This window comes from Lynx rufus, unplaced genomic scaffold (genome assembly GCF_022079265.1).
Source record: "Lynx rufus isolate CCGP_SWC_20201006 ecotype Redwood Valley unplaced genomic scaffold, mLynRuf1.p SCAF_3, whole genome shotgun sequence".
NCBI classification, from domain to species: Eukaryota; Metazoa; Chordata; class Mammalia; order Carnivora; family Felidae; genus Lynx; species Lynx rufus.
In genome coordinates this window covers 75,475,910-75,620,088 of record NW_025814845.1, presented here as the reverse complement: position 1 = coordinate 75,620,088, position 144,179 = coordinate 75,475,910, and the positions used below count along the sequence as shown (strand labels likewise).

The 144,179-nt window shown below is 36.6% G+C and overlaps 2 protein-coding genes and 1 non-coding gene across 7 annotated transcripts; 2 read left to right on the top strand and 1 right to left on the bottom strand.

Annotated features, from left to right (window-relative positions):
* Positions 1-11,195: 11,195 nt before the first annotated feature.
* Positions 11,196-11,303, top strand: LOC124521375 (U6 spliceosomal RNA). The gene has a single exon (XR_006964474.1). It is a non-coding gene; the product is annotated as a U6 spliceosomal RNA (small nuclear RNA).
* An 18,302-nt stretch (positions 11,304-29,605) lies between these two features.
* HPGDS (hematopoietic prostaglandin D synthase) lies at positions 29,606-49,228 on the top strand. Its single transcript, XM_047091560.1, has 5 exons — positions 29,606-29,738; positions 38,338-38,430; positions 39,012-39,121; positions 44,612-44,710; positions 49,064-49,228. The coding sequence occupies exons 1-5, from the start codon at positions 29,606-29,608 to the stop codon at positions 49,226-49,228; spliced, it is 600 nt and encodes a 199-aa protein (XP_046947516.1).
* Positions 49,229-53,356: 4,128 nt separating this feature from the next.
* On the bottom strand, positions 53,357-132,173 carry SMARCAD1 (SWI/SNF-related, matrix-associated actin-dependent regulator of chromatin, subfamily a, containing DEAD/H box 1). 5 transcript variants are annotated; one of them, XM_047091328.1, is made up of 24 exons: positions 132,087-132,173; positions 131,229-131,470; positions 114,610-114,787; positions 108,077-108,248; positions 105,194-105,260; positions 99,824-99,927; positions 91,991-92,092; positions 90,391-90,472; positions 88,585-88,976; positions 79,315-79,514; positions 73,577-73,667; positions 71,060-71,159; positions 70,291-70,350; positions 70,114-70,189; positions 68,024-68,159; positions 67,376-67,513; positions 65,840-65,935; positions 65,624-65,741; positions 65,184-65,305; positions 61,998-62,186; positions 61,253-61,371; positions 60,160-60,342; positions 59,108-59,217; positions 53,357-54,707 (listed from the first exon to the last, which is right to left on the bottom strand). In XM_047091328.1, exons 2-24 carry the CDS (start codon positions 131,416-131,418, stop codon positions 54,646-54,648), a joined length of 3,087 nt encoding a protein of 1,028 aa, XP_046947284.1. In that variant the 5' UTR covers positions 131,419-131,470; positions 132,087-132,173; the 3' UTR covers positions 53,357-54,645. The 5 variants fall into 5 exon arrangements, with proteins under 5 accessions (XP_046947284.1, XP_046947286.1, XP_046947287.1 ...); XM_047091330.1 differs by having other exon boundaries at positions 99,824-99,924; XM_047091331.1 differs by having other exon boundaries at positions 131,229-131,440; positions 132,087-132,149.
* Between the last annotated feature and the right edge of the window lie 12,006 nt (positions 132,174-144,179).

The following is a 144,179-nucleotide window of genomic DNA, read 5'->3' as shown; positions in this document are numbered from 1 at the left end:
AAAAATAAATAACCCAGATAAGAAATGCACAGAAGACACGAACAGCCATTTCTCCAAAGACACACAAATGGCTAACAGGCACATTAAAAAATGTTCATATCACTCATCATCAGGAAAATACAAATCAAAACCACAATGAGATACCACCTCACACCTGACAAAATGGCTAAAATTAACAACTCAGGAAACAACAGATGATGGAGAGGATGCAGAGAAAGGAGGACCCTTTTATACTGTTGGTGGGAATGCAAACTGGAACAGCCATTCTGGAGAACAGTATGGAAGTTCTTTAAACAGTTAAAAATAGAACTATCCTACAATGCGGCAACTTCACTACTAGGTATTTATCCAAAGGATACAAAAATACAGATTCAAAGGAGCACATGCATTATCAACAATAGCCAAATGTTTATAGGAGTATTATCAACAATAGCCAAATTATGGAAATAGCCCAAATGTCCCAATGACTGATGAATGGATAAAGAAGAAGTGGTATATATATACAATGGAATATTACTCAGTGATCAAAAAGAATGAAATCTTGCCATTTGCAATGGCATGGGTGGAGCTAGAGTGCATTATGCTAAGTGAAATAGGTCAGAGAAAGAGAAATGCCATATGATTTCACTCATCTGTGGAATTTAAGAAACAAAAAAGATGAAAATAGGGGAAGGGGAGGAAAAATAAAATAAGATAAAAACAGAGAGGAAGGCAAACCATAAGAGACTCTTAACTATAGAGAATAAACTGAGGGTTGCTGGAGGGTAGGTGGGCTGGGGATGAGCTAAATGGGTGATGGGTATTAAGGAAGCACTTGTGATGAGCATTGGGTGTTGTATGTAAGTGATGAATCACTAAATTCTACTCCTGAAACTAATAAAAATAAAATAATATTTTATTGAGGTAAAATATATGTAATTAAAAATGCTCCATTTTAGCCATTTTAAAGTATACATTTCAGTGGTATAAGTACATTCACCTTGTGCAGCCATCATTACTATTTCCAGAACTTTCTCATATCAACAGATGAGTAGTTTTATACAAGTTTTATCCAATATGTTATTTGCATACATACAGGTTTGGCTTTTTAAAACATCGGTTCCCTAAAAATGTTTTTTAAAGAAACTTTTGGTTACTTCACAGTTCCTTAAAAGAATGTGTATTTGAGTTTATCCAGTGAGTTCAATTTATTAAAATGCATGCTTTGCTATTTCCGTTTTTTAATTCTCTGCTTGGGAGCACTAGAAAATAACCCTACTGGGCAAAAAATTACCTTGGATTATATTTCCATCCCAGGTAAAGTAGTGTGAAAATTCAATAATAGTGATGGCATTTACACACATGAATGATCAGTATTCCACTTAGGAAATAATTTTTGGATCTACTATCATGGTAGTTCTAATTTTTTAAGGTACATCTAGGTAATTGAATAAAAGAAAACACCAATAGCTCGATGCCAAGATTTCAGTCTCCATCTCTCTAACCAACCTGGAAAACTGTACTTTTCATTTCAAGATGACAGCTGGCCTCCAAATATTATGTATATAATAGAATAAATAGAGCTAATAATTTATGATTTCTTGTGTTTAGAGGAATGCTTTGTGCTTTGAGTTTAGTTGGAAACAGGTATTGTAATCTCACTGCTTAGGCCGTAGAGTTGATTCTGAATTGAATTAGGGGCTGGTTAGCAAAGATTGAGAATCTTTGGATGACATGAATTATAACATCTATGGGGCTCAAGAACATTGAAAAAATGACATTCCAGGTCATTACTACTTCCCAGGGACTCAGCTGTGTAACCCTTGAGGGAAAGGATCTTTGTTAATCATGTTCACCCTTATACCACTGATTTCTGGAATAGTGCCTGGCATAGAGAAGGCACTCAAAAAATATTTTTAGAATGAAAGTATAACCCCTATCCTTCTACACACACACACACACACACACACACACACACATTCTTGTTTCTACCAGTAACAAGGTACAAATAAGATCATGTTAACATCAATTACTCAAATTTAACAGGCTCTAGGCCTATCTGCCTGACTGATGGTTATTAGACTTCCTTTCTCCAAATCTTCTACAGTGTTTTGTAGATACCCTCCAAATGTGTCTCAGTTGTGTGAAAGAACAAGTCTGCTCCTATTCTGCTGACCTAGCTTTCTTGTGCTGCTGCCTCTGGCCCAAACCAACTTGAGGGAGCATCTCCTCATTCTCATTGCTGTGGCTAAAGCAGTGGAAGAACGTGAGCATGATGCTACCCTGGACAAGAGTGCCTGTCCTGATGGTCCTATGATTGAAAAATCTTGGGTCTAGCACATTGCATAGTGTATATTTCAGTTTTCTGGGCACTGGAGCCATGTTGCATCCCACAAAGAAATAGGGAGAATCCTTCCTTCATCCCAATTCAGTATTATACTTTGACACTAGGAATCCAGACAGGAATCCAGAGTGCAATCACAAGGCTGTTTATGAAAATAGTCCTGTTCGCTGCTTCCCACAGTCCCATAGATCTGGATCTGGGCAAAGCAAGAAGAATAAAGAACCAGGTTGTATTCTCCATCTTCCCAGGTGTCTACTGTCATTCACTGATAGATTGATACAAAAACATTCTCCTCCCAAGCTTCTGAAATCATTGAGATCAGTATCTCAGATGACGACCAGGCTCAATGACCCAACAGCCTACAGTCAGACTCTGAATCCTAGCTTGGGTTCAGCTAAGATGTCCCAGCACAGTTGTAGAGCCACTTATTTTCATTAAATGAATTAGAATAATCATTTATAGAAAAGCTAACAATTCAGATTGACTTCACACAATTCATATATCTGCCTCTGTGTTGGGGAAGGTGGGGCAATGGGGTGGGAACCCAACCAAAAATTCATGGAATGAAGGGCACTTGGGTGGCTCAGTCAGTTAAGCATCTGACTCCTGGTTTCAGCTCAGGTCATGATCTCATGCTTCATGAGTTCGAGCCCTGTATTGGGCTCTGCACTAGAAGCATGAATCCTGCTTGGACTTCTCTTTCTATATATCTCTCTGCCTCTCTGTCTGTCTCTCAAAATAAATAAGTAAAAAAAAAAGAAGTCCATGGAATGGGAAAAGGGAGTACTGGATAGATGAGAAATAGCAAAGCCCATTACCTTCTTCAATTAAAATTATTTTTATGATAAACTAAAAAAGCATTGCTTTCACATCTAACAGGCCTGATATCAGATAATCACTGAAACTATGCTTGGGAAATTTCTTTTCTCAAAGATCTGACACTAAAAATTTGGAATTGCTAAGAGAACAATAAAATACAGCACCGTGCATAATGGGAAGTATCTCAGACGTTGTCTGGAGCTTTCAGAGGCAGCAGGAAAGAATGATCCAAATCCTTGTGTCATCAGAAAGTAAAATTCATTACCCAGCTATGTTGGGCATCTGTTATTTGCTACCCAGCATCATCTTCTCCTTTCTGGGAATGGCCTGAAACTGTATGTACCCAAGCATGGTTTTCCAGCCAAGCGGTTGGAGAAGGATTGATCCATAGCAGTCAAGTGAGCCTTTATTGATTTTCCCCTGATCATCATATCCCGCCATTCTAGCCTCAGTGATTGGTTCAGAGATGAGCACATAACCCAGTCAGCCTTTACTGCATTATGATTTTTGTGGACTCTTTCTTCTATAAAAAAAAATTAACAACTATATTTAATTCTTGCACTGGTATAAAGATGAATATATTAAGATAATCTATCAAACATTTTCTTTGAACCAGAAGTTTATTTCTATCTGATTCTAAAGGATATTAAACATTTTCATGGGGGCAGGAAAGTGCTGTGGGCTCTAGGCACTGGCCCTTGCTGCCCCTAATGGAAGAGTTGGTCCTGCAGTCATCCAGCAAGTTCTAGAAAGTGTTTGCTAGGCTTCTGGGAAACAAAAGCCTCAATTCTGCTGAATTTGGTGGCAAAAGACCTTTTGGCTTATACCTGCCCAGATATTTTCACCCAGAAGGGGAATCTGGGAACAGCTGGGAGCCTAAGAATGGAGCTCACTTAGAGGAAGCAGAGCTGGGGATAGATTTGATATCACTCAGCACTGGGTCAAGTAGCCTCTGAAGCAGAACTACTGGCGGACCCATATAATTCTTTTTCTCCCATAAGCCTGTGTAATTTGAGGTTTCTATATAAATGATACTCCCTGAAGCCAAACTGCCTAATCAACACCTTAAAAGCCAAGTGAACAAATACTTCACTTATGCTGTTACCATAGGCCCCGGTAGATTCATATAGAGACGTGGTGTTATGGAAAAGACTCCATAATGCTGTTCAGCCTTTACAATTTCACTGGTTTTTCCTCCACCTAGTTCTCTTATTTCTCCAATCCATACTGGCCAGAGTGATTTTTCACACACACAAAAATGTACTCCTGTCAGCTCCTTACTCAGAATCCTTCAGAGATTCCTCCTGCCGTGGGGAATAAACTCCCTAGCATTTCTGTCAGGTGGGTTAGGCCCTCTCAGACAGGTGTCTCTCCACCACCATCCCTCCTCTCCACCCTGCCAGCCTCCTATGTTTTGCATATTAAAGTCTTCACTCAAACCTTCCCTTTTGCCTGGAATACTTTTCTTTTTCCCCTTACCTTCTCATCTTGAACTTTGGCTAGTTGTGTTCAGTAAAGGGTTATCAACTTGGATTATGTCTAAATTCTTAAAGACAGAATCTAAAGGGATCTCTTAGTTGCTCTTGAAGACCACTGATGGGTATGTGCTTGTCCTTAAATATACCACCAACGCTTAATTCTATGTATAGTTCTATGTACATACATAAGAAACATTGGCAGAGCATGATACTAGCACCTGGGAGAGTTTTCAAGGAAAAAGGGATACTTGCAGTCTTTACAGGCATCTTTATTTTCTTTCCATCAAGCCATGTGAGACCTTTTGTGGTTTGGCCTCTGTCCTACTTCAAGCTCATGTACTGATGATCATCTCTAGGACTCTAGCTCTGATAGAGATTAACTTAATACAAAAGTGTTTTTCTTAGGAAAGTCTTCCTTCTGTCCCTAGCAGCCCATCACCTTTCTCTCTGTTGTCCTTTATCTTTTAACTGCTACTACAATAGTAGACAAGATTAGAAAAATAACTAGCATATTTGAGGCTGGGGCAGGTTATATGATTCTCAAATCCAAAAAATAATTCAAAGACTCTAATACAAATCTAATCCAAATGTGTCCTACTTGTACAAGAAGTTCTCAATTACTGCTATTCTTTTTCTTTGCCACTGCACACATAAGTATTTTTCTTAAGTTTATTCATTTATTTGAAGACAGAGAAAGCGTGAGTGGGGGAGGAGCAGAAAGAGAGAGAGAATCTCAAGCAGGCTCTGCACTATCAGCACGGAGCCTGATGTGCGGCTCCAATTCATGACCTGAGCCAAAGTCAGATGCTTAACTGACTGAGCCACCCAGGTGTCCCCATGCACACATGAGTATTGTATTTGAGCAAGACCTGTTTCCCTCCTGCTGTTTTGTTTAGATTCTTTTCCTCTTTATATTCATTTTCCCCCATCTTAATATTCCCAAAGAGAGTTTTCACTAGCAATCTGTGATTTAAATATTAATAGTTTTTTTCTTTTTCTTTCTCCCTGCCTTTCTTTCTTCTTTCTTTTTCTTTCTTTCTTTCTTTCTTTCTTGTTTTTAGATACAAAATATAAATTGATTTCTTTCCATTTCCTAGTGTTGTCTTATGCATACCCCCAGTATACATACTCCACTTTCGAGATCATGGCTCTCAAGGACTACTCTGTGCATGTTATTAAGCTAATGTCTCCCAGCTACAACCCTCCCTCATGGACTGAGCTGGAACTGGGCTGGGATTCTGCGAAACACCTTTTCCCTTGGCCAGCTAGCCGCCTATCTAGGCTCTGCAGAGAGAGGGCGCTAGAGAGAGACCTCACGTGGGAGGAGCCAAGAGGAGCTTACACTTTGCTGCTATTTCTGTTTGCTTGCTGTATTTCTGCGCGTCACCTAGCAACACTTCATCCTGGAGGTGGCAGTTCCTCCCAGTATAGCCCTGGATTCTAGTTCTCGGTTTTTCCAACACTCAGAGGATCAGGCTCACTTGTCCTCGCAGGTACACTAACACCAGCTGACTAGTGTCCCTCTGTAGAGGTCTGCATTTTAGTGGACTCGGGGGTCTGAGTTTCAGCAGTATGGGCATTTGCTTCAAGCTTGTAAGTTTAAATAACTTCAACCCCTTTCCCTTTGTTCTTCCAGGCCAGAGATGGTAACTGCTTCTTGCTATGCTAAATCCATGGCATCTTAAGGTAATTTTGTTTGCCCTTTCAGTACTTCAAAACCTAGTTAGTATTTTTTTCAATTTTTTTAAGTTTATTTATTTAGTTTGAGAGAGCGCGTGAGCAGTGGAGGGGCAGAGAAAGAGAGAGAGAGAATCCCAAGTAGAGAATGATTGTGCAGAGCCCCACGTGGGGCTCCAACTCACAAGCCACGAGATCATGACCTGAGCCAAAATCAAGAGTTGGATGCTTAACTGACTGAGCCACTCTGGTGCCCCAGTATTTCTTTTTCTTAAGTTCTCTTTGTTAAAATAACTTGTGTGTGTGGTCTGATTGGACTCAGGCTGACCCAGTCTCCCTCATGTCCATGATTTCAATGCCCTTATATCATGCTTGTCTTGCTATAGACCCTGGTTACCCTGGATTCATGTTGACCTTAAAATACCATGTTTGGCCTTACAGTCAATATTAATCTGAAAATGATTGTGATGGTTAATTTTGTGTGTCACCTTGACTGGGCCATGGGGTGCCTAGATATCTGGTCAAACATTATTCTGGGTATTTCTGCAATTAACATGTAAACCCATGGACTTTGAGTAGAGTGAATTGCCCTAATGACCACATTAGTGGCTGTGTTCATCCAATCAGTTGAAGGTCTGACCAAAAAAACCAGCTTCCTTGAGCAAGAGAGAATTCTCCAGAAGATGGCCTTTGGGTTTCATCTGCAGCATTGGTTTTTTCTGGTTCTACAGCAGATGGCCTTTGAACTGTAAGTGTAACACCTATTCTCTTGACTCTCTAGCCTGCCAGACCACCCTGAAGACTCTGTACTTTGCACTCTCCATAACTGCATGAGCCAATTCCTTCTAATAAATTTCGATATGTATGTCTTATTAGTTCTGTTTCTCTGGAGAACCCTAACCAATGCAATACCTCCTACATATTTCTTGAAAAAATATTGATCTGACTTCGCCTCTTATATACTCTGCTACATTGGCTGGTTTGCTGGAAGCTGTCACTTCTCTGGCCAACCTTGACAACTATTTTTGGGCAAGGTATTCCTAGGATACCTATTTTGTTGAAAAAAAGCAGTACATTTTCTATGTGTGATTTTATTTTTTACTTCAAGATTTCTTTACTTTTTATCATTTTTTGACAGGATCACCCTGGCATTTAGAGAAGGACCTCACAGCACTATATTAGTCAGGTAGTGCTGCCAAAATGCTACATATCAAATTCTTAGTGGCTTACAACAAACGTGTTAGACATTCAGAGGTCTACAGCGTAGCTGGGGTAGTTATGTTTCAGGCTTCCTGTGTTTTCATTCTGGGACCAGTGGCTACCCAGGGTGCGTTGTTTTCTGGGGCAGAGCACAGGAATACAAAAGGGAAATCCAAATGTGCGAGCGTATTTAAAGCTTCTGGTTGTATCCCATCTGCTCTTATTATATTGGACACAGGATATCACATGGCCAAGCCGTAAGTCAAATGGTAGAAAAGAGCACGCTGTCTGCTGTGAACCCACAACAAAGATGGGAAAGAGTAATTCTACAGTGTATCTATAACACATATAAAGGGAGTCTTGAAAATCAATAAGAAGAAAAGACAAAAACCCCCATAGAAAAAAAATGCAGGGAATTTACAAAAGAATAAATAAAAACAGTGAAAAAAATAGGATGCTCACCTATGTTCAACCTTATCTGTGACCAAAGACATGCAAATTTAAAACACTGTGATGGGGGTGCCTGGGTGGGTCAGTCGGTTGAGCGTTTGCCTGACTCTTGATTTTGGCTCAGGTCATGATCCCAGAGTCGTGGGACTGAGCCCTGAATAGGACTCTGTACTAGCGTGGAGCCTGCTTAAGATTTTCTCTGCAGCTCGTGTGTGCGTGTTCTCTCTCTCCCTCTCTCTCTCTCAAAACAAAACAAACAAAGAAACAAACAAACAAAAGCACTGTGAAATATTTTGTATCCATGAGATAGGAAAAGAATAAAATAATAGCATTAGTTCAAATTAGCCACAGAATAAATTTGTGAAAACTTTCTGTATGTCAGTCTGGCAATGGGTATTATTTAAAATTTACATAACCAATTACTCAGGAATTCTTTTTCAGGAATTTATACCCCACAAAAAAATAAAGGTTGTGCCAAGATCTACGTACAAAATATTTACTGTGGGTAAAAAAGAAAAATGACAGATGAATCGAAGAAAGCTGTTCTCTCGTTTTGCCTGAATATTTATTGCATACGTAACAGAGCTAAATTAATCACTTCATCTGTGGCATGTAATCACAAATTTTTCACAGTGACATTGTAGATTAAGTATTTTGCTGATAAAGTAACAAATTTACCACCACCAGCATAATGAATTTCTTTTTCGCACTAAAAAAAATGTACTTTTACTGTGAAACGTTAAAAAATATCTCTACAGGAAGGAGAAAATGAGATAGAAAAAGAAAGATAGCGCAGAAAAAATTTGAAAAGAATGGTTATCACGCAATGCATTGTAACATGCTTTCTGGGTTTCACTGTTGGTCTTTTAAAAGGTTGAATTTTACAGCATCTTACATACAGACTGTGTACCTTAACACCTAACACACTTTGTCAGGAATCTGTTGAGCGGATACTATGAAGCTGGAAAGGAAGGAAAAGATGTGCATCATAATTGACGTAGAGTATTTTTTTTTTAATTTTTTTTTCAACGTTTTTTTTTATTTATTTTTGGGACAGAGAGAGACAGAGCATGAACGGGGGAGGGGCAGAGAGAGAGGGAGACACAGAATCGGAAACAGGCTCCAGGCTCTGAGCCATCAGCCCAGAACCTGACGCGGGGCTCGAACTCACGGACCGCGAGATCGTGACCTGGCTGAAGTCGGACGCTTTGACCGACTGCGCCACCCAGGCGCCCGACGTAGAGTATTTTTAAGCAGTTTCTAGTAAAGAGTGGCCTGGGGTGGTCAGCCCAGGCTGATAATTTTGAGGGTCTTCCCAATTGGGAAAGCACATGGTGACATGGTGAAGGAACAGCTTCTCAGTTGCTGCTAATAGGCTGTAAGACTAGAATACATTCAGGGACTTCACCTCCCTCCTTAACATCACCGGGTGACACTGCCCCTCCTCCGTTTGCATGTTATCTTCACAAAGCATTTTGTTATGAAGATTTTTCCCCCTCTTTACTAGTATGCTTGCTATACTTTTCATTTTATTTAACCAGCTAAAACCTGCTGGGTGTGGGAGGTGGACAAAAGCAAAATGTAAGATCTTTCCCTTCTAGATCTTTCCACAAATCCATCCATGTTCTCACCTTTCTTACCCAATTCTCTACCCCTCACCTCAGCTCAACTCTCCCGAGGGATGGCTCTGCCCAACCGTTCATATAGAGAAAACAGGAACCTCTCAAATCAATAGGTGAACATACAAATTGCTATTTGGACTACCTGACGAAGAATAATAAAAGTTGGTAAAAGATTTTTAAAATATCTTAAGATAATATGTAAATGGGTAGACATCACATTAAATACTTTGGTCCCAACTATTAGCCAGAGCACAACTTTGATCAGGGGACAATAAGTCCAGAACACTTTAGGCACAGAGACAAATAGTCTCAGAGGAAATGACAGAAAAAAGAAGCACTTGATAAGATTGACTCACATAGTTCAGTTTGATTTGTATTTCTAAATTTAATTTCGTGTATTTTCAGCTTTAGGAAAAACTAATATTTGAAAGTATTTATACTAAACCTTTAGATTTCAAGTTGATTCTTGAGGTGCCTTGGGGTGCCTGGGTGGCTTGATTTTGGCTCAGGTCATGATCTCACAGTTTGTGAGATTGAGCCCCGTGTCAGGCCTCAGAGCCTGCTTGGGATTCTCTCTTTCCTTCTCTCTCTGCCCCTCCCCCACCTCAGGCATGTATGTTCACTCTCTCTCCTCTCTCTCTCTCGCTCTTTCAAAATAAATAAACATTCAAGTTGATTAACTTAGTTAAATAATGAAGTAATGGGAAGTTCTAAGCTTGTAGGGAATGTTCCACAGCACTTTTTTCCTTATCCTGAAGAATCTTCTCTCTGTGGTTATAAACCAAAACTCTGTGAAGCATTTTGGTGGCATTGTAAAAGTATAGGCTTTTAATCAACAGAGCTGAGTTTGAGTGCTAGCTACGTCCTAATAGCTGTATGACCTTGGGCAAACTTACACTACAAGCCATAATTTTCTCATTTGTACAATGGGTCTAAATTATATCTGCATTACAAATTTGCCATGTGCATTAAACAGCTCCACAACTATCATTATTATGAAATAAGCACACTAAATATTTGAACTGACTACAATTTTCTCACTTTATTTAAATTTTAATGAAAATTGTTTTCCAAAACTACATATCTGTAAGAAAATTATTCAGTGAACAGAATACTCAATTTCATATCCCATATCCTACATGATCTCTGTTTTCCCAAGATTCTCCCCACTCCTTTTCTTTTTAAGACTGAGGGGTGGTAGGTAGGCAGCAGTCTGGGGGTTGAGAAGGGTAGGGCCACCAGGTCTCTACTGACTTTTAACCAATCCCCTTGTTTTCAGTCCTGAATCACAAGTCCACTTCTCTGGGTCTTGGAGTCCTGGTGTCTCCTGGGTTCCTCACAGTTACTGAGATGGCGTCTCCTTAGTATACGCCCTCCTCCTCACTTTTAGGGAACCTTGGGTCATAACTGATTCCATGGGTTTGATGAGGTGTCACTCCTCCATTTGCTCACTGTCTGCCAAAACGTTTTTTGAAATGTTTCCTAGACTCTGCTTCTCCCCTTTCTCTTTGTCCTTGCTGACTATACCTTTTACATACTTCTACTGTCCCTTCAGTGGGGCTTGGGCTACTAACATGTGCTGTGAATATGTCATGCTTATCCAGCTCTTTGGAAAGAACAAGTTGGGTGCTCCCTTCGGCAGCACATATAGTAAAATTGGAACGATACAGAGAAGATTAGCATGGCCCCTGTGCAAGGATGACACTCAAGTGGAAAGAACAAGTTGGGAAATGTTAACTATAGGATTTAAACTAGATATGAATAATAAACAAACAGAAAGCAATTTTTAGAACTTGAAGTAAAGGACATATAAGAATTGTAATTTTTCTGGAGAAAGAGCCACATGTTTAACTTGAGCATTTTCATCATATAACTCCTAAGAGAAGACAGGAAGGAGCTTGAACATGTATTTTTTAAAGCACATTTTTCAGGAATTTTGCTATCCTTACTCTTGGAATTTGTAAACAGGGCTTAATAAACAGAATCCAGAGAATAAGAACTAAAAACTAAACACTGGCTTCAAGTTCAAACTTCACTTTTTTGAATTCAAAGGCTGTTAGAAGAGGTGTTTGACTTTGATAAAAGATGCCTTTGATTTTCCGAAAAGAATGTAATGCTTTGCATTTGCTAAAACGGAAAAAATGGACCACGAACAGTGACTTCATCTGGGCGGTTGACATGTGTCAGAAGACTGCTTGACTCAAGCTGTGTAACTGAAGAGGCTTTGCTGAAGCCCAGAGTGTGTTTCTCTCTCATCAGCTGTTTTCAAACAGGAAAAAAGTAGAGATTCGAAATTGTTGTAGGACTACCACCACATCCAAAGAAACAGAATGAAAAACAAAGATTTGATTTGGAACATTTACAAAAACATAGTAACATTTTAACATGAAGTTTAAGTCAATATAACATAAGGTTTCATATGCATTTCTATTTATTTGCAGAAAAGAAAGCCTGTCTTTCCAAATTAGATCTTACAAAATGTCTGCAATGAGTAAGCAAGCCTCCATGAAGCTAAGATCTGCTCCTCAGTCCGGTTTATTTCAGAAATTTAATTAGGTCGCTCAATATTTCATGAATCACTAAAACCCCCAAAATATAAATTCATTAGAATATACATTTTGCGAAACAAGAAATACAAGAATACATCTGCCAAACATTAGTGAATCTGCTTTCAAGTGTTGCATCAAATTTAGAGAACATTTTAACAAAAAAACCTAATAAATAAAGGGATAGATCTGCATAGAAAAGGGAATACTTGCATCTGCCTATCAAAGAATCTTTTAACTTAGATAGTGATGGAAACCTGAAAATTGTCTCATTTGGTTTTTTTCTTTGCAAGTATTCTTACTAGATACCAAAAAGCACAGATCATAAGAACAAACCTTCATAGGAGACATCTTACAGTGCTGGTGACCAGTGTGCATTACATGTTGGTTGCATGAATCTTAATTGAGTGCTATTCTCATGGTAATTACTCATTTATGTGTATATTTTTAATTTCTTAATTTAAAAAAAAATTTTTTTTTCAACGTTTATTTATTTTTGGGACAGAGAGAGACAGAGCATGAACGGGGGAGGGACAGAGAGAGAGGGAGACACAGAATCGGAAACAGGCTCCAGGCTCTGAGCCATCAGCCCAGAGCCTGACGCGGGGCTCGAACTCCCGGACCGCGAGATCGTGACCTGGCTGAAGTCGGACGCTTAACCGACTGCGCCACCCAGGCGCCCCTTTAATTTCTTAATTTAATTGAAGTATTTAATTGTGGCAGTTTTCTCCCTTTGAAAGAACAAAGCACTTTGAGAGGAAACCAAATGGATTTTGAGGAAGAAAAGGAATAGCCAAATGGGCAACATGCCTAGCAAGCAATTGTACAAAGATCCTGTGATCACAGCACTGTTGTGTCTAATATTTGTTACATAAGCCACAGGGACTGTGTTAATATTTAGAAAGCAATTCTTTGCAGAATTACATTTACACATCTTCTTTCAGTTCGTGCCCATAGACGACAAGTTAACCATTTCTATAAATGGCTCCAAAACCCAGACTGATGCTGATAATTCTGGACCTTTTCCCCAGACTATGGTGGTTCATCCTAATTGAGGCCCATAGCTTCCCATGAGCTATTAAAACTGCTATATCAAAAAATGTACATACTAAAAACAAAGGTATGTACTAGAAAACATACCATTTCCATCCTTCATGGATTAGGTCCCAGCATTTTGGAAACAACTGATCTTTTCTCTCCATATGGCTAAGGCTCATGAAGAACCAAAGTACTTATATAGCAAAACTGCATATTGGAGGCCAAAAAAGTTTTTTCTAGCATCACTTTGCTTATTGTTTTCTGGACCTTCTTGTTACTTTGCAATAGATGAAAATGGCTTTTCCTTTGCTTAAAAAAACTTTAAAAAATATTCTTGTATAAGAGTGTGCTTTAAGATTTGAAGCTTCATCTAATTTCTGTGGTCATCACATAGAATTTTTCTTCCATTAGAGCACTTTTTCCCTTATAGACACAAGGCAGCAGATGTTAGTGGTATCAGCAGAACCAAGATTTCCTGATTTCCTTTCTTCTAAGCAATTTCCTCTCTGCATTACAGCCTAGTCTGAAAGAATTCTGCCAGAAATCTTCAATGTTTTATATAAAGGCATGCAAAATCAACTTTTAGAATGAAATGATGAAAAAACCTGCTTGGGAGAAAGAATTTAGATCAAAAATTTACTTGATGTGTATAGTCAGGCTAAAGGAAGTTGAAGAATCCTAAGAAATGGTGTCAACAAAGGGTAGAAGCCTGATAGACTGAGAAACATAGGTATGTAAATATGTATCACTTTAGTGATATATTTATGAGACAATTGAATGTAGTGATTAATAGCAAAAACTCTGAAGGTACACAGGCTGACTCAAATACTGGATTTCTGTTTGTTGACCTCAAGACCTTGGCAAATTAAAACACTGAGTACCAGGTACATGGTAGGCATAGGTATCAGTGTTTGCTATTATTAGTCCTTTGTATAGTCTGGGAAGTTTTCTGACACATTCTTATTCTCCAAAATCTCCTTTTACTAGGAGTGCACTTGTGATGAACATTGGGTGTTGTATGGAAGTGTTGAATCGTTATATTACACCTGATTCTAATATTCTACTATTCTAATATGTATACCTGAAACTAATATTACACTATATGTTGAAAACTATAGAAAGCTTATGAAAGAAATTGAAGAAGACACAAAAAAATGGAAAAATATTCCATGCTTCTGGATCAGAAGAACAAATATTGTTAAAATGTCAATATTATCCAAAGCAATCTACATATTCAATGCAATCCCTATCAAAATAACACCAACATTCTTCACTAGAACAAACAATCCTAAAATTTGTATGGAACCAGAAAAGATCCCAAATAGCCAAAGCAATCTTGAAAAAGAAAACCGAAGTGGGAGACATCACAATCCCAGACTTCAAGACATATTACAAAGCCATAATCATCAAGACAGTATGGTACTGGCACAAGAACAGACACTCAGATATGGAACAGAATAGAGAACCCACAAATGGACCCACAAACACATGGTCAACTAATCTTTGACAATGCAGGAAAGAATATCCAGTGTAATAAAGACAGTCTCTTCAGCAAATGGTGTGGGGAAAACTGGACAGTGACATGCAGAAGAATGAACCTGGACCACTTTCTTACCCCAACACAAAAATAAATTCAAAATGGATGAAAGACCTAAATGTAAGACAGGAAGCCATCAAAATCCTCAAGGAGAAAGCAGGCAAAAACCTCTTTGATCTTGGCCGAAGCAACTTCTTACTCAACACGTTTCCAGAGGCAAGGGAAACAAAAGCAAAAATGAACTACTGGGACCTCATCAAAATAAAAACTTCTGCACAGCGAAGGAAACAATCAGCAAAACTAAAAGGCAACCGACGGAATGAGAGAAGATATTTGCAAATGACATATCAGACAAAGGGTTAGTATCCAAAATCTATAAAGAACTTATCAAACTCAACATCCAAAAAACAAATAACCCAGTGAAAAAATGGGCAAAAGACATGAATAGACACTTCTCCAAGGAAGATATCCAGATGGCCAACAGACACATGAAAAAATGCTCAACATTGCTCATCATCAGGGAAATACAAATCAAAACCACAATGAGATACCACCTCATAGCTATCAGAATGGCTCACATTAACAACTCAGGCAACAACAGATGTTGGCGAGGATGCAGAGAGAGAGGATCTCTTTTGCATTGCCTGTGGGAATGCAAACTGGTGGAGCCACTCTGGAAAACAGTATCAAGGTTCCTCAAAAAATTAAAAATAGAACTACCCTATGACCCAGCAATTGCACTACTAGGTATTTATCCAAGGGATACAGGTATACTGTTTCAAAGGAGCACATGCACCCCAATGTTTATAGCAACACTATCAACAATAGCCAAAGTATGGAAAGAGCCCAAATGTCTATTGATGGGTGGATGGATAAAGAAGATGTGGTATATATATAAAATGGAGTATTACTCGGTGCTCAAACAGAATGAAATCTTGCCATTTGCAACTACGTGGATGGAATTAGAGAGTGTTATGTTAAGCAAAATTAGTCAGAGAAAGAAAAATATCATATAACTTCACTCATATGAGGACTTTAAAATTTTTTTTTTTTTCAACGTTTATTTATTTTTGGGACAGAGAGAGACAGAGCATGAACGGGGGAGGGGCAGAGAGAGAGGGAGACACAGAACCGGAAACAGGCTCCAGGCTCCGAGCCATCAGCCCAGAGCCCGACGCGGGGCTCGAACTCACGGACCGCGAGATCGTGACCTGGCTGAAGTCGGACGCTCAACCGACTGCGCCACCCAGGCGCCCCATATGAGGACTTTAAAACACAGAACAGACGAACACAAGGTAAGGGAAGCAAAAATAATATAAAAACAGGGAGGGGGACAAAACATAAGAGACTCTTAAATATGGAGAACAAACAGAGGGTTACTGGAGGCGTTGTAGGAGGAGGGATAGGCTAAATGGATAAGGGGCATTAAGGAATCTACCCCTGAAATCATTGTTGCACTATATAGTAACTAAATTGGGTATAAATTTTAAAAAAATCAAATTTAATTTAAAAAATTACACTGTATGTTAACTGGAATTTAAATTGAAACTTAAAAAAAAAACTGCAATCTCCTTTTTCTAGATTTCATGAGGAAAACACACCTCTCTAGATTAATATATTTTTCAAAATATGTAAAAAATCCAAATATACAAATTATTCTAATAAATACATTTTGCTTGCCTGCTTCTTGATAAATTCTAGGAAAGTGTTTTAATCTTACCAAGAAATTCTCTCTAAATTACTCTCTGCATTACTTTAGAGCCTGTAAATAGTAAATCCATCCTGTGACCTGGGATTATCAGAGAAGGTGACCTTATTCTGACCTTAGTACCTTTTTTGTTGCTAATTTTGGGAACAAAGATGGTTTGTGCCCCTGTAACTTTCAGTCCATGAACTCTGTGCCCCTTTGGACTTAGGTTTCATGTAAGAAAAAAAAAAGTGTTTAGGAGGTAAATTATGTTATTGAATAATAGAGCAGAAATGATTTCAGAAGTCACCAGACCAATTCTTTTTTTTTCTTTTTTTAAAAATTTATTTATTTATTCTGAGAAAGAGAGAGACAGAGAAAGAGAGAGAGAGAGAGAGAGAGAGAGAATCACAAGCAGGCTCCGTACTGTCATTGCAGAGCCCGACACAAGTCTTGATTTTGTGAATCATGAGATCACGACCTGAGCCCAAACTGAGTCGGACACTAAACCAGCTGAGCCACCCAGGCGCCCCTAATTCTTTTATCTTCTGAGAACAGGAATTCTAAGACGAGACAAGATGCTTTTGGGGAACAGGACAAGGTTAAGGCAGAGGTGGATTTAATGAATGCCTTTCCCTTACAGAGTATGTTGTAATGATACATAGAGACAGTAATTCATTCTGGAAAAATCTTAAAAAGGAAGGTAGCTTCCTCTATTGTAATGCTTATTTTCCCCATTCGTGGCAGAAGACTAAACATGAAAACTCAAGAATAAGATTAAAATATTTGAGGAATTTTATATCTAGAAATGCTTTCATGACATGCCCCAAGCAGTTATAACCATACTCAAGGATAAGCATGACATTTGTGATGTTATTTTAGGGGCATTAAATGACGTAATACATGTTAAAGCACTTTGTTCAAAGTCTTGCTCACAGGAAGGAATTAACAAATATTAGCTATTGTATGACTATTATTTGCTTACCTCTGGGAATCCTCTTTCAGCCAAAAGGCTGGGCAGAAAAATATTTACTCACCATCTTGGAGATAATTATTGTATTATTCTTCACAGTATCTGAAAAGTCAGGCAAGAAGCATAGTGTTATCCCTGTTGAATTCTGGGAAAACATAGACACTAAAGATTTACAAGCACATTTCAATTACCCAAAAGGTTAGAAGCAGAAAGAGAAACACATTCTTCATTTCCCTATTTCTCCATCCCAAGTTTAAATGCTTTAGTTTCTGATGTTTTTAGTTACTTAAATAACTAACTGTGAAGAGGAAATCTGGAAGCTGGGTAAAGGAAGCTCTGTGGGCTTCTCCTAGAGACTTCCTTCTTTCTCCATCAACAGAGCAGCTGGAAAAGTAGAAATGGGTTTGTTTGAACACTTCCCCTTTACCGAAATAAAAAATAAATAAATGAAGAGGAACTAATATGTGGGCTACTTTTATGTTATATGTCATATTTTTTATATTTATTTTTCCATTATTTTACCATTTTACAGATGAGGAAACTGATGCCAATGGAGGGTAGAGTTCTGCCTGAATTTCCAGAGCTCAAAGTGGTAGGGTTGAGGTTCCAATTTTAGGTAAGCAGTCAGGACTCCAGGCTGGAAGTCTTCATCAGCACCTTGTATGATCGCATTACTACATAGGTTGGAAAATAAGAAAAACAATAACAAATTTGGACTCTGAGTCAATAGCAGTTAGGAACTTGCTAAGAAGTAAGCGTGCTCCGATTCTGGAACTGCCAGAGAAAATGAAAGTATATTCAATTAAGTTATAATAGTCCTTCAAATGCTTATGGAGACACTATCATACAGATGGTCACATTTATTCATACTTATTTCTCACTTGGTCCAATCCGATGCACAGGGTGTTCATGAGGGGCATGGAGCATGTAGAAAATGGCACTAGCTAAGAGAGAATTGAGGTAATCTATGAAGGGTATTCACCCTGCATTTCCTCCTTTACCTTCCCCACACTCAAGCAGATAGCTGACTCTGAGTTCATCTCCTCAAGAGAGGATGAAGCAGGGTAAAAAATAAAAGTTGGCAACTGCTCCTCTTTCTGGCTTTTCACTCCAAGGTCTAACTACAAAGAGGGCAAGGATGTTTCAGCATGGACTGGTGAAGGGACACGATGGATGGATCCCCTTTGGATGGATTGCTGACTGCATTAACCATCACTAATACTCATCGACCTCCATGCATTCACTGGATGCACTCATTGAATGCTCTCAGAGCCTTATAAGGTTGTTGTTACTAATATTGTTAAGAATGCTCCATGAGGGCAAGGATTTTTCTCTGTTTTTATTTACTGTTTAACCTCTACTATCCAGAATAGTACCTGGCAAAGATTAGGTACTCACTAATATTTATTGTAGAATAAATGCCCATCTAAAGATGGAGGAACTGAAGCACAGAGAGGTTAATAACCTGGGCAAAATCCCAAGGCTGGTCGTGGATGAGAAGAGTTAAAGCATACCCACCTGGGCCAGGGATGGGAGAAGCAAAAGGAGGGGAAATGTGTAGTTCTAGACAGCAGAGGGGCCCCGGGGCCATATTGTGCTGCCAGGGAGGTGGCAAGACCACTTTGAAGAAATGGCTGTGTTGGAGGGTGTAGAGTTGGAACTTGAGAAAGCATTCGAAGTGGCTAGGCTGCCACATTTGGGCAAGAGAGTGGCAGAATGAGGACACTGCAGAAGCAGCAGAGAGCTGCTGGTGGGAAGGCCATGCACACATGAATGGCGGCAGCCTCCAGGACAGCTGCTGTAGATGGATGACCAAGAATTGAATGGCATTCCTCCCCTGAGAGATGATTGGTTGCTTTGTTTTCCTACAACCAAGAAAAATGGGCTGTAAAGCAGACTATTATTATAGAAAATGAGGCAGTGCTATATCTTGTATATTTGATTTTTTTAAACCCAAGCATAACGTAGGAGGCGAATATTAAATGCGTCATCAGAAGGTGTAAGCTTTGATCTTAGCTTGTCCCACCCGAAATTCCTAGGCAATTTACCTAATTTCCCTATGTCTGTTTCATCATCTATAAAGTGGGAATTAGAAGTGATTGAGGTGAGGACAAAAAGGTTTTTTTGAATGCAAGTTAAAACTCAGTGAAAGATAAAAAATACAATATGCTAATTTTGTATAGCTCCTATTTCCTTTGCACTTGATTTTGATTTACATAGATCTCTTTGGTGAATAAGGGGCTGGATTTATATCTTAAGCTTCCTGCAGACTTAATATTTATATTTTTCTTCATTTCTAATGTATACAATAAATGGGTGTAAACATATTATTCAACGTTTAAAGTGCTAATAAATAGGAAATATTTGACAGGTTGCTATTGCTGCCTATAAGTGTTATTTTCTAGAAGTTGCAAGCCAACCTGTCATTAATATGTTTCATGGACAATCTGCAGGCCCTATAATGCACAGGCAGGTATTTCACTGGATCCTTTCACTGAGCTGTCCTAATATTATACCTGTAATGAATTGGAGTGGAAAAAAATAAATTTCTAGAACATTTAGGCATTTGTTACTCATCTGTATAAGGATTATCAACAAGGTGTGTTAGAATCTTCCGCTCCAGCTTTATGGCTCTTCTGAGAAAAGGAATGTAAATGAAATATCCTCGCAGTAATGAGAACTGTAAAGAGTCCTTGTAAAAAATGTGAATGGTTGGGAAATATAAATTGGGATCATTCACTCATCAAAGATATATTAGTACCTATGATGTGCCTGGCATTTCTTTCCACAATGAGGGCATAACAGTAAACTGAATAACAAGGCACCTGCTCTTATGGAGCTTACCTTCTGCTGGAGGGGGGTGAAAACAAACCAAGAAAATACACTCTATTGTCAGACATGGTAATGAAGAAACACACAGCAGGTAAACGACAAGACTGTTGGAGGAGGGTTCTGGTGAGGATGTGGTCGGCCAAGGGCTCCCCAAGGAGACCAAATGAATTGAGGAAGCAAGCCACTTGTGTATCTGAAAAGAAGGCTTGCCTGTATTCCAGTTGTCTCATTCTCCAGGAGCCTGCGGTGTAAAACTTTAAACATAAATGAGCATGTAGCAATAGACACATGTCAGCACCTGTAACTTTGGTTCTATCTATCGAATGCAAATACATTAGATTATTTACACACAGAGAGCCTATCAAATGCCAAGAATAACCAGAAGTCTTTGCAGGCGGGACTGTTTGGTGAGCATATTTCATCTGAGAAATGAAGGAAGATACTTGGGTGGAAGTAAGTCATCTTGACTCTCATTGGCTTGTGACTGTGACTTACTCATCATATAAACCCAAGATGCAGTCACTTATGAGGCATAGAAGATATTGGAGACTCCACGGAAACATAGCAGAAGTAAGTGGTAAGATTGAACTCTATAAAGATATGAAATGAGAGTGTTCTCTCTTCATCTTAGTGCTTATTTTTATTACTGTCATATTCTGTGTGTGACTGAGCAACTTTCTGATGACCTCTTTTCACTGTGCCACTCCCTCTGATCTGGTCTCATTCAGATCCTCCCTATGTTAGTGGCCAAATAGAAATCAAACAGTAATTTCTAAGAGAAATATAGGTACTGGAGATTTTTAAAGATTTTTAAAGATTTTAAAAGATTTTAAAATATCCTTTAAGTAGACTTTAACATACAAAATACAGTCAGTACAAGTGATGTTTTTTAATGTATGAAGTGGAAGTTCTTTCTTTCTTTCTCCCTTTCTCTCTTTCTTTTCTCTCTTTCTTTCTTCCTTTCTTCTCCCTTTCTCTCTCTTTCTCCCTTTTTCTTCCTTCCTTCCTTCCTTCCTTCCTTCCTTCCTCTCTTTCTTTCTTTCTTTCTCTCTTTTCTCTTTCTTCTTTCTTTCTTTCTTCTTTCTTTCTCTTGGATTTTCTTTGTAATATTTTCTGTCACTTTAAGGCTCATTTTGTTGAAATGTCTTCATGTTTTGCCAAGAATTACATTCTATCATCATTTGGTTTCAAAGATAATTTAAGGCATTTACTCCAGGCTAAGAATTTGGGCTCACAGCTCCCAAAGGATATTTCAATTATTCCTCTTGCCTTGGCTTTAATGTGAGGCAGCCATTTAAAATGATATTTCATTGGTCTTTGATGGGAAAATAGAAATCCTGGCCTGCCAATGTGAAATTAAACATTCAGGGTTTGACTGAAATCAATATTATACTCAGTTAACAAAAATGCTGATATTTCTCTGTAGTCGTACAATTTAACTCCAACCTGGCAACTTTTCCAGAACTGAACTAGAAATGCTCAGGGACTCTGTGAGTGAAGGAAATCAACATTCTCTACCACCAACTGTTAGTAGGTAATGCAGTACTGTTATTTAAGGTCATAATGTGCAAGAAGTTCTTATGTAGACAATAGCATCTCATGTGATTGCTCTCTGAATCCAATTTTCGCATTTCAAAACACTGCAGTCTATATAATGGGAGTACAATTGTTACTCTATGTACTCTATGCCAGAACATTTTGTACAGGTTAAACATTGGTCAAGTTGAGATACAGCAAAGAACTGTTGGCAAATTCACAAATAATTTGTGTTTTTATACTTCAAATGTGTAGGTTATTGCATTATTCTCAAGAATGCTTGACTTTCCTTTTATTTAAGAGTAAGAGCTCATGTAGACCAACACTTTTATGAGTGAAATAAAAATAAATAGTGTTTAGGTTTTGAATTAATTTGAAAATGGCTAATACTTAATTCCCTATTTGTTTTTCTATCCATCGAAATTATTTCAAAAATTCAATTCCTTTTTTTCAACTATCTGCTGAAATCTTTTAAGTGCATAACATAGTAATTGAATATTAGCCTTTTTTGCCAGAGTTGAGTTTGGATTGTTATCTCCTTTCTGGTGCAGACATTAGCATTTTTGATACTGTTTTACTGGGCTCTTATAGCGATGTACAGAATAGGATATCAGCTTAGTTAAAATGAAATGGTTTTTTACAGTTTGTATTTTATCAATGACTGCATTAAAATTGCCTCTGGGACTGAATGCGCCTGTGTTTTGTGGTTATTAATCAGCTGAAATGTATCAGTGTTACATAAAGTAAAAAGAGCTGCAGGGGCACCTGCGTGGCTCAGTCAGTTAAGTGTCTTGCACGTCATTTTGGTTCAGGTCATGATCTCACGGTTTGTGAGATTGAGTTCAGTGTCGGGCTCTGTGCTAACATTGCGGAGCCTGCTTGGGATTCTCTCTCTCTCCCTCTCTCTCTGCCTCTCTCTCTCTCTCTCAAAATAAATCAGTAAACATTAAAAAAAAAGAAAGAAAAAAAGGAAAAAGAGCTATAAACCAGGAGGAAGAAAGAAAGTACACAAGACAGAACTTTTCAAAAACACTATTATTGTCATATCAAAGGTGTACTTTCTAAATAAGTTTAGCATATATTAAAAGGTAAATCTTCTTTTGAATTTAATGGCTACATCTGTGTGAGTTCATATGTGAAAATTTCTATCCAGGGTATGTATTAGTCATCATTTATATGTTCTTTAAGAAACTGTATATCTTATTTTTCTTTTTTTTTAATTTATTTTTATTTTTTAATTTTTTTCCAATATATGAAATTTATTGTCAAATTGATTTCCATGCAACACTCAGTGCTCATCCCAAAAGGTGCCCTCCTCAATACCCATCACCCACCCTCCCCTCCCTCCCACCCCCCATCAACCCTCAGTTTGTTCTCAGTTTTTAAGAGTCTCTTATGCTTTGGCTCTCTCCCACTCTAACCTCTTTTTTTTTTTTTCCCTTCCCCTCCCCCATGGGTTCCTGTTAAGTTTCTCAGGATCCACATAAGAGTGAAACCATATGGTATTTGTCTTTCTCCGTATGGCTTATTTCACTTAGCATCACACTCTCCAGTTCCATCCACGTTGCTGCAAAAGGCCATATTTCATTTTTTCTCATTGCCACGTAGTATTCCATTGTGTATATAAACCACAATTTCTTTTTTTTTTAATTTTTTTTAACGTTTTATTTATTTTTGAGACAGGGAGAGACAGAGCATGAACAGGGGAGGGTCAGAGAGAGGGAGTCACAGAGTCTGAAACAGGCTCCAGGCTCTGAGCTGTCAGCACAGAGCCTGACGCGGGGCTGGAACTCACGGAGTGTGAGATCATGACTTGAGCCGAAGTCGGCCGCTTAACCGACTGAGCCACCCAGGTGCCCCTAAACCACAATTTCTTTATCCATTCATTAGTTGATGGACATTTAGGCTCTTTCCATAATTTGGCTATTGTTGAGAGTGCTGCTAAAAACATTGGGGTACAAGTGCCCCTATGCATCAGTACTCCTGTATCCCTTGGATAAATTCCTAGCAGTGCTATTGCTGGGTCATAGGGTAGGTCTATTTTTAATTTTTTGAGGAACCTCCATACTGTTTTCCAGAGTGGCTGCACCAATTTGCATTCCCACCAACAGTGCAAGAGGGTTCCCGTTTCTCCACATCCTCTCCAGCATCTATAGTCTCCTGATTTGTTCATTTTGGCCACTCTGACTGGCGTGAGGTGATATCTCAGTGTGGTTTTGATTTGTATTTCCCTGATGAGGAGTGACGTTGAGCATATCTTGTTTTTCAAACACAACTCTAAGTGGTTTTTTTATTTTTTTGATAATCAGTAACTTTAAATAACTCTCTTCAGAATGGAAGGAAGCCAGTGGCTAGCTTCAGTTATAAAGGAAAGCTTTAAGCATGATCAGCTTATCTTTTTCCTTCTTGTTTCTGTATCATTTCAGGAAATAGATACAGCTTTCCTTACATACGATTCTTTTTTTTTTTAATTTTTTAACATTTATTCACTTTTTTGAGAGACAGAGAGAGACAGTACGAGTGGGGAAAGGACAGAGAGAGAGAGAGACACAGAGTCCAAAGCAGGTTCCAGGCTCTGAGCTGTCAGCACAGAGCCCAATGTGGAGCTTGAACCCACGAACAGTGAGATCATGACCAGAGCGGAAGTCAGATGCTCAACTGACTGAGCCACCCAGGCGCCCCTTCCTACATGGGATTCTTAACATGTAGTGATAGTGGAAAGGCTCAGAAATGAAACTGACAGGGAACAGCATGACACTGGAATTTGCTTAGGCCAGTCCAATCATACTTAGGGGTATAATCCATCCGGTGTTCTTTCTATGTATTGTGTGAAATTGGGATCTAATTCTGTATATTTTCTTCTTTTGTCTCAGAACCATTTCAGTCTAGCCCCATTATGTTCTCACTGTCATGTCATCTTGGTCATATATCTGAGATTCTGTTAAAGGCTCTACGCACCTCTGTGTGTCTGGTCCTGAACAAAGATCACATTACCCTAATTGCAAGTTTTTTTTTTGTTTTTGTTTTTTTGTTTTTTTATGTAAGTCTTGCAGTCTGGTAGGTCAAGTCCTCTCCCTCTGCTCTTTTCATTTGTCTTGGCTATTTTGGTCCTTAGCATTTCTGTTTGAAATTCAGGCTCAGGTTTATCCAGAGAGTCTCTTGAATTTTAAATACAAACAATAACTTTGATTGCAAATAAGGACAGTTTTGTCTCTGCCTTTCCATTCCTTACATATGTTGTTTGTTGTTGTCTTATCTTACTGAGTAGCTAGGCATCTGGGACTATGTTGAACAGTAAGAGTAGTAGTGAGACTCTCAATATTCCTGACATTAAAGAAAATGCTTCTATTGGCTTCCCATTATGTATGTTTGCTCTAAGTTTTGTTTTTTGTTTTTTGTTTTTTTGTTTTTGTTTTTTTTTTGTAAAAAGAGACTCTAATAGGTTAAAGAAGTTTTTTTCTGGGTCTGGTGTCTTTCATGAATGTAACTAATTCCATTCATTACATAATGGATAATTACCAATGGGTAATTACCAAGCAATTTCTTCACTGGTTAGTGTTAAATGCAGGCTTTCAGTTTTTTTATTTGCTTGTGTTAGTTTACATATTTCTCAAAATCTTTCCATTTAAGTGTTCAGTTATTTGTCGTGTTACATGTCATGTTATGATTTTTTTACTGTTTTTTTTTTAATTTTTTTTTTTTAATTTTTGAGAGAGAGACAGAGCTCAAGCCAGGGGTGGGGAGACAGAGAGAGAGGGAGACACAGAATCTGAAGCAGGCTCCAGCACAGAGCCTGACAGGGCTCAAACCCACGAACTGTAAGATGATGACCTGAGCTGAAGTCGGTCACTTAACCGACTCAGCCACTCAGGTGTCCCATTAGCTTATGATTTTTAATGATCTATTTCATCTGCTATTATGACCCTTTTTGCTTATAATATTAATTTTTTGTGACTTTTCACATATTTTCCTTGTTTTCACTTTTACTAGAGGTTTACAATTTGACCTTTTAGAGATTGTATGTAAGAGCCTGCCAGGCCCTAGTTTCAAGCAGTGCTTCCCTACAGTCTCTCATTTGTGTGGGGGATTTTATTCTCTTTTTTTCCAAAGGAGCTACCTTCCTCAATGGTCACTGCCTCTCTCAGAATTCAGGGTCCTGCTTACTGTATTTGGTGTCTGTTTGCTTTGATCCAGGCAAAGTTTGTCTTGGCTTTTAATCCTGACACTATATTTTTCTTTTTATCCTTAACTTACTTTTATTTTTATGTGCTTTGAGGATCAGAGTCCAATCAAATTACACACAGCTGGGCTTGAACCTCAACTAGGGTGGGAACTGTCCTTCCCTGTCTTCCTCTCTCCCGCCCTCCCTTTTCATCCTTCATGCTTTGCTTTCTGAATGTACACCGTGTGCCAAGCATTGTATTGGTACTTTCTACACAATATTTTCATTACCACTTGGCAGGTGAGGAAAGTAAAACTAGGAACAGGTAACTCGCCCAAGGCCATTTAGATACTAAGTAGCACTGTGCCTGCAAACCACACTGACCTACTCAACCCTTAAGCGCATTCCTCACTCATTGTGGGAGCTAGAGGTATCTTACCTTCATCCTTTTAGCCTATCATCCTTATGAAATAATGGCTTTAACAAAGTGAGGTTATTGTAACAGAAATAGACTGCTGAGTGCAGTACGAGGAACAAAACTCTTCCAGACACTATGCTCTATAGTTCTCATTAGCTTCTATTGTAAATTTCCTTGTCTATTTTCACCATACAAACATTTACTTGGAATTTCTTCGGTTAGTTTTTATGCAAAAACTTTATGAAATATAGAAAGGACCTTTAAACTTCGTAGATGTTTGCAATTGCATTTACATTTACTTATTTTTCATGTTATAAAATGTGCACATATGTCCTGAAAAACAAAAGTCTTCAAGTTTGGAATTTTGTAGCTGTAAGAATCAAGAAAACTAGACTTTCACTCAATAGAAAATATAATTATGCAACTAACTACAGGAATGTGTTGTGTAAGTACAGCTTCATCAATGAGTTACAACTGTTGAAAGGATGTTCTATCTTGAAAGATAAGCATTTGTCAGTTGTTCATGGACCTGTGCCCAATCTTAGATTTAAAGACATATTTGCAGAGAACTGTAGATAGCTGCCAACTTATACTAAGGACTTTTTTAAATGTTTTCTTTACTTGAGTGAAATACAATATAAGATGGCACATTTTTGCAAATGAACAATAACAAGTGCCTTTGTTTTCAAGCAGAATTAGGAGGTGGACACTGATATTTATGTAGCATTTGACCAAATGAGAAAAAGTCATGTTTATTTTTTTTAACATTGATCATAATGGATGTATATGAATCTACATATTCATATAATGCTCATAAGGAAAATACACATAATTTCTTTGTTGCTGAGGAAACATTGACCCACGACAGCAAAAATCAATAACAAAAAGTAGTATACAATGTTCTTCAAATAAAAACTGTGACCAAGAATGACATTTTTTCCACTCTGAATACTCATTTTGTTCTTTTGAGATTTAGAACTGTTAGATCAAGGAGTTGTAACAATTATGCTTTTTATTTCCTAGATAAGAATGTTTCCTTGGGGCGCCTGGGTGGGTCTGTCAGTTGAGTGACCGACTCTTGACTTAGGTTCAGGTATTGATCCCCAGGTCATGAGATCAAGCCCCACATTGAGCTCCGTGCTGACGGCACGAAACCTGCTTGGGATTCTGTGTCACCCTCTCTCTGTGCCCCTCCCCCACTGTCTCTCTCTCTCTGAAAATAAACAAATAAACTTAAAAGAAAAAGAGTTTTCCCTTTATTGTGATTACATAAACTATTCCTTTTTTTTTTTTCAGAAGGAAGCTTATTACTTTACCTTTTTTACTATTTTTATACTCTCATGTTTTTCCCACTATTTATTTGTAAGCTCAACATTAAGTTTAACTTAGTTCCCCAAATTTGAACTCCTTGTCTGCATATTTCTCCCCCAAAGAACTGGGGGCTCTGTACCTTGGAATTTTCATTAGTTCACTCCAGTGAATTTTTAACTCACATACCTGATATGCGAGGCATGTGCCACATTTCACTTGGACACGGACTGGACTGGCCAACAGGAGTAGGCTGGCGTGTGGAATGTTCAGGGTGACTGTGTTTCTAGCAAGGAGCATCACCTCCACCCACAATACCTGGACGGGGAAAACCCAGGCCCAGAGAAATGGATTCACCAGAAATTACCGTCACCATAGTTTCCTGGGTCTTGAGGGGGTCTCAATAGGCAACCAGACAGCTGTTTGTGGTCATCTGCACCACAGGGGGATACTGGGAGTGCATAAACTTGGCAATCTAGATTTTTGTGGTTTGTGTTTGACCGTTTATGTGGTGTGATTTCAGATAGAATTTTGTTTTGAGACTTCAGCCTAACTTTTCTTTTTATTTACTATTCCGTTAACATCCTTGAAAGACTTCCCTAGCAGAAAATAAACTACTTAAACTTACCACTTAAAATAAATAATTGTTGGGGCACCTAGGTGACTCAGTTGGTTGAGTGTGTGACTTTGGCTCAGATCACGATCTGACGGTTCGTGAGTTCAGGCTCCACATGGGGCTCGCTGCTGTCAGCACAGAGACCACTTTGGATCTTTTGTCCTCCTCTGTCTCTGCCCCTCCCCCACTCATGCTCTCTCTTTCAAAAATAAAAAGTTAAAAAATAATTATTCTTTATGACTTCTATTCATGTAATTACTATGAACATTATTTGTTTTTAGTGTACTGTATTCACAGTGGTTATTTTTGACTATAGAATTAACTGAGAGTTATTATCGTCAATAGCTAATAATTATTAAGCGTCTGGCATTGTGTGAAACGCTTTACCTGTACTACCCCAGTACATCTCCAAGTCCATATTAGTATCTCTACTTCCAAAAAATGGACTTTGAAATTCAGAGAGATTTTGTTGACTAGTCCAAAGATACACAGCAACTTAGTGCAAGAGCTGAATTTCAAATGAAAATGTTTCTTTCTAGGTTACCTGATCGTTAAAAAATTACAAGACATTCTACCATTAGTGCTTGAAATCATTAATCGTTTATACACAATGGAAATGAGATGATACAAATCACAGAAAACTCATGAAATTATAACGACCTACATCTAACCAATGTAGCCAGTATTAGCAAACTTTATGAAATGTAAGAGAGTTGCTTTCTTTCTCCCTTGCTCCTCTACAGGAGGTACAGAGAAATATGCCTCCCGTTGCCCCCTCCCAACAAAGGTCACCAAGGTGGGTTCTGTTTGCGGGGTGCTAGCATCCCAATAAAACCCAGCAGCATGCGTGCAGTAAAAGAGAAAAGAGAGCAGTGTTTCCCTAAGCCTTTGATTCCTAGAGGGAAATGCCATGGGCGAGAGAAGGGAGGCGATGGCCAGCTCAGGTTGGCAAGGCTGGCTCACATTCCCCTTGCACGTACCCTGTTCGTGAAATCCTTATCCTGCTGTCTACAAGTGAGTAAAGGCAGGAAAAAAACAGCTTAAAATGGAAAAAATGGGAAGTTTCAGACTCTGTCCTCTGAAGGTTGGTGTATAGATACCCTCTCACACTGAATTTTTTTTGTAAGTAAAATTTGAGTTTGATTATTTCACTGGAATGTTCCAGCTAATTCTTAAAGAGGTAGTCATGATCTTCTAACAAGTCTTTCCCATATGTTATTAGGATAGTGATTTATAATTCAGGTTTTGAAATATTCTCTAATATCTACAACTATTTCAAAAGATGCCATAAAGTTTTGAAAAAATCCCCAAGGAAAAAATATCAAAACATCCCTAGAGGGCTGCTAAAATAATCTTCAAATTTTCTTTTTCCAGAATCCCACCATGCCAAACTACAAACTCACTTATTTTAATATGAGGGGGAGAGCGGAAATTATTCGATATATATTTGCATATTTGGGCATAAAGTATGAAGACCACAGAATAGAACAAGCTGATTGGCCTGAAGTCAAATCAAGTAAGTGGCACAAATAGTTCATGAAAATGTAGGGAAAATATATTTCCAGAACTTTCTGTGTTTCCTCAGGGAAATGAAAAAAAAGAAAGGTTTTAATTTTTTTATTTATTGATTAAAAAAATTTTTAATGCTTATTTATTTTTGAGAGAGAGACAGAGCACAAGTGGGGTAGAGGCAGAGAGAGAGGGAGACACAGAATCCGAAGCAGGCTCCAGGCTCAGAGCTGCCAGCACAGAACCTGATGCAGGGCTTGAACTCATGAACCACGAGATCATGACCTGAGCTGAAGCCGGACACTTGACTGAGCCACCCAGGTGTCCCATTTATTATTATTTTTTTAAATAGAGGTTTTTAAATCTGATTTAGCTTTACATTGAGAAGCTAGGTGGCCCCCAAAATTTTCTATTCAAGGTGAAAACACAAACCTCATAGAAAGAATATATAAACAATACAAAGCTGTGTCAGGAGAGCTGAAATGGGGAATACCAAAGTCATTATTCTTGACAATTGGAATTGGATGGGCTCACGGCAGATACCTATAATGTTTTGACAAGGGATCAGATATGCTGCTCTAACAGAAAACCGACCTCAAAATCGCTTAGATGACAAGGAAATTAGTTGTCTCAGATAACCAAAAATCAGAAATAGGACAGGTTTCAAGAGATGACTTTCTTCTGTGTGTTTGTGGCATCATGGAACAAGTAACAATAAGGTTACTGCGGTTCCAGCCCCACAGCCTTGAACAGGAATGTCGAGAGATATGTGAGAGAGAGAAAGAGCACTCCTTCCATAAATGTTGAGTGAAGAAAATCTTTCCCAGAAGACGTTGGCAAACTTGTCATGTCTCACTGGCTCAAATTGGGTTATGTGTCTGCGTGTGAACCGACAAAGCAGATAAGAAGTACCTTGAACCACCTAGTCTACCTCTGAAGTTGGGGGTGGAATCTATTTTCATGCAGCATGTGACTATTCAAAAGAAGGATGGATATGTGAGCAAAACTAGGATGTTTGAAGAAAGAGCAAATTGACGAATTGGGCAGGTAACCAAATGAAAACATGCTACTTAGCACTCAGGACAAAGGGGAAGAATTAGAAATATTATTACATTAAAAAGTGTGTGGCTCCCAGTAAATTGTGAGTCATCCCCTAGGTGCTTTTTTTTTTTTCTGAATGAAGAAAAAAATAGATGAGCTAATTCTTTTGTTCATGAAATCCACCTAGAAATACTAACTAAATATTAGTTGTATGGAGGCGCCTGGGTGGCGCACTCGGTTGAGCGTCCGACTTCAGCCAGGTCACGATCTCGCGGTCCGTGAGTTCGAGCCCCGCGTCGGGCTCTGGGCTGATGGCTCGGAGCCTGGAGCCTGCTTCCGATTCTGTGTCTCCCTCTCTCTCTGCCCCTCCCCCGTTCATGCTCTGTCTCTCTCTGTCCCAAAAATAAAATAAAACGTTGAAAAAAAAATTAAAAAAAAAATATTAGTTGTATGGTTAAAATTCACATTTTTGTGATGAAGTTATTACAAATTTGCATAAAGATGAAGTTGAAGAAAACAACTACTGGGTATTGGAAGACTATCGGGCACCTGGAAGGTACTCCCCAGACTCATTTCATTTAATTTCTCCAGCCTGCCTTCATGGGATGTATTATTGTTTCTATTTTATAGCTGGGATAGCTATAGCACACAGAATTTATGTAATCTACATTCACAGTCCTAGCAGGGTAGAATTGTTTTTCAAACACAGGTCAATTTCATACAGTGGCCCAAGTTATTTGCACTAGATGCCAATAACTGCAGCCACTCTGGAAAACAATGTGGAGGTTCCTCAAAAAATTAAAAGTAGAACTACGCTACGACCCAGCAATAGCACTACTAGGAATTTATCCAAAGGATATAGGATGTTGATTCATAGGGGCACAAGTACCCCAATGTTTATTGCAGCATTATCGACAATAGCCAAAGTATGGAAAGAGCCCAAATGTCAGTCAACTGATGAATGGATAAAGAAGATGTGGTTTATGTATACAATGGGATACTAGTCAGCAATGAAAAAGAATGAAATCTTGCCATTTGCAACAACGTGGATGGAACAGGAGGGTATTATGCTAAGTGAAATAAATCAGTCAGAGAAAGACAGATATCATATGATTTCACTCATGTGTGGAATTTGAGAAACTTAACAGAAGACCATGGGGGAAGGGAAGGAAAAAAAGTAGTTACAGAGAGGAAGGCAAACCATGAGAGACTCTTTTTTTTTTAAATTTTTTTTAACGTTTATTTATTTTTGAGAGAGGGAGACAGAGCATGAACAGGGGAGGGGCAGAAAGAGAGGGAGACACAGAATCTGAAACGGAGTCCAGGCTCTGAGCTGTCAGCACAGAGCCTGACGCGGGGCTCAAACTCACAGACCGCAAGATCATGACCTGGGCCGAAGTCGGACGTTTAACCGACCAAGCCACCCAGGTGCCCGAGAGACTCTTAAATACAGAGAACAAACTGAGGGTTGATGGGGGTGGGGGAGAAAGGAAAATGGGTGATGGGCACTGAGGAGGGCACTTGTTGGGATGAGCACTGGGTGTTGTATGTAAGTGATGAATCATGGGAATCTACCTCAGAAACCAAGGACACACTGTATGCTCTGTATGCTAGCTAACTTGACAATAAATTATATTAAAATAAATATGTAAATAAATAAAACCACCAACACCAGGATAACTGGCATATTAACAATACATATCACCACATGCCTTTTAAAAACATGAGTTCTTTAACACTCATTGCCCCTGTAATCACTCTTTTTCTTATCAGAGAACTCTTCCTTGGAGGGCTTGAATATTTCATTTCCTTTTATCATGAAACTTTCTCATAGATATCCAAACTCTCCCCCTGCCATCAGAATTTGTACATGGGATTTTTAACTCTGTGGACATGAAATAGGTGAAATTAAATTTTATTCATTAATGAAGTCAAGATGGATAGCAAGTTGCACAGACATTACATATAACAAATGCTGCCTTTTAGTTTTTAGATATAAGTTCTGTGAGTGCCTCATACCCTCTTCTACCTTGACTTTCCATTATGTTATTAAAAATGGAATTGCTACATTTTCTTAATATTTTCACAGATTCTTAGAGTTGAAAGGAATTTTAAAGTTCATGGTGGTTAGGATACATATATATATATATATTCATAGTTTCAGATGCTTTAACAGACACCCAACACAAAAATGGCCTCAAGAGAATAGAAATTCATTTCTTTTGCATAAAAGCCCAAGCTGGTATAGTGGTGCTGCTCCATGAACTTGTCACAGATTAGGCTCCTTATTTTCTGTTGATCTGCCACCCCTTGTTGATTGTTTAATTTATATAGTTAAGATAGCTCCCCCTCCTTCCACATTTCAGCTCACAGGAAGTGTAAGAGGGAAAGGGGCACATCTCTTTCTTTCAACAGCATGACCAGAAAGTTTTACATTTCACTTCTGCTTGTAGCCCCTTGGTAAGAACTTATTCATGTGGTCATACATTACTACAGGGGAAGCTGGGAAATGCTGACGTTATTGTGGATAATCACTTGCTCAGCTAAAAATCCAGGATTTTATAGCTTTGAGAAAAAAGGCAAGAGCAGATTTGAAAAGCAGTTTATTACATATTTTAGCTAGCCTCATCTCCCATCTGACTTAGGAATGCTCGCTGGTGTTTGAAATCTTCTATGACCTGCCCTCTGTGATAACCTAGAATATCATTGGGTATTTCCATTAAGAAGTTCTCCCAAGTCAAACCTGGTAAACTGCGCACAGGTGTTGACATTTTTTTTCTCTTTAAATAACATTGAGGTACTTCTTAAAAAAATAAAAAGTCAAAGCCCTACAAGGACAAAGAAATCAAGCTTGAATATAATAGCACAAAATTCTCAAAGCTGGAAAACAGGTCCAAGAATGGTAAGATGATGGGGCATCTAGGTGGCTCGGTCAGTTAAGTGACCAACTCTTGATCTCAGCTCATGTCATGATCTCACGGTTTGTGAGTTCACCCCCGTGTCAGGCTCTGCACTGACGGCTTGGAGGCTGCTTGGGATTCTCTCTCTCTCTCTCTCTCTCTCTGCCCCTCCCCTGCTTGTTCTCTCTCTCCCTCTCTCTCTTTCTCTCTCTCTCTCTCTGTCTCAAAATCAATAAATAAACATTAACAAAAACAGAATGGTAAGGTGACTTAGTAGGCTACTGATGCTCAAATATAAGCCTAGAGGAGGAGGAGGCAAGCTGAATCACTCCAGGGATCCCCCCAAATTCTCAGGAATTGGAAGCAACCGAGAACTCTAAAAACCGAACTGACAGAGGATTGACTGGAAGAATGTGAGGCAGCAGCATGACCACAAGATCTTTTTCCCACCCTGGAAGAAGGATGGAGATTACTCTCAATCAAGGACGACCCAGAGGATTCTAGGACACCAGTCATGTCTGAGGACAAAATACTATAGGTAGGATTCAACGGAAATCTAGAAACTAAATAGTGAGACCCAAAGCCCTTATCCCCTGCTCTACAGTCGGAATGCTGCAACCAAATGAGTATCCCTCGGGCAGGAAATGTGAAGTGTTGTCTCCAGGGAAGCTGGTCAGCCCAAGAGAAATGTCTAGCAGACACTGAACGGGTGGGCATCTCAGTGACACGGCCCAGCCCAGTCTGTTTGTAAGCCCTCCCCATGTCCACTGAGGTTCCAATGAGCTTTTATTCCTTTCACTTATTTAAAACAGGAATGGCAAACCAAAATTTAATAGATATTTGTTAGAAGGCCTCTAATATGAAACAGACCTACACAAAGAAGTAGTGGGGGAAAAATCAACTGAGGGCATCAGGATGATATAGCAAGAAAAAAAATTCAAAAATAGAAAATCCTCAAAGAGAACAGATATTCTATACATTGTGAACAAATATGCTATAAAAAGGAATGTTCAGAGACAAAAAAGATGTTGAAACTAAAAATTTGATATAGACAAAACAAGTCAAATTGATAAAATGATAAAAAAAAGTAAGAACTCCTCCAGAAGGCACAGGAGGAAAAAGAAATAAAAAATGGAGAAAAAAGATTAGAAAAATTGAGACTCAAGTTGAAGATGTCTAATGTCTCAGTGAAATTCTGGGAAGAGAACAAAAAACAGAAAAGGAGGAAAACCTTTTTAATTTTTTTTAATGTTTATTTATTTTTGTTCTTTTTTAAAAAAATTTTAATGTTTATTTTTGAAGGAGGAAAACTTTTAAAAGCCTCTTCTTTACGCAAAATTAGATCTATCTCCTCATGGTTTTCATACATTGGCCTTGGACTTATCATTTTAATCTGTGGAGAATAGATTATTCCTTCTATCACATCCAATTATTTGAGGAAATTTAGTATCTTTAAGATCATAGAGAAAAAAAGACATTGCTGGGTAGTCAGTTCAATGATAATACTCTGAGTGCAGATAAAGCTCACTGGCTGAGTTCAGAACTGAGTCCCAGCTAACTCATACATCTGTTCCTCTAGATATCAACTTTTAGAACTTCCTTGCTTGTTTCTCTGATCATCATTGTGAATTTCAGTCCAAACTTTCTAGCCCTGACTCTACTTCTTGATTTATATGCTGCTTCCCATGGGTTATATGAGGTGGGGGTCCAAGGGACAACTCTCTTCTCTTCCTGGAGGGTTCCATTTATGTCCCCTAGTTTGGATTTCCTCACTACTGAAGAAGGACAAGCTACTGTTAGATTATGTCCACCATTTAATGCATGGTGCCTGTGGGGAAACACAATGTTCCAGGCATTAGAAGAGCACAGAGCACAATGGGACCACCACTCTTAGCATAAGTCCGAGATACTCTCCAAGGACATTTTACCAAGATCACAGTGCTTACTTTGGCAGCCATATCACACAGCCTTATACTCAGCATCACTAAATTCCTTAAAGCTTTTTGACAGATGCTCCTGATTAGTTACATCTCCAACAACCCCAAAGTTATTTTTTTTCTGGAACCAAATGAAGGCCTTGGCACTTCTTAAATTTCTTTATTCCCACTGTTGGCAATTATCACGAGCTTGGCTCAAATGCTGCCAGTAGCTGAAAGCCTACCATCTCGCAGGAAAACACATTCCATCATCAATAGTTCCAATGCTAAAAAATTATGCTTCATTTTGAGTTAATATCTGCCCTTTTTAAATTACTTTTTAGTTCCAGTTCTGCGTTTTAGAGATAGTCAGGATAAGTACAATTTTTCATCCTTTTGATTGCTGTGCCATATATGAAGGTGGCCATTAGGTTACACTTCGTTTGTTTTGTTCTCCCCAGTGAAGAGTGCCAAGTTTTTCAGCCAATCCTTATAAAAAGTGGTTTTCAGACCCTTCTCTAACTTGGCTACTGTCCTCTGGGTTTGCTCTGATTTTTAATGTATTTCACAAAATATAGCTCTTAGAACTAGCAAAACAGCTGAGCAAAGTTTCCAACTGAACTCAGTTTGAGCCTCTACCAAGTAGGTGAGCTGGACTCTTGACACAACCTCTCTTCACCTCATCTCCTCATTTATAAAATGAGATAATACCTACTTCACAAGATTGTTGTAAGTACCAGAGGACCTAATGGGTACATGAAATATTTAGCACACTGCCTAGCATAAAGGGGGCAGCCCTCTAAATGTTAAGCATGTTAATTTCTAATCACATACTTTGCTCCGAATAAGGCATCGCGATTTGTGTCAGCTTTATTTGGGACTTTGTTTAGCTCACTGCAGTATCTCAGGCACCTAGAATTGTACTTAGCACACTCCTTAGGTAAGTACTCAAGGATGTTTTTATTCCTGATGTGAACTGTAATCCATCTTGTACTTATTTAATGTGCATATGGAAGACACTTGAAGGCTGATTCTAGGTTGATTCTAGTTGCATTAGGGTCATGGGATTATGAGTGGCACTTTATTCTTTCCTCCCTTTCCAAAATAATGATATTTCCCAAACTAAGGCACTGGTTGGGAATATTGTGATCAATACATGTGACAAAATATAATGCAGCCATTAAAAAGGGATGTTTCAGGGCGCCTGGGTGGCACTGTGCTCTCTCTATCAAAAATAACCATTAAAAACAATTTTTTTTAATTTTTTTTAACGTTTATTTATTTTTGAGACAGACAGAGAGAGAGACAGAGCATGAACGGGGGAGGAGCAGAGAGAGAGGGAGACACAGAATCGGAAGCAGGCTCCAGGCTCTGAGCCATCAGCCCAGAGCCCGACGCGGGGCTCGAACTCACGGACCGCGAGATCGCGAGATCATGACCTGAGCTGAAGTCGGACGCTTAACCGACTGAGCCACCCAGGTGCCCCAAAAACAATTTTTTTAAAAAAGCTGATGTGTCATTGATTTGGAAAGATTTCAAAAAGAGGTTATCAAATAAAAAAAGTGGTTTATAAATACATTATGATGTTGTTTTTAAATACATATGAGTAAGCAATTAAAATACTCAAATAGCTGTAATTATATGGTAGTTATTATTTATCTACAACTTAGAATTTTTGTATAAAAACATATTTCTTTCTGACAAAACATAATAGATTGAGATAAAACAAAGTAGGATCTACAGATAAAATAACACATCTGCTAGGAGTCTGCCCTAATATTTGTACAAATTGCTTACTTACTACCTTACTATATACTTCACATAGTCTCTCATCAAAATTGGCTAAATTTCTTACCATAACTCGATAGGTAAATCAAACTCTCCATTTCCTTAGATTATGGTTTTATTTTTTTTTCAACGTTTATTTATTTTTGCGACAGAGAGAGACAGAGCATGAACGGGGGAGGGGCAGAGAGAGAGGGAGACACAGAATCGGAAACAGGCTCCAGGCTCTGAGCCATCAGCCCAGAGCCTGACGCGGGGCTCGAACTCCCGGACCGCGAGATCGTGACCTGGCTGAAGTCGGACGCTTAACCGACTGCGCCACCCAGGCGCCCCATAGATTATGGTTTTAAAGAATAACTCACGTTATTGCTCACGGAAGCCACAAAAATTAATGAAGCTTTAAAAGAAAGGTTTTTGAAAAGATAAGTAATGTTATGTAATATATGAGGTAATACACAGGTTAATATGTAGTGTCACTGTAAACCTGGGTTTTCGACCTGCTGCGGCCACTAACTCTGTAGTAGGTCTTCTGACAACTTAAAAAAAAAAAAAATCTTATCAAGGGGCGCCTGGGTGGTTCGGTCAGTTGAGCTTCCAACTTCAGCTCAGGTCATGATCTCACGGTTTGTGGGTTCGAGCCCTGCGTGGGGCTCTGTGCCAACAGCTCAGAGTCTGGAGCCTGCTTCTGATTCTGTGTCTCCCTCTCTCGTTGCCCCTCCCCCATTGATGCTCGGTCTCTGTCTCTCTCTCCTTCAAAAGTAAACATTAAGAATTTTTTTTAAATAAAAATATAAAACTTATGAAGATTCTGGTGATTACTGTCCCTTTTAGAATAAATATTCAAACATTTTATAACTTTCAAATCATGATTTATTTCTGTAATTATCAGTAAAAATGGAAGAATTATTACTGATTTTGGTACGGAAGTTGATTTTTTTTTTACTGTTGCTTCTTTTATTTTAAGCTCTTCCATTCGGTAAAATACCCATTTTGGAAGTCGATGGACTTAACCTTCACCAGAGCCTAGCAATAGCAAGATACCTGACCAAAAACACAGGTAATATGTTTATTGTGTTGAAGAGTTTTGATAACCGAAAAAAAAAAATACAGGACATATATTTGCTACTCATTAAACAATTTTATTATTGAACATTATAGTGTAAAGAAGAATGAAACTAAATGCCAGAGAAGTATCAATGATAAAGCAGGTTATTTATTGTACGAGTTATTTATTGTAATATTAGTAAAAGACATGAAAGAAACAAACCTAATCAGCAGAGGCTAGACAGTGGTGCTTCTATGTAGCTGAAAAAGGAGCAAAGATGCCCTTAACAAACTTGTGAGGAAAGATCTGTAGGATATATGGGGGATGCTTATATTGAGTGGGATATATAGATTTATTTTCATAAAGAAATAATAGAAGAATACCAACCCCCGCCCCCCCTTCCGAACGGAATGGTAGGTAAGGGAGCACAATGAGAGGATGGGAGTGGGGGTGGAAGTTAGTCTTCATTGGATACAGTTTTATATTTTGAATTTTTGAACTATAAGAATATATTGCCTATTAAAAAATTAACATTTTAATATAGTCAATCAAATCCAGTGTATTTCTGGGCTTAAAATGGTCTTATTTTATAGATCTGGCTGGAAAAACAGAACTGGAACAATGTCAAGCTGATGCGATTGTGGACACATTGGATGATTTCATGTCACGTTTTCCTTGGGCAGAGAAAAAACAAGATATAAAAGTAATGTGATCAGTTCGTTGTTACTATTAATCATATCCACTTGCCAGGCATTAGGTGGCTTGCTTTAAAATCGCCTTTCTATCAAAGTAAGACATACCTATAGTTTTAAAATATCAAGTTACATTAACAAATTTAAAACAAAGTACAGCGATTTCCTGCTTTACCTCTTCACATTAACCCCTCCTCAGACATAACCCTCGTTTAGCTAGTTCTTTAAGACAAGTACATATGGCTTTCTTTGATTCACTAATTTTAGATCATTTCTCTGGACTTATTACTATGGTAATAAGAATTTATCTCTTATGTAATCATCACCTCTGCTTCCCTTCTTCCCAGTTTTAATGATATTAAAATGTTTTGTTCAAATTGATATTTGGTTGTTACGTTAGTATTCCTAGGCAAATATTATACAGAACTGTGAATTGTACTATATTTTATTTCCTTTCTCACTTTACCTCCTCGAAGTTACTAATTGCCTTTCCTTCATTTGCCTAATTGCTTTTACACTTACTACTAAACCTTCCCACACCATCCAGTAGCCTGCCAATACGATTTTCCACAAGGTCAATGATACCAGATAATCTATTATGTCCCCTATTTTCTTGGAGATACCTGGCCGAGATCCTCTCTCTTTTGCTGAACTGTCTAGGTTTCTGCACATCTGTCTTCACCAGACTTCCCTTCACTGTCATCCCAGGGATGTCTTTCTCCTGAGTGGAGTCCTATTGTTTCCTGAATGCCATCTCTGTCTTTTACTTACTTCTTTATTTGGGGTGCATCCTCCAGGATTCCAAAAGTTAAAATGAAGGCTTGATGACAAGAGGTGTGATGATGACAGACAGCATGGATATGTCTGTCTTGTGTGCCACACTGCTTCAGTCTGGTTTGGTCACCCTAAACACCTGGTGCACAGTTGTCATCCTGAAATCTTTATTACTCTAATTTTCCTCTTTTTTTGGTCTCTGTCTTTCCCCACAAGCCAGACCACCCTTTATAATCCATGATAAAGAATAGGAATATTAAAAAGTTTACCCAAAGCCCTCGGCATGTGGACAGGGTTCGTTGATTTTGAGCATCACCAGGCCATTTGCAGAGTATTTCCCCATAGCACTATCTTTAGGGACTAGAAAGAGTCCCAAGAGAGGACTTCCAGTCTTTTGCCTGGAAATAAAGTTGTGGCTGCCAGTGTTCTGGGAAACAATCAGCAAAGAGAGGGCTAAGAATCTCAGAACTTAGAGTTCAGTGTGCATATATTCATTTAATCTCCTATTTTGAATACATTATGAATGACAACTCCCAACCCACAAACCATCTATTTCACCCTCTCGAGCCTTCTGCTAACGATGGGGCAGAGGCACGTGTCAAGTGTAAAATGAAGGAGGAAATCTCATGCTAAAATGACATCTTCCACAGCTTTCCACCAGTCCTCACATTATCCTCTCTCTTACCCCCTTACCCCCAATTCTCGATATATCTTGCCTCTTCCTGAACCATTTGAGGGTGTTATGAGATAGATATTAAAGTTTTCAGCTTTACCTTTGCAGATACCATTCAACCATTTTCTTTACGGCTTCAAATTTTGTTTTGTCTTGTCTCCTGTTTTCCACCTCTTTGTGGGCTCTGTCTTTTCAAAAATACGTATTTACTGTGGTTTTGGATGAAAAATATGTATGTGTGTCACATCCATCATCTTTATCCAGAATTCTAAATAGACCTTGCTGGTTATTCTCCATTACAGCCCCCTAGTGGTGTCCTGTAGGGCCTCATTACAATCGTATTTTAAAATATATTTACTTGTTTGTCTCCTCCAGTAGAGCACCCATGAGGGTAGTAATTATGTCCGTGCTACTCACTCATGTCCCCACACCTAGCACTGCACCTCTCACTTAGCAGGCACTACATATGTGATGCGTGAGAGACAGCAAGAGCTGAACTTCTCAAACACCACGTGCGGGTGTGGCTCCAGCCCCTTCACACACGTGGTCTCAGCCAGTCCCCCCAATCCACCCGTGAGATAAGTGCTTTCTATCACCATGCTCACTCTGCACATGAAGACACTAAGAGATAGAGTGGTTATGGAGTTGCCTCATCACCTGTGCATTCTTTCTTTTAAATTAGTGACTAACACCCAGGTCCTCCCTTAGGGAGAAACTATGATGTTCATTTTTCCAGATGGAGAAACTGAGGTTCATGTAGCATAAGTAACTTGTATATGGTTATTTAGCTAGTAAGTAGTACACAAGGAATTCAAATCCCAGCCACTCAGACTCAGACTCCATGTTCTCAACCACTGGTTTTAATGCCAGCAGCTGGTCACTATGTATGTCTTATCGCTTATGGTCTGTATCCAAAAGTTACAGCATGAAATGACAGTCTTATCAATTTGCTTAAACATATTTATGCTAAATACAACTTACTTAACTAGGAACTTTTGATTTCAATAGAGATATTTGGAACATCAAAGTATTCACATTTCCTGATTCCTTGACTTGAATGTAATGGCTGCCTAACCAGCACAAAGTTTAAAATAAAAGCTCAGCTTTGATTCATAGCAATTACCTTCAGGCTCTGGAATCACACTGCCAGGCTTGAATTCTGATTCCCTTCTTAACTAGTTGTCACATAACTGCCTATCAATAGTTCAAATTCTTTGTCTGTAAAGTAGGGATACCACAGAATCTACTTTGAAGTGTGTTGGCAGGATTAATGAAAAGTTAGCATGAGTACCTATGACAAGGTAGCAATGTTTTGAGAAATATTAGATACTATAATTATTCTATGATATATAATTAATAGTGCTTATATAGTTCATTGCTCATTGTTTTTCCTTTTGTCAGACATGGCCATCTATATTTAACACATCCTTATAAGTGCAGAGACAAAGTAGATACATAATATCCAATTTAGAGAAATGTATCTAAAACTTTTCCTTCGATGTGCTAAAGACCCCACTGATTGGCAATCTATCAATCAATGGGCTTGTTCTTCTCTATTTCTCTATTTTGTACTTTTCTGTGGCCGAGGCTCCATAATAGAAGCTAACTCCCAGAGGAAAATATTCTTTGGATGTTTATGATTAGAGTAACCTACCTTTGTATTAGAATAACCATGCTCTTACATACCTTCTAGCTAAAAAAAAAAAACAAAATTCACAGGACATAATCCAAGTTTATAAATAAATCATATGAAAGGAGGACATGTTACAGAAATATTGCAATTGGCTACATACCATCTGATTAATAAGCAGGATCTGGCTAGTATATAATGAACAGGCAAAAGTGGCAGTATATTCCATTGCCTAGTCTCCCGGCAGTAGGTTGCACTGCTGCCACCTTGTGGTCAGGTACCATTTTCAAGAGCAGAATATTGATACAGTGAAGATGGACGGACAGTGAAAATAGCCCTCTTACTGTATGAGCCCTAAAGATCTATCAAACACACATAATTATAAATGTTACAGTATTGGTTGCTAAAAAATTCCACTTCCAACTTTTAAAAAATTAACTTTATAAGGCAAAATATGTTTCTGGACATTAGTCACCCTGAGAATCCTCGAATTTACCACTTGTGTTTCCCTGGTTATTCAACATATCTGTTTCAGTTTCCCCCTAAAGAATGGGAACGGGAAGATGAAAGATGAGCAGGGTTGAAGGAATGCCAGTGGCCCATTTCCAATACTAAATGATTGAGGAAGTGTGGATTTAAAGATAAATGCTTTGGAGAAATAGAATTCCTCTAAAAGTCATCTGATAGAATACTATAGCAATCAGTTCTCAGGTTCAAAAACCTCCTGACTTACAATGCTCTGGAGGAAGAAGGAAATTTCTGAGTCTACCGAGTGGCTATCTAGGGTTTATCAGGAAATACATTTTTAAAAGTACACATCTGGAAAAAAGGATGTGTAATGAAATTTCATCTTCTTTGTGTTATTTTAGCGAGTATTCTTCAAAATGATTCTTAAATACTAATAATTATGCTGGTTATAATTTACATGTCATTCGAGGAGATGAATCACTGAGATGATTCACCAAACATATAAAGAGAACCTGCAATAAAAGGTTCTTTTAGTGCAGAGAAAAGATTTTTATTTGGCATTGCATATGCACAAGCATCAGTGTACCTGACCTTAAGTTGTGGCAAATGCACATTAGAAGAAGGAACAAAATTATGTAGATGAGAATACAAAAGTTTTGGAAACCTGTCCAGCAGCTACCTCCTGTTCCATTTGACTCCTTCCCATTTCTAGCTATTCTAGGAGAGTCAAGTTGGCCATTATTCCTTTCCAACTGATGCTGAGCTGGGCTGGGCTCTGGGAAGTGCCACATAGATCTGGGTCCATTACTTCTCAGCTTGCACATGATGTGTAAGAGGCAGAACTCACACTGTTTTATTGTAAACTATGAACATATTAACCATAGAGAGAGAAACTTATGAATGAAGGTAGCATAGAACAGTGGAAAAAATAAAAAGGCAAAATAATGACAAACTTCCCATGTTTCATTTATAAAATCTGGCCAATGTATGTAAATATGTAATGATGCTTTTGCAAACTGTGCTCTACAAACCTAAGGCATTATGTTACAGTAATCTCTATTACCTAGCAGTTATAATAATAACAAAGGAATCGGCAAGTTGGTGAGGGAGTTAATCCACTACCTGACCTGTCTTAATAAAGGCTGGATTTTATTATACATCATTTATCATTATTAGCAAATAACACATGTACACACATATTTTATAATATTTTTGAGATTGGCTTACATTTCATATCCAAGATACACACCAGACAGAATTTTCATATATAAACAAACACTTCTTACCAAGAAAGAGGCCATGGTCTCTTCTAAGAACATTTGGTTTGTAATGTTAGCTTACATAATATATCAAAAGAGTGCACCTAGATGATGGTTTTGTAGATGATATTCAAGGCAGACAAGGCTCATACTAAGGCACCATGTCAAGCCAACAAGAAAAAACGCATAAAAGCGTTTACTTCTGTTAAGTGCAATGGGGAAATAAAAGACTGCCAAACAAAAGGAACCTAGCCTTACAAACTAAAATTCATTTCTTTAGCCTCAGTTATGTCATTTCACTTCAAAAAGAGTGAGCCTAAGAAAAAAGATTAATTTTAAAAATGTAAAAACATAATGGAATCGTTTTTTCTCAGTAAAAATTAAGATAAAAATCATGAAAAGTTTTTGTGGGTGAAATATTTAGTCATCATATACAAAGAAGCTGTAAGAACTGGTGACAGTTATTTTTTAATCCATGAGTAACAAAGGGATGACTAAGTATAAAGAATCAGACCCCAATCTCCGTGTCACACATTTGAAAACAGCAACCACCCCCACCAACAACACATAAGCTACTTCTCTTCCTTTCTCAACTCATACAGGAGGATAAATATGGAAAAATCTACTTCCTCTCCCAATCATATTATTTATTTTTCTTCCTATTATCCTTAAAGTGAGCTTTTTCTCTCTCTCCTAGGATCAGATGTTTAATGAGCTTCTTACATATGATGGACCTCATCTTCTGCAAGATTTGGACACATACTTAGGGGAAAAAGAGTGGCTCATTGGTAACTCTGTGAGTACCTTTTACATCATAAAAAAACGCAAGCACACTCACACCCAACCAAAAACTTACAAAGAGTCATTGAGAAAAAAAAAAGTTACCCATCGGGAGAGAGTAGGTTAGAGCGCAGGGATAAAAGCTAAACTTCTCTGAATGAATTTTTTTAGTGGACTTAACTTTGAAAGCATCAACTAAAATATTTTATATAATTATATAAAAACAACAAAAATATTTTAAAAAGCTAACACTGCAAAGTAAAAGCAAAGTGAAACAAATAAACCTGTGTCAAATTGATGCATGAAGTGTGTAAAGTACCTAAGTACTTTATTAGTGAGGTAGAACTGTTTTAAGAAATATCACAGTAAAACACAGTAATTTGACTATACATCTTATTATAAATATTCTCTCAGGACAAAAAATAGAAATTGTACACCGTTGTTAGTAGGGGCATACCTCGGAGATATTGTGGGATCGGTTCCGGACCACTGCAACAATGCGAATATCACAGCAAATGAATTTTTGGTTTCCCAGTATACAGTTATGTTTACACTGTACTGTAATCTGGTAAGCATGCAATGGTATTGTCTAAAACAAAACAAAACAATATACATATCTTAATTAAAAAATACTTTGTTGCGGGGCGCCTGGGTGGCTCAGTCCGTTAAACACCGGACTTCAGCTCAGGTCATGATCACATAGTTCGTGGGTTCGAGCTCTGTGTCGGGCTGTGTGCTGACAGCTCAGAGCCTGGAGCCTGCTTCAGATTCTGTCTCCGTCTCTCTCTGGCCCTCCCCCACTCACACTCTGTCTCTCTCAAAAATGAATAAACATTAAAAAATTTAAAAAAATACTTTGTTGCTAAAAAAACGTTAACCATCATCTGAGCTTTCAGCACATTGCAATCACTGATCACAGACACCATAATAATGAAAAAGCTTGCAATGTTGCAGGAGTTACCAAAATGTGACACAGACACACAAAGTGAGCAAATGCTCTTGGAAAAATAGTACAAAACATTTCCTCAACACAGGTTTGCCACAAACCTTTGTAAAAAACACAGTTTATGTGGGGCTCCTAGGTCTCAGTCGGTTAAGCGTCCAACTCTTGATTTTGGCTCAGGTCATGATCTCACAGTTCATGAATTCGAGCCCCATGCTGGGCTCTGCACTGACAGTGTGGAGCCTGCTTGGGATTCTCTCTCTGCCCCTCCCCCACTCACACAAATACACACACACACACACCCCTCTCTCTGTCTCTTAAATAATAAAAAAAACCCCTCAGTATCTGCAACATGCAATAAAGCAAAGTACAGTAAAGTGAGTGTTCTTGTAATTATATTGTTGGTGGTACTGGGTATAGTCATATTATTTTCTTCTAATATTAGTATATCATATTTTGGGGTTAAGCAATACAAAAATATGTAGATGTCACTGAGAACCAGGACCTTCAGTGTGGGAGAAAGAAGATAGAGATGTCAGATCCGTGAAGCTAAGTAAACATCCTATTCCTGAAAGTGAACTATATCTGAAGTCATGATGAACTTTATCTCAGGGTAAAGAAAAAAGCATGTTGTATCCCTTTTTCTGGACACAGTGACCAATCCAATTGTCCTGGGCACCTGCAGGACCCAGATTTTGGGTCTAAGTATTAAAGGATTTAATATTAAATATTAAAAGGAATGAGGGGTTCTTGGAGAAATAGCTCATTCTCAATTCGGGCAGGGAAACGTAAGAGACGAGCTGGGAATACCACATCACACCGGAAGCAAATGAATTATCAAAGACAACTGGGGTTGTGTCACAAGGACTCAAAAGTTAACTTGAAGAGGCTTCCAGTGGCCAAAGATGGGACAATTCAAGCTTCACTGAGAATATTACTGGCAGTGGATTGAAACAAATCAAAATGAAGACATGATGGCAACTACCACCACAACCAAACACAAACATGTACACGTAAACCCCCAAACCAAATAGAGCTTCATTGGTTACTTTTAGATGATGCGGAGTCAAATTATTGTTCTGAAAACGGTCTTTAAAAGGTTGGGGGGTTTGAATAAAGAATTTACCTTGCCTTTCCTATGCCAATTGCACCTCAAGATAACAAAAATCGATGGGCCAAGTTTGTTTTCACCAAAGTATTCCAGTTAGTAAGTAAAAAGGGGGATTAAAACAAACTGTTACCGTTTTCCAACCCCTGATGATTGGAATGGACCTAGGCATTGACTAATAATAATTGTTAATGTCACAAAAAGTGAGACAACGAGATATTACAGCCCCACTACTGACAGAGGAGCGCAGTGGCACCTATAAAGTACTATGGACAAAAACTCAGATCTAAATACGATTCAGGTACTGGGGTACGTTGGGGTCCTTCAAGGAGACTACATTCTAGGAGACAAGACACAGATTGCTTTTCGCAGCACTCTGGTGACTTAGTCTGGTCACAGTGTGTTGAATCCTTCTGGGTGACACAGAAGCAAGCTTGTCGCATCTTTATTCTCAACTTGCAACTCACCACATGCCTCTTCATTTCCTCCCATGGACTCCCCAGTAGACTTTCCTATAATGTTCCTCTCCCTGCCCTATTGAATGAACACTTTCTAAAGACTTAAAATGTGCTCCCCTTGTTTTCTCTTAAAGCTCTTCGGTAAACTACCTCCTGACCCCATCTCTTAGCACTCTCTCCCTTCCTCACAGTGTTCCACACACACTCGTGTTTTGTTTGTTCCTCAGACACAAATCTCACTTCCACCTAAGAGCCTTTACGCTTGCTGGCCCCTCAGCTTAGAATGCTTCATTTCCGGCATGTTTCCTGTCTGGATCCTATCATCATGTAAGCCTGGCTTAAATGTCACCTGCCAAAGGTCTTCCCTCCATGACCACCTGAAAGTCCTTCACTTTTTCTTCACTGTCCCTATCAGTTACCTGTTTGTCTTCCTGCTTCTTACATAAAAGCTGCATCCAGGAAAGGGCTTGCAGCACATTTTGCTTTCCAGCCCATCACAGCACCTAAACCTGCGCATCACACACAATAGGTACTCCATAAATATTTGTTGCCTGAACTCTGAATCCTCTAACCCATAAAACTCTCCTGGCTGACAGGGTTTTAGTATCCATGTTCGTAAAACACTAGAATTAGCATTATTAAATTCCATACAAAAAGAAAACTAAGGATAGTCCACATTTAAACTTCACCTTTTGACATTCATCTGGAGCGAAAGTAATGTCAGCCGGATTAATTTCTAGTCACAAAGGGGCAGGGCGGGGGAAGTGTACAAAGAAAAAGTGTACAAGGGTAGGACCAGGCTGCCATCACTCTAAGGGTTCCACTAATGCTCAGGTACCCATTATGTCTTTTGATGTGATGCAATATAATGTGTTAGTGAAAAATATTTGACTTGCAACTATGAACTCTCTAGGGATAACGTGCACTCTATCCCTTCTTACTCTGCAGAATAAAGGAACAAGGTCAACAACAGGACAAAATAATCACACAAATCCTGAAGATAGGACATTATTCAGGACTAGTGTGAACTCTTCAGTAAAAGGGAGTTAAGTGGCATAACCAGATGAAACGCATGTCCTGAAATGGGTCTGCTGTGTCCTGTAAGGGACGTTTTTGAAAGAGATGAAAAGTATTGATTGGGTATAAGATAAAGATGTATTGTCACAGAGAGGTGGAGAGTGAATCAAATTACAAGAATATGTACTGTAAAATCTCCTTTTGTGTTTTTCAGAAAGTTTTTATTTCTTTTGAGAGAGAAAGAGAGCGTGAACAGGGAGGGGCAGAGAGAGGGAGAGAGAACCATAGCAGGCTCTGCACTGTCAGCCCAGAGCCTGACAAGGAGCTAGAACTCAACAACCGTGAGATCATGGCCTGAGCTGAAACCAAGAATCGGACTCTTAACCCCACAGAGCCATGTAGGTGCCCCTGTAAGATCTCATTTTGGAAGGGGCACGCACACACAAATATCTTATACCCAGAGGTGTTAATATTAGCAACCTCTAGGTATTGGGAGTATAGTGTTATCTGTTATTTTCTATCATATACTCATTCCACTTTCATAGTAAAAGAGAACTTTAAATTAAAAAGAAACTTTTTGTTGTTGTTTATTTTTGATAGAGAAAGAGCAGAGAAGCAGGGTAAGGGCAGAGAGAGAGAGCGAGACAGAGAATCCGAAGTGGGCTCTGTGCTGACAGCAGAGAGCCTGATGCGGGACTCAAACTCATGAACCATGAGATCATGACCTGAGTTGAAGTCAGACACTTTAATTGACTGAGCCACCCAGGTGCCCCCAAAAGAAACTATTTTTGATTTAAGAAGTCATGCCTTTTATGTTCAAATGGCAATTTTTGTTTCAACTAGGTAACTTGGGCAGATTTCTACTGGGAAATTTGCAGCACCACACTTTTGGTCTTTAAACCTGACTTGCTGGATAACCATCCTAGATTGGTAACATTAAGGAAGAAAGTTCAAGCCATTCCTGCCATCGCTGACTGGATACAACGAAGGCCCCAAACCAAACTCTAGGTGACATGTGCTACCTCCAAGCTTTACTGTTCTTCACAGCATCGCTTCCATCAGATAAGCTACAGCAGCCATGTAACCCACACACTCCCTTCCCCAGCTCCATCAAGACTTTCACTCTTTCCATATTCTGCTTAAGCAAACAAACAAGGAAAAAAGAGCAGCGGGGGTGGGGGTGGGTGGAGAGCATTTAGTTTCCAGTATCCATTTTTTTTTTTTCTTTTCCCCAGAATAACTTCACATCATTTACAACTGAGAAAGAAGAGTTTACAATCCAGGCAGGGCTCACTTTGCATCAGTTTCAACAAGCATTGGATTTCAGTCACAATGGTTAAGTAACACATTTCCCAAACAAATGGGTTGGACTTCTGCTGTAATTGCATAAGGTATTAAGTTTGCTGCTAACTCTTCAGTCCACAAATCACTATGTAGGTAACAGATACGTCTCATGATTAACCACCTATCATATCACTGCTCTCAAAGTCTGTTAGTGACTGGTCACTGCACATCTGTTATTCATGTACAGACAGCAAAGGGTGTAGTTGCATTGCCTGCTTGGTTCTCAGTGATAAATTCACTCAAAGTTTTTAAAAAGTGGATAATTTATAAAGGGAGCTCAGCAACAAAGATGAAGTACAGTAAAGAAAGGAAGAGTGACAATGCTGGAGCCAAATTCAAATTGCACATAAATGGAAAGAGCGGTTACAAAACGGACAATAGAACTGAATGGGCGCCTCTTGGGTGACATATACATGGTAAATAAGTATATGAAAAGATGCTCAACATCATGTCACCAGGGAAAAGCAAATGAAAACAAGGAGATATCACTACCTACCTGTTAGAATGGCAAAAATTCAAAACACTGACAACACCAAACGCTGGCGAGGATGTAAAGCAAAATGAACTTTTATTCACTGACAGGAAGGCGAGATGGTAAAGACAACTTAGAATTTGAGTTTCTTACAAAACTAAACTTATTCTTACCATATGATACAGCCATTACACTTTTTGGTACTTTCCCAAAGGCGTTGAGAACATAGGTGCATGCAAAAACTTACTCATGGATGTTTGTGGCAGCTTTATTGGTAACTACCAAAACTTGGACGCAACCAAAATGCCCTTTGATAGTGAGTTGGATACATGAACCATGGCACAACCAAACAAGGGATTATTCAGCACTAAAAAGAAGTGAGCTATCAAGCCATGAAAAGACACGAAGAAAATCTAAGTAAAGTGCAGATTACTAAGTGAAAGAAGCCAATGTGAAAAGGCTACTGTATGATTCCAGCTATAGGACATTCTGATTCCAACTACAGGCAAAACTGTGGAGCCTGTGATGGTGCGGGGCTAAGGAGGAGGGAAGGTCGAAAAGATGGAATATAATTTTTAGACAGTAAAACTATTCTGTATACTATAATGAATTTGTTAAACTCACAGGATATATAAAACGGAGGGCAATCCCTGATGCAATAGACTTTGGGTGATTATCTTGTGTCAATGTAGGTTCACTGATTGTAACAAACGTACCACTCTGGAATGGGGGCATTGATGAAAGTGGGGGGGGGAGGGAAGGAGGAGGGATATATGGGAAATCTCTACTTACTGTTCAATTTTGCTGTGAACCTAAAGCTCACCTAGAAAATAAAGCCTATTAAAAAAGAAAAAAACAGCAGGCATAGTTTTCAGGACACTGAAAACGCAATAAAATTTTGGAAGGTGATACAAATTCAGAATTATAATTTGCCAAGGTATAAAAAGAATGCTCTCTTGTAATCATACAAGAAAGTATTATTACTATTCTTGATAACGTTTTTTACAAAAGTAACTTTATCAATGTTTCTTTTACTACTAAAATTAATTTTATTTTTTTCATTTACCTACACATTTATAACCAACGTTTTTAATGTGCTGAGAAAAAAGTTTTAAAGTCATAGAACAACGGTCTTCTCCAATGACTAAGATTATTTTGTACAATCTCAACTTGGCAGTCATTTTTATGGCCCCATGCTACCATGGAAAGCAAGAACCACCCATATAAACAAGTGATTTCTAAACAAGTTTTAGAAATCTTGCAAGGAAATATGGATTATCCCTCAGCCAATTTTAAACCATAACTATAGCACTGGAATATCATATTTCAGTTCAATTTACATGTTAATATTATTAATATTGGCTTGTCTAATCTTAGCATTATCATGTTATATATAGAAACAGACCAATGAAATAGATGGCCTTATACTTGAAATGCAGGACAGGGGAAGGAGAACATGGTTGAAAAGCCAGAAATGGGGAGAGACTGTAAGGGAATAAAAAGAAAAGGAATGTTCGGCCAAGTATGATCTTGTTTTAAGGTGCTTCTTTCATCACAACAATGTTCTATGAAATAGGAGAAAAGATGTTAAATGCTTTATACATATTAAGAATTATACATAAAAACAAAGTGCATTTCCCAAATAACTTGCTTCTTTGAATCACTTTTTTTTTTTAAAGCGTTATTTCTTTTGAGAGAGAGCACCCATGGGAGGGGCAGAGAGAGAGGAAGAGAGGGAGAATCCTAAGCAGGCTCTGCATGGTCAGTGTGGAGCCTGACGCAGGGCTTGAACCCACAAACCATGAGATCATCCGAAATCAAGACTCAAGACACTCAACTGGCTGAGCCACCCAGGTACCCTGGGTCACATTTTCTTATCACTAGTGGCTGTTAATAAATAATAACATGTTGGTTTTAAGTGAATCTCATTGCAAAGTACTCTATCCTCTTATCAAGGCAATCTAAAGAAAAAAATGATCTTTTGCAAAAGAATTTAAATTGATACTCTAGATAATGAAGGTAGTAACTTTTCTTCCCTTCCCTCTTATGCATGTTCGTTTTCTGCCATAAAATTACATTCTGACAAGCCTTAATTAAAATAGAATTTAGGAAAAAGTGAGAAAAGTGAGAAATACAATGCTTACCTAAAATTATAATAATTCAAAATAAGATAATCAATTTGTTTACACAAATCATAATTCAACTATAAAATGCAACCACAGCAGGTTTCATAAGTAAATATTTCAATCATAGCATCATCATTAACCTTTAGGTCACCATTTTTCACTGAAGGACATTCCATTATCCCATCCTGTCCCCAAGTTAAATGGCTCCTAGGTGAGTAAGTATGAGAGAATATGAATGAATCAAAGTTGCATACTATAATCAGACAAAAACACATTTTGGGAAGAAAAGAATCGTAAGAATCATTTCCTTAATTATGGACATTTAAGTGTCTGGCTCAGGGTCAAGTAAATGAAAACCAAATCTCCTGATACTCCAATCTAACCACTATACAGTAATACCAACAATCAGAAACAATAGTAATGTTGTGACAAAAATATCTCCTGGTATAAAGTTACATGTCTCTGGGTCAGGAATACAGTTATGAACACACATAAGGCATATGTTTCCTACCTCTTTGTAAGTTGCATTAAAAAAATAAAAGTTGCTTTGGTTGGTCAAGCTAATATTCCAATAACTATGGCTTCACATGCCCTTTACTGATAATGGATTATGATGTTCACTGACATCAGTCCAATGAACACACTGATGGGAATACATCCTAAGTAATAAATTTCAGTTTATTGAGAAACAGACAATATTAAGCACATATGATCTCATTTGTGCTCCATATTATATTTTTAAGGGTAAAGGGAGAGTTAGAAACTATTAAAAAGGGTGTGAAAATACAACTTATGTTCATGAATGCTTTTATTAAAGATATTATGGATTTAACAGCAAATGAAACAGCCGATCACTGAAGACATTAACACAGAAAACTTATGAGAAATCTATTTTGAGAGATTTTTAAAAGGTAGTATTTCCAACAATCTAAGTGATTTGGGTCCTGCGATGTAGGAGGTAGTAATAATATTTGCAGATTCCTTCTAGCCCCATTATACTAAAATATACTGAATATATTCATTGTACCTTCAAGATTGGGTAAACCTACTCAATCGTGAGTTTCAGAGTCTATAATATCTGAAGACTGCTTTGAGAGCTTCAATACTCTTCTAACTCCAAAGGACTATATTACCTTAGCATCTTAGCAAGTGAGGATGCCTCGAAAGTATAATCTCCAATAATTACCAAGTCTGTGATTTATAAATAAGTTTATTTATAATGATATTTACATAATAAAAACAAAACACATGAAACCCACAAGTTATACAAAGAAACTGATGTATAATAAAAACAGCAAGATAGACTGACAGGCAAAATTTTAAAGAAAGATTTAATAAAGAGTTAAATATCAAATAGACAACTTTACTTCTTCTAAATTTCACTTTGTCACCCACACTGAATTGGAATTGAACAATGGCTCTCTCTTCAGGAGGTCCTGTACTGGAAATTCTGGAAACTGATAAGTTATATTTTGAGAAGTGTTTAACGTTAATGACCTATTTCCATGCAGTACCTATCGCTGCCTTAATATGAAGTCACGTTCAGTCTGCTTTGAAGTGAAATAGCCTGCTAATCTGTTCTGCCAGGCTAGACAAATGTTACCCACATTTTGCTGATACGTGGAGACGTGGCAGGAATAAACTACTATTTAGAGAGTAAAGAGAACTGGAGCAGAAGTGACTGGGCAACAGTTTCAAGAGAAGCAAAAGCCAGGAGAGGGAAATCAATGAAAACATGCACAAGAATAGGCAGAGTAATAAGCACAATTAGTGCAGTTGGGAAATGAACAGAAGGAATTAATCCAAGGAGCAAGATAAGGGCTTCTTCAGTTACTATTCACTGGAAAACAACTTAGTGCCTAGCCAAACAAATTTGTTTTAACAGAAGTACTTGGAAGGACCTGGGGGTGTTAGTATATGGAATGCCACCTTTAAATTCAGGTTGAGTTCTTGTTGACAGTGGTGAACATCTGCTTCAAATAGCAATAAAATGAAAGCTATATAATCTATACAGCTGCATCCTTTAAACTAACAAAAAAAGAACTTCAAAGGAGACAAGAAAAACAAGACATAAGCATTGTCAAATAAGGCACATGTAAAAATCTACACACATTATCCAGTGAAAGACAATATATATATATTTGGAGGTAGAAATAATTACAAAAATACTGACATTTCTAAAGCATTAGCATATTTGTTACAAACAATCACCAACTAATCCCCATTCAGAAAACTGTTTTGTAAAATGATTATTCAACATCTTCAGGACTACATTATTTGTGGCTTTTTGTTTGAAATTTCACATGTGAGCATCTGGAGAATTCAGTTAGTGGCAAAAAAGTTGTCCATACTATGAGAAATGTAATATGGAAATTATAAAAAGTTATAAATGTTCATAAACCCCATGGTCATCATAATGTAAATGTCCTTGAGTGCACCAAGTTGATATTTCCTCATCAATTAGGAATTCACAATTCTTAACTTCACAGGCCCATTGACGTTTTTAGTAATGTGGCTATATCTGCTGGCATACTCCCTTCATCACCTGCAGGTCAGAAAGCAGCATTAAAAGTTTCATAAAAATATTTTATGAAATATATTTTCTCTGATTCTAACTTTGGTGAATGCCTAATTGTTTCTCAAGGCCCCGTTTGTCTCAGTGTCACTCCTTGTTTAAAAACCTTCGCAAAGCCCTATGTGTATCTAAGGCTACTTCCTCTGTGCTAACGTTCATGCCAGCACAGCCATCTATAGGCTAGGCTCTGATTTCACATAAGTAGTATCTAAAGATACACAGGTATTGATCTGGATGACATTCTATTCATACAGTACACAGTATTTTCTCCTCAGGTTATTTGGTGAAAACCTTCATGTAACAAACTGAAGAGTGGAAACAAAGACAACCAAACAGAATCATCCATCAACACCCTCATTTTCAGTACAAAGATACAATCACTGGCTTAGACTTAAAACTGGCACATCTAAACAAAATAGTGAATATGGCATACCAGCTGAAGAGTAAAGTGCCCATAACTATAAATAACCCTTTCCCAATGTTTTCCCCATATTAAATGAGACTCCAGTATCTAGACACTTACCCAGTTAGTATTCAGGATTTTCTACAGTGGGAAAACATCTTGTGTCAAGGTGGTGTAGAATCTAGTTATCCTTGATTAATTCAATGAGTCACTCAGACTGTTTTTAGATGAACTGATTTATTAGTTTATAGGGACAATGGTATAGCTGTTTTTAGATGAACTGATTAAAGTGACAATGGTATACAACTATTTGTAGATTTTTAGCAATGGATAATTTTAGAAATCAGATATGGCTAAAATGCAGCAAAACTAATCACTTTTCTCTGTCACACATACACACTCTAGTTATAATCTAAAATTACGAGAGCACTTTTACCTACTCTTCTCCTTTTAGTAAAAAACATGTGCACAGAAAAACTATTCCGTAAACTATCAGGGAGCTCACTGACACCCTTGCTTTGAAACGCATCCACAGACTTAACAATAGCCCATGAAATCTAAATTGAAACTGGTCCCAAATTAAGTGAGCCAAGTAAATAATCAGATCCAGAAGACAGTAAGACAACAAAGTTATAAACATGTAAGACAACAAGACTGTAGAAAATTCAGTATTCTAGGAATTCAGGAAGAGGTAGAAAAAAGCAAAGGGTGAGGAAACTCTTCTAAATTTGAAGATACTAATGATACAATGCAATAAAATACAATGTACGAACTTTGGATCCTTTTTTTTTTTTTTTTTAAAGCCTGTAAGAGACTTTAAGGGGATAATTGGGAAAAATCCAGATATGGGCAATATATGATAATATTTGGAAATTACTGTTAATTTTTTTGGATGTATAATGGTACTGTGGCAACTGAGAGGAAATGCTGAAATATTCAGAATGAAGTGTCAAGTCTACAACTGACTGTAATGGTTCATGAGTAAAAGAAGCTAGATGAAGCAAAATGTTTACAACTGTTAAACTCACTTATACTATGCTTTCAACATTTTTGCATGAAAATTTCCATAATAAAAGAAGATTTTAAAAGGTAGAAAATTTATTAATATAATCACATTAAGAGGTTAAAGAAAAATCACACACACCCCAAAACCATAATTCTTATTCTAAAGCAGGGGTTCTCTGACTTTGGTTTGGATCAGAAACTCCAACCAGATTATTGAGTTCCAGTCCCAATTTCTGACTGAGTAGGGCTGGAGTTAGGCTTAGGAATTTGCGTTTCAAACTGGCAATTTTGCAGGTGATGCTGCTGTGGGCCCAGGGGCACTGCACTCTGAGAATCACTAAGGCAAGCTCTAGAAATACAAAAATCTGACAAGCATTTCTGAGAGGAATCATGGTACTTAATCTTTCAGTTTCATGGGAAGAGGGGCATACAGACTGTTAACATAAAGCATAGACACAATTATAAATATACTTTTTGTTTACAGTGGAAAATAACCTTACTGTGAGAGATGAAAAGAAGGGTACATGTACTCTCATTAGGTCAGTGTCAAATTATTTAAATGAAATCAGAAGCAAAATCATAGTTTAGAGAGTAAAGACATTATTGTATCTTTAGCCTACTAAATAAAACACATACTGGGAAAAATGGATACACAAATAGCTAAAGCTCTTTCTTGTTAAAACAAGACAAAGGAAAATTTCCTACAGAAACGAAGAGTGATAATGGGGGAATGATTCTTTAATTCTGAACATCTTAAAGCTAACAGCCTAAAAGCATAGCTGAAATAAGTTGCTATTTTAACAAATACTTGATGTGAAAACACAGGTACAATTTTAGACTAAACAAATTTATGTAAATATAAACAATTTACATGAATTATGACTAGACATGACTGAACACACACTGGTCTCACCTGAAATACAATTAAAATGCTATAAAAAAAAAAAAAAAAGAAAGTCCAGGGTACCATACAAAAGAGAACGAACAGAAGAAAAAGACAACAGTGGAGAGAAAGCTGTCAAATTTTGGAAGATAGAGAGAAAATGGAAGAATGGAAGCGGACTTTAGCAAAACAGACAAAGCAAAAACTTAAGTGTGTGCAGGTGGGAAATGCAGGAAGGTTACTTCACATTCACAATCCTTTCCTTGCCTCTCAAAGCTCAAGAACATGGAGGTACTACATGGCTTCTAAAAGATGGGGAATATACAGAGCTAAAACAGGTTGCAGAATAGGACACCTAAAGCCTGTGCAACAGAGCCAGCCATATACAAATGAAGGTTTATTCTTTGGAAAGTTTGAATCTGAAGAATGCTGGATGTGGGGATAGTAGAAGACTGGAACAGCTTCTCCTTTGCTGTAAGAATGCAGTCAGTAGGCTTACCGCATCTGCCACCATCCTCATTTCATAAAAGATTGGAAAGTATGTTTCTGGGGAAATGAACTAGCTCATGAGAAGCAACCTGTATACTGAAAGATAGTTGGGAGTCCAACAATCAAACTGCTGAAACCTCAATTAACTAACTATGATGGTTCTACTTAAAGACTTCTCGTTAGAATAAAATCTACATATCTGGGTATGTGCTAACATTACTAAATGAGAATATTTAATTGTTTTCCTAAATTTGAAAAGATGCCCTAAGAAAACAATCAGGAAAAAATGCTGCCCTGCGGAAACTGTCTTATGCATTCACTCTATTGCTTTTGCTACATAATCTGAAATCAGCAAGTTGCCACCTCCACTCAAAGCCCAGTGATTAACTGTTTAGGTTATAATCGTCACGGTTACTTCTTACTCAAACTTGCTCTAATGCGTGCCCCCCCCCCCAACCTGAAGCACCCGGAAATAAATACTACACAGGAAGGAGACATAGTAATTCATCATATGGCTTTCTCGCTCTTAAAACAGATTAAAATATACTGAACTCTTATAATACAGAGTGCCCAGCAAAATACTGGGACATAGTAAATATTCAATGGAAGTTTGCTGAACTGAAATAAACTGTGATCAATATTAGTAATATCCTTATTAGAATGATAAAATAGCTTACATCCAATTAAATTTAGGTAAGATGTAAATGCATGCTAACTTGTGTTAAAGAAAGAATACACAGACTTATTTACTTCTATCTACCTAAAAAAAGTGGTCACATGCTTTTTAAAAAGGACAATATGTCACTTTTATGGGGAAACTGGATGACACAGTGGGAAGGAGTCTTGTTTGCCATTTTGTATCTTTTGAATCTTGAATTATGTGAATGTATTATCTTTTCAAAACTTTAAAATTATTCTTTTCAAAAAGGTCAAGTGACGCGTCAGGCTCTGGGCTGATGGCTCAGAGCCTGGAGCCTGTTTCCGATTCTGTGTCTCCCTCTCTCTCTGCCCCTCCCCCGTTCATGCTCTGTCTCTCTCTGTCCCAAAAATAAATAAACGTTGAAAAAAAAAAATCAAAAAGGTCAAGTGAAGAGGGCTCTCTTAGAGGGTTCTTTGTAGTACCCAACAAACTTCAGTCTGAAATTACTAAATTTTGGGGGCTGTGGGGGAAGAAGCATCTTATTGCACTATAGTGCAGTAAGTAATTACCAGTCAAAATGAAATGTAAATGTTACAGTTCTTAATAAATATTATGTCAGGCATTTTAAATCTTTGGGTTCATATATATTACTTATATAGTAAGTATATCATAAAACTGTGGATAAAATTACAGATCTAATTTTATTTGGGGGATATCTTGGTGTCAAGAGATAAGGGATGGAAGAGACAGAATTTCCCCAAATCAAACATTTATATCAGTTCTGGTGAAATAATCTTAGTTATTGTAGTACTTCTGAAATGAGTATGCTTATCTTCTACCATGCCATCCCTATACTGTATGCCAGGTAAGGATTCAGGCCATTTTTGCTAATTCCTTGCTACTGCTATTTTTCATACAAATACCGAAGTTTCTGCTTACAAACAACTTACCTTCATCTACTGTGGTCATATCTTGTTCTAGTTTCAATTTCTGTTGGTTAATTTTTAGCATGGATTCTTCAATTGTCCCTTGGCTTATTAATTTTATAACTAGTACTTCTCTAAAGAAAATAGAAAATATGTCCATTGGTTACTTAATATAAAATTTGAATATATATAAACTATATAAAACATCTTAGAGGTAAGAATAATGTGAAGATTGCATAATAAATAGATCCCTAACTTTAAATTTCCTTTTATTCATATTACGTGGGATTAACATTTTCTTAGCATGTAACTTCTAAACATCCTTTCTTACTGATCCAAGAAGACAGAAAGATATCTGTACTCCAAAAATTACTAGTAAAACTTATTTCAACAAACAGTCTGGGTTCAGAGAGATATTCCATTTTAAAAAGGAACATGCTTTGCTCATCAGGTTCCAATAAATAATTCAGTACAAAAAGTAAGGAAGTATAGAAAAGTAAAAAGATTACACAGGAAGTTTTAGTCCCATAATAGGCACTGATAAATATTTGGTTCATAAATGATTTTATCAATGTCTTTTGGAAACATATACTCCACAGAGAAAATAATGATTACTGGCTACTCACATCTGACAGCAGAGTTGAATTACAGGTATTTTCACCTCCAATGTCAAAATGATCCTTCACCTAAAGTATCTACAACTCAGATAATGTGCTTCCTAAAGGATAATAGAGTATCAACAGTATATACATTATTACGTCTATCTGGCTCTTAAATGGTCCAACAATAAAAGCCTTTTCAGTTACTAATATTTTTCAAATGAGCTGAACCATTGATAGTATTTTGTTTTCATCAAAATTGGGGTGGGGTGCGAGGTTATTTTAACTACTAGAAAGTGAATACATGACATAGTGAGATATGTCATATTCAGCGTTGCTGGTATGAAAGATAGCAGCAGCCAGGCTTTGCCGAAAATAAAAAAAACTGAAGCAGAATACTGACAGACTATATTCTACTCTTCTATACAAATTAAACAGGCATTTGGTTAAAACTAAATTTCAATTCAAAACACTTACTTAGTCTGGCCTACTCTATGGCATCTATCTTCTGCTTGCTTGTCATTGTAAGGGTTACAGTCAATATCATGAAGTATAACAACATTTGCTGAAGTCAGATTTATTCCTAGGCCACCAGCTTTTGTTGACAGCAGAAACACGAAGATATCCATATCGGTATTAAACTCGTCAATTAGATGAATCCTGTCAAATAAATATATTAGGCTAAATTTCACTAAAATGTACACAATTAAAATTGAAAACAATCACACTACATGGAAAAAAACCTTGAAGATGTAAATACATGCTCCTGGCACTAAAGCACTTTTCCTGCAGTTATTTTACTGAAAGACCTTCTCGATTCACTAACTTCTTTTCCATACCATGTATCTTCCTACTAACTCTCACTTTAATTCAACTATTCAGGTTTGAGTAATCCTAATGGATTATTTTCTCCTTTGTTTAATGACTTCTATCTAAATTTTGTGTATGGCTTTTCAATCTCTGGCCTTCGTCAGCTTTAGTCTTCTCAGAAGTCTGTCAGCAGCTGCTCTTGATACCTTTGAACCAAGGATCTCAAGATCAAACTAGCAGGTGTTTGTTCTCTTTTAGGATGACTTCTATCTTTAACGCAGGGAAAAAAAAAAAAAACCTGGCTGATAAAAAGCAAACCAAAAGAAATAATGAAGTGCAAACATACTATTAAAAACATTCTTTTTTTGTTTTGAAGACAATCTTTCTAATCTCTGGGTATTAAAAAAATAAACAACCAAACTTACTCAATTACTGTTAAAATACAAAAAGCCCACGGTTTTAAAACAATCTTGGCTTAATGTAAGGTGCTTCAAGGCTTTGAATGAGTTTTAAAGGGGAAAAAACATTTTAAGGTACACAATTCCAATTAGATACAGAAATATATTTCTATGCAATTCAGATCAAAAACTTAAAAAAGGAAAATTTCCTTATCTTAACACAATGATTTCAAATAACCACATGAAAGACTCAAAGTAAGACAATTCAAATGCTCTATACACATTTAAAATTCTAGCATTTACTCTTATTTGAAGGTGAAGTGGACAGAGATTTTTCTGAAACTAAAGTGAAGTATACGAACCTTTCAGAAATCTGAGTCTTTCCATCTAATCTGAGGTACCTATGCTGATGATGTTTTAAGAGAACCTCTAAAATATCCAGCATCATGGTAAATTGGCTAAATAATACAACTCTATCACCCTGTGAAAATACATATATGGATTAGATACATGGAAAAATAAAATGATATAAGCATATAATGATCAACTGCTTCTTTAATAAAAATCAAGTAGTCACAGCTAAGGTAAATTTCTTATTATAGATATAACAAGTTTATATATAAATAAATTATCTTAACTTCTGAACTTCAGACTTAAAACATAATTCTTAGTTTTGGTTTTTAAGGACAGTTAATGAAAACAACTACAAAAGTACTATTTGGATTATGATCTTAAAAATGCACACTATTTCACATAGAAACTAGAGTGGTAGTTAACTTCAAAATATCTTCAAAATAATTTAGAGGCAATCATACAAATAACCAATTATGTCATTATGTCATTATGAAATGACAAGATTACTTTTTAAAAGCAACTCTACTAGCTTCTTCTTCTTTTTTTTTTTTTTTTCTGAGACTCAACAGAGGAAAAGTAATCAGGAAAAAATATCCCCAAATATATCCCCTAAATGGTCAAAGCATTGGTTTCTAGAAAAATGTAGAACAGACACAGGCTACAACTTCAAGAAAGTCAAATCATGTCAGAATTATTTTTAAAAAGTTTACGTAATTGTAAAAATGTAAGAGGAATAGCATTCTTCTTTATTACCTTCTGTTTCAATTCAGACAAGATGCATCCTAAAACTCGGAATTTTCCAGAATCTAAAATCAAGTCCATGTCTAACTGGAAGCTATTAATATGTCGATACTGTTTACAAAGTACATGTAATTCAAAGTCTGTCATAACTTCCATATCTTCAAAGATCAAATCAGGGTTAGCCTCACAATGTGTAGGTTCCTCAAAACAAAACAGAATACACACTTAAAAATGAAGCTAATTTATAATATGATCAGAACACTTGAATAAAATTGTTCACATCTGGTAAAATAGCTAAATATCACATGTCACTGCAACCAATTTAGCAAAGGAAAATAATACTCATTTTCTAGGTACAATAAAGAAGGGAAAGCCCTTATTGCTTTAGAGATAACATACTGAAATATTCAGAAATGAAATAAGGTCTACAATTTGGTTCAATATAATCCTAAGGAGGGGTCTAGATGAAATGAGAGCAGTGTCATTCCACATAATAACTGTGTAAGAAAATGGGTGAAGGTTATATGGGTAGAGGATTTAATTATACAATTCTCTCTACTCTTACATGTTTAAAATTTTCTATAATAGATTTAAAATAATATAAACACATTTAAAACAGCAAATAATGACTTTTAACACCAAGATCTATAAAGAAGAACTATGGGTGGGTGCTAAGGGAGAATGAGGCAAAAACAAAGATTAATTAAAACTGTAAACAAGGGGCACCTGGGTGGCTCAGTTGGTTAAGCAACCGACTCTTGATTCTGGCCCAGGTCATGATATCAGGGGTTCATGGGATCAAGCCCCACATTGGGCTCTGTGCTGACAGTCTGGAGCTACTTGGGATTCTCTCCTGCCCTCTCTCTCTGTCCCTACCCACCCACCCCCCACCCCATGCATTCTCTCTCTCTAAGTAAATATACAGTAAAAAAAAAAAAAATAACCTACAGACAAAATATAATAAAGAAAAAAATGAAGAAAACAAATGAAGAAAACCAATGCACTATCTAGGACATAAAATCTGAGGGATCTTTTTGGTAAAAAAATAATAAAGAAGTGCATTATGGAAGTCTCAATTAGGAGCTGGCAGATTTTCTAAAAAGGGCCAGACAGTAAATATCTTAGGTAGGCTCTGTAGGCAAAATGATTTGTTTTGCAACTACTCAACTTTGCACTTGTACAGGCATAATGTTGCTTCACTTTATGTGTTTCATAGATAATGTATTTTTTAACAAACTGAAGGTTTGTGGCAACCCTGTGTTGACCAAGTCTATTGATACCATTTTTCTAAGAATATTTGCTCACTTTGTCTCTCTTGTAAGTCTTCAGATATTTCAAATTTTTTCATTACTGTTATATTTGTTATGATGATCAGTGATTACGACTTGCTGAAAGCTCAGATGACAATAGCATTCTTTTAGCAATAAAATATTTTTTTTTTTTAAATTTTTTTTTTTTTTCAACGTTTATTTATTTTTGGGACAGAGAGAGACAGAGCATGAACGGGGGAGGCGCAGAGAGAGAGGGAGACACAGAATCGGAAGCAGGCTCCAGGCTCTGAGCCATCAGCCCAGAGCCCGACGCGGGGCTCGAACTCACGGACCGCGAGATCGTGACCTGGCTGAAGTCGGACGCTTAACCGACTGCGCCACCCAGGCGCCCCAATAAAATATTTTTTAATTAAGGTATGCACACTTTTTTAGACATTATGCTGTAGCACATTTAGTTGACAACAGTACAGTGTAAATGTAACTTTTATTTTGTTAATTTTTACAAAATTGGTTTTTAACATTTTTATTTATTTTTGAGAGACATTGAGAGACAGAACATGAGTAGGGGAGGGGCGAATAGAGAGGGAGACAGAGAATCTAAAGCAGGCTGTAGGTTCTGTGCTGTCAGCACAGAGCCCATTGTGGGGCTCGAACTCACAGACCGCGAGATCATGACCTGAGCCGAAGTCGGTCGCTTAACCGACTGAGCCACCCAGCCATCCCTAGACATAACTTTTATATTCATGGGGAAACAAAAAAATTCATCTGCCTTGCTTTATTGTGGTGGTCTGGAATCAAGCCTGCAATATCTCCAAGGTATTGAGGAAGTAGTCACAGACAAAAAAACAGAAACTAAAAGACTTGGTTAAACTTTATTTATAAAAATGGCCCTACGGCCACAGTTTGCTGACTTCTGATACACACTGTCAGTCCTCTTGGGTATTATAGAAGTTCTCCACACTGTCTTTTTAAAAATTATTTTAATGTTTATTTATTTTTGAGAGAGAGAGAGACAGAGTGTGAGCGAGGGAAGGGCAGAGAGAGAGAGAGACACACACACAGAATCCCAAGCAGGCTTCAGGCTCTGAGTTGTCAGTACAGAGCCCAATGCGGGGCTTGAACTCATGAACTGTGAGAGCATGACCTGAGCCAAAGTTGGATGCCTAACCAACTGAGACACCCAGATGCCCCATCTTGACCTTTGTCTTAAAAATAAAAATGCAGGGGCGCCTGGGTGGCTCAGTTGGTTGGGCGGCCGACTTCGGCTCAGGTCATGATCTCACGGCTTGTGAGTTCGAGCCCCGCGTCGGGCTCTGTGCTGACAGCTCGGAGCCTGGAGCCTGCTTCCGATTCTGTGTCTCCCTCTCTCTCTGCCCCTTCCCTGCTTGCTCTCTGTCTCTCTCTCTCAAAAATAATAAACAATATAAAAAAAAAAATGCAGGATGCCTGGGTGGCTCAGCTGGTTAAGCATCCAACTTCGGCTCAGGTCATGATCTCATGGTTTTTGAGTTCAAGCCCTGCATTGGGCTCTCTGCTGTCAGTGCAGAACCTGCTTCGGATCCTCTGTCTCTCCCTCTCTCTGCCCCTTCCCTGTTCATGCTCCCTCTCTAAAATAAACATTAAAAAAAATTTAGGGCACCTGGGTGGCTCAGTTGTTAAGCATCTGACTTCAGCTCAGGTCATGATCTCATGGTTTTTGAGCTCATGCCCTGAATCGGGCAAGCCCCGCTTCTCTCTCTCTCCCTCAGTGTGCCTCATGTGATTCTCTCTCTCTGCCACTTGCTCACTTGCACTCTCTCTCTCAATAAATAAATAAAATACATAAAAATAAACATGCTTTTCTTAAGTATGGGGTCAATATGCTCGTTAGGTTTAATTTAACCTTATGTTGCTAAAGCTTAGTGCTAACATAATGTGAAATCCTTACCTTTAGCATAAGCTGAGACATTTCCTTGAGCTTTTCAGCTGTGTAATATTGGCGATGTAATAAAGGATGATTGGCCATTTTTCTCAACTGCATCATTACATTGCACATCTCTGTATTTTTTTCTGTGATCCAAAGAACATGCATTAAACAAAACCCCAAAACCAGGAAACCCACTTTAGATCCTGTTTCTCCCCTCTCTGCCCCTCCCTTACATATGCATGCTCTCATTCTGTTTCTCAAAAATAAACATTAAAAACAAAACACCCACAAAACCCAAGCTGATGTTTGCTGAAATATACCTCAATGCAAACAAAAAGTTTATTTCTTCAAATTCTAACTATTTTTTTAAAAATGAGCAAATCCCACGATAACATGACTAAACAAAATGTAGCCCCAGTACAGATTATTTTTCACATGAAATTGTGAAAGTCAGATGATACCCATATTATTGATAGATTTTTTTAATCTGTTGAAAAGACCCAAATAGAGTTGCTCCTGTTTTTCTGACATTGCACACAATTCAATTCGATCTTTCTTGGGAGGTAGCTGCTTGAGAACCTGAGAAAGGAAAACAGTTTAAGCAGATCATTCAAATAAAGAAGAAAACAGATTTTTAAAAAGCAATCATAATAAAAAAATATGCAAATAAGAATTACCTCTTCTTTTACTCTTCTGAGAATAAATGGTTTTATAATTTGTTTTGCATGTGCTATTCTCTCTTTTTCATATATACTTTGCTCATCTGCTGATTTCTAAGTAAAAAAAGAACATATCCTTTTAGAAATTACTTATTTAAATGATCACAGTAACAACATTACATAACATGAAAATCATCCTCACTATCATCAGGAGTTATTTTCCACAGAAATGCACTTCATTCTAGATGGAATATCACATGTCAACTCTGGGCTATAATCTACCTCTTCAAGCTCCATATGTATTTTGAGGTTTCATGTATTCTGCTAAGCTAACGAAACTGAACTGTTCTAGGATGGTGTTCAGAATCATTAAGTCATAACTAATGAGTCGTAACAAATTATACCAGGTCTCATGAAAAAGTGTGTGTGTGTGTGTGTGTATGTGTTTAACAGGTTGGGAAAAAGAAGAGAAGGGGAAGAGAAAGAGAGAGAGGTAGGAAACTTATGTTCTAGGTAGAAAGCTAGTGCCGGGGATGTAAACCATGTGGTCTAAAAGACAGGGATGGTTCCTAATCAAAATCTATTAATTTTGGAGAATTAAAGAAGTGGAATTTTGTTCTAAGAAGTGACAAAGTCCTTCATATTCTATAATCTGCTTGGCCATCAAGTGGGAGTGAATCCATTAGTGAAAGTTTAAAAGGCCATTAATTTGCAGTGGAAGACCACCATAGGAAATTCTTGGAAAATATGTGAGACTTGGGAGACAGTCAAAAATGTGTATAAACATTGCTGTACTAGAAAATTTAGGAGTCTCTGAAGATTATACTGTACTTTTAAGTTTGTTTATTTATTTATTTTGAGAGAGAGAGAGAGAGAGCGAGTGAGCACAAGTGAGCAGGGGAGGGGCAGAGAGAGTGTATCCCAAGAAGGCTCCATACTGTCAGCACAGAGCCTGATGTGGGGCTTGAACCCACAAACCACAAGATCAAGACCTGAGCTGAAACGAAGAGTCAGATGCCCAACTGAGCCACCCAGGCAAATCCTGTACTTTTTCTAAGCAACAGGGAGAAAATTAACCAGACTTTCTTTTAGATAGAATTTAAGTGTAACTTTTAGAAATTGTTACTTTTGAATTTTATTTCAAAATATATTTTCCAGTATAGGAATTTTCTGGACATTCTACCTTTGTCCAGTTCTACAGTTTACCTATAAAGAAATGCTCCTAATTTACCTAATTTTAGTAAGGTAAATGCAATCACCAAATTTTCCACACAAATTATATATCTGAGTTCTCCACTAAACTAAACCTGTCATTTCAGAAAATCAGGATATTAAAACCAAAACTCTTAGACATTAATTACAAAAGTTACCAACTTATTTCCCATTGTATTCTGGCTAACTTCCCAATTCACCCAAGTATAGGGATATCAACTACTTAAACTTAGTTGATAGCACAAATACACTATGAAAACAAGAAAAAAGACAAAATAGAAAAACAGCCCCCATAAAACACAAAGTGACATACTTGGGAGAAAATAATGAATTTATGCTTACTGTCTTAGAGGAAAACATTCTTCGTATTTCACTGGTGCTACTACTAAACATGTGTGGCATAACGAAATTCAATAGTGACATGAGTTCTAACAGATTATTCTGTACGGGTGTGCCCGTGAGCAGCAAACGGTTATTTGCCTGTGAATGAATGAAAGTAAAATTTAGGTTTGTTTTTTTTTTTTTTAAAGCCAAATCCTTGTCTGCATTTCTCAGTGGGGGAGGAAAAAAATGTTAAGACCATTATTAATAATGTAACATTCTCTGATGAAAGACTAGTAACTGAGAAAAATTATCATCTATTGTGTTTTAAGGTAGAATGTGTAAAAATAATGGTTTCATTTGTAAGTAGGTAACTTATGTCCTCATATCAATCACTTTTACAAGACAATGAAAGTAGATTATATTTGATATTCATAAAGTTTATCACATAGAACAGGGGTTTGCAAATTGAGGCTCATGAGCCAATAAATATGATTTTTATATTTTTAAAGGGTAGTTAAAAAGCAAAGAAGTGGCAGAAGCTTAATGGCCCACAAGGCATGAAATATTTATTATCTGGACCTTTACAAAACAAGTTTGTTGACCCCTGATATCAAATACTAAATACATTAAATTATAATTGGAATAATTCACAAAATCCTCTCTTACATTAATTGTCATAAGGTGCTGGTAGCGGATAGAGCCCATATTCTTCAGCATATGGCCCTCATCAAAAATAGCATAATTAAGTTTCAGCCTTCGAAACAGACTACGATCATCAGAACTGCTGATTGCGCAATTATACCTGTCACCAAAAAAAAAAAAAAAAAAAAAAAGTCTAAGGTTATACCTTTATTATTTTTTTTTATTTTTTTTTTTTCAACGTTTATTTATTTTTGGGACAGAGAGAGACAGAGCATGAACGGGGGAGGGGCAGAGAGAGAGGGAGACACAGAATTGGAAACAGGCTCCAGGCTCTGAGCCATCAGCCCAGAGCCTGACACGGGGCTCGAACTCACAGACTGTGAGATCGTGACCTGAGCTGAAGTCGGACACTTAACCGACTGCACCACCCAGGCGCCCCTAAGGTTATACCTTTAAAAGCCTGGACCACAGTGAGATTTAGTGTTTTATAAAATTTTTATTCATGCAATTTTAATAACCAGTAGTTAAAAGATACCACTAGACATAGTTGCTATTCAAATAAATACTGATGCGCTTGTATCCAATAATTACTTATATGTAACCAAACTATAGAAGCTGCCATATGTAGGTAAAGGAAAATTTAAATGTTACAATTAGACAACATCTACACACCTAGGAAGAAGCCAATTTGGGTATAATTTATATGTAATCTGCAATTTTTATACACTTTTTCTCATGAACTGTTATACATTCAGAACAAACAGGAAAAAAAAAAGGACATGAAATTAAAACATTTGTTAAGTACATAATACTATTGTATTAAAGTAGTAGAGTACATCCAAGAAAAAAGTTAATAGCAGCTACCAGTACTAGACTATATATGAAAATAGACTATATAGACTATATATGAAGTCCATGTTATTTAGAAAAGATGAATTCCAGGGGCGCCTGGGTGGCGTAGTCGGTTAAGCGTCCGACTTCAGCCAGGTCACGATCTCGCGGTTCGTGGGTTCGAGCCCCGCATCAGGCTCTGAGCTGATGGCTCAGAGCCTGGAGCCTGTTTCCAATTCTGTGTCTCCCTCTCTCTCTGCCCCTCCCCCGTTCATGCTCTGTCTCTCTCTGTCCCAAAAATAAATAAAAAAAAAAAAAAAAAAAAAAGAAAAGATGAATTCTGGATGAATTCTTTTAATCATGGCCTCCTACAGAAGTCAGTAGAGAAAATAGTAACTACTGAGAGTTAACATGAAGATTGAAATAACCTATATTTAAAAATGCAATATAAGAGCAGTAACTTCTCTGCTAAATAATTTTTCCATGTTTATTTTTGAGAGAGAGACAGAGCATGAGGGAGGGAGGGGCAGAGAGACAGAGACACAGAATCCAAAGCAGGCTCCAGGCTCTGAGCTGTCAGCACAGAGCCGGATGTGGGGCTCAAGCCCACGTGCTGTGAGATAATGACCTGAGCAGAAGTCGGACGCTTAACTGACAGCCACCCAGGCACCCCTCTGCTAAATATTTACGCTAAAACAGCCAGTACACTAAGTCATGATTAACTTGGTAGAAACTTATATTTTCCACCCGTACTTCTATAAATCAATTTTTTTCATTTAGAGAGTGAGATTTCACTGTATTTATTAACACAAAATTATTAATTTTTGGAGAACAAGAAGCTGGAGGCACCGTGAGAATGTCCTGAAGGAAAGGAATGGAACTGATTTCAGTTCCTTGCTGCTCCGTGCTTTTCCTTCAGGACATTCTCACGGTACTTCCGGCTTCTTGTTCTCCAACAATCAATGATTAATAATTGACATAAGTTAGAAATATTACAAATCATTTGGTGGGAAATCTTAAATTTTACTTTAAGTTTAACAGAAAGTCTTATAAAACTACACTTTCAATCAAGTGGACAAAGCCTTTTTATAACCATTAACCATCATCTGTTATACTATTAAAAAACTGAAAAATGCCCGAATTCTCAACATAAATCATTCCATTACTTTTGTTGCATAGTTCTTAGCATAAATTTTCCTTCATATTACTACTAAGATATTTTTAAAAATTTGAGGATTACACAAAATCTTTCCTGCTCAAATATACTTTGTCTCCATACTTACGTGGTCACAATTACATTATATTCTTCGTATTTACTATGGATGTTATATCTAATCTGTTTACGTTCTTCTTGAGAGCCTACAATTTAAAAACACCACACACATATTGGTTACATTTACTGTACTTTACTGTATGTAAGGATTTTAAAGTTTCTAATTAAAGCAAAATGACATTCTTACCATAGTAACAGAGCACCTTTAAAGTGGGGCACCATAAATTAACTTCTCTCAACCAGTTATCTATAAAGCAAAAGAGATATTATTTGTATCTGCTACAACAGGTTATGTGCTACAACAGGTTATATGTAGTGAAATGAATTCTATCCAGAAATTCTTTTGCAAAATAATGATTAAAAAAAAAAAAAAAAAAAAAAAAACAAAGACCTTTCAGAATTTTACTCCTGATGATTAAAATAATTTTGAAGAGGCATAAAATGAAAGGCAGATGGCCAACCATTATATTTATAGATCATTAATTTCCATTTTAAAGACTTTTTTTGGATTATGTTCATACGTATATTCTCTTACTCTAGTCAACATCCAATCAATTAAGAAAGAGTAACTCCAATGGGGATGAATTGTATACTTTCTGATTCTATAAATGTTTAATTATAAATTTAAAAGCACTTATTTCTCTTAAATTACTCATCAAAACAATTTATTCATTAAAACAATTTTCTAGAAGTATTACAATATTCAATGATCTTGTTGATGGTCCCTGATCCATAATAATTCCATAATAATTCAAAAGGTGAATAACTGACTTGTATTGCAGTTATTTTAAAAGATGTCCAGTATAATCAAACACGCATACTCACACATATACAAAGGGAGAAAAAAATATAAGGTGACCACATAATATTCACCTCTATAAACTAAGAAATCAGATTTTCTTCTCCCTATACACAACCCTATACAGTCAAGTGTAGTTGTCCACAATATTACAAACCTATAGTTGATGCTGGAACAACGATCAAATGAGGACCTTTATTACCCTCCTGATAGAGGTATGCCAGGAATGCAATGGCTTGAATAGTTTTTCCTAGGCCCTAAAATTAAATGTTTAAAAGACAATATATGAAATTTAAAAACAAAAAATACTGGAAAACACAAAAGGAAAAATAATATTTCTGGTTTTATTTATTTTTGATTCCCCATAATGCAACCGTATGAGAGTTCTATATTCTTAGTTCTCAATGACTGATAAAACAGACCATAATGTCCAAATTACACTAAAGCTCAGTTTAATGAGCAGGATGTATCCTGCTAGTTAAAATATGACACACATTAATATGGAAGAGCTTTGCAATGCATATAAAGGATATCATTTTGATAATTATTTATATAAAACAAGTATTTAATACATACTAGATAAAGAACAATGTTCCAATGACTAATCAGATCATATGCCTATCCTATCACCCACCAATTTCACTTCTAAGAGTATATTCAAGAAATATGAGGACATATATCCACAAAGACCTTGGGTAAGAATGTTGACAGTAGCCAAACACAGGAAATGACCTAAATGACCTTCAACAGGAAAATGGATACACAAGTTGCAACATATTTATACTATGGACTATCACATACCAATCAAAAACCAAACTACTGATACATATAAGAACACGGATGAATCTCTGTAACTTTATCATGCACCAAATGAACCAGAAATAAACAATATATACTGAATGGCGCTATTATATAGAGTTTAAAATTTAATTTAAAAAATAACCTATTTTAAATTTAAAATTAAAAAAAATAACCTATGTTTATAGACATCAGAATAGTGGTGGTAATAACTAAAAAGAAGCATGAGGGCATGTTCCTGGGACAATGGAAATGTTGATTTGGGAAGTGGTCACATGGGTGCACACATATGTAAAAAGTCACTAAGTTGAACATTTGTGTATTTTACTGCAAGTAAATTCTATATAAGCGAAGTGGGGTTTATTTTTAGGCTACTGAGCAAGTTTAGCTAAACACTGCCAGCTGTGATAAACTGAACTGCCCTCATTCCTGTGTTGAAGCCCTAATGCCCAATATGACTATATTTGGAAATAGGGTCTTTAAGGAGGTAATTAAGGTTAAGTGAGATCACAGGGATGGGGGCCCAATCCCCATTGTCAGAGAAAAAGACACCAGGGATGTGTGAGCAGAGAAAAAGACATGTGAGGACACATCAAGAAGGTGGCCATCTGCAAACAAAGGCTAGAGGCCTTAGGAGAAACCAAAACTGCCAACACCTTGATCTTAGACTTCTAGTCTCCACAGATGTGAGAAATAAATTTCTCTTTTTTAAGCCACCCACTCTTTGGTCTTTTATTATGGGAGCTCTAGCAAACCAGGAAAGACACTAATTTATAGATATTGTGTTTTACAGGTTACAAAAACAGTTTCATATATTATACCTCATTTGATGCCAAATATAATCTTAAGATACAGAAATTACTCATGTTTCATTAATATTGGCTGAGATTAGGCCATTCAGTAAGGATTAGCCCATGAAAAGCAAAGGTTTGGGTTCCAAACCCAGATTTGATTCTCAAGTCCAGCTCTCCACAACTGTAATGTTCTATATTCTATATCTAATTCTATAACTATTTGAAATCCTGCATATATATTGTTTTCTATCAGATAAAGAGCATCTTTGTTATAATAATATAATGTATGTGTGGGAATAGTCTTAAAGTACAAAAGATTACTAGAAGCTAACTACAGAATAAGGATCACTGTTAATTTTTATTTTGAAAATGTAATATACACTGTAATACATATGTATTTAATAAGCATTTTCTCCACTGAACAGGACTAATTTTTAATAAACTTTTTAACAGAAGAAGGACATTAAGGTTAAAGGTCAAGTTTCTATGTGACAATACCTGAACTACTGGGTGTAATGAACTTCCTAAGCTCAGCTTCAAGCAAATGTGATGGGGGGGGGCGGTGCACAGAAACTCAGAGACAGCTAACAAAAAATGGCTGAAATGATGTTGCTGATAAATGTGTGGATTTATTTATGTCTCTATAAATTTTCAAAGTAGCTATAGAAAAGCACATAAAACAAAATCTTAGTATTATACATATGCATATTGTGTATGTACATACAAACACACACCTGCAGAAGAAAATAATCTCAAAAGATATACACCAAAATAGTACTTATTTCAAGGCAGCAGGAGTATGAGGGATCTTGATTATTTTTGGAATTTTTACGTAACGTCTAATTTTTAAAACATATATATTAATTTGATAATCAGAAAGAAAGTAAAAGCCCATTTTCATTTTGAGGGGCAATGAGGAGGCCAGAGCTAAGAGAAGTGCTAGAAAATTAGAAGGGGTGACTGGAGTAATAAAATACTGACGTGAGAACAGTTAACTACAGGGGTCAAGGGAAAATTTTACTTTTTAAATGATATCAAGAAGGCCTTTTAATGATGAATCCTAGAAATAGAGTACTACTTACCATTTCATCTGCCAAAATGCCATTAAGTCCATGTTTATGTACCAATGCCAGCCAATTCAAACCAACCTTCTGATAGGGCTTGAGTGACAAACTGGTAAAGAGAGTTACAAAATATTACAGATTTATACTTCTATACTTTTATACTCTACTAGTTTTATGACATGAGGTTTAAGTTTACAATGCACACAAAAACTGAAATACCTATGTCTAATCTTACCTTTTAACTTACAAGCTATTTACACTTAGTTAAGAAAAAAGAGCCCCAAACACAATGCATTTTCTTCTGTTTTCTCAACTTTTATTTTGTATTGACTTACTTTTTCTGGCTTTAAGAATTACAAAAAAATATTTCCATGTTCAGTCATAATGTAATGCCACCAAGTTAATTCCATAAATGATCACAATATTAACCATGATAACATATTACTAACCTAATGTATACTAGAAAATGGTATTGTATGGATTTGAATTATACCACATTAGGGAACTTCAAGTATTAGGACAACACAAGCTTAATTTGCCTCTTTGCCAGGTTGACTGAATAAACACTTTCTGAATGAGTGTCAGTCACTTCTAATGTCAGTGGTATGTATATCTGGAAGGCATATATATGTATTTGTTTTTGAACTGTATATGAATATAAATTTGAGAGACATCAATGAGCATCAAAAAGTAGAAAGTAGCAGGCAAGGGTCAAAAATCTCATTTAATTTGGAAACACATAATTTGGAAATAACTTGTTTGGAAGGTAATATTGGAAGGCTATTAGCAATAAAAACACTATTTTTTTTTCTAAAAGTTCAAGTAGTTAAAAACCAATAGCAATTATTACTAAATACCTATTACATACAGATACACAAATAGCATTTTCAAGCACCACCTCATTTAATCTTTTAACATCCATTAAGACTGCCTTTTATCATTATTTGAAACTGATGAAAAACCTGATGCTAAGTAATCTGCCTGAGGCTGCATAGCTACAAAGTGTTATGGATGGCTAAGATTTTAACTAAGGAAGTCCATCTCACTCAAAAGTTTATTCTTATACTCCCTAGGTCAGCACACAATACATATTAACATGAAAAGCTAGGATAAAGACATACCTCTCATTCTCCAGCTTTTATCCTCTCCCCTTAATTACCTATTACACACATCCTATCTGCACATAGGTAAGGAGTCTGAACACAGCTATGGTATAATAAAATGGTTAAAGGGCCAAATTCTAAAATCAATAGACTTTAATTAGAATGGGGTAAAAGAGGTGGGGTAGAAAGATATACATCTTAAATTAGAAATATGTTTCGGGACACCTGGGTGGCTCAGTCGGTTAAGCGTCCAACTTCGGCTCAGGTCATGATCTCACAGTTCATGAGTTTGAGCCCCATGTCGGGCTCTGTGCTGAAAGCTCTGAAGCTGACAGCTTCGGATTCTGTGTCTCTTTCTCTCTCTGCCCCTCCCCTCTCCCACTGGTTTCTCTCTCAAAAATAAACATTAAAAAAAATTAAAAATAAATCTATGTTTCAACTGTGGGGATGCAATCTATAAAACATTTCTCATTAAAAAAAATAAAAGCATTGGTGGGGAAAAATTCAGCAATATTGCTGAAATCTTTACAGTTCATTTAAAAAAAAAAGTCTTTGTTTTCCTGGACATGTAATTTCAACTGCCACTACAAAAGTAATAATAAATAAAACATATTACCATAGATATTTTAATTTCCAGATCCAAATGAATCTTCTACAATGGTGAAAGTAAATGCTCATACTGGAATATTTACTCTATTCCAGACACAATGCTATGGGCATGACATGCATGGTTACTTCATATAATCTAATGATAAAGCAGTAATATTTTTATCCCCATTTTAGAGATGAGCTGATCTCTGGGACTCGGAGAAGAGAAGTAACTTGCCCAAGGTCATACAGCTATCCAAATGCACTGTACTGCAGTGGCAGAGACGGTATCCAATCTAGGTCGGATCCAGAGCTCAGCCCTTCAACAGCAGAACATGAAAAAGTTCTTTCCTCCTGACCCACCCGCTCTATGGTCAAAACTGAGTTCTTTATTATTTTTGAGCCGCTCTTGATGCCTTAGTCATCCCACACATGTAAGGTTCATACTTTATGAAAATGATGAAACTTCATAAGGTGGGCAAAGTACATCATTTATAAATGCATCAAAGCGCCAAGCATGCTATCCCAACATCGATCTATCACAAGTAGCCAAGAAATATTGAGAAACTAGTGTAGCTGTTAAAATACTCTTCACTATACATAAAACTTTAAAAAGTGATGAAGGAGTTTTGAGAAGCATCTACTATACAGAGATTTTCAATCAAATAAAAATGGCTTCATCCATATCACAAAACAGCTCTGCTGGCTGTTTCTTATCAAGATACTAAATAGCTTTGTTATACTGAAATATTTGTTTTAAAAATACAATGTGTGTGCTTGTGTATGTGTACACACAAAGATGTATTTTTGTGTATACGCTCCTCTACTGGATTTATCTAAGCTTCCAATAACTTTTTATTGCTTAGTATCCCAACAGTGCTGCCCATCAACAGATCCTTTCTTCAGAAGGCAAAAAGATCAATGAAAATGCAATTTTGACAAAGATGCTTTAAACCCAATTAGTTATGACCAATTTTTAAAATAGGGCAGCTATATTCTTTCTCTAGCAGGATCTAATATTTAGATGCTGTACAATCACACCTTCTATTTATTTTGACATTCTATCGTTTTCTAAGAATTTTCATGACTGCATATAACCACCCCCCCACCAGTTTATAGATAAAAATGTAATCTGCCCACGCCTTCTGAATTAGTTTAAGTGCTCTCTTCTCATCAGCAGACCATAAATATCTTTTGGTACCTCTCACTAAAGAAAAAAAAATTATTTTAAGATTTTCTGAGACCATGAAAGAAAATGAGGCAGCATGTTATTTTGAAGTTACTTGTTTTGTTAGGAGGAAAAAAAAAAATCCTTCCAGAGTCAGGATTTATTTTCAGAGTGAAAATTTAATTGGGTTTAAATCTCCTGTTGGGAGAAACTGGTATCAAAGTTTTGAAAGGTGAGATAAGCTTGAAATGGAAATAATATGCTAAATGTGAGTTCAAAATGCAGAAATAGTCTAGAGAGACTTGTTGCAAGCAGTTGATATGAAATAAGATTAGGGATACTAGCTGACCAAAAGCTTTATATTCCGTAAGTGTGACACAGCTGATGACAATACCACAATATTAGTTTGCACTAACGGTAGTATCCAAACGGCTAAAATATTTACATCACAGCACTTGGAGTTACTCAAGTCACATCTGCATCCACATCACTGTCAAATGGCTTCACAGCAACTGTTTAGAACATGATAGGAAACCATCCTATCAAATTGAGGACAAACAAAATCAGAGTAACCTGGTAGAGTTAGCCCAGAAAAGACAGGACACATATAATTAAATACATTTTATATTGAACATCTGAGAAATCTTTTCAGATAAAACAATTTAAAGCTAATATATTTTAGATCAACTGCTAAAGTTTGAGAGATGGCTACATTAACAGTAGGAATAAAAAGGGAAAAATACTGAGGTTTTTTTTCTCTTTTCCCTCACTGTATTATATTTTAACTTTCGGTATCTTTACTTTTGACATTTTAAAATAAAAATTATGAACGTAATAGTTTTGAGCTTTGAGATACACGCAAGAAATTTTATTTCCCTCTGCAAAGACTTTATTTTTAATAAGGATTTTGGTATGTCTATATGTCCTTTTTTCTGTTACAATTAATATAAATTTGTAATAATAAATGGTTAACATAATTTTGCTTCAACGTAAACTTTGCTACAAAGAATTGGTTCTGTTAAGAAAAGCAGGGTAGCTTAGTCATCAGGATGGTTTGACATTTTCCTCCAATGCTAATAACTCCTTTCCCAAGGCAAGAAAACTACTTTAATTGTCTCTGTGCTCAGCAGCAATGATGCCTGGCCAGTATACCAAGTAATAAAACTGCTTGTGCAACTCTTACCTTGGCTAAAAATAAAAACCAAGACAACAAATTTCACCCCCTAAAAGTGCATTTACATGAACTCTCAAGAAACTATCTACACAGGTATTAGAAGTTCTATTTCGGGCTAGAGCCAATGAGCAATTTTTAAAAAGAGCGATTTTTCTCATCTATTAAATATTTCATCAGAAAATTCCTCAGCATAAAGGAAGGACAGTGTATTACCTGATCATACTATTTACAAGTAACAGGACTTTGTGGATGTGGGTTTAAGAGAGAAATTTTTCAAGTGATGCAATAAAGCACTTGATTTTTTAAAATCCAAATTATGATAAAGTAGACTCAACTGGGTAAGTCTTGTAGAGTGAAGAACTCCCCATATCCAATGCTGTAGAACAAGAAGGAGCAGCTCCAACTACACTTTTAGGAGATGAATTTGCTGACATGGCCATAGTTCTTTCTATGCAACAGAGAAAAGAGCTTCTTTGTGGGAAGTGCATCACGTTTCCCTACACCATCCCATAGCACCCTAGAAGGGCACAGAAAAGATTGTAGCTTACTATTAAAGGCCAGTAACCATATCTTGACTTTTAATTAACCAATGATCAGCAAATATGCTTTGATCATTGACTAGAAAAAGACTAGAAGTAAATAAAATCACCAAGGTAATTAATTTTAGTACCTAGTGCTAATCTTATTAAATACCTATCAGAAATATTCTGAACAAATGTAACTCATTTTTAATGTTACATATTACTGAATACTATGGATATACCATAATCCACTCTAACTATTCATACCATAATTCATTCTATTCTCTGATTTTAGGAACTTGGATTGTTTCCATGTTTTTGCCACTATAAATATTATCACAGTAAACAATTTTATACATTTCTTTAAAAGGAAGTATCCTGAATAGTTCTGAGTCCCCAAACCACTTAAAAATAAACTTTTAAAGGAAGTTCAAAATAATCTTTCCATCCCAACATCCCAACACCATGCAAACTGGGGGCATCACAATTATAAAATGCCATTTTAATATGTACTGGTTGTTGTACAATTTTTTTACTGAAAATAATTTAGTATCTGCTTTTTTGTAAGAATTATGAAAAGGCATTTTACTGACACTAGCAGTTTTGGGAAATATAGTTTTTATAATCTTTCCTTATATAATCTATTTAATAAGTGTCCTTTTCATTATTGGTATGTTTCTACTCCAGAAAGAGATTTAAAACTCTGGGCTTTTGAAAGCATTTAAAATATTAAATCAGATACAGTATATGTTAATAATTTCATTTTATTTATGATTAAAAAGAAACTGAGCTAAGACAAATTTTATCATTGATACAATTAAGCAGCTGACTTTCTGAAGCACCAAACTGTGTAAAGGGGTAGTAGCTAAAACCACCTTTCCAGTTTTTGTGATTATATATGAAATCATCTGTCATCAGACAAGGAAAACATAGGTTATATAAGACCATAACAATTCCTCCCTCTAATCTGTAAAGATATAATGGAGTAAAATACCCTTGGCAGGGTCGGGGGAAAGGGGTATCAATAAAAAATAATTCTTGCATCACTTATGTGTCATTAAAGGAAACTCTGGGCTTCCCTTCTAACATTAGTTTTCATAAAACTTCCACATGTAAGTTCCCTAGGCACAATACAGAAATAAGTTCTGAATTTTCATACAGCTGAGATAAAATAAGAAATAGGTATGTATAACAAATATTACCTCTGGTTTAGAATGGAGGGTTGTTCTATGTTCCATCCACCTCCATTTCCAGTGAGCATGGTAACTTGTTTTGTCAACTTATTTGAAATGTCTTCACATTTGTTCATAAGCCTTATAACTACATCCCTTTCTTGGATCAGTGTTTTACAATGCCATATCAAATCTTCTGATAAGCCATTAGTTTTGGACATCTTTGTGAACTATGGCATAAAAAGAAAAATAATTTAACAGTTCAGATCTAGTAAATAAAAATCCAGTATCAATTTCTTTCTTTATGAGGAAAAGACAATTTGTTCATTGAATATTTTACTAATGACCTTAATCAAGTGCTAAAAGAAGCTGTTTCTTTCTTCATGTCTATATTTGAATTTCCATGTTTCTCTTTGATAAATCCTACTGTCACCTCCATCTCACCATGCTGAAATAAAACATATCTTTCTCCCCCAAAATGCACAATCTCAAGCTAGTTATTACTTTGAACCTAGTGGCTGTTCTCTTATAGGAGAAACTCTAAAGTGATGGTTAACATCTCCTATCAAATTTTGTTTTCAAAATCTCAGATTCGCCTTCATTACCAAAAGTAATAGTATTGTATAATTGCATACCTGATATCTTGCCCCATTTTCATCACTTTCCCTGCCTATGACATATTACTACATGATTAATCTTCCTAAAATATATTTTTCCCTATTTATCATCAAAGTACCACCCCTCGAGCTTTCAAAACTCCAACTATTATTTGTCACTTAAATTTTGTTCCTAAACTGAGACTATTGCTTGGAAAAATATCGCATGAATCAAAAGTTAACCATGACCAATCAGTAATTTGGTAAAACTTTTTTAAAAAGTCAATTTCAATACATATATGCTTGTATAAATGGCTTTCTGTGAAAGCTCAAAGAATTTCTTTCAAAAATGTATTTGCATTTTTTTCTAAGAAGACACTGAATACTTCATCATGTAAAAGCTGTAAAAGAATTAGAATTTTTCTATATAGATAGTTGAAAAGAATATCCTGAAGACCGTTATAAAAAAATATTTTTAGTGAAGAATAACAGAAAGCCCACAGCTGTCTACAAAGCTAACAACCTGGCTGGACAAAAAGAAATGTCCCACAATCCAGAAATGAATAAAGGAAACTAGAGTAAAACTACGTTTTAAAACTACACATGATTTTGATTCATGTCATCTTATTTACTCAGCATATTCCTATTTACAATAAGAATCACATGAACAACTCTAAATAATCCCTGTGATCACAGTATATTTAAGTTCACAGAAAAGCTAAAATAATAGAAATACAAGATATACTATGATAATTTAACTAAAATGTGTTTATAATATGCACTTTTCACATCTAACATAGAAAAAGTTGGAAAGAAAATTTCCAATCTATTCTAAAGCCATGTTATTATTGTACTGCAGGATTAAAAAACACAACTTAGCACTTCACAAAATGGCACTGTGAAATACAAAGTTATTTGCATACTACTTTACATTTTCACATGGACAACATTAATAATCACAATATGATCTCCCATTTTGTGCTTTCCAAGGAAAGGATTTACACATAAACAGCAGGGTATATTAGAATAAGTGCCATGAAGATTTTAAGGAGGTTCTATTAGAATTTCTAATTAAGGGGCACCTGGGTGGCTCAGTGGGTTAAGCATCTAATTTTGGCTCAGGTCATGATCTTACGGTTGGGTGCGTTCGGTGAGTTCGGGACCCACGTCCAGCTCTGTGCTGACAGCCTGGAGCCTGCTTTGGATTCTGTGTCTCTCTCTCTCTCTCTCTGCCCCTCCCCCACTCACACTGTCTCTCTCAAAAATAAATAAAACATTAAACAATTAAAAAAAAAAAGAACTTTTAATTAAAATATATTTTATTGGGGCACCAGGGTGGTTCAGTAGGTTGAGCCATGGACTCTTGGTTTAGCTCAGGTCATGCTCTCACGTTGGTGGGATGGAGCCCCAGCATTGAGCCTGCTGAGATTCTCACTCTGCCCCTCCCCACTGCTTGTGCGAGTATATGTACTCTCAAAAAAAACAAAACAACAACAAAAAAGGAATATATTTTTATTTTTTAAAGTTTATTTATTTGGAGAGAGAGAGAAAGCATGTGCACACCAAGAGGAAGGGGGCAGAGAAAGAGGGAGAGGGAGAATCCCAAAGCAGGCTCTAAGCTCAGCGTGGAGCCTGATGCAGGCCGATCCCGCCACTGTCAGATCATGATCTTAGCCAAATCAAGTGTCTGTCACTCACCTGATTGAGCCACCCAGGTGCCCCAATTAAATATATCTTTAAAGGAACCCCAAAACTATAGGCCTAAAACCAATCTCATGTCTTTTGTGGGTATGTGTGAGTGTATATGTTTATGATGTGTATGTCTGTGAGAGAACAAGAATAACCAGGAAATAAAGAACATATATTGTGTGCCTTGTATGGTCTAGAAACTACTAGATGTCTTTTATTCACTAACTCATTAAATCTTCACAATAACTCCAGATCAATCCACCAATTCTGGATGAATAAACCAAGGTACAATTTCCAAGGTCACACAGTACGATAAGATTCCAAAGTCCATACTGTTTTCTTTTCACTACAGTTAGTACCTCCCAAATTAAAAAAAAAAAAAAAAAAAAAAAAAAAAGACCTTTTAAAAGTTTAAAAAACAAAACATTTTTTTTTTTTTTGTAAACAACTACCATTTACTGCTCTCTAATTTTTTGGCAAATATTAGCTTAGCTGGTGAAGGTACCTGGCATGTAGACACAGTCCCTATCTTCATGTGGTTTATAGTCATTGGGAAAGATATGCAACCAATAATTTTAAGTGTAATAACTGGTATTATGAGGGAAAGTACAAAACTCCATTGGCACTTTTCTCATAGAGACTAATATAATCTAGGACCTAGAAAATTCTTCCAGAGTAATAAGGCCAGAAATAAGAAAGAACTACATTGGCCCAAAGAAGATCAATTCAATTATGTCAGAATCTAGAGAAGAAATAAACTAACATTACAAAAAAGAAACAGCCAGATATACACTGTATCTGGTTAAACTATACCAGGGAAGCAGAAGGAGAAAAATCCAGACTGGGAAACTGTAGAAAAAATGATCCAGTTCCTTCACCAAAGATATTATAGGAAAAGAAAGAAAGATAGATGGGTGGGGGACCTACAGATTAAAAGAGAATTAAAAGACTGATATCAATGGGGTCCTGAGTGGCTCAGTCAGTCAGCACAGAGCCCACTTTGGACCCTTGGTCCCCTTCTCTCTGCTTGTGCTTTCCCAAAAATAAATATTAAAAAAAAAAAAAAAAAAGACTGGTATCAAACAATCTCAGCAGGTAGACCTTATTTAATGGATTCTAATTCAAAATTACTTAACAAAAAAACTTACACCATTTATGAGAAACAAAATTTGAACACTGAATGCAGACATTTTCTTTTTGGATATTTCCTAACATTAAGGAATTATTGATGATTTTTATTAGATGTGACAATGTAGTTAGTTTTGTTTAGGGAAAATATCTTTTTTGAGATATATATTTAGATTTTTATGGATAAAATGAATTCTGAGATTTGCTTCAAAATAATATGAGATGGAAGAAAGTGGATGAGGATATAGATGAAACAAGATCAGATGTCAGCCAGGAACTGAAGCTGCTGCTGAGGACATGGGGCTTTGCTACCTTATTCTAATTTTTTATGTTTGAAATTCTTGTAGAGGAAATCGAGGAGAGTGCAAAAGGTAACTCTTACTTCAAGCTGCATCAGTTTGATTGGTTACTGAGATTTTTAAATGAGCTTGACATTTTGGTTATTTCTGAAGTCAAAATTTCAAAATTTACCTCCCTTGGGACTTCCTACTGTCCCTCCCTCTCCTCCCATTTAAGCCAACCAACATCGGAGATGGTCCAAATTATTGTTGCCAGTTTAGAATTTAAATCTATCCAGTAATGTACGTTGTCCATGAATGTAAAACATCAGATTTTCAAGGAAAAGGTTTCACTGAAAGATGAAATTGTCAGGATTTGGTTCAGTTATGAGTAACAGTAAATCCAAAACACTAAGCGTTTAAATATAACAAGTTTATTTCTCTCTCATGTAAACGAAGACCTGTGGAAACACTTCAGATCCGATATGATGGTTCCCAAATCAAGGATTTTTCTACTTTGTTGCTTCATATCCTCAATACGTGGGGTTCCTACTATCATACTGACATCTCAGTCAACAGGAAGAAGGGATCCTATAAGGGCACTTTCCAAAAGTCATAATATACTTCTGCTTACATCCCATTGGACAGACCTTTGTCAAATTACCACAAAGGGAGGCTGAAAAAAATGTCATCTTAATATATTGTGGATACTGTAACCAGCCATAAATCTGTTTAAAAGCCTTGAGGCAGCTTAAAGTACAGAAAGAAAAACTGCTCTTGATCCAAAAACGTTGCATTTGATATGGCTATAACTGATATGGAGGATAAACAGAAAACAACAGTTTCTTAGCATTTCACTAGAAATATATACAACACTTCCAGAGCAAAATATTGTGGATCTCTACAGCTAACATTTTCTAAGAACCAGAATTCGGTTGAATGGGCATTTATTTAACCCTTAGACTTCCCAAAGGTCAGTACCATAATTACACCCAACTTACAAATGAAGAAATGTAGAATAAGCACTTGCTATAGGTCAGATAAATATTAGAAATGTCACAACTGGGACTCAAAATCAGGCGATCTAGCACCACTATATTATTCCCCCACCTGTTACCTCCTAGTATGTACTCACAAAACCAAGAGAATAAAGAGGCACTCATGAAATTCAGGAAGAAGAGATCCAACACACAAGAGACAACAAGGATTCCTCTGGATGTCAGGGAAATAACATACCAAGGTCACAGCTGAAGAGTGGGCCTATAATCCAACCAGTCTAAACCAGAGCAGGTCTTAAGATTCCAGATGAGACTTTTTTTATAGGAAGATGAAATACAAATGGAATACCTGAAGTGTCTAAAACTGAGGGGAAATTTAGACAGCTGGGAAAGTTTGAAATAATAAATATAGAGAAAACTGGACAAAGTAAAACCAAGACCACTATTACCTAGAGAAAACAAAATGCTAAGCAAGGAAAAAAAAGTAATCATGTAACATACTACATGGCTAAGAAAGGCATTTACAAAGTCATAATGTAGATACTAAAAAATGATCTTCAAAATTATATTAACTTAAATAAATCTCAATACGTAATTCCATAATATCTTTATTAATGGTGTGTGTGTGTGTGTGTGTGTGTGTGTGAGTGAGACAGAGAGAGAGACAGAGAGACAGAGAGAGAGATGGAGAGATGAAGAGAAAGACAGATGGAGAGATGAAGAGAAAGAGAGAGAGAGATGAGCTGGCACTTAGGGAAATGTATAAGAACACTCTACTGTTAAATTACTGTTTCCTGAAGACAAAAGGCATGTTAATAATCCTATAAAATACTTCACCAAAATACCTCACCACAAAAGGCTTTAAGAAATGCAGAGACTCTGTAAATGCAGGATCTACTAGTAAATCTACAGTTATTGATGAGCATAGAAAATATGGTCCTATTTACATAATATGAAATATACAAATGGGTGCACAAATAAGATGCTCAACAAAGCCTTAAGTGGTGGGCATCTTTGGTAGAATTTTGGCTAACCTGACCTTCTTTGTTCTTGCAGGTATTGTTTTAGACAAAGAAAAATTATTCCTCCAAAAAATATGATAAAGCTATTTTTTTCAGGTGGAAGAAAGGGGGGAAAAAGCAATTCCTACTTGCTGGATAATTATGTGGAAAAAAAAAAAAAAAGAACATCAATATGGCCCTGGTTACCATCTCTTTGATTAAAAGACTCAAGTATCACTTCGGGGACTTTTTTCTTTTAAAAAGCCACATACTGAAGTACCTCTCTCCTGCCACAGTGTGTCACTCTTACAATACAAGTATCTTTTAATTTCTACAGGAAGGGAGGGATTGTTTAAGGCCAGATTTAACTCCCTACCTAAGAAGTAACATTTTTGAGGACAGAGTCCTAATCTTATTCACTGCTATACATACCTGGCAGCAGCTGATAAAATACTCAAAATGCATTTATAATACATTTTATAAATGTTTGTCAAACTTATGCAAATAAAAATAAAGCCGGAATACAGTCATCCTAAACATAATTTATTGAAAATGACCCTATAAGGAAGGAAGGAACAGGCATTATTACCATGCTTTAAAGTGACAAACTTAAGCAGACATTTTACAATAACCACTGGGAAAACAAAGCAGAAAAGAAAACCTGTGGTCCAAGTTACCAGCAGTTGAGAACAGTACAATGAGCATGAAGTGTTTTGGCATGAACTAAAACCTGGGTTGCATGGTTAGCGATCAAGGAAAACTGCATCTACACTGACCTAAATGTTAAGGAAGAACAGATGCATATATGAAGTTTTAAGGTGAGTTATTCATGAATGAGTTACTCAGGTATCTTCCTTTGGTCAGCACACATTACTATTCAGATTAAGGTATAAAAGATGCAGCATAATAAGATTATCACAGACAACAGTCCCCACCATACTCCGCACAAGGCTAGACACAAACTCAGTAAGTGGTTGGTGAACTGATGCCATCAAATGTGTGAAATATGGCAATTAAAATACCAATTTTACCACATTAACAGCATGTTTTAAACGGACATTGGCTTGCTGTATTTCCAAAGTCTATTCTTACAATAAACACATCCTTTACTAAAGCAGAAAAACACAGAAAAATTATGAAGAAATCTGGCAAACAATAAATTCTGGTTCAAAGAAAACAGGCATAAAGCTGCAAACATAAACACCCTTGTAAACAATGCACTTATTTTGTTAAACAAATTCTCATGTAAAAATAAGGGTGACTAGAATATCTTACATTTAATGTTTAAAAAGTGTAATTCTGACAAGAAAGTCATAATGATGTACTTCCCACATTTTGTTTTAAAAGGCACTGCTAACCTAATTTTCACAAATTGTTTTTCTAATAAGGCAATGAAACAGTAATGATTATATTTAATCTACCAATGTTGTAGACTTGTTTTAGCAAAAATGATAATTAAAACATATGTGTACTTGATTTGTTGGCTCAGTTTGCCTTTTTAAATGAAATACTAATGACTCAAAGTTCTCACAAATTCCCCAATCCTTAAGACTAAATAGCTTCAACAATAATGTTAAGAGTTCACATGCTATAAAGTAGTAAATCATATATATAACTTTTTAGTACCGTGTATGTAATATTAACTTTATCTTTGATGATTTTAAGATACAAAATTGCTCCCTAAATCAGTCACATTCAAAATTCTAAAATGACTGAAAGTAGAAGCTTAAAAGTTCCACGCAAATTAAAATTCAAAGCTCATATACATGGATGTGCCAATGTTAACTGTTCATTTCCAAAAACTCTTTATTTACCTACGTTTTTCAGGACAGCAAAGTCCTGTTTTTGCTGAAATAGCAGGTTTACTTTGTAACTGTTACATAAAATAACCAACATTTAGCTAAATGGCTAGCAAATAAATACTGTCTTTGCATTCAATTTCTAGAGAGGAGGCAAGATGCAACAGGGGGTTTAAAAAGGTAATGCATAATCTACAAAAAATTCATGTTGAGACTAATTTAAACTATGCCGATTAATTAGTGGGGGAAATATGCTTTCTACATGTTAACTTGAATATTTTTGAAAGCATCTGGCACATATAAGTCCGGTATAATTTACTTTAACTGTAAGATATTTGGGCAAGTAGTTACAGTTACTAAATACACTGGTTGCAGATAATTGCATTCCTTATGAAATAAATTAGAATCCCAACAAGCCCAAGCAGCTGACTCTGCAATAACACAGGAGACCATTAAAGATTAAAAGAAAGAAGAAAAGGAAGAAAAGAAGAACAAGAAAGCCCTTCAGCAAATACTTCAACAAATAATCACTCAGGCAAAGCCGAACAAGTTTTGAAAGGGCCTGCTTTGACAGATGTTCTCTGGAAAAGCAAAGGCTGCAGGCAAAACGAGTGGCTTTATTTATTTTATTTTTTTAAGCTACGAAATACTAGCAATATTGTTTCTTTATTTTTCAAATATCTTAACTTTTTAAAAAATGCTTTCTAGAACCACTGTTCAGGGACCCTCCCACACTGCCACTTTTAAAGACACTAAGGGAACTTAGCTCTTACAGATTTGTCACAAGTATAAAATTAATCACAAAAGCAACTTTCCTCCCAAAGATAGAGCACGAAACTTCCTTAAAACTTATAAAGCTTCAAGAGGCAGCTGATCTTCTAAAGCTGTAAAAAACCATCCACAGTGTTTTCACAGCAGGGCCTATATATACAATTCATGATATAAAAGCCCCCATTCTCACAAAAGTCAAGGCAAAATTTAAAAGACAGAGTTCTTCTATTCCTCTGTATGAGTAAGATTTGCTGACTGCTGACACTTACAAAACTCAAAATACAGGTATTCTGGATAACATTTGTTTATAGATCAAATTCCATAAAATGATCATGCAAAGTGTACTTACCAGTTGCTTATGCCTTCCCTTCACCTAACGCCTGAATTCTAGGCTTCACACACTATCTTTCCAATAAAAAAACGCTTGCAGCCTGCTACACTCCATAAAATGGCCGTGTTGTTTAACCAAGAAAAACATGTTAGAGATTGAGCTGTCACTTTTAAAAGAAAAAGAAAATAAACAATTGCTTCTTTTGAGGTGAAGCATAAAACACTGAGGCTGGTATTTGAATCATGGAGCTCCCCTGGACGTTGCTATTGCTCTTCAAGTAGCTGTAGTAAAATTTCTGCCACATTCTTGCTTTCTGCATGGAGTCTCAGCAGTAACAGATCAGAACAGGCTAGCAAACGACTCCTTCCTAAATGTAAGCTCTAATTTCTTCTTCTGCAGTGAAATGAACCAAGTTTCTATGCAAAAGAATGAGTGACAGTATGCCCAGCCAATCAGCTTGGGTTTTTTCAGGAAAATCACCCCTTAATTCATTCAAAATTAGGTCATATGACACTATTTGAAATACTATTGGCTTACAACGAAAGTAATGTTTGACTCTACACAGGATGAGGCGACCCATCTATGCTTCCCTGGGCTGAAGACACCTTGACTATAAACGGTACTGTGAATTAAACACACACACACACATGTATATATACACACACACACATACACACAGACAGGGGGAAAAAAAGTAATGTAGCCTTACCAGAGCTTCCCAACTATTAAAGGGCCGGAGTTCAGTTATCTTCTGAGCCTTTTTCTGAGAACACTGAGGAATCAAAGTTAGTTCACCAATTGAAGCATCTTGAAGAAAGTGAAGAATTTTACCCTTATAGCCATCCTCCATCACTTCTTCACCACTACTGTAGTCCTCATCTAGTGAGCTGCCGACATCAGAACCCGAATCATATTCAGAGTCTTCAATAACTCTCTTAGGATTAAATACATTTTTTTTACGTTTCTTATTAAAACCATTTTGTGGTTTCATGGAACATTTCTGTTTCAGTTTTGTTTTAGCTGAATTTTTAGGATAATTCTGACTTCTTGAAGAAGCTTCTTTTCCATTTGGAAATTCACTTTGTGAAGCATACTGCATATCTATATAGGTAGACAAAAATAATTAAATTAGAAAGATATAAATACAAGCCTTCAAGTAAGATAAAAAAATATCTAAACATGATATTGTCATTTTGAATACAGAATTCAACTATAATTTATTAAATCTTGATATACTTTAAAGAGAAATACTGAAGTAGAATCTGAAGTCGTACAATGAGCTGAAATGATTAGTTTAAAAAATAGGTGGTAAGTTTTAAAAAACCGAATATAAACCCCCATTTCCTAACAAAGGTCCTGAGAATATAAATGGCAGCTGCATATTCACAAGATATCCCCAATGTCACTTAGCAGCCCCATCTCTATGCCAACACTGATGGGTATAGCAAAAACAATGTTCACCCTAAATTAAAACCATTCCTATTATATTAATTTTCCATTGCCATCTCCACCTATTTAAATATATCATTACTGAAAGGCACTGCTAGCTACTTTTTTGCTGGTTTATCCATCGTATTCCATAGATTTCTAAGATGTCTGTGATTGAAGAGGTTCTGTTAGCTCTTACCAGTTAGCTTATAACACGTTAGTTTACTGTTTAGGATGTTTGTTCTACTGACTCAAAGAACTTTCAGACTTACACATTATTATACATTCATTCTGGTGCATATGTCAAAAAAAGGAAAATAAATTGGATAAAGTATTCCTTAAATTCTACACATTCACAATCTATCTCTTTTGAATCATTCTTCAGACTCAGAACTGGTGATTTGGTGGCTTCCTTCTTTCCACAGACTATCAATTCTCTGTGCCATCAAGAGCACCCATACTAGGGTATTTCTTAGAAGACTTCATTAAAAAATGAAAACAAAAAACCCCAATGCCACTGTACTGGCCTTTTTAAACTGGCTTTGAAATTACAAAGAGCTGATCTAACTGATTATTGCTTAAGGATGTGAATAAACATTCAACTCTTGTCCACCACTTCTCTACTGTTTGGTTCTGAAAGTTAAAAGTGCTCCAATACTGGTTTAGGGACTTTCTTCCATGCCAGTGATATTCGTCTTTTAGGTTTCTGATAGTGGTGCACTTTTGATATTCATGTAAGGGCAGGCTAGGACACCTATATTTCAGTGATTATAAAACAGGATCCATCCTGAGAGATGTTAAAATATTAAAAAGATGTTTCTTTTATGCTCAAAAATACATGGCAATTTAAAAGTAGCCCTATTAAAAAAAAAAGTTAGCTAAACAGAAAAAAATATTTTCTATTTCATTTTATAGTGCCATTAACATATGGAAACTACTCATTTAAAAACTTTTTACATCATTATTTCCAGTATCTTTTGCAATCCCATTCACTGCTTATTAGCTCATAGGTTTACCATTTTCTTATATACCAAAATACAGAATACAATGGGAAGCATGTGCTTTCTATGACAAAGGAGCTAGTTACCTTGGTCTTCTGCAAACACTTTTAAAGATTCTAAAGCTTCTGTGTACATCCATTCATGTTCCTTGAGTACTTCCCTTAGTTCCTAGAAATAAGTCATTGATCTTTTTGTTAAAAATCTAAAATTAGCAACTTGTAGAACTTGTATACTCTTCTAAAAATAAGTCAATCACTTAAAAATTCATATCTGATTATTTCACACCTGTTTTCATGCTGCTTTACAGATACTTTCTGTGAATATGTACTTGGGTGAATACGTAAGTCTTCAAAGGAAAAGCAGTTTGACTTTTTCTGCATTTCTCCTCTCCCTATGAAGTGCTCTGAAAACTTGAGGATCAAAAATATCTGCTCAAACTTTAACATGCAGTTAGGCTTTTACAAACTGCCAACTTCAAAACATATAGTTTCATCACATGTAAAGAACAAACAGAACAAGATTTTGCATTTAGCTCATCAAAATACTACCTGTGCATATACCTGAATAAAATAATGCAAGTGTAAATGTATTCTAAATGTTAAACAAATAATGTGCTTCCACATACATTTATGTGATTAAACAGAGGCACTTTTACCAGTGGCATGCTTGGCTCTGAAATTCTTCTTACTATTTAACAAGTAAAACAAAGCTTATGGAATATTAAAGTACCAAGATGTAATATTACACTTTAAAATTCTTTTCTGGGGGTGGGGTGCCTCAGTAGTTTAGTCAGTTGAGCTGAGCAACTGACTCTTGATTGTGGCTCAGGTCACGATCCCAGGATGGTGGGATACAGCCCTGCATTGGGCTCTGTAACGAGTGTGGAGCATGCCTAAGATTCTCTCTTTCCTTCCCGCTGCCCCTCTCCCTGGCTCACCACTCACACATGTGTGCTCTCTCTTTCTCTAAAAAAAATAGAAATTAAAACAAAATAAGTAAATTTTTTTTTTTAAGTTTATTTATTTTTTTAGTAATCTCTACACCAAGAGTGAGGCTCAAATCTACGACCCTGAGATCAGGAGTCGGACCTACTTCTGACTGAGCCAGCCAGATGCCCCGACACTTTAAAATTCTTTTTTTTTTTTTTAAGTTTATTTGTTTATTTTTTGAGAGAGAGAGAGAGAGAGAGAGAGAGTGAGCAAGCGAGCAGGGATGGGCAGAGAGAGAGGGAGGGAGACACTCTCAAGCAGGCTCCACACTGTCAGTGCAGAGCCTGACATGGGCCTCAAACTCACCAAACTGTGAGACCATGACCTGAGCAGAGATCAAGAGTCACATGCTTACCCGACTGAGACACTCAGCCACCCCTTTAAAATTCTTAATGAGAAATTTAAAGGACAAGAATATGAAAAAAGCGAACAGCTAACTTGGTTTTCTAAATATTCACATTTTATACAGGAGTTACAACTGTTACGGTTATGTTTGTTATTATGGCTGTTATGCTGATACAGTTAACAATGTGAGGAATTAACAAGTAGTATAAAAGTATTTTATAATACTGATAAAAAAGAGTATTTAATTAGAAAAATGTAAAATGCATCTTGAGATTTTACACAGCTGATCGCAAACACTATTTTGTTTCAAACATTTAATACACACTGATTAAATCTTTTCATGATTACCCACCTGTTTATCAAAATTGGGAAATTCCTTTTGCAATTTCAATACAATACTTTCTTGTTTTTCCCAATTACTGCTAGATTCTGCAGACTCATTTGATTCTTCTCCCTAATGGGGGAGAAAAAAACAATTAAGGAGATCACCTATAACGTTAAGTCTTAAGACAATTACATTTATATTTTGACTTGATTTGGAACTTACCACATTCAGTTAAGAATCCAAAAATGTTTCTTTCTGTTCTTGTGAAAACTGACAAATTTATATCTTTAAGGGTAAAGAATATTGCTGCTTTAAGATCACAAAATGCAAGACCCTGACTGCATATCCAGTAACTCATACTTCATACAGTACTCGAAATAAATCTGCTAAAAGACTAGAATGTTCCTCAAATTACTCTAAATAATTCAGGTATACTGAAGTCTCTCCAACCTAATGGCAAGTAAAAGAAAATGACTCAAATATCTCAGCTATGCTCACAATTTTGTACCTCCCTACAAATTTCAAATACTGAGAAAAAAAGTTACTTTTACTTCAGTGTTGATTTATAGAATGGCTCAAATATTAATTGTTCAGCCACAATATAAAAGTAACACAATGATAGAAACTTATGTGAAACCAAAACATTAATCTGGGAATAATTAGTGTTACTCATATAATCACTTTCTTCTTTTGTCACTTAACTTCACTTAAAAAAAATGGTTAAAATTCCACATTTAAGCAAAAAAAAAGATTCTTGGGGTCATGCGTAGGAAAAGTCTTATATTTTAGTCAATCAAAAATCATTTACCTAACTCTGCTTACAACTGTACCACATGCTACACAAACAAGATCTAGAAAAACACAGTCTCATGCTTTCTTTTACCTCCTTCCTTATCCAACAATTGTTAGGGTTTTTTTTCACTACCCAAAGTACAAATACTAAAAATTGTGAGTGATACCTCTCTTGCACACAGAAATGTGACAAAGTTCCACACGGCAGGGACATATACCTATGTAGTCCAGTGGTTACACCAGTGACACAAAGAGTTTGGGCCTAAATCTGTCTCAGTGGGCTGTAGGGTTATGAGTTAATCCTGTGGTTATTTTTCCTGTTCCAGAATGGAGAGTTGGAACAGGCATATTTAGGACTGGCAGTAATCTCATGTTAGCTCCTTGGCCCAGAGAGTAAGGGCCATTCTCGCAGGAAAGAGACAAATTCAAGTCCCTAAAACTGAGGAGGGGTAAATGGAAGAAGAAGAAAGAGGAAGAAGAGAAGTACAAGTAGAATCAGCCACAACAGCAATACCATGTGACTGAAGGAACTCCAGAAACTGGTATCACCATCCCATCCCAATGTACTGTGGCTCCTTGGCCTATACAAAAGCTGGGTGATGGGTTTTGGAGAATTATTTTAGTTATCATAAACATAGAGGTGATAACCCCAATTGTAGCTAGCAGTTACTATACCAGATATGGTATTTTTAATGGAGCAAATCAGTATAACCATGCAGTTAAAATCTATCATGCTTCTTCACCCACTGCCCCATCCCAATTAGAAAGGACAAGCAAAAGCAATTTGTTTCCATCTGGGAAGGGTCAGGGATAGATATTACCTTCACAGTCTTCAGGGGTCTCCTGCTCTTTCATAATATAGTACTCTAGGACTGATAGTTTTGCACAGTCCACAGAATATCACTTTAATCACCTACACTGAAGACATCACTAACTGGACTTGGTAAGCAGGAAGCATGGGTACCTCAGGAAGACACATGCAGGCCAAAGAATAGGAAATAACCGCCCCCTCCCCCCCATTCTGGGAACCACCACACCACTTTCATGAATTTTATGGGGGCGTCTAATCTGGGGCATGCTGCAAATGCCGTTCAGAAAAAAAAAAAAGGAAACAGAAAAGGTACATATTGTCTAACTCTAAAAAGGAGCAGAACAATCGGTCGGGATCGGCCTCTTTGCTTAATCTGTTTATGAACTAGCTCTCTTAACACTGTCAGTTATGAATGAGGCCAAGATTGAGAAGGTTCTGTAGGAGGTCCAGGATACACTACAAGGTGCTCTGTCACTTGGGCGTCACGACCAAGTAGATGCAATGATTCTCAAAGAATCTGTGGCTAATAAGGATGCTGTATGAAGTCTCTAAAAGCCCCAATCACAAGAAAATCAATATAATATATGCCATTTCCAAAATTACTGCACTGTGCAAAATCAGGAAAATAAAAAATTAGTGTTTCAGAAAAATCGTGTTAGAGGCACAACATTCAAAAACTTCATTGGTGACACATTAAAAAAAGAGGAAGGATCCTTGAAACAGGATAGCACAATTTCACACACATTAAATGGCTAAGAAATGCATAAATACCACAATAAATGCAAACTGAAGCTTGCCTGGGAGTATTAGCACTGGAAGGACTGCTTGTGAGTTACTGTGAAGCGGTAGAAAAAAGGTTATCTGAAAATGAACAAATTTCTTAACGCCAGCTATGGAACAGCACAGCTCACTGTCCTTGTGTTATCTCTGCTATACTGGCTGAAAATATAAATGATAAATTATAAAATAAATACATTTCTGCTCCTTTGCTAGCCTCCTCCTCTCATACTAATGCCGTCTGTAAGGTTCTAAATGCAACTGGATGCTAGGACTCTTACTGTATTCAGTACTAAAACCAGTATCTTCAAACCAGCACAACTGTTTTCAGTTAACACTTAAAGCATCTGACAACCTGATGTGTTAAGCTGTCATGGTGTAGCCTTTTAGTCTTCACCATCATTATCATGATTACCTTCTGTACCCACATGGCTATCAGGAGCAAATTACTACAAGAGTTCTGTGGCTAGATCATCAGTGGGACCCTATCTCTTCAACATCTCCACTTTTTACTTTCTCAAATCCAACCTTCTTTCCTCAATCAACACACCTTTTTCTGAGTTTTAAAAATTTCTCTGTAAGAATCAAATCTTTCAAAATTGCAAATCAAGGTAAGGAGAGTTTTCCACCACACATAATACAAATGCTCTTATCACTCCAGGTTTTTACAATGGTACTAATGAAATTCTGATGTTAAATCTATTCCAAAATTCTATAACCAAATCTGCATTCTCACTTTCAATAACAGCAATTAGTGTCTTAAATACTCACTTTAAACAATAAGCCATAAATGCTGTAATCATAAATTTATCACAAGGCTATCTCAGGTGGTGTTTTGAGGAAAAAGAAGGAAAAAAACAGGGCTGAGTTCAGTTTTTGTAGAGAGAGAGGCTTGATGCACTAGAAGAGGTTTTAAGTCTTTTCGTTTTTGTTTTTGCAAAAATCCTCTTACAACAGAGAATTAAGTAAAAGTATCACTGCAGATTTGGGCACTCCACCCATTTTCCCTGTACCAGTAGTGAACTCTAAGGCTGACTTACTTCTTTTAAAAGGCATAGCGTAGTTTGGTCAGTGATAAACTGCTGGTTTCAGCTCCGAGTCTCTACCTGGCACTAGTAGTGAATATCACAGTAATGCTATGTTTCAAAATCTTAATTTCTGTTTTCCGTTTTTCAGATTTGGGATCTGTGAGGCATGCATTCATAACAAATACCTGTTTCATGAAATTTGAGTTTAATTCAATGTATAGTTGCTTTCTTCGGTTTACTTCTGTATCACAGCTGAAAAATTCTTTTGCAGCTTTCCCATCTGCACTCATGGCTTTGTGTGACACCCGATGGCTTAGGAATTTGTAGCACTATTTGCAGCTACTAAAGCAACCACTACGGGAACCAAAAGAAGCTACTTCCGCAGTACACACTTATTTTCTTAAAAAAAAAAAGATCTATACGGAAAAGGTTGTTCCTGACTTTTTTCACTTTTGTCTTTAATTCAGATGCTCAACAATCTTTCCTTTTCTTCTATTTCTTTACGCCTTTCTTTATGACTTCCCAATATTTGATGACAGTCCAACCATATTATTTTGGGGCACTGTCTCTGATGCTCCACATTGTGGATTCCTTTATGCCTGTGGCTCAGGATACAGCACATGTTCTCATTCCTTCCCAAACATTTATTTCAAGCTTTTCCTCAATACTTAAACCTTCTTATATGTACTACCTGATATTTTTTAATGAAATTGCTTAATATGTTTGGGATGTTGAATGGGTGTTTTTCTAATAGAAAAGTTCACCAATGTGAAAGAATAGCAAAACACAGCCTTGTGGGAAAATAAGCATGGTGAAATGAGGCAGCCAGTACATGTCTGGGGTGTGTGCATTTTATGTAATCTATGTGGCTCAGTGCATCTGGGTGCAGTGTTCTGTGTTCACGTCGTACTTCTCACGAACAACACTGCACATAAATAACATAAAATTTAGGTTATACTAAAATTGCTGTTTAACGTATTTACTGCACTGGAACAAATTCACATTTTAAAAGCAGAAGGGACTTGGGGCACGTGGGTGTCTCAGTTAAGCGTCCGACTTCACTCCGGTCATGATGTCATGGTTTGTGAGTTCAAGCCCCGTGTCTGGCTCTGTGCTGACACCTCAGAGCCTGAAGCCTGTTTTGGATTCTGTGTCTCCCTTTGTCTCTGTCCCTCCCCTGCTCATGCTGCCTGTCTGCCTGTCTCTCTCTCAAATAAATAAATAAATAAATAAGCATTAAAAAAAAAAAAAAAGATTTAATAAAAGCAGAAGGAACTGGTGTCTTTTTGTGAAAAAATCGTTGGCTTGAAAGGAAGTCCTGATAGGAACAGAATGGTTGATCATGGCACATCAAGTGACCATGAGACTCGAGCTGTTATGTGATCTGGTTATCTGACCCACCAACCTTAAAACTGAGTATGAAGAGCAGCAACCCATCATTAAGTGAAAATGGGAGATTTGAAACTGAACTTGAGCAGGCTCAGGAGGAACAGATAAGCTGCCTCTGCAGCTGTCCCAGGCTCCCACGGTACCTACTTCTGCTTTACTCTGCCCCTCCTTCAAACAGGATTTATGGCATTTGGGGAATTCTTTACAATCAGATAAAGTGAGGGGAAATCTTGAACTTGGTTTTGAAAGAGTTCACATACTATTAGAAGAAGCCCAAAGTGAAGTAAACAAACAACTGAGGTTAAATGATTTAGCCTCATTTAAGAAAGGTTTGGGCAGTACATCTTACCATCCACTTTGTATAAAAAGAGGTGGCCAGGGGTAGAGAGCTAGGATATATGATGGACAGGAGCTAAGGAAGAGAATAAGAATAGAAGACTGGTGACCAGAAGTCTGGGAAAGAGGTGCACCATTGAACTTCTCAGGAGTTTTTCTGAGAACAGAATGCAAGAGCAACAGTTTTCCTTAGGAATGTTCATCAAAGTGCATCGACTATAGAGGAAATTTTGAATAATGAGGAAGACAAGATGATCTATTTTGTGAACACCAATAACAACACAGCCACTTGAATGCTTGATCACTGGGTCTATAAACAAATGGCCATGGAAACAGGAATAGAGGCTGTGTATACAGATCAACAAGATGGTCCCACACCAAGATTTATCTGATTACTGTTACCAACAAATATTTAACCTGCCAAGAGCACAGGCCAACAAGGAGTTCCGACAATAGCACCATTCTTTGGGAGAGTCAGTCAATTGTCTGGAGGCAAGTTGATTACACTGGACCCCTTTCATCATGGAAAGGACAGTAACAGAAATCTACTCTAAGATGCCTTTCCTATCTACCTGCTTCTGGCAATACCAGTTGTGGGTTGAACTGTGTACCTCCAAAATTCATGTGATAAATAACACCCTAGCACTTCAGAATGTGTTTATTTGGAGATAGGGTCTTTACTGACTTCATTACTGACATAATGAAGTTAAAATTAGGGTGAACCCTATCTACCAACTGGTATCCTTACAAAAAAGGGGAAATTTACAGATAGACATGTCAACAAAGAACATGCAATGTGACAATGAAGGCAAGGATCTACAAGCCAAGGAATGGCAAAGTTCCAGCGTACCATCAGGAACAAAAAGAAATGGAAAGCCTTCAGAAGAAAATCAACCCTTCTGACACACTAGCTTCCAGAACTGTGAGACAATACATTTCCGTTGGTTAAGCCACCCAGTTTGTGCTGCTGTGTTATGGAACCCATAAGCAACTAACATATACATAGATATATAGAAAACCTAACAGAGGGGCGCCTGGGTAGCTCAGCTGGTTAAGTGTCTGACTTTGGCTCAGGTCATGATCTCACAGTTCAAGAGTTCAAGCTCTGAGTTAGGCTCTATGCTGACAGCTCGGAGCCTGGAGCTCACTTCGGACTCTGTCTCCCTCTCTCTCTGTTCCTCCCCCTGCTCATGCTCTGTCTCTTTCTCTCAAAAATAAACATTAAAAAAAAAAAAACTTTTTTTTTAAATAAATAAAAAAAAATAAACCTAATTCACACAGTACACTAATGATACCACAGTGTTCCTGACCAGGTCACTAAGAAAAGTGCATCAATGAATTTGTCTAGTGATTTCACCACATGCCTCAAAACCTACCACAGAACAGTGGTATCGCTTATAGAGCGTGAACTTATAGAGAACGCCTAAGACCGATGTGTTGTTCAACAGGATGTACAAGCAAAGTAAATGCTCGGAATCACCAATCAATTTGATGCTGTTTCCCCCATAACTGTTATATATAGATTTGTAAACTAAAATGTAGGCCTAGTTTCTTATACTACAGCTACTCCCCATACCTAAAACCCAATCACAGAATTTTTAACTTCCCATCAGTATTAGTTCGCAAGAAAAGAATGCTTCCGTGGAGGGACATAACAATTATCCCATTAAATTAGGGTAGAGATTGCTACCTTCCTACTTTGGGCTTCTTATACCATTAAGTCACAGGTAAAAAGATAAAATAAAACAAGTTACTATACTGGTCGGGGGTGACGGATTTTGATTACCAAAAAGAAACTGTGTTGTCTTGAATGCAGACAGGGAGGACCATGTCTGGTTTCACTGGGAGGCCTCAGTAGTTCTATTCTTAAAGCAAAAGTTAATGGAAAAATATAGAGTAACCCAATAAAAGCATAACCATAACTATTTTTAGATAAGCAGTTTTAAGTTATCAAAGAGGTCATCTGGAAGAATTATAATTAGTTGTCACACTGGGGAGGAGGAAATGGTGCTGGTTCCACCATATATTAAAAGTCTATTTTCAGAGTGCCTGGGAGGCTCAGTTGGTTAAGAGTCCAACTCTTGGTTTTAGCTCAGGTCATGATCACAGGGCTTGTGAGTTCAAGCACCATGTCAGGCTCTGCACTAACAGCAGAGCCTGCTTGGGATTCTCTCTCCCCCCCTGCCCCCACCCCTCCCCTGCTCACACTCTCTTTCTCTCACAAAATAAATATTTGGAAAAAAAAACACAACAGTATATTTCTCCCCAAAGTTACTTTATCATGCCACTAGAATATTAAAAAAAAAAAATTTTTTAACATTTATTCATTTTCAAGAGACAGAATGTGAGTGGGGGAGGGGCAGAGAGGGAGGGAGACACAGAATCTGAAACAGGCTCCAGGCTCCGAGCTGTTAGCACCGAGCCCAACGCGGGGCTTCAACTCACAGACTGCGAGATCATGACCCAAGCTGAAGTCGGACCCAGTGAGCCATCCAGGCACCCCTAGAGTATTTTTAATAATTAATTTTATAACTCAGAGATAAGCAATTAATACTGGATAAATTAAAAAGAAAGCAAAACAGTCCTAAATGAAATGCAAACCCAGTTTGATTTGGTTGTGAGAGAGAAGTCTAATTCATTTAGATGCATTTAGATCTGATATCCATAGATTCAACACATTCTGTGTCTAACAGCTGATTTTGATATTTCAATTCAAAGGTAACTTACGTGATCCAGTCTTTTCTTTTTTATAGACTGATCATCATTAAACTCATCTTCCTCATATGGCTCTGAAGAAGAAGATAATTTTCTTTTCCTGGGTCCACCACCTTCTAAAACAGAGATGAACGATCAAAGTTTGCACAAGTATTGTAAGAATCATTAATGTAAAACAAAGGTAAAAAAGTTATTATAATGAACACGTGCAGATCGTTCTCTTGACATCAGGCCCAATGTTATTTCTTCTACATTTCATGTATACTCAATAAATGTCAACTGAATTAAAGGAAAAGTAAACAGAGACTCTTATCATGTTATTTGTAAACCATCACATTATTTAGTAACAACAAACATCGCTAAACTGAATGGTCATTCTACAGAGCAATACTGAAAGGAAAGGGTTCTCCTCAGTGACTGAGTGTTTAGCAGTGAAAAAAAGTTGAGCCCTATCTGTCTAGCTTATTGAATAGCATCACTGATACCAATAATAGTTTACTATGTACCAGGCTTTGCAAAGGGCTTTTATAAACTGTTGTTTCATTTATTTTCCACAATAAACTTACAAAGTAGGTAATAGTCTCATTTAATAAATGAGGAGGAAGTGAAACATGGATAGCTCAAGCGATTAATGCTCTTAACCTAGAAACGAAGAGTGTAACATAGAGACTATAACAGTGATAGAAAATTTACATATTCTGTCATAACTGAAAGAAAAACTCAAACTACATGATCTTAAAGAAGCTATATTACAGGGGTGCCTGGCTGGCTCAGTTGGTAGAACATGTAACTCTTGATCTCGGGGTTGTGAGTTCAAGCTCCACGTTGGGTGCAGAGATTACTTAAAAATAAAATCTTAAAAAAAAAAAAAAGGAAGCTATATTACATATTTGTAGTTTGAAGACATTTATCTATTTCTTATATACTTTCAGAGAGCCAATTCCTTAGACATACTGCTAACATGAAGGCATCTGTTACAGTTTACAAAAGTGCAGTATTAATTACACCAGTATCCTAATTATGCTGTCAGAAATAAAACTTGTAGAAACACAATATTCAAACTAAATACAAACACGACAGCTTTTAAGCTGTAAGCCTGAAAATTCTGTAATATGGTTACAACAAAAGAAGTAAATGTTACCAACATTTTAAAGTATAATTTCCATGTACGTGGGAATGCTTAAATTTTTGTCTTCTAATTGTATTTCATAGAGTAAATGTGCAGTCTGCAAAAACCAAGTCATTCCCAGCATCCACTTTGAAAAGGGATCATCACAATTATATTTGTTGGGGTAGGGTAGGGTAAGCACTGTTAGTCATATTCTAAGTCTGAAAAAAAAGCTTCAATGAAACCAGATGATTTACGCCAGGTCACCTAGATATATTTCTTTCCTGAAAGAGTAAGAGCTTTGTTTTGTCAATAAAGGATCCTTCAACCTTAAATATCTGCTTATACAGCTTTACTTTTTGTTAGTAGTATTATGACACCAAATATTTACATATAGTTAAAAAGGCTACAGGCAAAAAATTTGCAAATAAATGTGGGAGAAAATGCAAATATAAAATTTGAGTACAAAAATGTTACATAACAGTACACAACACTGTTATCTACATCTATATCTTCTCTGTAATTAAACACTTTATGTTTATCTACATGTTATGCTATGCTCACCCCAAGTGCAGCTACCATCTGTCACCATACAACACTATTATTGACTATATTTCCTGTGCTGTGGTGACATGTACTCGCTTGTGGTGAGTATAGAATATAGTTGTCGAATCACTTTGTTGTACACCTGAAACTAATGTAACACTGTGTGTTAACTATACTTCAATAAAAAAAGTTTTTGCATATATCTAAATAAAATAAGTTAATATTCTATACTAAATATCACTTCCAAATTGTGTTTCATAAGGTGTCATCTTTTATTGGGAGCACTCACCATCAATTTCAGAAAAAACAAAACAAAACAAAAAAAAAACCAGTTAAAATTATTCCTTATACCCCACATGAAAAGAAATTTCATCTAAATTCAGTATTTAACAATAAAAAATAAAACATGAAACTATAAAAAAAGAACACATATTGGCAGTTTAACAGAAAAAAAATGAAAAGATGTTCAATTTTCTTAAGAATTAAAAACAAGTAGGGGCGCCTGGGTGGCGCAGTCGGTTAAGCGTCCGACTTCAGCCAGGTCACGATCTCGCGGTCCGTGAGTTCGAGCCCCGCGTCAGGCTCTGGGCTGATGGCTCGGAGCCTGGAGCCTGTTTCCGATTCTGTGTCTCCCTCTCTCTCTGCCCCTCCCCCGTTCATGCTCTGTCTCTCTCTGTCCCAAAAATAAATAAAAACTTTGAAAAAAAAATTTTAAAAAAAAAAAGAATTAAAAACAAGTAAAATTTAAAAATACCATTATTTTGTATCTGTTAATAAACAGTAAATAGACCCTAGCAGTCCACGGGCAAAAAGGCACTTTTAAACATTATGCATTGTTCTAGCCTTTCCAATCTAAGTAACACACTTCAGAATTCTAGATATGCATATCTTTTAGTCCAACAATTCCTTCTCTAGGAATTTACTCCACAAACTGATGGAAATGTGTGCTCAAGTATACACACAAGAATTTTCCCAAACTGTCTAAATGCCCAAGATATTAAACAAATTAGAATATACCCATAAATGCCACTGTTATAAATTAGGTAGACTTTTTAAAAATAAACATGGAAAGATGTCTCTAATTAATGAAAAGCTTACAAAGCAACAAATATAATAGGATCACAATTACATTAAGAATGTTTTGCTTATTTTTATATAAACACAGAGAAAAAGAAACAGGTAGATATATTCTGGACAACATCAATAAATTCACATTTTTACTTTTTAAAATAGGATAAAAACTTTTGTAACCCAGTGTTCATAAATGAAAACTTTCAGAAAGCAATGCATAAAAGGTACCCTTACTGTTTAATATGGGAGCTATTACCTATAAGATTATAATTTGTGCTAAAACCAACATCCTTTATCATGAGGCACAGAACTGTCCAAAATCTCTCACATGTGTTTAAAAAGGACTTTTTTGGGGAAAACTGTCCTAATACATCCAAAACAGTTTCCTGTTGATACCGTAAATCGAAGGGGTATCTTCTGTTGGTGAGGCAAAGCTGCCATTCTATACACCTCAGAAGCGTAATGTACTAAAGATGAAGATGGCCGATACGACGGTCCGTTCCATTCTACGATGAAGCATGGAAGTTTACTTCAAAACCAAGAAGGCCCTGATTTATTCTTTCCTTATAACTTTCCTCTTGAAAATATTTTTTAAGAAAGAAAATATCAATGTATAGTGCAAGAATGAGAAGAAAAAAACTCAAAGGAAGTTCACATTTAATGAGGATTATACTTCATAAAGGCAAAGATTTTGTCCATTTTGTTTCCATACGTATCCTCAATGCCTAACACAGCATCTGGCATCTAGCAGTAGGTGCGCAACAAATATCTGTTAAATTAATAAATAAGTTGAATGATAAAAGTTGCTCAAGAGAAAAAAAGATTAGACGCTATTATGGAATAAAATGTTTCTACAAATTTGGAAAGATTACGGACTACTGAGGTATTATAAGAACAAGAAAGAATACGTAAAATTTTCCAAACATTTTGCAACTCAAGAAATGTTCATTGAGTCTACCATTTTTCAGGAATTTTTCCAGTAAGTGCTAGGGCTATGGTTAACGAGGGAGATATCAACCTTCTCCTGTATGTATCATTTTCTATCAGATGGCCCCTGGGAACAAACAACTGCTAACACTTACTATATACTTATGTGCCACACACTACAGTAAGAAATTTACATTATCATTTCTTCACAACAACCTATGACACCGGTACTATTATTACACTATTTTGCTCATAAGGAAACAGAGACACAGAAGAGTTAGGCAACACCGCCCAAGGTCACACAGCTAGTAAGTGGAAGAAAAGGAAGAATCTTAACATTCTGCACAGGCAGCACCCACATAACACAATACTATTCTCTTACTCACATTGAAGAAGATGAAAGAATTAAAATATTTCATATGGAGGAAACAACTATCATCTTTGGAATGCACTCCAACAAAATATACTTGCTGAAGAGGGATGACAGCCCCATGGGAACACACTATGCCATCTTCTATTTTTGCATATATATTTTAAAGTTTCACAAATATTAAAAAGCCAAAAAGATCCACTTAGGGGAATGGGCACTTATTCACACAATGTTAATGAAAAAATAAATTAGCACAACCTTCAAGAAAGTAACATGGAAGTACATATTAAACTTTTAAATGTGTATATTCTTTGATTCAGCATCCCAGTTTGAAATTTAGCCTATAGAAATAATAACATAAATATTTCCTTATAAGACTATTTACTTTAGCACTATAATAAAATAATAAAAATATAAATGCTAATTAACAGAGAAATAATTAATAAACCAATCATACAGGCAGTTACAGAAGAATGTTATGGGCCATATTTAAAAGATGGATAAATCTGATTGTTCTGACAAGTTATCCATGAAAAATTATCAAATTATTTTTTTTTAATGCAAACCGATACTATTATTACATTTCCTAGTTTAACGGACACACGCACGTGTACGTGTGTATGTGTCGTACGGTAGTGGTGGGTACAAACAGGAAAAGCTGAAAATGATACAAAGCAAATTCAAGGGTGGTCAATGGGAGTGTGGGTTTGCCTTCATTACTTAAATGCTTTTTTGGTATTGGGATTATAGGTTATTTTTACTTGTTTGGTATATACAAGTTAGGGGGAAAAAATACAGTATTTGCCAAAAGAATATTGGAGGTGCTTTTATATTGCAAGCTCCTTGAAATGCATTTATTTTTGTATCCCAAGCCTGGAACATAGCATAAATATTTACTAAATGAAGGAATGCTGATTACCAGCTAGGACTTTCCACAAGACATTATGTTCCTACTGACTCAGATTTGTAGACCTGTAAATAAAACCACAATGCAATTAGAAAGGACACTTAAGAAAGAAAGAAAATATACCTTCCAAAACTTCACTGTTACGAGATTTGATCTGTAGAAAACAAGCAAAATTACCAATGAAAACCTGCCCCCTCCCTAGGAAAAAAAAAAAAAAAAAATCAACCTAGAAAATGTGGTTCCCAAATAGCTGTATGACCTCAGGTAAGTCACTTAACCTTCTTAAGCTTCAGTTTCTTTATTTAAAAAAACTGAAGCTATTAGTAACTCGTAAGGATCCTGTAAGAATTCATGAATGTGCCTGGTAAATTGTAGAGCAGTATTAAAAATGTGAAGATATTTATTACTATAAAGCTAATAAATACACATGGGTGGAAACTAAGCCAGGCATACCTGCATCACCAAACATCAGCAAGGCAGCAGCAATTGCTCCATCCATAGTGCTTGTTGATTCAATCAACTGACAGAACGAGAAAACATTGTTTGAAAAAGAACAGTTTAAGAAGTCTTTCACAAAAGTCTGTACAATGTAAGCATTTCTTAAAACGTTGTTGGATGTATTATCACTGTTGGTGAAATGCATACAGTATATTCAAGCTTTCGTTATTTTTGTGTTTTAATTGCAAGGTTCTACGTTGAAGCCTTAAAAACTCCCTACTTATATGTCCAGGCAAAGAATGAGGGAGAGAAGAGGCAGTGAGGAAGAGGGACACTTGTAGACATCTGTATTATTCCTTTTTTGTTTATGAAAAAATAACCCACAATTCTGTAGTCACTTTTTAAAACATCTAATACTTCTTAAGATGAGTGGGATGAAGCGTTCTTTTTGATTTTTCCTCTATTTCTGAATCACCTGAATTTATTAAAGAACATAGTCCTATACTATTTATATAATTAATATCCTCAATATATAATTTTTATACTATTCTATAACACTTTGTATTTCATAAGGAATTAAACATCCTACATTTTCCTTTTGCTATAGTTTCCCTAATTTCCAATGAGTTACTTGTTTTAAAAAAATCTTGCATTTTGGTGTGGTAATTCAGATCTTTCTTACTTGTTTTATAATTACTGAATAAATGCTTTTATTTAAAAACTGGAAAAGATAAAATAAAACATGAAAAATCTTACATCTTTTAATAAGCTATTTTTATATTAAATTAAATAGTCTAAAATCAATTAAGAGCACTCTCTTCTACTGGTTTTCTTAATCTTGAATCCTTAAATAGCCTATAAGCCCGACCCCCCCCAATTATCAAAATAACCAAATCACGTGCATATCAAGTTTAGGATTAAATTTATATTTTACAACTTCTTGAATTGCCTTATATGGATGTAAGAGCCTCTGCAAAGCACTTTATAAATGTTATGTTAAATCTCTTGAAATGATGGAGTGCTCTGCTTTGGAGTAATATGCTAAACTCCCTAAATTTCAAATATTCATGCAATGAAACATGAACACAATTCTGTGTATCAATCCTATTCTCCCTCTGTAATTATAAAATTAGAGATAAATATTCTTACAGAAGAAAAATAACCTTAAACTACATGAACAATTAGCAATCAGGCTAAGAAATATTTTTAAATTGAGATTTGTTCCTTTGAATATTTAATACTCCATCACGTATATTCTGTTAGAAGCTCTTTCCAACATTGTAAGTAGCCTCTGTAGCTACTACTCATTACATGCATTGTCTTCTTATTCCAAAAAAAAAAAAAAATCACATCAGGAGGAAAATAACACCCCAAAGTGCAAACTCAAGATACCACTAAAGTTTCATTTAGCTAACAGTAAGAGGGTATCAAAATGACTTAGGGGAAAAAAGATTCAAGTAACAGAGAACGGTAATAATTTATTCTATAGTTTAAAGTAGGAGGCTCAGGACCACCTTCAGTTCAGACACATTGTTTGGCCTGAACAGTATTGTTATGTTTTTATTTAAATTTGTTACCATAAAAAGTTAACAAATTTACTGATAGAACAGGGATGAATCCCAAACCCTTATGCTAAATAAAAGATGCCAGTGGCAAAAGATCACATATTATATAATCCCATTTATATAAGATGTGAAGAATATGCAAACCTAAAGACAGAGATTAGTGGTTGCCTAGAGCTGGAGGAGGAAAGTGGGGAGTGATTGTTAAGGACTACAGAGTTTCTTTTTAGAAATATAAATGTTCTAAAATTAGATTACAGTGACAATTGCACAACTTTGCAGGTACACTAAAAACCACTAAATGACACACTTTAAATAGGTGATCTTTATGACACTTAAACTATATCCCAAGAATGCTATTAAACTGATCAACAATAAAAAAAAATCCAGCATTTTGACTTTATTTGGAAAATCTGAATACCTGATAAAAAATGGGCTATCACTGATATCACACAGCCATATCACGGTGGTGCTAGAGAGTACCTACCCGTTTGAGAAAGAGCGAATACTCTATAATATGCTGGTGTCTATCACTTCAAAGTTACCTGCCTAGCCCATACAGATATGGAAACTCCTGAGGTTCAGACTGGAGACAGTGGTGATGACAGATAAAAAGGTGAAAAACATATAAACTTGCAATTAAATGATCCCCTTACGGTCATTTAACTAATAAGTGACAGAGCTAGGAATAAACGATTTACTAGTAATCTTCCGAGATTTATTCTCTACCTGAAATTTAATTGATAATCAATTTTTATGTGCCCTTGTAACGAGCTGCCTATTATAATCCAAATATAGAGCTGCCTATTATAATCCAAATATAGCCACGTATTTTGTTTCTACGTGGGTCAGTGTTTCTCAGCAAGGGTGCTATTGGTGAGATAATTCTTTTGTTATGTAGGATCATCCTGCATACAGAGGGTGTTTAGTGTTCCTGGCCCCATGGCACTAAATGTCAATAGCCAACCCTTTGTCATTATGATGACAAAAAAAAAAAAAAAAAGCCTGCTGTCATTTCTGATAGTTTCTAGTGGGAGATGGGGAAGTCTCTACTTTAGAACCATTTAAACTCAAAACAAAATTTCACAAGCTATGTTAGCTATTAAGGGAAACACAACTTATTGTATCATTTATAGGCGAATAACCTTACCTATTTAAAAAGTTAAGACTCCCAACAAGAAAATCTCTGGCATTTACTTCTATTATTACATAAAATAAAAATTAATTATCTCAAACAGATCTTAAAAAAAGACTATCCTCTAAATACAGTACTAGATACAAGAGAAATACAACATAATTATAGCTATAATAACAAATTACTATAAAATGGTATAACCTTAAGTAAGTCACTGTCACTTCTTTGTGGGAAAAGTTCCTTCAAGGTCTGAAGTTTAGCATCTTTAAGGTCTTCCAATTCCGAAAAGTCTTCCATTTCTGAAATATCATCATTATGTCTACCTGCCATGGTAGGAAGGCTCTGGGACTCTTCATCTTCAGATGGCTCAGAACTAAAAATATTTTCAGAGGAAAAAAACAATATTTTAATGGATTATTGTTATTTTATTACAATCATATACATATATATGTAATACAGTTCTTTTCAATCAGAATGCAATCTATCCCTGTCAAAGATTAAAAGAAATTTTTCCATTTCAGTATGGTTATACCGTATGTATAAATCTACATTCCCAGAGTCAGCATACTTCGTAAAGATCTTCATATTATCTGGGCTGGGATGGAAAAGAACAATAAGATACCTGGTATTTATTTTAAGATACACAAACATGTATTACATGTCCACTTTCTCTTTCCTATTCTTTTTTCACCTATACTCTATTATCAGACCAGCATTGTCAAGTTGTTCTTGAGAAATTATAAAGCCTACACTAACACAAAGGTAAAAGAACTTTCATGGCCTACCTAGGTGACCAGAATCTAAGTATTAAAATCATAATGGTCCCATTCAGTACCAGAATCTCTGCCAAGAACAAAACATGTCTTCAGACAAGCAGCATTTATTCCATGTGAGGTTTTATTTTATTTTTATTTTTTTATTTTTTTTTCTTTAAATTGTTTTTTTTTTTTCAACGTTTATTTATTTTTGGGACAGAGAGAGACAGAGCATGAACGGGGGAGGGGCAGAGAGAGAGGGAGACACAGAATCGGAAACAGGCTCCAGGCTCTGAGCCATCAGCCCAGAGCCCGACGCGGGGCTCGAACTCACGGACCGCGAGATCGTGACCTGGCTGAAGTCGGATGCTTAACCGACTGCGCCACCCAGGCGCCCCGAGGTTTTATTTTATAACTAACTTTAATCTCATTCCATCTTAATTTATATGTTTATCCTATATAAAAGACATTTGGGGCCAAATTTTACTCATCCATCTCCCAAACTAACAAAAATCTCATTTTGAAATGCTGGTTTTCTACCATGATGGCCATTCTGGAGATCTGAAGGTAGAAGTATATCAAGTGGATAAAGGTTATAAAGATCAGAGAAAGGAAAGTGGGAATTTAGTTAAGAACATTCCTAGTGTCAGAGAATACATGACTTTGCTATGCAGCTAATTCTGTACTTGGAAACATATCCAGAATCTGTGTTTTAGTAACTTCACTGTTACCTACTCCTATTAGTTCAGTTGTCCTGGTCAGGACACTAGTTTTGCCTGAGAGTCCCCCAAAACATTTAAAGGCAGATCCCCAAGGACCAGGAATATATACTTTAACAAGCTTCTAGGCTGACATCTTGATCCTGCTCTGAGAAAATGCTCTGAGAAAAGTAACTAGGTAAAATAAATCACTTCCTTTGTAACTAATGCCTGTCCTTCAATATTTGAAGGTGATTACATGGCTCTCCCTTTCCATGACACCCACACCTCTCATTCTGAATGTACTAAACTTTGAATTCTCATTCTGCCTTACTACAGTCACATTTCCCGATTCTGCCACCTAATTCAGTGAGAAAATTCAGGTTGTAATCTTCTCACAATTTCTGCCCTGGATAACCACTTTCAAAGGTTCTTATTCTGCCAGCCATTACCTTCACCTAATGATTGGATTCACCACTATTTGGTGAGACAAACTCACGTGCCTTTTGACGTAGTATTTATGTTGCCTACGAATCTTAACATGCCTTGGATTTAACATCCAGTTCATAGGAAATAAAAGCAAGAGAGGGATAAATTCAATACCATCATGAGGAAACAATCAGAAAAATCTGTTTTCTCTAAGAAAAGCCTATTCTTCACTAAGTTAAAATCATTTAAAAAGAGGGAAGAGGACTGTTCAAGATCAAAAGAAAAGTCAGGAGTTTTAACATTCGAATGCAGCGGATTCTCCTTGTTTGGATCCTGGTTTGAAAAAGCAGCTATAAAATACATGAATATAAACTGGGAATTAGAAGATACTGGAGAATTTTTCACTGATAGCAGTACTGGATTTTCAGGAGGAGGACGATGTATCACCAAGTATTAGTAAGGGTAGAAATGTTGGGATGTCCATAATTTAAAAAACTCTAGGTCAGTAATAATAGATGAAACAATGAAACGAACAAGGAAAAATGTTAACAAATGTTAAGTCTAGGTGGTAAGTATATGGGTGTTCACTGTCCATTATTTTATTTTCTTATATGCCTAAAAGATTTAAAACTAAAGGAAAAAAATCTACAAAAACAAGAGTTTGTGTCCTTTTATCTGGTCTCAGATCAAGTTCTTCCCTTCTGCTGAAGATAAAGTCCCCTCTCAGTGCTAAGGGATTCTAGCCCTTTCTACTTCCTACAGTACCTTGTTTCAACTATCTACTGTCTTCTTTCCTCAATCTCTTCTCTCTCCCTAAGCTCTTCCTCCCAAGCCTACAATGGGCTCAAGACTGAACTAATGAATTCAATGTACCAAGAGTTCTCGAACTGTGGACACAGCACTGAAATAAGCAAATTCTCAGGGTGCCCGGATGGCTATCAGTTAAGCATCTGACTTTGGCTCAGGTCATGATCTCACGGTTCGTGGGATCGAGCCCTGCATTGGGCTCTGTGCTGACAGCCCAGAGCCTGGAGCTTGCTTCCAATTCTGTGTCTCTTTCTCTTTCTCTCTCTGCTCCTCCCTGACTCGTATGTGCACACACTCCCGCTCTGTCTCAAAAATAAATTAAAAAAAAAAAAAAAAAAAGTAAGAAATAAGCAAATTCTCCTTTCCTCCACAAATTTTATAAAACTGATTTTCTACTTGCTCATTTCCTATATAGTTCTCATCTCAATGTTTTACTACCTTCTGCCCCACCATTTCTTTTTTTATTAAAAAAAAATTTTTTTTTAGGCCTTATTTATTTTTGAGAGTGAGAGAGAGCGAGAGAAAGCAAGCAAGCATGAGTGGGGGAGGAGCAGAGAGAGAGGGAGACACGGAATCTGAAGCAGGCTCCGGGCTCTGAGCTGTCAGCACAGAGCCCAACGCAGGGCTTGAACCCACAAACTGTGAGATCATGACCTGAGCCGAAGTCGGACGCCTAACAGACTGAGCCACCCAGATGCACCTGCCCCACCATTTCAATGAAATTGTTCTTATGAGGGCAATAATATCCTCTAAAATGTCAAATGTAATAAAAATCTTTCATTGGTCATCTATTCCTCTGTAGTCTCATCCACTGTTGACACATCTCTTTGAAAATCTAGCCCCATACCCATGGGTTCTGGAACATTAGTACTTGTGATTTTCCTTTACCTCTCCACTTATCCTTAATCTCTAAAGAAGGCTTTTCTTTAGCCTCGACACATAGGAAACATTAAATAAGTCATCCAAGTACTCTGATCATATGCCTTCAATCTAAAGACAAAATAAAACTTGTAAACAAATTCTGAACTCTACTTAATAGGCTTACAATGGTCAAGTGGTAGTAGGATTACAGCAATTCTGAAACTAACTATCTTATGTATACTGGATAATTGAACCAATTAAGAAATAAACTGCTATTGTAAGAAGGCAGAGTTCTCATACTCACAAAAGGAAATATAGAAGGAGGCAAGGAAGAGGCTTATAATGGTAGAGTAGAATTAAAGGAATCATTAAGGGCGCCTGGGTGGCTCAGTCGGTTAAGCATCCAACTCTTGATTTCGGCTCAGGTCATGACCTCATGGTTCATGACTTCAAGCCCCACATCAGGCTCTGCACTGTTTGGGATTCTCTCCCTTTCTCTCCTCTCAAAATAAATAAATAAACTTAAAAAAAAAAGTCTGATTAAAAACCTGATTGAAAAACACACATTCTATTAGAATACCAAATAATGAAAGTAAAAAATCTGAAATGCTAGTTAAAATAACCAGCAATATACAACCATCAGTATAATAACTGATTCAGGTTAGAATCATCAATAAATACTGTAACTACTGAGTGAAGGTCTGCTAAGGAATAAGATCGTTAGCTAGTCTCAAAGGATCTACCCATAGATTGATCACTGTAAAGGGGAAAATGGTAACTTTAGAGGTGAAACCTGGCAGGGTTCTGAGTGATCCAAGTATACTTCCCCAATAAAGAGACAAATCACTATCACTGTGCCTTGAAACATGACACACTGAGGCCACAAAATCATTTATGTAGCGTTCCTGCCACTTAACCTAAATTTAATCATGAAGAAAATCAGGTTAAGTAGAAATTGAGAAACATCCTTAAAAAAAAATGGCCTCTTACTTTCAAAGGCCAGTAACATGAGAAACAAACAAACAAAAAGGCTGAGAAACTGTTTCAGATTCAATGAGACTAAAGAGGTATGATACTAGGTAAAAAAATTCAACATGACACTGAGGGAAAAATTACTATAAAGTACTATTTAAAATATGGTCCAAGGATTGACTGCTAGTTCTTAAACTCACACTTTGTTATCCATCAATGACAGGATAAGGAATTTATACGGGAAGGTAAAACAAATAACATTACTAAGGATATTGCTTAATCCAGCTGATTTTTCCTTATACAACCTCCTGGCAAAGGAACTGTACAGTGATTTACATTCCAGGGCACATTCTTTATTTACAAACCAGGACTTTGGAATACCGCTACTATAAAGGACATTTACCTGGGATTAACAGCTAAAATTTAAATATACACTGTACATTAGATAACTATACTGTGCCAATGTTAACTGGTATTTCTGTATTTGAAATTCTACTTTTGTAATTTAAGAGAATAACCTTGTTCTTAGCAGGTACATGTGAATCTAATACATTTAACCACACAGGATCTTCACTATTTTTCTTCACTATTTTTTATTTCAGAGTGAATTTCAGGAGAAAGGCATACTCATCATAGCTTACAATAAATTCATTTTAAGAGGAAATTCTCATCTTCTCATCAGCCATAGGCAGTACCGATCTCTCTCTCCTTGCAACATTTTCTTCACTTAGCTTCTGATCACACAATCTTTTGACCTTTCTCTTACCTCAACAACTATTCCTTCTTAGAACCTCTCCAGATTTCTTCCCATTTCTCTGTTCCTAAAATCCCAAGATCCCCTGACCTGAGTCTTTCAACCAAGAGATCTTCTTTTTTCCAGCTATATTAGTGTCCCCTGGTGATTTCATTTTATCATATGACTTTAAATATCAGATCTATATTCTCACAATTCTTAAATTTAGATGCTACCCAGCTCTCCCCCCAGAACTCAAATGTCACAAATCCAATTGCCTACTTAACGTCTCCTGCCTAGATGTCTAAGAGTCTTCTTGCCTTCAAAAGGAGCTCCCCCTATCACACTCAAAACTGTCTTCCATATCTCAGCTATTAGTAACAGTCCTTCCAGTTGCTTAGGCCAATCTCAGGGTCATGTTTGACTCCCTTTTCCCACCCAATATCAACAATAAAACCTCTCTGCTCTACCTTCAAAGTATATGTAGAATCTAACCCCTTCTAATCATCCCCACAAGTAGTAGCCCAGGCTAAGTGTCCATCATTTCTTGCCTGGGTTATAACAGTATCCATACTTCTACACTGCTCCCCTACAGCCTCAAAGACCTTTTTAAACAAGTGAGTGAGATAATTTTACTCCTCTTATCACTACACTCCATTAGCTTCCTACCTCATTCAGAATAAAAGCTAAATAGCCTATGGGCTTAATACCATTAAATCCCTCTTCTACCCTGCTGCTTACCTTGTGACATTATGTCTTTCACTCTCTATCATTTGTTTCCTTAGAAACATCGGGCATAATACCACTTCAGGGTCACTGAACAAGTTACTTTCAATGACCAGAATACTCCGCCCTTCCTTCCACCCTCATATCCAGATAGTTCACACTTTCTTACCCCCTTCAGGTCTTTACTCAAGCATTATCTTCTCAATAAAGCTTTTTTCCAACTGTGTTCTTTAGAAACCACACTCCTACCCCTGACCCTGAGCTCCATTATTTTCCTTCCCTTTTGGCCATAATATTATTTGGCATACTATATTGTTTGTTTGTTTATTGTCTTTCTACCTGACTATAATATAAGCTCCGTGCTACTCCACAGAATGTGCCCAAAAATGTTAAAATGATTTGACTCTGAGACTCAAGAAGAGATCATAAAGCAGTTATAGATGATCAAAGGTACATGTTAAAATAATTTCCCTATCTATGGAGGGCTAAAAAAAGTTATTTCCTCTCACTAACCTTTTTACTGAAAATGACTGTTATCCAGAAGCATACGCTGTGTGTGCATGCCCATACACATACACGGTACCTCTCTATAGCTCTAAGTCAGGGAAAAATAACAAAGATGCAATAGGGAAAAGGCAAAAAAAAAAAAACGAAGAAAAGAGAGAAGTCACCAAGGTAATTTTCAAATTAAACAATTTTTTCTTGAAAATCCTCTTACATAGACAAATATAACCAATCTATTGAGCTGCTTACACTATAATCACTGTGTCTTTGTTGAACTTTCTCTCTTGGACTGTACTGGAACAATTTGGAGACACGGCATCTTCACTATCAGAAGACAGATCAATATACTGTATTCCCCTTTGATTCTTGAAATAGGATATACCAGCTTTTCTTTCATTTTCTGTAGCTTCTGGAACACTAGAATCTTCTGTAAAGAAAAAAAGGAGAAAAGCATTTTGAGCAACTTGAAAATAAATGTGTTTTTGGTAATTATAATCATGTGCTAAAAATCTCTAACTCTGTTCACAGTTTCCATTCCAAAGCCAAAAATTCCTACCAGTTTTTATTTTTATTATTTTTTTAATGTTTCACTTATTTTATTTTGAAAGGGAGAGAAAAAGAGCATGAGCAGGGAGGGGCAGAGAGAGCGAGAGAGAAAGGGAGAAAGGGAATCCCCAAGTAAGCTCCGCGCTGTCAGTGCAGAGCCAGATGCAGGGCTCGTTCTCAGGAACTGAACCCTGAGGTCATGACCTGAGCTGAAATCAAGAGTCAGACGTTCAACCAACTGGGCCACCCATGGGTCCCCCTACGAGTTTTTAAAGAAAAAATTAATAGTCAACCAGGGCTGATGTTAAATGATTTCCCATTTCACAGGTTAATTTACTTTCAAGGCCCTAGTAAAAACTGCAAAAGAGAGGTTTGTGCTTTATAGTCTCATCTTTTTCTCTCTGTGCTTTTATTTCCTACTATCCAGTGTTCACCTAAATGACCACAGATGCTACAGCCTAAAAGACTTGGATTTCAATGTAATCAATCACTCCAAACCTCAGTGTCCTCACCTGTAGAGATGCTAATAATCACAGGGTTAATGTGAATATAAAATCAGAAAATATATATTCAGCATTTAGTTTTGTCATTGGCATATAGCTTGTATTCAATAAACACTACCTCTTACACAAATGTTGGTTGAATTATGGCCCCTCCAAAATTCTTAAGTTTAAGCTGCAAACCCCAATACCTCAGAATGTAACATATTTGGAGATAAGGTCTTCAGAGAGATTAAATTAAAATGAGGCTGTCTGGGTGGGCATCCTAATTCAGTATGACTGATATCTTACAAGAAGAGACAGACACAAAAGATGTATACATGAAGGGAAGGCCATGTGGGAACACAGTGCGAAGGTGGCCATTTGCAAGCCATGGCAAAAGTCCTCAAAAGAAACCAAACCCGCCAACGACCTTGATCCTGGGCTTACAGCCCCCAGATGTGTAACAAGATGAATGTGTGTTGGTTAAGCCACCTAATATGGTAATTTGTTATGGCACTTGTCACAAGCTAAAAAAAAGCTGGCATCCTTCCAAATAGGTGAGTAAAATATTTTACCAAGGTCTTTCCCCTTCAATACTTGAGTTCCAAAATTATTCTCTCTTCTCTCAGCAAAACCACGATTCTCCCTTACATATTTGAGAAGGAAAAGATCAGATTTAAGAAATTCATATTAAAGTAGTTAGTGTCTTGGTCTAGTGAATAGATTTTACAAAGCAATGGCCAGATGAATTTTTAGCTCAAAGGTATCAATTTAAAAAACAATCACTGCCATTAACTACTTTCTAGGTCAGTATCAAGTCCTCAAGTGATGCATAAACATTTTTAATCATCACAGTAATCTTGAGGGCACATACTATATCACCATTTTACAGATAAAGTAAGTATAGAGAAAACAATTTGTCCAAAGTCATAAAAGATAAGGAGCAAATCTGAAATCCATGCCTAAAGGTCCAAATCCTTGTACTCTTAATACTCAGGCCATCCCCAATACCTGTCACAAAATGGTAGTAATCATTGTAATGAAGCTCATAAGCCATATTTGTAAGTAACATTAACCAAGGCCTACATGACTACTATTCACCTGTAGGGCACTAAAACAAATTTCTTTTACGTAGCACAATGAAGTCCTATCAACACTACTGATAAACGAGTTACGTTGTTTCCAAAACAACAATTTTACAAATGTTGAGTGAAGAACCTGGATGAAGAACTCTGCACTGGAACAAATTACAGCTACGTTAACTGCCATAAACATGATGACACTTACAAATTCTGATAATTTTGTTAATAGTGATTATAGCCCAACTCCTATAGAATAAGTATAAGCATACTATGGACTCTGCTTTTACAAAGTGTTCCTGATATATTACAAATCATACATAAAATTAAAAACTAGATGTCTACTATATCAAAAATTTGACCTAAAGCTAAATATATTAAACAGTGCTTTCTTTTTTTTTTTAATTTTTTTTTAACTTTTTTTAATTTTATTTTTGAGACAGAGAGAGACAGAGCATGAACGGGGGAGGGTCAGAGAGAGGGAGACACAGAATCTGAAACAGGCTCCAGGCTCTGAGCTGTCAGCACAGAGCCCGAGGCGGGGCTCGAACCCACGGACCGCGAGATCATGACCTGAGCCGAAGTCGGCCGCTTAACCGACTGAGCCACCCAGGCGCCCAAACAGTGCTGTCTTTCAAAAGGCTAAGGCAAAATGATTTGGAATGTCTGTTTTTCAGTCTCTTTATTCAATATGAATAATAATCTTTTCAAAATTAGCTACTTAAATGCCTAAATGCCTGAGGGGGCAGGGCTAAACAAATCTATTCATGAGTATTAGGAGAACTAGAGTTTCTTGAACTTGATTACATATTCATCTTTGGTTTTCTCCCCTTATTTTACATTATAATATTATAATACAAAATATACAATGAAGATATATCAATTTTTAAAACTAATGCTTGGGGGTGCCTGGGTGGCTCTGTTGGTTAAGCATCCCACTCTTGACTGTGCCTCAGGTCACAATCTCACAGTTGTGGGATCAAGTCCTGTGTCGGGCTCCCCATTTGGCATGGAAGCAACTTGGGATTCTTTTTCTCCTGTCTCCCCCTCTCTCTGTCCCTCCCCTGTTCGAGCACGGTACGCATTCTCTCTCTCAAAATAAATAAACATTAAAAAAACAAACAAAACTAATGCTTAATATGCTTACTGATGCTTAACAAGAAAAAAAAATAAAGAAGTTTGGCTTACTCTCTATCACATATGCAATCACTTAGAGCTCTCAGTGGTTATGTAACATATATCATAAAAATATGCACATTATACTCTATGTATACAACATACATTGTGTAGGATATGTTATACATATACATATACCTATATATAAAAATATACATTAAACATGTACACTGCTTTGAACCAAGTGGCATGCCCACAGCCCAAATAGTAAGTGACTAACAGAAGAGGTAGTCTGAGGGGCGTCTGGGTGGCTCAGTCAGTTGGGCGTCCGACTTCAGTTCAGGTCATAATCTTGCGCATGGGTTTGAGCCTGTGTCAGGCTTTGTGCTGATGGCTCAAAGCCTGGAGCCTCCTTTGGATTCTGTGTCTCTTTCTCTCTCTGCCCCTTCCCTGCTCACGTTCTGTCTCTTTCTCTCTCTCAAAATAAATAAACATTAAAAAAAAAAAACTAAAAAACAAAAACAAAAACAAAAAAAGAAGAGGTAGTTTGATAATATAGAGGATAAGGGAAGGTTACAATACAACAGCATTTCTCAAACTGCAGAACCCCTTTTGCACTCTTAAAAACTGAGGACCCGAAAGAACTCTTGCTTATGCTAGTTACATCTAAGATACTACCATACTGGAAAGCGGAAACTGAGAAACTTTACTTATTAAACTGTTTACATAATAACAAATATTATTATGAAAACTATATCCCCTCATGCCACTCCTCTCCCCCAAATTTACTAAGAATGCCACTGTTTTACATTTCTAAAAATCTTTGGTTTAACATAAGACAGATTCTATCTGCTTCTGCAATTCATCTATCGTAGTTACTGTTTTTTTTAGGTTTATGAAGAAAATCATGCCTCACAGTTATATAGTTAGGAAGGGTATTTTCATAGCCTTTTTACAATACTGTGGATATTCCTTGATACTAAACCCAAATTTGACAAGTGGAAGTTTTTTAAAGGCCAGTTGCAATGTGGAATCTGAAACTATATGAATAAACTTCTGCATCTTATTACATTAAAACCCACTGGTCTATCTTGCACTTTAATGTGTTATTTTGTAACACTGTGCTGTGCATTGTAACACTGTGCATTGTAACACCAATGCATTGGTGATTTGAAAAATACTGGTTCACTTGCTGATTACTGTAGATGTTCCAAATGTTGACACATTTCATATTTTATCAAAAAATTAAATTCATTAATATCACCATTGATCTTCAAGTATCTGGAGACTGTCAAACTCACAGTTGTGGATATGCTAGCTTTCCAAAATCCGAACTTTCCTTTGAAAACTGGAATTTTAACACCAGCAATAAATGCTGCCAGTTGTTTTCCTTGGTGTCACTGTTCATCTCTGAGAAAATGTCTGAAATACCTAAGTCTGCTTAGCTACATTTTGTCATTCTTTTAAGTAAATATGGTATTCGGTGAAAAAATGGTAAGTTAAATTCACAACTGAAAGCAACTGTTCAAATGTTTTCCCTTGAGAAAGGGATTACTGTATACTTCAAGATGCAGCTAAGGCTGGTTCACATTTTGTTTTACAAAGTATTAAAAAGACACTCACTGTTGGGGCACCTGAGAGGCTCAGTTGCTCAGGTCTTGATCTCATGGTTAGCCTGCTTCAGAACCTCTCCCCCCTCTTTTTCTGCCCCTCCCGCACTCACGCTTGCACACTCTTTCTCAAAAATAAACATTAAAAACAAAAGACACCTATTGCTAAGCTGAGATTTACCAAAATTAACAGTTTTTACCGCTTTATCAAAAACATTTCTTTGGGGGGGGGGGAGGGGTAGAGAGAGAGGGAGACCCAGAACTCCAAGGGGGCTCCAGGCTTCATGCTGTCAGCACAGACCCAGATGCCGGGCTCGAACTCCTGAACCGTGAGCCAAAGTAGGATGCTTAACCAACTGAGCCACCCAGGTGCCCCTATCCAAAACATTAAGTGAAACTACCATTTAAAGAATTTTAAGAATACGGTAACTATTAGAACAGTTTGGAGTCTCGGCCTTGACTTATGCTAAGGCACCAGCAGTTTCACCTACCATTGCTTTAGTACCATCAGGGCAAATATCAACAGAGTAAAAAGGCAAGTAATATCTTATGGTCATGAAAGTAGCTTGCCCTTAGGGATCCTAAAGGTTCACATACCACAGTCTGAAAACAGGTGGGACAGAATAAGAGCTTGTTTATATAAAAATATCAACTTTCCAATATAGTCAATAATTTAGAATTAGAATAATAATGCTTAGATTTGTTTGAACTATTTCTGGAAGTAAGCAACAGCAAAAATAGCTAAGAGGGAATGGCCAAAACCTGATGCAATGATGCTGAGCCAAGGCAAACAAGCACTTTTAAACAGCAGCACAAAAGAGACGGGAAATTAAAGAATGGTAAAGCGTAGAAATAATTATAAAGGTATCAGCTACGATTAAAATCTGACATGTGCTGACTGTCTTCTGTGTAAAAGGCACTGTCCAGGAGGTAGGGACTAGTTAAGACAAAAAAGGGCAAGTTATCGTCCAACTTGCACCAAAGAAATGAATAATAGGAACTAAGTAGTCACGTACACAAGTAACTGTTATAAGATATAATTCATGCCATGACAGAATAAACAAAATGCTACAGGAACATGCAGGAAAACAGCCTACCCTTTCGTATAAAAACAATAAAAAAGCCTATCATGTTTTAGAGATAGAAGATGATTTTGGGCGCCTGGGTGGCTCAGTTGGTTAAGTGTTCAGCTTTTGATTTCGGCTTGGGTCATGATCTCACACTTCATGAGATCAAGCCCCAGATGAGCCCTACATCGGGCTCCATGCTGACAGGGCAGAGCCCGCTTGGGATTCTCTCTCTGCCCCTCCCCTGCTCTCTCTCTCTCAAAATAAACATTAAAAAAAAAAAAAAAAAAGATGATATTTTCTCATTACCAAAAGTTAATGGGAACCTCCATCATGAGAATATGCAAGAAGACTCCACGGTTCCAGGAAGTTTTTCCAAACTAAATTCCCGATTGGTGGTAGACAGAAAAGAAGGCAATCTTATATTCCAAATTTTTCCAGTTTGTACCCATTCTCATATCTAAGTCTACGATTAAAAAAAAAGAAGCATTTTGGGTGCCTCGGTGGCTCAGTTGGTTGGGCATTCAACTTTGGCTCGGGTCATGATTTCGCAGTTTGTGGGTTCAAGCCCCACGTTGGGCTGTGAGCTGTCAGCTCAGAGCCTGGAACCTGCTTCAGATTCTGCCCTCTCTCTCTCTGCCCTCTCTGCCCCTCCCCCGCTCATGCTCCATCTCTCTCAAAAATAAACATTAAAAAAAAAAAAGAAGAAGCATATAAGCCTGACACTAGTATGACCTTTCCAAATGGTCCAAGATCAAGGACCACTCAAAAACAAAAAATCACTACTAGGAGATTATGAGTTGACACTAAAGTAGTCCAAATTAATTTGATAATCCATATATAAAGTAGAATGAAAACACATAAACCTTTGTATCTATCCTGAAGACTTATAAAACTGTGCCATTTATGATACTCTAATTGTGTTGCTCTACATGGTTCAATTCTCTAACATGGCAACTAACTCTGAATACCAAGTAAAACACATCACTGATTTACCTTTTTAAAAGGTAACCAAAATAATAGTAAAATCTGGCAGTCTTAATTGGAATGTCATAGTAGAAAGAGAAATACCTTTACTATCTTCTAAAAGATAAACTATCTCTCTGATGAAAACTCTATAAAAAGACAAAGAATATACTGAATACAAGATTGAAGAATAGTTTCTAACACATCACTCTAAGATGACATGAGAAAGAAGCATCTCAGGTTTAAGCCAAATAAAAGATAAATATAAAAGATGTAAAGAAAAAGAAAGCCATGCTATTACTATTGGACAAAGCATGTGTTAAACTTGAGATACTTTTTAATAACAGAATTTACATCTACAATAGAAATATAACTGACATACATCGTAACTTCATATTAATAACAAGAGATAAACACTGCAAGATATATAAGGCAAAAAGTTAACAGAAACAAATATGAGGCTTTAACTGTCTAAGCTCTTAATAGCACAAAAATAATTAAGACATAGATTAGTGCTTTTCAAACACTTTTGACTGGGACCCACTGTAAGAGAGACATTTGAAAAGTTTTTCTTTTTTTTTAATGTTTATTTTTGAGAGAGAGAGAGAGAGAGAGAGAGAGAGAGGAGAGACAGAGCACAAGTTCGGGAGGGGCAGAGAGAGAGTGATACACAGAATCCGAAGCAGGCTCCAGGCTCTGAGCTGTCAGCACAGAGCCTGACATGGGGCTCTAACCCAAAAAACCGTGAGATCATGACCTGAGTTGAAGTCAGATGCTTAACCAACTGAGCCACCCAAGTGCCCCATTTTTAAATACATATAACTGAAATAAAAGTTTCAGAGGCTTTCTATTAAATGATACTTTGATAATTTTCTATTTATTCCACTCCATTAAAAAACAGTTGTATGTAATTAGTCAGGATCCAAGAAACTGACTTTATGATGCAATGTTTGTGTTCCACAGTTTGAAAAAAATATATAAATAAAATTCATCTATTATTTGGCACATAATTATCTATCACTTAGATTATGTCATCTTGTCAAGAAATCTTACAACTTTTATAGAAAGTAATGGCAAACTAGGCCCCAAAGAAAATTTCAGTAAATTAGCTAAAGTAGAAATACTGTAGACCATATGCTCTGGTCATAAAATAATAGAATTAGAAATAAATGTTAATAAAAATACTGAAGCAAAACTTCACCTACTTAGAAATTTAAAAAAGAAAAAAAGCCACAGAAACCACTTCTTTGGACTTTCAGGTCAAAGAAGAAGAAAAAACAAAACAAAACAAAAAAACACTTCAAAATCTATGACCTACCGTATACATACCTTAAAACCACAGAATTAAGATAATGTTGTAAACAAATATAGAATTAGAGAAATTGATTAATGGCCTGTTAAAATACAAATATACATGGGAATTTAGACTATAATGATGTTTCATATATAAGAAGAAAGGTTTATCAATAAGCTGTTCTGGGACAACAAACTAGTAAATGACAAATAATGAGCAAAGGAGAAAACAGTATCACCCATTCTTTGGTCCTGATAACAAAATAAATTCCAGATGAGATTTAAGATCAAAATAAAAATCAACACAAAACCCAACTCAGCAGTTTGTCTATCAACGCAGAACCTGATTCAAATTCATTAGTTTGGCTATCAAAACAAAACAACACAAGAAAGAAACAAGTACTAGCAAGGATGTGGAGAGACTAGAACCCTTGTGAACTGCTGACAGAAAAGTAAAATGGTGCAAGCATTATTGGAAAACATGTGATGGCTTCTTATATGATCTATCAATTCCATTTCTGGGTATATACCCTAAAGAACTGAAAGCAGAGTCCCTAAGAGATAGTTACACACCCATTTCACAGAAGCATTAGTCACAATAATCTAAAGGTAAAAGCAACCCAAGTGTCCATCCACAAATGAATGGATAAACAAAATGTAGTATATACACACAATAGGGTATTTTTCAGCCTCGAAAAGGAAATTCTGATACATGCTACAACATAGGTGAACCTTAATGACATTATGCAAAAGGAAATCAGCCACTCACAAAAAGACAAATCCTGTATAATTCCACTTTTATGAGGTATCTAGAGAAGTCAAATTCAGAGACAGAAAGTACAAGGGGGGCTGCCACAAGCTGGGGATAGGAGGGAAGTGTTTAATGGGAGGGAAGAGTTTAATGGGAAAAAGTTTCATTTCTGCAAGATGAAGAATTCTGAAGTTTAATTGGACAATAATGTGAACATACCTAACACTCCCGCAATATGTATTCTTAATAGCAAAAATGGTAAATTTTATGTTTATTTTAGTACAATTAAAAATAAAAACACAGCTGTGCTGTATATATTATACATGTATATATATATAATAATATATTATTACAATAAAGGAATGCCTGTCTGATCAGGACTTATGCTCTAGATGCCATCAAAGAAATGAACAAATTGACCACATGAAAATGTAAAATTTCTCTATGGCAAACAACAAACAAGGAATCAAAAGAACAAAAGATTTTAAATTGTTTATCAGAAAAAGAGAAAAAGGAACACAGAAAAAGTCCACATGGCTAATATATTAATGAAAACATACTTAACCTTAACATTAAGAATAAAAATAAAGCAATTTCATTGCCTATTAAACATTAAAAAGGTGTGCAATATTTTGGCTTAGTATGAAAAAATAGACCTCTAAAAACCAAACTGTAGTCTGGTGCAAACTGGTAAAGCTTTGTAGGGTACCTTGGTGATTACTAAAATATTACTAATATTCACTCTAATCTGACAATTCCATTTCCAAAAATTTTTCTACAGATTATACACAAGCTAAAATATCTGTGTAAAAGGATGGTCACTATAACATTCTTTTGATCACACACACACACACACAAAAATAAAGAAAAAACCCAACCAACCAATGTCCATTAATAGGAAACTACATGAACTATAATACATCTATATAAGACATTCTGTAGTCATTAAAAAAAATTAAGGTATAGCATATAATATACACTATACATATAGTAAAAACAAGAACCTGGAATATATACAGGCAGAAAAAAATGTGAAAGAATAAACACCAAAACTAAGGGATTATAGAAGCTTCTTGTTACACAATATTGCATCTTTTTAAAATATACTTTATTTTGAAGGAAACAATAGCTAAGCATAGAATAAAATGGTAGAGAAAGGAAAGACAGATGAAAGCATACACTTAAAATGTACTTAAGATTTTTACTTAAGTATGAGTACTCATTGTACTTTCTTCTATCAGAACAATTCAGCACTAAGCCTTCTACAAAGTACTGCTTTTCAACACTTGCACACATTAAGAAACCAGAGCGACTATCCAAAGATATAGAGATGATTCACATTTTGGTGACACACACCTAAAAACCTTAGTATCACCTGGTTACAAAATCATGATGCTAAAATGATACACTCAGCTCCATTATTCAAAGGATCATACCTGTTTTACCATTTGCAGAGACTTCAGAGAACTTCTAAGCAAAGGAAGTGAAGTTAAAAAATGCTGATGTCTTGCAGCGCCTGGGTGGCTCAGCCAGTTAAGCATCTGACTCTTGGCTTTGACTCAGGTCATGATCTCACCATTTGTGAGATGGAGCCCTGTGTCTGGCTCTGTGCTGACAGCACACAGCCTGCTTGGGATTCTCTCTCTCTCTCTCTCTCTCTCTCTCTGGCCCTCCCCTGCTCACTTGCTCTCTCTTTCTCTCTCAAAATAAATAAATAAACATATAAAAAAAAATAACTTAAAAACAATTTTTTTAATGCTGATGTCTTACCCAAGGTCATACAACCTGTATGACACAGCAGTGCTCTCTGGAAATCTTTCTAATTAACGGGAATAATTTTAAATTTTTCTATTAAAAAGTTACTTTCAACATGACAACCACAGTGAAATGGCAATTATTTTAGGACGCTGAATCTATTTCACTAAGTAATTAATCAAGCTTATACTAAAACGTTCCTCCATTCCAACCTCAAAATAATTGATTAACCCATTTATTTTTACTTTATCACTTTTTCTCCCCAGATAAAATGTGTCTCTATTTCTGTGTGACATTAAACAGTCTAGCTGTGCTCCTGTTCCTATCCCTAGATTCCTGCCTTCAGATACCACCCATCCCTTCATCCTTTCCCTCTCCACTAGCTTCTTCCCCTTGGCCAACAAGTATCTCAGTCCAACAATCCTGAAACATCTTTTGACACTGCCTTCCTGTCAAGTTGTTTCTCTCCCTTCTTGAAAGACTAATCTTCACTTCCTTACCTTTCTACTGAAAGGGTTAAAGGTCTGTAAAAGGTTAACCGCAACGTTTAATTTCCAAGGAAAGTGGTCTCTATCAGTTCCCATCCAATTTGACTTTACAGTATTTGATACTGTTCACTATACACAAAACTGGAAACTCACCTTTCTTTAGCTTTCAAGGTACTATCATTTTCTATGACTACTCTAGTTATCCTTTATACCTCCACTGGTTTCCCTTCATCTGTCCATCATTAAATGTTTTTTACTATACAGTGTGCTTGGGGACATTTTTTAAATACTATAATGATGACCCCCAAAGTTGATTTCTCAGGTTCCAACCATCCCTGAGCTACAAACTCTAATGTTCAACTCTCTACTAGGTCTCGCTTCTAAAATAGGAGAGCTGAGGGGCGCCTGGGTGGCTCAGTCGGTCAGGCGTCCAACTTCAGCTCAGGTCATGATCTCGCGGTTCGTGGGTTCGGGCCCCGCATCAGGCTCTCTGCTGACAGCTTGGAGCCTGAAGCCTGCTTTGGATTCTCTGTCTCCCTCTCTCTGTACTCCTCCCCCACTCACACCTGTCTCTCTCTCAAAAATAAACATTAAAAAAAATAAAATAGGAGAACTGAAACTTAACATGTTTTAGTATCTTTCTCCTAAATACACTAATTCAGCAGACTGTGCCAATCACCCAGCTGTTTAAGCAAGAAATATCTGATCTGAGTTATCTTTAAACTCTCCACATTTATTTAAACAATTTTTAATGTTTATTTATTTAAGACAGAGAGAGAATCCCAAGCAGGCTCTGCACTGTCAGTGCAGAGCCCAACGTGGGGCTCAAACTCATGGACCATAAGATCATGACCTTAACCATTATCAAGAATCTGACGCTTAACTGACTGAGCCACCCAGGTGCCCCTAAACTCTCCATTTACTTGATCACCAAATACCATCAAATACTGAAATATAAAATTTCCCTAAAATGCCTCCTCTGTCCTACTATCATTTTCCCATATTTAGACTTCAATTAATTCAACAGCTTTATCAATGGTCTTCTCATACCAAAATGCTCTATAGTGTATACTAAAAAAAGTCCATCCTTCCTGGCACAGCATAAAAAGGCCCCTCACAACCTAGCAGTTTACATTTCTGTCTTTTCAGCTTCATCCATACAGCCCTAAACCTCCTCTTCCACAGATAACACAACCCTCCTATTCCCATAGACATACCACACCTCAAAGCAATATATATTTTCACCTCTTGTTCACCAAATAAGCCCTGATTCATTGTTTAGGGTCCAAAGTAATCTCTCTGTGACTCTTCCTGATCCTGCCCAGGAAGAATAGATGAGCATTTTTGAACTGGATTGCAATCCTACACTATTTAACATCTTCCCCTGTGAGTTATTACGTTATACCATTTTAACTATGTATGTATACATGTCCTTTTCTCCTTGTGCTCCTTGAGGATCAAGCTTTGCTCATATTTTTATTCTTAAGCTCTTTCCTCTCTCATCTGCCATCATTTTATTCCCTTGAAACCCACTGTGGTCTCAAAAAGGTCAAAGAAAAAGAGAGAAATAATGTGTAAGCAATAATCATTAATAACTCTGGATACAATAAAAGCAAAATAAACCTGGGAGGGAGAGGTGCCCACAAGTTAAGTGTATGTCATCTCATATCCAAAAGCTGGATTGGATCAAGGGAGCCTGTCCTATATCAAAAGCAGTTTCAAGTGACCATGGCTGAAGAATGCCTGACAGCTATGGGACTGTTTCAAGATTATAAACAGGAGGAAGGATATTTTCAAATATTTGTACAATTACTAGTATCACCCCACTTATTCAATACTACTTCCTTCAACACATATTTATTAAGAGCCTACTATACAGCAGTCATTGCTCTGAACAATGGTGAACAAGTAAATAGACAAACTCTCTGCTCGCATGGATATCTTCTAATAAGGGAGACACAAATATATAGTCCATGTTAGGCAGTAATAAATACTATATAGAAAAATACAGTAAATACAGCTGGGGGGGAGGGGCTGGAGTTGCTACTTCAAAGACTGTGATGGGGAAGGCCTTCTAAAGGCAGTAAATATATCACTAAGCCCAAAGTCATATGCAAATATCAGCAGGAAGGGTCTTGGAGGCAGAAGAAAGAGCAAATGGGAAGAAGGAAAGATTGTGCTGTGCCTGCCATATTTTTAAAAAGGTATGGCTGGGGGCGCCTGAGTGGCTCAGTCGGTTAAGCGTCTGACTTGGGCTCGGGTCATGATCTCATGATCTCATGATCTCACGGTTCGTGAGTTCGAGCCCTACATCGGGCTCTGGGCTGACAGCTCAGAGCCTGGAGCCTGGAGCCTGCTTCAGATTCTGTTCTCCCTCTGTCTGGCCCTCCGCTGCTTGCACTCTGTCTCTCGCATTGTCTCGAGAATAAACATTAAAAAAATAAATAAAATAAAAAAATAAAAAAGGTGTGGCTGTGACACAGTAACTCAGTGGTAGGAAATAAGATCTTAAGATTGGTAAAATTAAGAGTTAGCTGAAAGAGTCATTACAGGTAATTTTTACAATTCCCATCCTATTTATGAAATTAGATGATTTATGGGAATGCAAGCTGGTGCAGCCACTCTGGAAAACAGTATAGAGGGTCCTCAAAAAACTAAAAGTTGAACTACCCTACGACCCACCAATTGCACTACTAGGTATTTATCCAAGGGATACAGGTATGCTGTTTTGAAGAGGCACATTCACCCCAATGTTTACAGCAGCACTATCAACAATAGCCAAAGAATGGAAAGAGCCCAAACGTCCATCGATGGATGAATGGATAAAGAAGATGTGGCGTGTGTGTGTGTGTATACATGCATACATACATACATAATGGAGTATTACTCAGCAATCAAAAAGAATGAAATCTTGCCATTTCCAACTACGTGGATGGAAATGGAGGGTATTATGCTAAGTGAAATTAGTCAGAGAAAGACAAATATCATATGACCTCACTCATATGAAGACTTAAAGAGACAAAACAGATGAACATAACGGAAGGGAAATAAAAAATAATATAAAGACAGGGAGGGGGACAAAACATAAGAGACTCATAAATATGGAGAACAAACAGAAGGTTACAGGAGGGGGATGGGCTAAATGGGTAAGGGACACTACTTACTACTCCTGAAATCATTGTTGCACTCACTATATGCTAACTAATTCAGATGTAAATTAAAAAAGTAGAATTAAAAATTTTTAAAAAATTAGATGATTTAGACCTGATTTAGACCCTAATGCTCCATTGTAAATAAGCAAATATAGCATTTATCACACAATAGTAGAATAAAAAGTTATCATACGGTGATAAAGGAAGTAAGGTCAAAATCCACATCCCAACCAATGAGTCCCTAATCTCCATTATCTAGTTAGGATTCTAAACGAACTTCGGTACCTTGTCCTCTACTGGAGCCCAAACTCCAACACTCGGTCAGCATTCCCCACCCCATGCTAAGTTGCCTCAGGTCTTGTCCGACATGCTACATTGGGGGCAGGACATTTAATTATTATTTGAATTTTTAAAGGCATGCCCAATGGCTGAGGATGCGTCCCTTATACCTATTCTGATGTACAAAACTACCATTTTTTTCAATAACCTAAACTAAAATTATTGTTTTATCTCATTCCTCCTCCAGATTTGGTTGTAAAACTTTGCCCTTTCTTTCTTTGAAATATTTCGTATCTGTTCCTTCTCCCTTTCTATCATAATCAAGTTTAGATTAAAAGAGCTTCCTAAATGAATTCTCTCCCTTCAAAAAATGTACAGTACTCATGACTGCTAGACTGATTTTTCTTGACAAAACAACTTTCTTTCATCATTTTACGCTTCTATCTGAGAGGGCTTTAATGGATCCCTAATAACTACAATGTAAAACTGAAACCTAACCTTTGTTTTTAAGATTCTTCCAAATTCACAGTACCACCTACAGTCATCTTTTCTTACCATTCTCAGAACAAACTTAATTTTTATATTTCCCAATGTCATGAAGACTACCCATGTGATTTGTAAAGGCAATCTCAGTTTGTAGGAAAAGTGTACACATAAGGGAAAAAAAATCCCAATAAAGGCGAATAAAATCTCCTTAAACAGAAAAAAAAAAGACCAGCATCTTCTGATTGGAAGAGACAATTAATTTCACATTAATATTGATAAAACATTCCACCGAACTCCAGTTTACAAAGTGATTTTTATTCTATAGATGAAAAAATTGTTAATCTCAAATTGTAAGTAATTTGTCCAATGTCTAATTTAACTAAAATGAAGCAGCCGAGACTTCTAAGGATTCAAAATCCCATGCCTACACATTGGCCTTCCCAGCCCTCTCTAACTACATAGGAAACAGACTAATACATGTGTTGTTAAAATATTAAAGTACCTGGGTGTTTACATATTAACTAGAGCATGTTATGCAGAGTAGATATCTATTGAAAGAATGGACACAAGGACATCACTCCTGGGCTTCCGTGGTTCCCCCACAGAATTTGGACAAATTCAGAACCTTTCATACAAACGAAGCTTTTCAAAATGTGACTCCTCATCACCACATAATTCAACCTACCAAATCATTCCACCATGTTCCAATTATACCCAATATTCTGAGGTGTGATTCAAATGATAACTTGTAGAGAGTCTGCCATCACTGTTAAACAGAAGACTAGCAAACAAAATAAGATACCAACATTACAACATATGTATTACCAATCTTGTCAGGGCCACATCAACATAAAAGATGCTAGGGAAATACTGAGTTTTGCATTAAAAAAGGAATTACTAAAATAAACATTAAAATAAAACTTCTAATATTCCTTTCACCCTTCAAAAGAAACTGCATAATGCAAACAATTAAAAGTTTATGCTCAGTAATTAGATTGCTTGGATTTGAGTTCCAGTGCTATCAACTTCCTAACAATTTAACTTCTCTGGGTCTCATTTCAACAAAATGTGGATAAAATCTTGCAGGACTGCTGTGCAAATTAAATGAGACTGCGTACTACTCAGTATTATGCCTAAAACGTAAGATGAGTTCAAATATATTCTAATTGTTAATTGTTCAAAGAACATGGATTAAAATGGAAATGCTAATTTTTGGCTTCCTCTCAAATCGTGTTATTGTCTGTGACAACCAGCTTAAGAAGTTAAAAATGGTTCATTCACCTTGAACAATACCAATTATTCATTTGCACCCTGGGGAATCTCCAGAAGTCCAGTGGTAGCAAAATCTGAATGAGATCTGCTCTTCATTTGTTCAGAGGTGGTCTTCACGCACCTTGAGTAAAGTCTGGTTCATACTAAGTGAGCAATTATTTTTTGGAAAATACCGGAATTAATATAAACGCCTGGCCAAATAGCAGACTCAGTCTACATCATAGGACTGAATCACCTAGTTTCTCTTCCAGCAGCAACTATTCTGACCTAAGGATGACCTAAATTCAGATATCAACTTCCATCACTGGGCCACATTCCAAGAACTCATATAAAACTGAAGAAGCTATGGATGCTCAGTTGATGGTACAATGGTGCCTATGGCAGCCCCAAAGCCGTATTTAAAAGCGCAAGGTGGAGAACAATGTATTAGTACATACAACATCAAGAATAAATATTAGAATCTCTTCTGCTTTTCATCTTCTAAATACCTCTTGATGCTACATCAATTTGCAACATTGTAACTCACCTGTTTTTTCAGTTATATCTGAATCAGGTGTGCCTGCCCTGCTAACCTCCCCTTCAGCATTCTCCTCTTCAGCACTAAGAGAAATTGGTGAAGAAGGGCCAGGCTGGGAGGGTTGGGGGGTTGCTTCGGGCACTTCCTCAATCTTACTCCTTTTCTCAAAGCGAAAACGGTCCAAGTTGAAAAGGTTCATATTGGCAGAAACCACCACCACCCTGTGGAATTAAGAGCTTTAAATGAACTATCTGCAGGAAAAAAATAAAAAGAGAAAAAGAGGCCATGAAAACAATATAAAATATACAAAGCCTTAGCAGTTCATTCCCAAGGCAATTAAGAGCACACAAACATGCCAGTGGCACAGGATGACTATTATGGCTGCGCCTCATTGTTAGGCCACAATGATCAGAAGGTGAATAGGGATATCTTTTTAAAATTTTCCATTTCTGTCTCTACTCCCCTTCTTCACCCCCCTCCCCGCCCCGCCTTCCTCAAACCACACGCTGACCCTCGTGCAACCTCCTCTTACCCCAGCACGCGCAGGCACGTTCCCCACTCTAACCCGCCTGCGGGCCGCGCCCCCGCCCACAGTGAGAGGCTCCCTGCACTACGGTGCTCCCTGCCTCGAGAAAGGACGTGCCAGGGCCCGCGCCTCGATACTGCGGGGACACAAAGGGGCCAAAGAAGGGGAGCGGCGGAGGCCGTGCTGGCGGGCACCCGCCCGGAAGTTGACGCGGCGCGATCCCAGCTGAGAGGAAGCTGATAGGATCAAGAAAACACAGGGAGGGTTCAGAGGTGGACAGTGTGCTGCAGCATCTCTTTTAATGATCACCCAATCGCCCTCTTTCTTTCTTTAGTACTTACAGTCTTGCAGGCTCGATGCGATGTAACAAAGGTTGAAAGAAAAAATAATTCCTGGCGTGGGGCGACGGTAGCCGGGCCGGGACCTTCCAAAACAGCACGGAGAGACCAAAGGAGCGCGCGGTGATGACGCAACACGCAGCTTAGGCTTTTTTTTCTTCCCCAGCGACGCGCGAGCGGAAGATGTCTAGGCGCGCGCTGTTGCCATGGTAATTCGTACCCGCCTCTACGCTTGTGAGCTCGTTTATGGCCTCTTTCTCCAGGTTAGCTAGAGAGTTATTAAATGAAACAGTAATAAATTGCGCAATGGCAATAAGTAACATAATAATAATATAGTATTTTATATATTATGTATAATGTGTTGTATAATTTATACATAGTAGTATCATGTTGATATTGTGCTAGATATTTCACGTGAATAATCAACCCTTACATGAATCCTTTTTTTTTTTTATACAAAAAAAGGAAACTGAGGCCTGCAGACGTTAAATAATAAGTAAAAAGCTGGGTATGTTGAACTTCAGAGCATATGAACTGCCTCCCCACTGTTCGCTGGATTGTTCTTAGAGTGGAATATGACCGTTCATGTATGTTGACCGAAATATTACCTTTAGAATATTTACTCTTTTTGTTCTAGCATTTGGCTAAACAGGCAGTTTCCTGTGTTTTAATTTGATCCTCTGGTTGGCATTTCTCTTAAAGAGAAATTACTACAAAACATTCTGCCAAATACACTGGCCATTGTAATCCTAAATTGGCATTCTACTTTATAAATCAGTGTTTTGAATTGTATAATTATAACATGAACCCACAGGTTTATCAAATGCGGGCACACTTATAAAATCAACTGTCTTGACCCATAAAATTCAGAATCAAAGCCTGAACAATTAAGATTTCATTATACCTATTTTTGATATGCCATGAAATGCACCAACTTAGTGCATGCATGGTAACTGATGTGATCAAGGGATATAACAACTTATACATAGTAAATGATTTTTGGTGCTAAGGAATATTTGCTGTAAGATCTACTCTCAGCAACTTCCAAATATGCAATAAAGTATTATTAACCATAGTCACCATTCAGTACATGTAATTTTAAAAAAGAATATTTGCTTTATATTCAGATAGATCTAACATTGAAAATGGATTCCACTAGCTGAATGACTTTAGGCAAATAATATATCACTTCTCTAACCCTTAGTTTCCTAATCCTATATATGTGATTGATGATTCTGTTGATTTCTTAAGGCAATTTTCTACAGCACCCCTTGACATTTGTACAACTGGAGCAAGAGTGAAAATTGAGACCCACACATCATATGTCTAAATATTTAAACATAAATACAGTTAGCAAAATGTAAAAATAAAATACATCCTATTGCCCTATTTTGAAAATAACCTGGAAAGCCGGATTGAATTTAGAATTTCTGTTTTGGACAGCATGTGGATGATTCAAGAATTGGTTGGCATATATATCCTGCCTTCCCTGTATCATGTCCTCCCATTCATTTTGATACCATTAGGAGCCTGGTGCTCATGCATATGGACACCCAGCTCAAATGCCCAGCTATAACTCCATCTAGTGTTGCCATATTTGTTTAAAAAAATAAAGGCTTTTTTGTTAAATTTGAATTTTAGATAAACAATACTTTTTAGTAAAAGTATGCCCCATTAAATATTTGGAACTTGCTTGTTCTAAAAACTTATTTGTTGTTTGTTTGAAATTCAAATTTAACAAGATATCCTGTATTTTCTTTGGCAAACCTATTCCTGCCCTACTGCTTCATCACCTTTTGGGCCTAGAAGCCTTTTTGCTTCATGTTGGATCTAAGAATATAGATACTGGAAGTATCTGTTGGCCCTCAGCAGGAAAGACCTGGGTAAAAGTCACTGCTAGCCTTCTTGGAGCTGTGTAAGCAGAGACCTCAGGGACCACCTACTCAAAAGCATTCTCTAAAATTGAAGGCATAGGTTTTGGTCCCACTGATTCCTTGCTCTTTGGGGTTGGGCATAGCAGGAAAAGAGCCAGAATTGAGTTCTGTAAAGCAGTAGGTCCAGTAGAGGGACCCCTCTTGCCCAATTCTTTTTTTTTTTTTAATTTTTTAACATTTATTTATTTTTGAGAGAATGTGAGTGGAGGAGGGGCAGAGAGAGAGGCAGACAGAATCTGAAGCAGGCTTCAGGGTCTGAGCTGTCATCATAGAGCCTGATGCTGGGCTCTACCTGTGAACTATGAGATCGTGACTTGAGCTGAAGTTGGATGCTTAACTGACTGAGCCACCCAGGCCTCCCACTCTTGCCCAGTTCTAAGGGTGGGATTGTTCTATAGCATTCACTGACCTGGGAGACTTGGGATTATCCATGATAGGGATTTTGCTTGATTGTGGATTAAAAGGTTAAGGGAATATATAACAAATAACACAGACTGGATGGCCTCTACAACAGAATTTTTTTTTTTTTCTCAAAAGCTCTGAAGGCTGAAGTCTGGTATCAAGATGTTGGCAGGATTGGCTTCTTCTGCTTTATCCCTCTTTCTTTGGGCATCTTTCCCCTGTGTCTTTAAATGGTCTCCCCTCTGTGCTTGTGACTAATTTTCATCATTTAATTAAATGACCACATTTAATTAATGTGTAGTCACATTCTGAGATAACGGGAATTAGGACTTCAACATATAAATTTGGAGGGGGTATAATTCAGCCCATAACAGGAGGCAAAAGAGTGGAAGGACTGCTATATGAACCTAAAATCTTCTAAAATTATAGCAGTAATTGGGGCTAAAAACCAGTCCTCTGACTTTTCTTCCTTATGACCCTTAATATGGTCATTCTCCAAAATTCAGTCCTTGGTGTCCTGCTTGTCTCACTCTACTCTTTCCCAGAGTGGGCTGATTATAGTGGTAACTAAATATATTTGTCAAATCTTACTCAACTATATACTTAAAAAAATTTAATCTTGGGGTACCTGGGTGGCTCAGTCGGTTAAGCATCCAACTTCAGCTTAGGTCATGATCTCACAGTTTGTAGGTTCAAGCCCTATGTCGGGCTCTGTGCTGATGGCTAAAGCCTGGAGCCTGCTTTGGATTCTATGTCTCCCTCTCTCTCTGCACCCCCGCCCCCCACATTCTGTCTGTCTGTCTCTCTCTCAAAAGTAAATACACATTAAAAAAATTTTTTTAAGGCTTAATCTTATTGTTTATAAGTTGTAACTCAATAAACTTAACACATTTTGTAAAAAGTGACTATCAACATTTAATTATTGATATGGAAGAAAATTTGAAAACCACCTTTCCCCCTAGAATGAAGAGGGAAAAGACAAAGAAGTGAAATCAATGAAATTTAAAGAAATAATAAACATAGGATCAGAGTACTGAGAAGCAAACTTTGATTAATTATGACCTGAGCTGAAACCAAGACTCAGATGCTCAACTGACTGAGCCACCCAGGTGCCTCCCCCAACCCCCCTTTTTTTTTTCCAGAAAAGACAGTGTACAAAAGGGCAAAAAAAAGTCAGAACTTGTTCAATAAACTAAATGCCAGAAATTAATGATGACACAACTACAAAGATGGGGAGGCAAAATATTGTGGCTCAGTAATTGTTTAGATTATCTATATGCTGTTCATTGATCGATAAAAAAAATTCAAACTTTTAATTCCTTGAAAATATATCTTCCTTAAGCTGTTCCTAAAGACATAAATCCAGCTGACAGGGTCAAAAATGAGAATTTCAAGAAAGCAGAATTTATGGTATAAAAGTATTCTGTTGAGACTAAACACAGGTAGGACTTAATAATTGTAAGTAGGGTATATTTGTCAACATTTTGTTGCATAACAACCACAAAATTTGAATTGCATAACTCATTAATCTTGATTGGCTAGTATGGTTCAAGTTCAGGCTACAATGCCTGTCTGCACATAGTACTTGTTCAATAAATATGTGTTGAGTGAATGAATGATATTAGTAACTATATAAAATGCCTTAAGCATACAGATAACCACAAAGAAATGTTAAAATAAGCTGAGTATCTTTTTTTTTTTTTTTTATTTAAAATTTTTTTTTTTCAACGTTTATTTATTTTTGGGACAGAGAGAGACAGAGCATGAACGGGGGAGGGGCAGAGAGAGAGGGAGACACAGAATCGGAAACAGGCTCCAGGCTCTGAGCCATCAGCCCAAGCCTGACGCGGGGCTCGAACTCACAGACCGCGAGATCGTGACCTGGCTAAAGTCGGACGCTTAACCGACTGCGCCACCCAGGCGCCCCAAGCTGAGTATCTTCAAAATGTTACATGTCATGGAAGAATGACATAAACCAGAGGTGTTTTCTTACTATTTTTTTTTTTTTTTTACTTTTTTTATGTAAGCTCTGCACCCACTGTGGGGTTTGAACTCACAACTCTGAGATCAAGAGTCACGTGCTCTACCAATTGAGCCACCCAGGCACCCTTTAAACCAGAGTTAAAACAAACAAACAAACAAACAAACTCCGGAAAGAGGTAATGTAACTCAAGAAGGGAAGGAAAGTAATATATATATATATATATATATATATATATATATATATATACACATACATATATATATACGTATATATATACGTATATATTACATATATATATGTGTATATATATATATATTTTTAAATGAAGACTAAACTAGATGTGACACATAATGCCTAAAGAGAAATAGCAGGTGAAAGGGAAAAAAATAAAAAATAGAAGAGAGGTAAATAGATTTCAAGAGAAAATAATAAATATTGAAAATAAGCAAAGAAGATCCAACATAATTATAATAGGAATCACTACAGAAGAAAACTAAAACAAAGATGTGGAAGAAATAACTAAAAGTTATAATTCCAAAGTATTTCCCGAAAATTAAAAAGATTTGAAACCATATATTGGAAGAGCACATAAATACCTGTGAATATCAACCCAGATGGCAAATAGCAAGACATATTCTAATAAAATTTAGACTTAAAAATATATTTTTTTAATTCCTTAAACATTTAGACAAAAATAAACAAGTGACCTATAAGGGAAAGAAAATTATATTACCGTCACAGTGTTAACAACAAGTCTTTATGCTGAAAGAAAATGGAACATTGTATCTAGGAAGCTCAAAGAAATAAAATGTGATCCAAAGATTTTATATTGGGCAAAAAGTGCTTTTAAAATATAAAGGCACAGGGGCGCCTGGGTGGCTCATTCAATTAAATGTCTGACTCCTGGTTTTGGCTCAGGTCATGATCTCACAGTTTGTGATTGAGCCCTGCATCAGGCTCTGCACATTGGGTTCTTCCAAGCACAGAGCCTACAAATGTGTATATATATATATATATACACATATATACATATACGTATATATATACACACACATATATATATATACACATATATACGTATATACATATATGTATATATATGCATATATATACACATATATATACATACATATACATATATATGTATATATATATACATATATATATACACATATATATACATATATATATATATATATATATACACACACATACATATATAGGCACAGATAAACTATTAACATCATGCAGGAACTCTATGGGTGTTGTTCTCATGAGTACTCCTAAAGAATTTATTTGAAAGCCATCAAATATGTTTAAATCCATCAGTTCTTTTTGATTTTTTTTTTAAACTGGTTATCTTTGGAGAATGAAAGGAAAAGATAATTCATTGTTATGAAAATTGACAAGTATAGGAAAAGAATCAAGTTTTTATATTGCCTTTACTCAGAAGGGTTCTGCTGGGTAATTAAATAATAGATGAGAGAGAGTGTTTCTTTATAAAAGTATTCCAACTAGTAAATGAGAAAGAAATGATAAAATTTGATCAATCAGCAAGCCTGGCCCAAATTCCTAACCTATAAAATCATAAGATACAGTAAAATGGGTATTGTTTTATTTATTTTTTTATTAAAAAATTTTTAATGTTTATTTTTGAGAGAGAAAGAGTTGTGAGTGGGGGAGGGGCAGAGAGAGAGGGAGACACAGAATCCAAAGCAGGCTCCAAGTTCTGAGCTGTCAGCACAGAGCCCCATGTGGGGCTCAAACTCAAGAACTGCAAGATCATGACCTAAGCCAAAGTCGGATGCTTAACCAACTGAGCCACCAGGCGCCCCTAATTCACCTTTTAAGTTAAAATAAATATTTATGTAAGGCTGCTGTGATGCTTAATTTTATGTATCAATTTGACTGGGCTAAGGGATGCCCAGAGAGCTGGTAAACATTTTTGAGTGTGTCTCTGAGAGTGTTTTGGAAGAGTTTAGCATTTGAATTGGTAGACTGAGTAAAGAAGATTGCCTTCATCCGATGTCGGTAGATATTACATAATTCTTGAAGGGCCTGAATAGAAAAAAAAGTAGAAGAAGGGCAAATTCACTCCTTCTGCTTGACCTGGGACATCCATCTTCTCTTGCCTTTGAGCCTGTTTTCAGGCTTTCAGGCTTGGGTCTTGGGCTTTTGAAGTAGAGCACCAGCTTTCCTGGACCTCTAGCTCGGAACAGGACTTCTCAGTTTCTAAAAGTGAATAAACCAATCCCTATAATGAATCTCTTTCTGTATACTTACATATATTGTACCAGTTCTGTTTCTCCATAGGCTCCAGACTAATATAGCTGCCAAAATCTTGTTAATTGCTTGTTAGCTTTGAAATAGGCTCAGTGAAAATGTTTTATAGAAGCCTCAAATTTCTTCATTAAATAGGAGGAAAGATTGTCAGCATTCTATTTTTATTTCTTTTTGCTTTATATTTACCAAAATAAAACCATGAAGCAATTCAAGGAAAGAGAAATCCTTCCAAATTTGAATGGAATAAGAAGCAAAACAAAATAATAAACAGCAACAGAGATTAAAAATAGGGTTTGCAAACCTGGATCCCTTCTTAACTTGATATCTTAAAATGTAAACCACACCTAGTTGGTAATGGAAACTTGTATAAACTAATCTTACCTCCACACATAAATATGAAATGAAAAATACAAGATACCAAGTCATAAAACTAAGTAGATCTTTCTTCTTTGGTAACAAGAAACTAAGACAAATATTACCAGTTTGTAAGTAAATACTTCTTTTCTCAAAATAATAATTCATAATTTGGTGAGGTAGAGGGGATGGTCATGAACCTCTTTTGAGAATCTGATTTTTAAGAAGCCATGGAATGCTTTAGAAAAACCTGCATATGCATGTTATGGATTGTACATAATTTCAGGAGGGTCATGTACCCCCTAGTGCTCTGTGCTCTTCATAGTGAGAATTTTTTTTTTTCACATTGATAAATTCTGACACACAGGTCCTGAATCCTCATAACTGGTGGAATTAGTGATGATTCCATCCCTATATGTGCCTTTTAAAAAAAGTTCTGTTTAAATTCCAGTTAGTTAACATACTGTGTAATATTAGTTTCAGGTTTACAATATAGTGATTCAACACTTCCATACAATACCCCGTGTTCATCACAACAATTGCACACCCTAATCCCCATCACCTATTTAACCCATCCTGCCACCCACCTCCCCTCTGGTAACCATCAGTTTATTCTCTATAATTAAGAGTCTGTTTCTTGGTTTGTCTCTCTCTTTTTCTCCCCTTTGCTCACTTGTTTTGTTTCTTAAATTTTACATATGAATGAAATTATATGGTATTTGTCTTTCTCTGACTGACGTACTTCACTTAGCACAATACCCTCTAGTTTGTCCATGTCATCACAGATGGCAAGATTTCATTCTTCTTTTTATGGCTGAGTAATATTCTGTTTTATATGTATACCACCTTTTATTTATCCATTCATTAGTCAACGCATAGTTGAGCTGTTTCCATAATTTAGCTATTGTAGATAATGCTGTACAAACGTAGGCATTCATGTGTCCCCTTCAAATCAGTATTTTTGTATTCTTTGGGTAAATACCTAGTAGTGAAATTGCTGGATCATAGGATAGTTCTATTTTTAACTTTTTGAGGAACCTCCATACTGTTTTCCAGAGTGGCTGTGCCAGTTTGCAATCCCACCAATAGTGTAAGAGGGTTTCTTTTTTTCCACATCCTGGCCAACACTTGTTGTTTCTTGCATTTTTTAAATTTTAGCCATCCTGACAGGTATGACGTGATATCTCATGGTTTTGATTTGCATATCCCTGATGATGAATGATGTTGAGCATTTTTTTTTCATGCATCTGTTAGCCATATGGATGTCTTCTTTGGAAAAATTTCTATTCATGTCTTTTGCCCATTTTTGACAATTCATTTTTTGAGTGTTGAATTTTATAGGTTCTTTATATATTGTGGATGGAAACTCTTTATCAGATATGTCATTTGCAAATATCTTCTCCCATTCTATAGGTTGCCTTATAGTTTTGTTGATTGTTTCCTTTGCTGGGCAGAAGTTTTTTTTGAAGTTCCAATAGTTAATTTTGCTTTTGTTTCCCTTGCCTCAGGAGACATATCTAGAAGGAAGTTGTGATGGCCAGTGTCAAACAGGTAACTGTTTGTGTTCTCTTCTAGGATTCTAATGATTTCATGCCTCCAATTAGGTTTTTAATCTATTTTGAATTTATTTTTGTGTATAGGGTAAGAATGTGGTCCAGTTTCATTCTCTGGCATGTTGCTGTCCACTTTTCCCAATACCATTTGTTGAAGAGACTGACTTTTTCCCATTGGATATTCTTTCCTGCTTTGTCAAAGATTAATTGACCATATAGTTGTGGGTTGATTTCTGGGTGTTGTATTCTGTTCCATTGATCTCTGTGTCTGTTTTTGTACTAGTACCCGTACTGTGTTGATCACTACAACTTTGTAATATAAGTTGAAGTCCAGAATTGTGGTGCTTCCAGCTTTGCTTTTCTTTTTCAAGATTGCTTTGGCTATTCAGGGTCTTTTTTTTTTTTAATTGCTTTTTAACATTTATTCATTTTTGAGAGACAGAGAGAGGCAGAGCATGAATGGGGGAGGAGCAGAGAGAGAGGGAGACACAGAATCTGAAGCAGGCTCCAGGCTCTGAGCTGTCAGCACAGAGCCAGATACTGGGCTCAACTCACAGGCCGCAAGATCATGACCTGAGCTGAAGTTGGATGCCCAACCAACCCAGGTGCCCCTATTTGGGGTCTTTTGTGGTTTCATATAAATTTTAGGATTGTTTGTTCTGGCTCTGCGAAAAATACCGGTGGTATTTTGATAGGGATTGCACTAAATGTGTAGACTGCTTTGAGTAGTATAGACATTTTAACAGTATTTGTTTTCTTAGTCCGTGAGCATGAAATGTTTTTCCATTTATTTGTGTCATCTTCAGTTTCTTTCATCAGTGTTTTATAGTTTTCAGAGCACAGGTCTTTTACTCTTTTTTGGTTTATTTGTGGGTATCTTACAATTGGTGTAATTGTAAATGGGATTGATTCCTTAATTTCTCTTTCTTCTGCTTCATTATTGGTATATAGAAATGCAGCAGTTTTCTGTATGCTGATTTTGAATCTCATGACTTCATTGAATTCATTTATCACTTCTAGTAGGTTTGTGCGTGTGTGTGTGTGTGTGTGTGTGTGTAGTCTTTCACATTTTCTATATAGAGTATCGTGTCATCTGCAAATAGTAAAAGTTTTGCTCTTTCCTTGCCAATTTGGACACCTTTTATTTCTTTGTGTTGTCTGATTGCTGTGGCTAGGACTTCCAGTATTATGTTAAATAACAGTGGTGAGAGTGTACATCCCTGTCTTGTTCCTGACCATAGAGGAAAAGCTCTGTTTTTCCCCACTGAGGGTGATAGTAACTGCGGGTTTTTCATATATGGCGTTTATTATGTTGAAATCCTTATAAACCAATTTAGGAGAATAAAAGTATTGAGTATGTTTCACCTTTTGATAATAACCTGCTATATGTTGATAACTAGCATAATAAATTTTCTGGAAAAAGATGGGATTTAAATTCTGTATAAAACACATAATGCTTGATTTTCAATAACTGCCCATTAATGAGAAAACTTCATGTTGTATCTTTTCCTTATTTGATTTTTTCATCCTAATTTTTTTTTTCTCTTTTTATTTTTCTAGTTAAGTATGTCTTATAATTGTTAGGGCACTTTCAACTAGAAATTTGAGTTCACACAAACACACAAGACTTTACTTTTTTCTCCCTGTGTTCTTGCAATTCATTTTCCTCATGACACTGTGGTGTCATCATTTTGTCATTGTCTATACCCACAATGTCAGGATGGTATTTGATACTTTGAGTCATTCAGTTCACACATCTAGCCCAAACTTTACCACATCTGTACTTGTGGCATCTCATTTTTTTTGCGGTAATAATGCTTGCCTTGAAATTAACCTTTTATATCTCTCATTCTGCAACTATCATTTTTTACAATATATTTAACTCAAATTGTATCATTGTAATCAGTTATACACACACACACACACACACACACATATATATATATATATATATATATATATGTATTTTTTTTTTCTTGAAATGATTTTTACATGGGGTTCCTGGGTGGCTCAGTTGGGTATGTGTCTGACTTCAGCTCAGGTTATGATCTCACAGTTTGTGAGTTTGGACACAACTCTGACAGTTCAAAGCCTGGAGCTTGCTTTAGATTCTGTGTCTCTCTCTGTCCCTGCCCTCCCCCCGACTTGTGTTCTCTCTCTCTTTCTCTCTCTCTCTCTCTGAAAAGTAAATAAATATTAAAAAAAAAAGAAATGGTCTTTACAAAGATTTTCCCAAAAAAGTTATTCCTTTCCTTTAGCCATTTCAAATTCTACCAACATTAAGTATAATTCACAATTCTTCTTACTGCCAGATCTACCTTAGTTAGTTGAAACACAATTTTCAGGATAAATTTCATTTTAACATTTTACGTTATTGTGCAATATATGTGCAATATTTGTGCAATATATCTGTGGACTATTCCTACTGAGTTATTTGATAATATTATAAATGCTTTGCATTATACATGTCTATACTCTTGAAAGTACAAGCATTACTGAACCAAAGACATGGATTTCAAGAAATAGTCATGGATGATATATTTATAGTTGTCTGTAATGAGTAAAATGAATTCTTCATAAGAAAGCAATTTCAAAATTACAAGGTCATTATGAAATTAAACACCTGATCCCATCTCTTCTGTTGATTAGTGGTGGGATATTCTTTAAATTTCCTCATCTGTACAATAGGGAAAATAGTACTTGCACTAAAGGGTTTCTGTGCATTAAATTTGAAACAATTCATGCTTAGGGTAAGGCCTGACATATAGTTAATAGCAAGTAAATATTTATGATTTTTAAAAATTCATTTATTTATTTTGAAAGAGAGAGAGATGTGGGAGGTGCAGAGAGAGAGGGAGAGGGAGAGAATCCTAAGCAGGCTCTGTATGCTCAGCGCAGAACCTGATGTGGGCCTCAAACTCACAAACTGTGAGATCATGACCTGAGCCAAAACCAAGAGTTGGCTGCTTAACCACCTGAGCCACCCAGGCACACCTATGATTTTTTTTTTTTTTTTGAGAGAGAGAGAGAGCACAGTAGGGGAGAAGGGTAGAGGGAGAGAGGGAGAGAAACTTAAGCATTCTCCATGCTCAGCATGGAGCCCGACATGGGGCTCAATCCCATGGCTCTGTGATCATGACCTGAGCCAAAAGCAAGAGTTGGGTACTCAACCAACTGAGGTACCCACGTGCTCCGATTTATGATTTTTAAAGTAAAATTCACCTTATTTAAGAGTTAGTCTCCCAGTAAGCAAATTATGTGAAAAAATCACTTTTAATTAAAATTACCATGGGATGCCTGGCTGGCTCAGTCAGAAGAGCGTATGACTCTTGATCTCAGGGTCATGGGTTTGAGCCCCACATTAGGTATAGAGATTGCTTAAATAAATAAAACTTTAAAAAATTAAAAAAAATTAAATTACACTTGTAAATTCAATAAATCAGTAGTAAATTATAGAGTACATAGATTTATAATAGTACATAACTCCTATTAATTTATTTAATTAATCATTATTGTGTGCCTAGCCTGTGCCAGGGACAATGAGAGATGATGGGAAACATAAGAATGAAAAGTCTGATATGATTCC

Coding starts and splice junctions, on each gene's coding strand:
- HPGDS (XM_047091560.1), top strand. CDS start 29,606: ATGCCAAACTACAAACTCACTTATTTTAATATGAGGGGGAGAGCGGAA. Junction 39,122..44,611: donor AGAAAAAACAAGATATAAAA/GTAATGTGATCA, acceptor TCTCTCTCCTAG/GATCAGATGTTTAATGAGCT. Junction 44,711..49,063: donor AGTGGCTCATTGGTAACTCT/GTGAGTACCTTT, acceptor TGTTTCAACTAG/GTAACTTGGGCAGATTTCTA.
- SMARCAD1 (XM_047091328.1), bottom strand. CDS start 131,418: ATGAACCTTTTCAACTTGGACCGTTTTCGCTTTGAGAAAAGGAGTAAG. Junction 92,093..99,823: donor AAAAGAAAAGACTGGATCAC/GTAAGTTACCTT, acceptor CTCCCCCATTAG/GGAGAAGAATCAAATGAGTC. Junction 67,514..68,023: donor AGCACCTTATGACAATTAAT/GTAAGAGAGGAT, acceptor ATTCATTCACAG/GCAAATAACCGTTTGCTGCT.